Source organism: Solanum lycopersicum, chromosome 12 (assembly GCF_036512215.1).
Source record: "Solanum lycopersicum chromosome 12, SLM_r2.1".
Taxonomy (NCBI): Eukaryota; Viridiplantae; Streptophyta; class Magnoliopsida; order Solanales; family Solanaceae; genus Solanum; species Solanum lycopersicum.
The window spans coordinates 52,017,893-52,162,071 of NC_090811.1; the positions used below are offsets into that span (position 1 = coordinate 52,017,893).

Consider the following 144,179-nt stretch of genomic DNA (forward strand, 5'->3'; position numbering starts at 1 on the left):
TCCCTTAGGATGTGTATAAACTACCATCTAGGATGTGTATAAAATACCATCAAGAATTAATATCCTCTTCCTTGAACTGATGATATTTTCGACCAGCTTCAAAGTGCTTCTTGATTCTCAAAAATTGATCTTAGATCAGGTTACCACTAGTTGAAGGTTAGGGAATGTGACCAATACTCCTGCAACATTTATGGATATTATGAATAGATTCATCAAACCTTATTTAGATATCTTTATTATCACCTTCATTGATGACATACTAATCTATTCAAGGAATGATATAGATCATGCTAGTTACCTTAGAATAGTCTTTCAAACTTTGAAAGATAAGGAGTTATATGTGAAGTTCTAAAAATCTAAATTTTTGGCTTAAGTAGGTGGAATTCATGGGCCACATAGTTTACGGTGCTTAAATTAGCATTCATACCGAAAAGATAGAAGCAATTTAGAGTTGGCCTAGACTCACGTCTCTTACTGATATAAGGAGTTTCTTAGGTTTTGGTCGGGTACAATAGAAAGTTAGTTGAGGGTTTTTCATATTTCTGATCTCCTTTGACCAAGATGACTTAGAAAACAATTGAGTTTTAATGGTCTAACGCTTATGAGAAATGCTTTCATGAATTGAAAAAAAAGGTTGACTACTGCCTTGGTTTTGACCTTACCAGAAGGTACTCTAGGTTTTGTGGTATAATGTGATGCATCTAGAATTTGTTTGGGTTGTGTTCTAATGAAGAAGGGAAAGATTATAGCTTATGTATCAACATAGTTTAAAGTTCATGACAAGAAATATCCAACGCATGATTTAGAATTGGCTGTTGTATTTTTTGCATTAAAAATACTGCGGCAATATTTGTATAGCATTCATGTTAGTATATTCACTGATTATAAGAGACTATAATATATGTTCACTCAGAGAGAGCTTATTCTCAAACAAATGAAGTGGTTTGAATTGCTCAGGAATTATGACATGAGCAATCTCTACTACCTAGGTAAGGCTAATATGGTTGGTGATGCCTTAAGCAGGTTGTCTATGGGTAGTACCACCCATCTTGAAGAAATAAGAAAGAACTAGATGTGCATAGACTTGCACGCGTGGGAGTAAGACTTATAGATTACACAGAAGGAGAAATAATGTTGACAAACAGGGTTGAATAATCACTAGTGTCAGAGGTGAAAGAAAAACAAGACCAAGACCCCATTTTTTCTTGAATTGAAGGTAAATGTTCAAAAAGAGCGAGTATTGGCTTTTGAACAAGGGATAGATGATGTGTTGAACTAGCAGGGTAGGTTGTGTGTACCAATGGTGGATAGGATCCAAGAGAGGATCATGGAAAAAGCTCATAGCTCTATATATTCCATTTATCTGAGTTCCATAAAGATGTACCGTGATTTGAGAGAAATATATTGGTGGGAAGGTATGAAGAAGGGCATTGTTGAGTTTGTTGCCAAGTGCCCGAATTGCCAGCAAGTGAATGTAGATCACCAAAGGCTTGGAGGGTTGGCAAGAATATAAAACTTCCAGCATGAAAGTGGCAGATGATTATATTGACTTGATCGCAAGGTTATCAAGGTCACACAAACAACATGATTCAATTTGGGTGATTGTCGATAAAATGACAGAATTAACCCACTTTTTGCCGGAAAAGACTACTCATTCAATAGAGGATTATACAAATTATACATTCAGGAGGTGGTGAGACTTCATGGAGTCCCAGTTTTTTATTATCTTAGATAGAGATGCACTATTTAATACACGATTCTAGAAATCTTTCCAGAAAGGTTTGGGTTCAAAGGTGAACTTAAGTACTAATTTTCATCCTTCAAACAGATGGGAAAGCAGAGTGTACTATCCAGACCTTATAAGATATGTTTAGGGCTTGCTTAATTGATTTCAAGGGGGATTGGGATGATCAGCTACCTCACATTGAGTTCGCTTACAACAACGATTATCATATGAGAACCAAATGACTCCATACAAAGCTCTTTATGGGAGAAGATGTAAATCTCCTATTTGGTGGTTTGAAGTATGTAAAACATGGTTCATAGGACCAGATATAGTTCACCAAGTTATGGTGAAGGTGAAGGTGATTCAAGCGAGATCGAAAATGGCATAGAGTCGTCAAAATTCCTATTCATATGATAAGAGAAGGCTGTTGGAGTTCGAAATGGATGATTAAGTATACTTGAAGGTTTTACCCATGAAGTGTGTTATGAGGTTTGGTAAGAAGGGTAACCTTAGTCCCAGGTATATTGAACATTATGGCATACACAAAAGGATTTGCAATGTAACTGATGAGTTAGAGCTAACGCAAGAGTTAGCAACAGTTCATTGATAGTACCAACTGAAATTGTTGGGATTGAGGATAGCTTATCTTATAAGGATATTTTGGTTAAGATTTTAGATCTCCAATTTCACAAGTTGGGAACAAAGGAGGTCGCATGTGTCAAGGTCCTACGAAGTAAAAAACTTTGTTAAAGAAGCTACTTCGGAAGCTCAAGAGGATATGAAGAAAAGATATCCATATCTCTTTGAATCTCGAGGGGATGTAGATCAAGGTACTAATTTTCTTCTAAGTAATATATAAACTTTGAGTAAGCATGTTGTTACTTGGTTCTGATTGTTAAGTGTTAAAATTGAGGTTACTATTCTTAGCTTAGTGAAAGAAAACTCATTTGAGGATGAAAGTTCTCAAGGGGGAGTTATTGTAACATCTAACAAATTTAAATAACTAAGAATAAGCTAAAATACTATTGAAAAAAAGGGGAAATCTGGAAAAAAATTCCAAGTTAAAGAAATGGAGTTTTGGTCATTTTCAACAGGCCATAATTTCTAGCTCAGGATGATTTAAAGGTGCTTCATTATAGGGTGGAAAGATCTTGGAATAATCTTTCCAACTCCACCAAGTTTGTGCATTTTTATATTGTATGAGTGAGTTATGACTTTTGGAAGTTGGGATATTGGATTGAAAAAAGTCTAAATCCGAATTTAGAAGGGCAAACTACGCTTTCCACCAATTAATTTCCTATTTAATTTTCAGGGTTTATTGGGGGTAAAAAAAGTCTTAGATCAGTTTATAAAAGTTATAATTATGATTAGGGGTTGGAGAAGAGAGAAAACAAGAAATAAAGGGAGAAAAGTCAAGAATTCTCTAAGAACGTCAAGATTTGTGGGTGGAATTCATTGGGGGTGATCCCTATCAAGGTGTATGAGCTATGTTAGTGTTGGTTCAATTAAACGACACAAGAAACTTGTTTCAGTTCATTGATTTTTGAGTTGGTTGAATGATTAAAAGTGACGTTTTTGAAGAACATCATTGAATTCTAGTTGATTGAGTTATTAGATGTCTAGTGTTGTTTTAATTCGAGTTTATGAGTTATTTTCAAGTCAAATCTATAGGGTATTGAGGTTACTAATGATCAAGTGTGTTTGGGGAAAGAACCATGGAAGTTTAGAGGGTTTAGAGATGAAAAACGAGGTGAAAAGTCGAGAATGTCTGTCCATAGGGCCTTAGGGCACCACGCCTCCCATAGCCCCAAAGGACAATCACTGTCAATAGGGACTTGGGTAGATATGCCAACCAGAGTTCCCTAACTTGGCCTCTGAAGTGTGAGTCATGGCGCCCCACGCCTCTTAGAGCGCTAAGGATGCCAGTACACCCCATCTTTTTGAGAGAGTTTCTAAGTCATGTACCTATGTTTCCTAGTTGATCCTAACACTCTAAGGTATATATAAACATCATGAAATCATCAATAAACATGAGATCATGAACCTTAAATGCATAATTCATTTCAAGGAAAGTTAAGATCAAAGTTAAAAAAATTAAAGTCAAGTCTAAAATTTAAGAAGCAAGTCAAAGTAAATTCTCAAAGTTTTCAAGAGTATTTAACATATATTTTAACTATGTTTTAAGGATCAAGTTGCAAGTTCATTAAAGAGTAAAGAGTATAGTTGATTTCTCAAAAATTATAAGGTAACTAAGAATTCCCTAATAGTTGAGTTGAAACTTAAGCCAAGAGTAAATAGTTGAGTTCATTTATTAAAGTTATAAGGGAACTAAGTATTTCCTAAGAGTTACAAAATGTTTTATATTTTGAGATAGAAAGGAAGCTGAGACGTCCAACAGAGCCTTTGGCTATTTTTAGTAAAGAGAAAACTATGATTTCCAAGAGATATTTTAAAGCTAAGGTTGAGCAATTACCTCACACCACAGAATAAGTTGTTTTAAAAACATATGAGCTAAGTATTTTTTGTAGTATTATTGAGAACCAATATGGGGACGCCAAATTATATTAACTCAAGCCCCATAAACCATGTAGACAACATGGATAGAAGAAGGGTCATAATTTGTAGATAATTCCTTAGTGCTTTTTAGCATACACTAGTGGATCCACTTTGTAGTTCATGTTCTATATTGAAGGAAAAGTATTGGACTACCCTCTTGCAGCGTGAGGTAAGACGTTGTACCATCACTTAGGCTCATAGTGATGATTGTCGGTTAGAGATTCTCCCAAAGAAACTATATAACTTTATATATAAGTAAAGTTGAGTTTGTAATTGAATTTTCTTTAACAAATTTATTGTTTTCATTATCTTAGAAGCTTTTATATATTTTATGTGTCTTGTTACTTTATATTAAGTCAAGTTGCTCACGAGTTGAGCAGAGTCAAGGTAAATGTTCCTTCTTACACTTTTTCAAGCTTAAGTTTTTGTTATCACTCCAAATCACATACTCGTACATTCAATGTACTGATGTCACTTGTCCTGCATTGTCTTATGATGCAGAAGTCCATAACTAGGATCAACATCATCCAATATCTCATTGATCAAGTTGAGCATTCAAAGTCAATGGTGACCCTCCTCGCATCCCAGAGGACACTTTTGTTGGATTTTGTGTTTCTTTTATATGATATCGTGGGGTGTGTACCAACATCCATCTTAGTATTACAGAGGCTTCATAGACAGTCAAAAAGTTAGTTTGGAGTCATTATCTTTGTAATACAAATATTTTGTTATGAGACTTAAATGTCATTTTGGCCAACTAATTAGTCTTGCAGTTATTAAATGACATATTTTTTTGAGTTAAGTCTTCTATCAAGTTAAGTAAGTCAGGCAACGGGTTCTTGAGGACAGCAATGGTCTTTGAGTGCTAATCTTGCCCAGGGTGTAGACTCGGGGCGTGACAAAGGTGTAGAAGACAACAAAATTTTGGATGACTATGAGGATAAAGATGTATTCCTAAGGAGTTAGATCTCACACACCATGACAGAAGAAAACATGTACTTTATCGTAGGATACTAAATTGCGAACGAGATGTGGTAATGCTTTGAACAAGTTATCTTCAAGCAACAAAATATAAGGAGTTCCATATCAAACAACAACTACAAAGTGTAAAGCTAGGAACCAAAAAAGTTGACAAATGTATTAAGAATTTAAAGGCATTTGTGATGGCCTTGCAACCATTCACAAGCCTACAGATGAAGACAGAAAAGGTATAAATTTTTCTAGATTTCTAGCTATTAAGTAAAAGACCTTCAGGACTGTCATGCTAGATAAGGCACCATATCGTACTCTTAATCAATTATTAATGATCTTAGGGGTTTTTATTTGAGGGAGGATGAAGAGAAGTGCCTAAAAAAACATAATATGGAATTGTCTGCACAAAGAGGTAAGGGCAAAGGAAACTACTCCCAAAGAAGAGGAAACAATAATTTTAATTTAAGAGGAAGATGTTTTAAGCCTGCTAGACAATGAACATGTTTTTATAACAACATAAATGGACCAGTTCCTCAGAAAAGTCCTTTAAGTGAAAGTCATGAGAGGAACAATATTCATGTGTGTCGAATTTGTGGTAGGAATAACCATACTGCTCTTAAGTGATTTTACAGGTGGGATTAAACTTACCAAGCCGCCAATGAGCAACCACAAGCATTGGCTGTAACTAATATACAAAACACTACTGATGACAAATTATATGTATACCCAAGAGCAAGTAGTGATATGCCACATAAATCAGACTTCAATGAACCACATAAAATCATTATTGGGAATGACTCAAAGTTAGACATAACACATGTTTGGGAACATATATGGATCAGGTCTAAAGTTAAAACAAGTTCTTGTTGTCCCTAACATTAATGAAAATATACTTTAAGTTCATATGCTTGCAAGAGATAATTGTTGCACTCTTGAATTTGATGAAACTAACTTTGTTGTAAAGGAAAATAAGACAAGTAAACTATTGGCCAAGGGAAATAAAAGAAATTGACTGTATGCTTCAAAAGATAACAATCTCTCTACTCTAAATGATGCACACGATTGGAATACATCACACAACATGTAGCATTCTAGATTAGGACAACCTAGATTGAAGTCTTTAAAAGTTTTGAATATTAATAGTTGCATTAATATGAATAGTTGACCAATATTAATAGTTGCATTAATATAGGGACCTACTCTTGTCGAATCCTCCCAACATATGAAATATTATGTCGTTTTTATTGATGATAACACGAGATATACATGGATTTATCAACTAACAAAATTACCCAAACCGTCGTTATTTTTTTGGAGAAATCAAAATTCAGGAAATTTTGGGCCACTGTCTCGCCAGGGCGGGCTAGATGCGCTAGGGGGAAGCTCCAGGGTGGGGTAAGTTGATGCCAAAGCGGGATTAGCGAGAAAGAACCAAAACTACAAGAAATCCTATTTTCTCATCTTAATGAAATACCTGAATAAGTCATAAAACACCCAAGAAACCTCATAAAAACATCTCTAAGCTTGGGAACGATAGAGAAAGAACATTCTAGCATGAGGATGGAGATATCTTGTGAATTCTTGGCTGAATTTACCTTCACGAAGCTTAGAAAACTAAAATCGAGATCATAAGCTCAGTGAAATTTCTTGGCACCCGGTAGGTTATGAATTAAGTAGTTAAAATTTAAGATCACTACGTAATATTTGTGAATCGATGGTAGGATTTATGTGTAGGCCTTCGTGCACCGAATGATCTATAATTTAAACCCTAGTAATAATCATTAGACAATAAATTAGGAATGAGTAAGGTTAAAGTAGAGTTTGCATGATGTTAGTGATGAGGAGTATATTGAAGGTGTGGTTGTGATTCTGTGATGGTAGGATGTATGTATATTCCTACTTTATTATGAAGCTTGTGTGTAATGTTTCAATATTGATCACACTTGTGATAATTGGGATAGAAAAATGACTATATGACATGAATCACTTTTGATTGTATGACTGGAGAGTATACTTATGTTTGTACTTGTGGTGTGTTGATGGATTAGATTGCCACTTTTTGGCATGAAAGATGGGATTGTGTTGCCACATTCTTGATAGCTATGGGATCGGGTACCACATTCTAGTATGCTAATAATTTTAATTTGGGTTCTATGAGGGGCCCACAACCTAACATAATTCTGATATTTAAGAATCATGATAGACATTGTTGTTTTTCATGTTGATGTTGTTGTATGTGTTCTATATATCTAAGTGATGATATAGTTGTGTTAAAATATACATTTGCACTTAGTGGTTATATGTTGTGACGATTTATGCTTATATGTTCGTTTGTTGAGTGAACTTGTAGGGTATAGTAGAAGGGCAAAGGATTCAAGTGACTAGTAATGCATAATGGGGGTTGTTCATGCGTTGTAATTGCGAAAGAGAATTTGAGATAACATATGTGATGAAATATGCTTAGGTGGGCTTCATCTTGCGGAAAGAGATTTGTGTTAGTGGTAAGGAAGTTTGTCAAGTGTACTTTGTAACCATGATTGAGTATTATGATAGGGAAGTAAGATTATGACGTGAAAGGCTAGTTCGAAGGCTTGGGGTGAATTTGTGGATTGTTAATTTGTTAAAATGGTTAGGTTATGATCAAGAACATGGTAAGTAGGTTGATTGAGAAGGTGATTAGTAATGAGAAAATTGTTGTAATTTGAAGGTACTCCAAAATATGGTTAAGATGGGGAAACAAGTGGTTAATTTATGAACTAACTAGTTATTTTTTCTGTTATGTGGTGGGCGTCTGGTTGATCGATGATGCCTACCAGTATGTGTGTTTGTACTAATACTACTCGTGCTGTCTTTTTTTACACAGTCTGGATGCAAGTTGGTGATGTTTCCTTAGGTTAAGAGAACAATTCTTTTGAGCAGCTTCAATTCTTCCTTCCGCATGGTGGGAGCTCTGTCTTTTATTTTTCTTTTCCAGTTGTACTCTTAGTAGCTCTTTAACCTATTTAGATTAGATCCATGGGAGTTGTTAAATTACTTTACCAGTTTCGACTAAAAGTGTGTCTAAATATGTTATTTATTAAAGTCATATTTTTGTAATCACCTCTTTTTTCTTTAATTTTTCCGTATATTTAAATATTATGGTAGGAGGGTTCTCCTAGTTAATGTTAGAGTGGTGCCCCCAAGGACCAGTGGATTGGGTCATGAAAAATTGGTATCCAAGCCTAGATTACCAGTCTCCCCGTACAAGAGCAAAATATGGACTATACTCCTCTGGATTGGTGTGTTGACGTCCACATATAATATTCAAGAGGCTAGGAAGCATTGCAGCAAGTTGTTTCGCGTTCTTCTCTCCTTTCGTACAAAGTGTCACTTGTAGTATGACTCGAGTCTAATTGACATCTCCCTATTCCAATAGGTATCTCTAGTAGATAAATAGAACATCATGATCCTAATGGATGGGCCACAAGAAAGGATTGGAACTGGAAAGTTTCAATTGGTATCTCGCCAATGGGTAGTATAAACGGATGGGTGTTAGTAGTGGTCATCCATGGAGAAGTAACCAATAAAGATTTTTTTTTTCAATGGATTTTTCATGTTTCTAATGTAAAGTTGAACTTGCTGTGTATGATGATGTGAGTACATGTACTTTAATTGTGCATGTGAAAGTTGTTATGTGCAACATGTTGGCTCTTTTGTTCGAATTATGTGACATGTATTGTACTGTGAAAACTCATGGTGAAAAGAATACCCTAACTAGGTTACAGACTAAATCTAGATGAAAACCATGATACAAATTGTGAGGCAGATCTGAAAGTGTCTTGTACATATTTAATAACCACGTGAATGTCTAGGTGTATCTCTGGGATGTATAGGGTTGTGGTACTGAATTAATAGGAATGAACTGGTTTGTACATTGTGGGTTTGACATAGAATAGCCAAGGTCTTCTCCTAGTCATAGAAGTTCCCTAAAATTTGTGTAGTAAGGTTGGGAACCTAGATGAAATTTAGAAAAGACAAGCAAAATCTCTAAAGAATCATTGCAGAGTTTCTAATCCCACGTAGTTACTGGGGCAGAATTGTTTCCACTAGGGTGAGCCCACAAGAGTGGAAAATCTCCTACCAGAGCGGGAAAGGGTGAGGCAGAACCTCAACCTATCTCGTTGTTTACCCTAGCCCATAATTTTAGACCCTCAATGGTATCCGAACTCACCCCTATTATTCTAATAGTGTTTAGTAGAACAAGAAATAGATCATAACACCTAAAGAGTAAATATAAGGATGTAACAAACAACAAAAACAATATCCATGTGCCACAAAAACGTGATAGAGTCGAAAGAAAATACCTTCTTATTCTTGAACTCATCTCTGTCTCAGAGCTTTTCTTCCTCCACCTTCTGTACATAAATCATCAACCTTCACATGTCCATGTCCTCAATGAGCATTTCTTCCCGACCGTCTTTCCTTGATAGATGGACCAAGCCAGCAAAAAACAGGCTTATTCTACTCTCATGTCCTTAACCATCTACCTAGCATAATAGGATAGTTAGGTGAACTTCAACCCATATTCAAGAACACATCAGAGAATCCTGCTTGAGTGTGAAAAACTCATGAACCTTGGTGTCTTTCACTTATTGCGGAAGGAAACACTTCGAGAAGGCCTCCTCAAAGTAAGCCTAACTGACAGGTTGTGCATTCTTATCTCTACTCTCTTTCAATTGATCAAACAAAGTTCTAGAAACATCCTTAAGTTGATAAAAATCTAACTAAACTTGTTCAGTGTCAGCAACATGCATCACCTCGAACACCTTTTTCAATTCCTTAGTGAAGTTCTCTGGATCATTAGTAGTGCTTGAAACAATGAAACTTAAGGGATTCATCCTTAAGAATTTATAAATCCTCGAAGTGTCAGGCCTTTCTTTTCAAGCTCCTCTTTGCTGACACCACCTGGTTAGTCATAACCTGACTAAGCATCTTAATTGCCTCTCTAAATTCGGCATTAGTAACTTCTCCCTAGGGTTTCACTTCAAGTGGTGCCCCTTGTTCCTCAATGTCCTCCTATCTGGACAACCTCTTGTTGCTCTTTATGGAGACATGGTTATCTGAAAACACGCGCAAGCATGAGTTGGAGGGAAACTTGTAGAGATAACTCTAACACACGAAAGGGATATGAAAGAAACAAAGAATTTCCTAAATGTTGCAACCTCCTAATTATAAATGTGTCTCGTTTTACACCAATAACTAGGACTCTACAAACACGGGTTCATAGACTCTCTAGGAATCTTGAACTATTTTCTTTGATACAAAGTTTGCAACGTCCCGAGCCTACACTCTGGATGTGGCTGACACCCAATGACCATTGTTGGCCTTGAGCGGACCTTTGTTCTGACTAAATTAACTAGGAGGAAGACTTAACTCAATACTTAGCAAGATACATTCTCACGAAGATAACTTAAAATAGATGTCTTCGCTAAAATGACACATAAGTCTCACAATAAAATATTTATAATGCAAATAAAGAGAAAGTCAAACTAAACTGTCTGATGTCAATCTGTCTACGAGCCTCTATAATACAAATATGGATGTTAGGAAAGACCCCAAAACATCCATTAAAGAAAAACTAAAAAGCATGTAAATGTGTCCTCCATAATGCAAGGAGGCTCACCATTGACTTTGAGTGCTCTGCTAGATCAACGAGGTGCTAGATGATGTTGATCCTGGTAAAATTCATCTGCATCATGATATGATGTAGGCCAGCTGGCATCAGTACATTGAATGTATGAGTATGCAAGTTGGAATGCTAAATAACATAGGCTAGAGAGAATCTGAAAGAAACTAGAGAACTTACCTAGCTCAACTCAACATAATTGACTAATTTCAATCTAAAACAATTTAGACACAAGTGCTATATAAATAAAAGTTGTTTGAAAACATGCAGTAAATTCAGAATGTATAAAAGGATACAAATAACTTGAGATATATGCAAAAATACAATTAAATTGATGTATAGATATAAATATATTTAACTTCTGCGGGAGTTTCTCCAACCGACAACCATTACTTAAGATCTAGAAGAATGATACAATGTTTTGCCTCACACTTCCAGGGACGTCCTACACCTTGCCATCGATATAGAACCTAAACTACCTAATGCATCCACTAGTCTACGCTAAAAACCACTAAAGGACTCATCTAAAAAGTATGAACCTTTTAAGACATGGTGGATACAGTGTTTATGGGGGTTCGAAATTATATCGGTGCTCAATACTACTCGAAAAAATATCATTATATTAGCTTTTATGTTTTTAAAAAATACTTAATTCTGTGGTTTGAGATTAGTACTCAAAACTTAGCTCAAAGTCTATCTTGGAAAACTCAATTTTCCTGCTTCTTCATTTAAAAAGCTATTACTGTTTTCTAAAAATTCGCTTGAAGGATCTTTGGCAATCTCAATTTCCCTTCTTTTTAAATGTGAAAATATATTTATACTTCCATGGGAATACTTAATTCCCGTACACTACTTCAAAGAAAATAATTCACCTTGTTACTTTTTAGTTTTACTTGAAATTTGATCCTTAAACAAACTTACGACATTTAATAAAGCCTCTTGAAAACTTTTAAAAGGTTTGCTTTCACTTACTTCTTAACATTAGACTTGACTCTTAGCTTCTTTGACTTTGATATTAACTTTCCTTGAATTGGATTATGGAGTCAAGTTCATAATTTTTTTTCTTTGATGATTTCTAGGTGTTTAGAAATCATTTGAAGCAATTAGAATCACTGGAGAGTGTTAATATACCTTGGAAGGTCTTAAAAGGGCTAAACTATGAAAACTGGGAAAAAGACACTCATCCGAGTATGGGGCATGCCATATTATACTCAAATGACTGAGGCTTGGTTCTTGCGCCCTAGTGGCACGCCACACCAGGAAGTTACTGAGGTCGATTTCTGGCGCACTGCTTTGGTGCGTCTAACGAATTTTTCAATTCAATTTCATCTCCAAACCTCTCTATTTCTTTCATTAAACACATGGTACTATTGGTAACCTCAATACCCACTGGATTCAACTCAAACAACCCGGAGAAACAAGAATCTAACAACAATAGACATCCAACAATTAAATCAATGATAATTCGACAATTTTCTTCAAGAACTTCAACTTTTAACATGACAATTTATAAATCGCTGAAATAAAATAAATTGGTGTGTGGGTGATATAAATCAACACGAATGATCTCATACATGTTAGTAGGGATCACCCCCAATGAAATCCACTCGAAGTCTTTTAAGTTCTTGGCGGATTCTTGAGTTTTCCCCCTTCTCTTTTTCTTTTCTCTCTTCTCCAAGCCATAAGGGTGAATTTAATTTTTCAAAAATGTATTAAGGCTTATTTTTACCCCTAATAAACCCCTAAAATGAATTAGGAAAATAAGTGGTGAAAAGACTAGTTTGCCTTCTTTAAATCCGAAATTGGACTTTCCTCACTTCAACAAACGCAAATTCTGATAGGCATATCTCTATCTTACGATATTAAAAATGTGTGAACTCGGTGGCGTTGGAAAGATCAATCCAAGAAATTTCCAACCATATCAAGAGCTACCTCTAACTCATCCTGAGCTAGATGTTATGGCCGTTTTAAAATGACCAAAATTCACTTCTTAAACTTAGAAATATTTTCCAGATTTTCCCCTCTCTTTCCAAAGGTGATTAGTTTAGTTTCTTAGCTTATTCTTAGCTATTTAAGGTAACTAGATGTTAGAATCTTGTACAACTTTGTTTTATTTGTAGGAAGGCTGACTCTTCCTTAGTTTCTTTGCAGATTCACAAAGGAAAAATGTTTCTCTTATTAAATGTGGATGATATTAGTGTCATATGAAATAACATCTCATGTCTTAGAGTTGGTGCTACAACTTAGGAGGGAGTTGATATGAAATATCTTGATCCTTTATACTTCTTTCTTGGAATTGAGGTGAAGTATTTAAAGGTTGAATAACTTAAATCAAAGCGAGTATGCTACTGAGTTGTTGGCCAAAACAAATATGACTTTGGCAAACGTTGTAGACACTCCTCTGGCTTAAAAGCATGGTTTGCATAAAGTTGTGGGATGTCTTGTACATGCATCCTTGTACAAAATGAAATTCGGGAGACTTTAATATTTGACCCACATGACCTGATATCACTCATACGGTGAATTTAGCAAGCCATTTTATGCAAAGCCCAAAAATTGAACATCTTCAAGGGATAAAAAGGATTAAGGTACATTAAAGGAACTCAATATTTTGGCCACAGAATTATTTCACAATCGCCATGTAGGTTGTATGACTACTTAGATGCTGACTGGAGAGGTTGTACCACACCTTGGAGATCAACTACAGCCTATACCATCTACCTAGGTGCAAATTGTATTTCTTTGACCTCCAAGAAATATATTACAGTAGCCCGATCGAGTGTTGAAGCTGAGTATTGAGCATCAGCCTCCACTACCACATAAATCACTTGGATTTTGTATCTTCTTCATGACCTTAGAGTGTTCATCTGATCTATTCCTACGTTGTATTGTGATAATATGAGTGTCTTTTACATGACATTTAATAAAGTTATACATGTTAGAACCGAACATGCTGTAATGGACGATCATTTTTTTCATAAGAAAGTTGTATGAGACAACTTCTTACTCTGTTTGTCAAGTCTAAAAATCAGCTAGCTGATATTTATACCAAAGCTTTAACAAAACAGGTCTCCTTTGGTTTTTGCAACAAGCTAGGAGCTACAGTTCCTCCAATCACTATCTTGAGGGGGAGTGTTGAAGAAAGCTTGAAGAATGATGAAACATATCGAAGGAACAGGTCCATCGAAGCAGGCTGACAAGTTTGAGTTACAATCATACTAGGACTAGACTATTAAATTCCAAGTTATGTACGGCTAAGCTATTGAATATTGTAGGAGTCGACTAGGATAAGTTATTTAAATATACTCACAAGTTATGGCAAAAGACCTTTTTTTTTAAATGTGGAACTGTTTTGTCTATCAATTTTTCCTAAACAAACACTTTTTAACTTTAGATAAATTCTATTGAGCAAACTATTAGAATATTTCTTTAAAGCCTTTAGTTAATCTTAATTGGATTTAAAAGGATTTAATTTACAGTAACATACAATAAAAGATGGAATATAGCCTAGAATAAAATAAAGAGGAAATGTTTTAATATGATTGTGTCAAAATTAAAACACGTTAAATTTGAATAATTTCATAACATTTGAATTAGGTCTTAAATAATCATGTAAATCAATCATACAATAAAAGTTAAATGTTACCTCTTACGGAAGTCAATTCATTAAAATAAAATGGTCATGAACTCGAAACCACTAAAGCAAACATCAAATTCATCCTTTATTTTTTTTCCAGATGTGCCTATATTTTTTTTCTTTGTTGTTGTTCGTCTGTAGTGATATGCGGGTATATATATTGTGAGGTACTATCTGATGGTGTTTTGTTTTATTATGTAGGTGTTTTTAGGGAGTGCAGGGGCTTGAGGGGGTTGTTTATGGGTTGAGAAAATCAAAGTGGGTAAGTAGAGTTGTAAGTGTGACGGGAATGTGGGTAGGTTAGAGGGAATTTAAGATTAGACGAGTTTCATTGTTTAGGTTAATTATTTAAAATTAAATACATAAAAAATTATAATAGTAAAAGTATTAGCTAATTATTTTGAATTAATAAAAATATAAAAAAAGCTTAATATCTAATCCAAATATATAATTAAGAAACACTTCCTTATTTTGATTCTATTCGATGTTGAAATTCATCTTTCAGTTTCATATTAAAGTAGAAAACTATTATTTATGTTTATTGAATTTTAGATTTTCACATATAGACACTAAAAAATATCCTAATTACCCTTCATATATATAGTTTGATAATTAAAATTCATATTAACATATTATAGGGAGGAGAGGACGCAGGCGAGACTGGGAGAGAGAGAACAGATAGGCGAGAGAGAGAGAGAGCAAAAAGTGAGAGACAATGTTGTATATGTATATTTTTTAGATAATTATATATTATACATATGTATTTGTATACATGCCAAGCGAGACTAGATAGAGGATAGAGATGAGCGAGATGGGGAGAGGGAGGATAGAGGTGAATGTTAGACAATTGACATTTTTTGAGCTTATTATTATTCTTACTTTTTTTACTTATTACAATTAAGTGCGTCCTATTTTGTAGATAGACTTGGTCAACTTAAGTTGCTCAACTTTCTAAAGTTAGTGGCCCCCTTTTATGGTAGTTAGTGGCACATGTTCTTATTTTAGTTTTAATGTTTATGTTTTTTCTTTGTATAAATTCAGACTTTCTTCAGATTAATATATACAAGGAATTTCATAAGTTCACTCTATTTTTATTTTTTCAAAGCAGTTTCTTGAGTATTTTTGTTCTAACAGTATCATCAGAGCCTCTAGTTGATCTTACAGGACAAAAAGAAAAGCTTTAACCTACAACGCAAATGACATCAAACAACCTACCTTTAAATCCACCGTTCACTTTCACTGGTGAAAATTACCAAATCTGGTCTGTGAAGATGCAAGCTTTTTTGGAAGCCTATAAACTTTGGGAAACTGTGACAGAAGATATACCACTTGCTGCTCTACAAGCAAATCCTACCTTGGCTCAGATCAAATCCAACAACGAAAAAAAGGCAAAGAAATCTAAAGCCAAGTCGCTTATGCAGAATGCTATGGCAGATACTGTGTTATACAGAATCATGGCTTGCAAAATAGCAAAAGAGGCTTGTGATAGGTTTAAAGGAGAATATCAAGACAGTGATAGAACACAACAAATGCAAGTGTTGAACCTAAAAAGAGAGTTTGAGTCCTTGAATATGCAGGAGGATGAAACTATCAGTAAGTATGCTGATCGAATATCCTTAATTGTTAATAACATTAGACCTCTTGGCGAAGAATTCACAGACAAACGAATTATGGAGAAAGCTCTTGTGACTCTTCCAGAGAGATTTGAATCTAAGATTTCTTCTCTTGAAGAATTCAAGGACCTTGGGAGAGAAGTTAGCGAAAGAGGGTAGAGAGTGGGAGAGGTGATGAAATATATGTATATCGGTTTGATAATTGTATATTACACATATGTATTTGTATAGTGGCAAGCATGATTGACAGAGAGAGAAGAGAGGCGAGCAAGATTAGGAGAGGGAGGAGAGAGACGAGTGAGAGAGTGCAAAGAGTGAGAGAGAGGTGAATTATATATCTATATTGATTAGATAATTGTATATTAAACATATGTATTTGTATATAAATTGGAGAATTATATATATACAAATATGTCTAATTATACAACCTCAAAATCAACCCAAGTAATTAATGTATAATGTTAGTCATGAGTAGTATAGAAAAATATAACTATGAGGAGTAATTAAGTAATATAAGTTTGCTTAACCACAATTTTCTCAAAATAGTAAAGGGTATGTTAATCTCTTCCTTACCAAATCCCATTCATTTCTTTTTAGTAAGGTTAAGGATTTAATCCTATTAGATTAAGTTGTATAATCCTAATATATGCCTAGGGTTTTAGTTGAGAGTTCTACAAAAGAAGATAAGTGAAAAGAGGAGAAAATAGGAGAAGATCAAAGCGTAGCTTGACATTCTTTAGTTTATTTTGTGAAGTTTCGCATGGATTTAATCCCTAAGAGATATTTAAGCTTCTATAGTATTGGGTTCATTCACACACATGTCAATCATAATTAATTCAGCGAAATTTTTTCTTGAAATTTAAGGATTTAAATTCTTGATGATTCTTGATAAGTGTCCTTGAAAAATCCTTATCAATTAAGATTTGATGTAATATCACACTTTGGTAAAAATGAAACAACAATATCTCTTAGAGTATAAAGAGTTACGTGAGACATAACCTATCAATTTAAAGGTATTTGAATATACTTTCCAGTTACACCAATTTCTCATCAATCAAATATATGAGTAAAAAAGTTATGACTAGTTTTGTAACCTATATAGTGTTATGGGAAAACGTTAAAAAATGTTGTTTTTGTTTTTTTTACATCCATGAAAATTCTAAACGAAATTCTTGACTAATAAAAGTTTCAAACCAATCAAATTTTTATATTTTCATCCATCATTTTGTTCTCTCTCAAACCTTGGGACAAAACCCTGAGTGAAAATTAAAGTACAAGACTTCATTCAAGAATGTTCTCCAAGATTATTCAACAAGGTATGTTATCTCCAAGAATTCCATTCTTTCTAAATTATTAATCACTAATGAAAATCATAAATCTTGGCCATAGAGATTTCAAGAAACTAATTAAAGAATCTCAAAAAGACTTTATTGTTTATTTACCTTCAAGCTAGGGTTATAAAGCTTCTAATTAAGTTCTTCTTCAAGATTATGCAAGGTTCTTATTTCTTCAAGTATGTAAGTATATCATATTGTTGATCTAGTTTTTCCTCGTGCACTACATCTACTTTCATATCAATAAAAGAGTAATCCAAGATATTTTCCTCTTGATTTAAGTATTCTTGAGATAATTTGATTTTGAATCATTGAGTTAGTGTTTTTTTAAAAGTTCTATTCTTAATTATCGAATTGCTATATTGTTATCGAGATCCTTTATATATGAACAATAACTCTTGAATTCATAATTCGCATTCAAGGGAGAGTTAAGACTATGTTTAAGAAAGTTTTTGAATTCAATTGTGAATCCTTTGAGATCAACTTTCGATTTGAGATAAGTTTTTAGTAAGTATGAAAATGAGAAGAGTTGTATACATTAGTTCCATATCATTATGTGGAACTTTGAGTCGAGTTATTCATGCCCATAAATTCCGCATGAACTCCATAAGTTGAGTATGTTTGAAAAGAATAGTATTTTCAACTTCTAAGTCTTAAGTATTGAGTTCCTAACCCCTTGTTCAGATTATATTCTTAAACATAGGACTATCACATGTCACCATGAAGCCTTTGAGTTGATTAGTTTATTCCCATAATTTCGCATGAATCCTATGAGTTGAGCAGTCCAGAGTTTAGTAATATCATTGAGTCTTGAGTTCTGAGTACTAAGGTTCCTTATTGATATTGAGATCCCTGCGTTGAGTCTTTCTTGATCATAATTCCATATGAACTCTACGATTTGATCTATAAATTTTAAAAATCTTCTTAACGTTAACACTTGAGTTCTTAAAATGAGTTTGAGAAAGTAAAGATGAGTTTTGAGAAAAGGGTTTTCTAAAAACATGATTAGTATGCCAATAGAATATGCCATCAATGTTTGAGCAGTATGGAATCTAGATATACTATCAATGTTTATGTTGTATTACTTCCCGAGTCATAAATGAACAATTTATAATATGATTTTTGAAATGTTTTGAAAAAGAGCAGAGTTGAGTACAATTTTTTAAAAATGATATATGGGAACTGAGTATTTCCAAGAGTAAATGCTTTTACATTAAAGATGAGAGGAAACATAGATTTCCAAAAGAGTTTTGAGCAATTTGAGTAAAATTTCTTTTCAGAAAAAGATTTTTGAGTAGTAATCTCAAAACACCAAAAAGTTATTTTCTAAAACATATGATCTTAGTATATTTTGGGAGTAGTATTGAGCACCTTGATGGGGGAAACTTCATATAATCCACAAACACCATAAACAATATTGCCAATGTGGGTAGAAATTTTCATACTTTGTAAATAATTCGTTAATAATTTTTAGCATAGACTAGTGGATCCACTTAGTTGAGAGATCTTATACATTATCACATAATAGTACATTTTTGGAAGCGTAGGAGAGATTTTGTATAATCATATAGCTAATAATGATGACTGTCGATTAGAGAAACTCCTGCAAAGATATTTTGTATTTTTTATACCCAGAGTTTACTTGTAGTTTCATATGCAAACATAGTTTATATTGTACCCTCTCATACAAACTGAGTATATCATATTATTAAATACTTTGAGTTGCTTTCTACTATTTTAAATATTTTCCATATATCAAGAGTTTGAGTACCAAGAGTCGACTGTCATTATTAATTTGAGCCTTATTTCATTGAGTTGAATATCTTATTAAGGAATTGAGCCTTAATTCACTGAGTTAAAAAATTTATCTTTGAGTTGACTATCTTATATATGTGTTGAGTTAAGTCGGGGATTTGAATAGAGGTACGTATGTTTCATTTTTATAAAGTTAGAGCTTATGTTTCCTTACATGCTTGTACATTCCACGTACTTAGCCATTTGGCCTTCATCATTTGATGATTCACATACATGTATTCAGGGTCATCAATAGGTGCTTTGTTGATGCCACATGGAGTTTGATTAGCTTTGGTAAACCTCCTTGTTTCCAGAGGGTTCAACTTGCACATTCAAGTATATCAGTTGTAAGGATATCATGGATCTTGTCCCAATCTTCCATCTTTTTCAGCTAGAGCCTTCATATATACACAACAGAGTTTCAAAAGTCTGTTAATTTATTTTGTTAATATTTTTAAATACTTAAGTTCTCTATTTTTTATCGAGTTGAATATATCATTTTTCTTCTCAGTTATTCATTTGATTTAAAGATTAGTATTCGAGTTCAATGAATTTTGTTCAGATTTTAAGCTTTGTATGCTTGAGTTAGTCTTCTACTTGTAGTCAGCCAGGATGAGGGTTTGCTTAGGGACCAACAATAGTTCTCGAGTGTCGGCCACGTACAAGGTGTAGGCTCGGGTCGTGAAATTTAGTTGATTAATTTTTTTGATAAAAACAACCTAAGTTGAGTGATTTCATTGATATAAAACAAAGTCTAATGATTTTGCTAGAATTTCCGTTTAAGTTAAGTGAGCTTTTGAGATATTAACTCAGAGAGTAACTATAACACTCACCTATTTTAACAACAAAAAACGTAAAAAAGTGTAGTTTTCAAGAGTGATACTGCTGAATCGGTGTAGTTTATGTCGAAGTGGGCTTGAATCTTCTTAAAGAGAGCGATATATCCACGCCCCAACCTACAAATCTGTTTATTCATTTTTTCTCATTTCATTTCAATTGTATTTTCTTTAGGGTATATTACACAAACAAGTCATATATTTTACTATTTACCTAATACTAGAGAACTTAAGAGTATTATTCGTTATTAAATTAATTTTTACTATTTATATTCATGAACACTATTTAAATATTAAAAGTCTAAAATATTAAACAAAAATATATTTTATATACAAATTCGAGATATATGAATTTACATTTTAGTATACTTACAAGTTATGGAAAAAGACATTTAAAAGTGGAAGATGCACTTACCATATGTAACTCTTCGTCTCTCATGTTTTCCTGAATAAACAGTTATTATCTTTAGATAAGTTTGACAGAAAAAACTATTAGAATATTTCTTTAAGGCCTTTAGTTAATCTTTGTTGGATATAAAAGGTATTTAATTTATAGTTGCATATGATAATTGATGGAAGATAGTGTGGAATATATTAAAGAGGAAATGTTTTAATATTACTGTTTCAAAATTATAAACACCTAAAGTTTGATCAATTCCATAACATTGGAGTAAAGTCTTATCTAATCTTGTAAATCAAATCATATAATAAGCTATAGAGATACTAACACCATATCATACAAGCTCACACCAATTCTTCCAACACGAGGTCGTGACTCAGATAATTTCTATCGTGGATTTGAAACTTTATGAAAGCATATGTTATAGATTTACCATTCTATATCAGTACACAATAAAGACTCACTTGTGCGTATCACAATAGATGACAAAACCTTTTGTTCATTGGGGTAGGATCAATTCTAGAGATATAGTCAATCGAGTGTGCAATTTCTAAAATATTTTTCTAACAATCCTTAAACAATTGAAACTTACCCTTCTTCTAGGTAAACTTAGTCTTTTGGAATGAAAAATATGACAACCCCTCACTTATTATTTGTAGTAACCCGCCAAAATCAACAAACTCCTTATGTAAGTTGGAGATGTGGGTCTGAGCCAATTTTCGCACTACTTCAATCTTTTAAGTGTCAACTAGAACACCCTTATAATACACAATGTGGGTAATAATGTATAATGATACAAATATCTCTCTAGATGTGACATGGTGTATAAGATACCGAGAGACCTTACTCTTTGACTCTAACAAATTTTACTCGATGAATTTTTGTTTGGTTGTTTTATTGGGAAAGGAAAACACATGAAGGAACCTTGTTTATTCAGGGAAGTTGTCTCGTCTTTGATTTGAAGCTAAAATAGTAAATTCACACATAACACAAACTTTTTTTTTTGGGGGGGGGGGGAGGGGGGGCTGGCATAAGGAAGGGGTCGAGGGTAGGGATGGGGGTGGGATGAAAATAAAAATTGAAATTAGACCAGGATGTGGCCGACACTCGAAAACCATTTGTTGGTCCCCAAGCGAACCCTTATTCTTGATGACTACATCCGGAACACTAACTTAAGCATAAAAAAGCTTAAAATAGATTAAAAATCATGAAACTAAATTACAATGCTTTAACTCAATTGAAAAACATTGAATAATGAAATTAACAAATTTAACTCGCCATAAATAGGCAACTTTAGTCTTCAAAACATTTAATAAGATAAATGAGTAACACAGACTAGTTAACTAAACTGACTATATATGAAGCTTCTAAATTATAAAGATAAAAGTCGGGACAAGACCCATGACGTCCTGTCTAAACTGAAAAGTAAATGAAGTGCTCCGGAAGCAAGGAGGATTACCATAGCTAACTCTAGTCTCAGAGGTATCAATGAAGCTCCTGTTGATGATCCCGAATACTAGTGTTTGCATCATCAAAATATGCAGGCCAAATGGCTCAGTACGTGGAATGTACAAGCATGTAAGGGAATTCTAACGCATAATATCAGCTTGACACTTGAATAAAAGATGGAAACATACTTACCTTTTCTCAAACATGAAACTCGAGAACTCTCACGAATAAAATACTCAACTCAGATATTTAACATTAAACTCAAAGATATGATACTCAAATATGGATATTCAAGTCAATATAAAGCTACAATACACATGTTATATATAAAAAGCTTTGTAAAACAGTAAAAAGCAACTTAGTTCGTCGAAGAAAATGCAATAACATTCAACTTGACATATATATATGAAACTAATATACTTTTGTGGGAGATTCTCTAACCGACAACCATCACATTGAGCCTAAGTTATGATAGAACATTTTAACTCACGACTCCAAAGGACCATCCTATACCTTGCAATCGGTATATGACCTTAGTTAGCATAGTGGATCAACTAGATAAACATACTTTATCATCTAAAAAGTATGACCCATCGATTCCCACGATGACTTTATGGTTTACAAGGAGACTTGAGTTGGTATGAACTCTCATCCCCACATCGGTGTTCAATAGTACTCCCAAAAGACACTTTAGCTCATACTTCTAGTAAAACTTTCTTCCTTTAGGTTGAGATAATTTATTGAAACTCTTTATAGTTAAAAATCTCCTTTGGAATCAATGTATCCCTTTTAGTTCAAAACTCTTTTGGAACACTTAGTTTCCTCTAAACTTAAATGTGAAAAAATTATAAACCTCTAGGGAATACTTAGTTCCCATATAGCTTTTGAGAAATGAACTCAATTATTACTCTTTGCTTGATTTGAAACTTAACTCTTAGGGAATACTTAGTTCCTTTATAGCTTTTGAGAATTTAACTCAACTCTTTACTCTTTCTTGACTTGAACTTTAAGTCTTTAAAACAAAGTGAAAACGTTTGTGAAAGACTTTACAAAACTTTATAAACTTCACTTTGATTTGCTTCTTTACTTCTAGACTTGATTCTTAACTTTCATTGAATTAAAGTAAGGATTCAAGCTTCATGACACTACAAGAAATTAAGGATTTAGCAACAACTTTTTAGCAACAACTATATTATTGTTGGCTTATATTGATAAGTCGCAACAACTTAATTTTATTGTTGGTACATTTTTAAATTTTCAACAAGAATATTTTTGTTGTTGTCAAATATGTTAGTATTGTTGCGATATTATATTGTTAATAATAATTAATATAATAAATTTTAAATATTAAAAAATTGCAACAAGGTTTTTGCAACAATGATGATATTGTTGCCCAACTTAAATAATGGCAATAATTTAATTAGTTTGTTGCTATCTTAAAAAATATTTGGCAACAATAATATTTTATTGTTGCTAATATATTTAATTTGACAATACATATATTGTGGCAAAATAGTTTTTTTTTTAGTTTTCCGCCAATAGAATCGCGGGCTTTTTTATTTTTGCCAATTTTCTTTTGCAGAAGTTCACAATTTTTTAGTTTTCTTTTCCAGAAGTAGCGGTTCTTCAGTTTTAGGGAAAACTGAAGCTAGGTTTTCTGATTCACTTAAGAAGAACGTTGTTGGCCTGGTGAAGTCTATCTCTGGTGAGTTTTCTGTATGATTTAGTTTCTTTTCACAAAGTTTTGTTAACTCTTGCGTATGATTATCTAATGATTGAGTCTCCTAGGTTATTTTCTAATATTTCAATTGCTTTGTTAAGGTTTTTTTTTTCCCGTCTTTTTGCTGAGATTAGTGAAAAAATTACTACTACTAGTTATTACTAGTACGATTGAGTAACAAAATTGCTAGTACTGTTATTTGGGTGTTTTTGATTTATTTATTTGTGTGGTGCTGTGTGTTCCAAAGAAAAAAAACAAGACTTGTTTTGTTAGCACAACAAAAGAAAAGGTGTTCTGAAATTTGAACAAAGGCCTATCTGTATCTAACATTAAGAATTGTTAGAGTTTCTTGTGTATCTGGAGGGAAACATATATAGCCATGGCAAAGTATTGACTTCAAACGGATTAAGAGACAGATACGTCAATGATTCTATACAATTCTATGATTTTCAAGACCTTCTCGGCTGTAGATTAATGTGCTTGTCTTAAAATATCAAGTATGCTTTGTTATTTATTCATTGATTAATGTGTGTGCCTTATTTTTTCTGTTATGTGCAAGATATGTTTAGTTACTGTATGCTGTTGCCTTTTAAAATTTTATAGAATTCACTTTTTGACCAAATACTTGATCTAACGTTTCAGCTTCCGTTGAAAATAGTTCACCATTATAGGTTCCCTAAGAATGCTTTGAAGACATATGGCTCGAGATAGAAGTTTAAGGTTAACTCTTCGAGTACTTCAATAACTACAAATGTGATTAGAGCTGAACATACATATTGTGGTACAGAATAGGGAATTGTGACATAGAAACTAAAAACTATTACCAAGCACACTATGATTTCTACGGGTTAAGAAACTTATACGCAGAGATGATGGAAGTAACATATTTTTGGATCTCCTCTGCAGTTTTTCACTATTATCGCAATCTTGATCGTCATCTTCGTCTTGTTTTGTCTCTTCTGCACATAAAAGGAATGTTTGGGTAATACCTTTATGCAGTAAGTCATTTTCAATCTTCTCACTATTGGATTTTGGTAGCAGAACATCCTCTAGTTCCAACATTGGAGGTTCACTAAAGGTAGTACATAAGCATAACATGTAAACAAACCATGCAGGAGCCATTATCCAGCCTAGTAAAGTTTTTAGTTAAAACTGATATTTAGGAACTTAAAGTTAGTTTGTAACAAGTAGGCAACAACTAGACAACATGCCATTCCAAGTGCACTTATAGTTAAACCAATTGAAGCCTTCATTCGCAGGTGCAGAGGAACACAATCAGTGCTTTAACGCCTATTAACTACCCTTGACAAACCAAGCCCACAAAATAGACGTCCAACTAGAAGTAAGTATATCGAGTTGAAGTCATAAGCCAGTACATATAAGGTATTCCCGACAAGAAGGACCATGCTGCTGCACAAAATAGGCTTCGTTTATTTTTTTATTTGACCATGAACAGAAAATAGACTGAAGAGAACACCTGAGCAACAACCATAGACCCATTTACAGCTCCACAAAGAGTTGTTGCAGCTCCAAGACTCATACAGTAGTCATCTATTGTTGGGACTATCATGTATGTGTTAACCATATACAAGAATGTATTTGGCAAATTTAGCAGAAGTAACATCAAGTGCTATCTCTCATTGGCAGCATGATCCTCAAAAAGAGTTGGTAGTTCTTCTGGTAAATTAAGTGCATGTTTTACCAAATAGTAAAGGAAATCAGTTAAATTTGTTAGTCTATTCACTGCTTCATTAATAAAATCAATGATTAGGTCCTGAAAAGGCAGACCCGAGTGATCGTATATTAAAGTAAAGTTCCCTTTGTTGTCTTGGAGATTCGCAAGAAATTGTCCTCTTTTAGATATTGTATCATCCTGTTATTTCTTTCTTTCACCTTTCAACATACTCAAAGATTAAACATTATGATATTACTACTTGGAGATCAAAAACTGAACCCGCTGGTAATCTGGTATAACTAGAACACTAGTTACTGATTCTTGATTAGTTGGCAGATTGGTTGCATTCCTTCAGCAGTGATAGAGGTAGCTTCTGCAGAGATATTCTGCAATTTCCCTACCATATAACTTATAACCCGATCAGTTTTAGTTAAGGATGCCAGGATTTAAATAGTTAAAAAGTGTTGCAACTTGGTGTCGTGAATCTTGTTTTAGTGATGAAGGCATTTGTATGCCATGTAAAAGTATTGAATAAGCTAAACAAGGTCTTCATCTCAGATTTATGGGAGATGAAATCTTAATTCAAGGCTTCCCCAATTGTATAAAGAAAGGTAATCCATCTAGTGTACAATATTCCTCTAGTGTGCCACTGCCACTATCTGGTAAATCGTAGGGATAGGCATAGCAAGAACATTACCTCAAAAACCAAGAAAACTGCCCTTCCGAAGGCCTCTCCCAAACCTGCAATCCAGATCACAATCCAAAAAAGAAATAAGTTTCTTCCCCTACTTCTTCTTCCAGTTCCATGTCTAAATCTAACCAACTCCTATTCCTCGCCTTGTCGCTCGCCTTTTTTAATCGAGGCGCGAATCAATATAAAAAATTAAAATATTTAATTACACATATAAATATTCAAAATTTCAATAACAATTACATATATTAGCAAATACTATAATAATTACTATAGAAGAATTAATTTTTTTCAATAAAAAAAATGGACAGCACAGTGAAAGCAGTAAGCAGTCAGCATCATTTTACAGTAAACAACGTCTCATTAGTTTTAAGGTATGGTGTCTCAAGAGGAAATTTTCTTTTCTTCTGTTAGTTGAAAACATTGGTTGAATAATAAATTTTTTTAGATTAATTATACTAATATTCTTAGCATGGCTTATTGTTCTACAGGGTGTCATCCTCCATCTATTGACACGGCTAAAGCTAAGGTTGTTGGTGTTGGAGCAATACTACAACCTGTTTCTAGTGGTAAACAGGTGTGATCACAATTTATTTTTTTTATTTCATGTTCTTCATTACATTTTGTAATAATGTTGATGTAATACAGTTTGGTCATGTGTATGCTTGTCTGAAGATTCAGTTGACCAACTTGTTGCTTGTGCCTATGAACTTGTTATATTCTCACTTAATATATGACATATAACTTGCCTGCATAACCATATTTACCATACTTTTATTCATGTTGTTTCTGCTATATGTTAAAGATACATTTGATATGTCCTAGTACCATGGAAATTCAACATCTCAATCAATATGGAGAGATATATTTCTAACTCTTCTAAGTGTTTTGTATTGATATTGAAATATTACATGTAGATTTGAATTTAAATTGATTATCTATTCTAATCTTATCTATTTTATACTCTTTTGTATGAGAGGTTGTAGATATAAGAATTATTTTTGGAGATGTTCGTAGATGTACATATACAAAAAAATAATTACTGGTCTTACATGGAATTTCAGATTTTTATATTGACCTTTTATAATATGAAGTTTTTCTCTAACATTTTCTTTATTTTTTAAAAATAAAAAATCATATAACTTTATTTTAATTGATTTTAAAATTGTTGAAGGTAAGTATATAATGGATAAAAGTTGGATACTTATTGGAAATAGAGCGTTACCACAATATTTAAATGGTGTGGAGCTATTTTTGAATTTTGCATTTTCTAATCTTGAGGTTGGTGTAAGAATTCAATGTCCGTGCATAAAATGCAATAATGTTCTTTGGAAAACGCGAGATGAAGTGAGAATAGATTTGTGTAGGTTTGGAATGAATCAAACATATAAAAAGTGGATTTATCATGGAGAGCTAGATCTTTCTTCAGATGATGAAACATATCTTAGTGAAGATTCAAGTTTAGCAAATGATGATGTTCCAATTTATGAAATGTTGCATGATATATATCATGGTGTTCCCAGCAATAGTGATGAGTTTAATGACACAACTGAGTCTCCGAACGAAGAGCCTAATACAGAAGCTAAGAGATTCTATAAGTTAATGAAAGATGCAGAAAATCGATTGTATCCAAGTTGTGAAAAGTACTCCAAACTCTCTTTTATAGTGCGTCTTTTTCAAATGAAGTGTATGCATGGATGGAGTAATACTTCATTTGACTCTTTGTTGAAATTAATTAGTGATGCTTTACCTAAAGAAAATGTGCTCCCAGATTCTATTTATGAAGTTCAAAAGATAATAAAAGATTTGGGTTTAGATTATGTGAAGATAGATGCATGCGTTAATAACTGTATCTTATATAGAAAGGAATATGTGAATCTTGAACAATGTCCTAAATGTGGTGAAAAAAGATGGACAATGAGAAAAGGAAAAGATTCCAATAGTGAAGTTGCTTCGGGTAATTTGAATAACAAAAAGAAAGGAATTTCTAGAAAGATTCTTAGATACTTTCCTATTATACCTAGATTACAACGATTGTTTATGACTAAAGGAACCGCAAAAGAAATGAGGTGGCATAAGGATGAATGAGTTGATGATGGAGTGTTACGACATCCTGCTGACTCGTTGACGTGGAAAAGTTTTGATGAAAAATATCCAAATTTTGCTTCAGATCCTTGTAGCATAAGACTTGGACTTGCTTTAGATGGTTTTAATCCTTTTGGTTCAATGAGTAATTCATATAGCATGTGGCCAGTTATCTTGATTCCATATAATCTTCCCCCGTGGATATGCATGAAACAGTCTAATCTTTTGTTGTCTTTACTTATTCCTGGACCGAAAGGTCCTGGTATGGATATTGACGTGTATCTCCAACCTTTGGTTGATGATTTGAAAATCTTATGGGGGATGGAATTGAGACTTATGATGCTTTTATGAAACAAAATTTTCAATTACATGCTTCATTGTTGTGGACAATGTTGTGGACAATCAATGATTTTCCTGCTTATGGTATTTTATCTTGTTGGAGCACTAAAGGTAAATTAGTTTGTCCAGTTTGTCATGTGCATACTTGTTCTTCTTACTTGAAACTTGGTCGAAAGCAATGTTATATGGGTCATCGTAGTTTTTTGGAGATGAATCATCCTTATCGTCGAAATAAAAGTTTTTTCGATAATACAAAGGAAGAAAGAATTGCACCACATGCTTTGAATGGTGAAGATGTGCTTGTTCAAATTAATACCTCTTTGCAAAGGTCTGCTGATGACAAAACAAGAAAAAGAAAACGAGATACTAAAAGACATGATAATTGGAAAAAGAAAAGTATATTCTTTGAACTTCCATATTGGCAGACTTTATTGTTGAGACATAATTTGGATGTGATGCCCATTGAAAAGAATATTAGTGAAAGTGTGTTAGGTACATTGTTGGATATTGAAGGGAAAACAAAGGACACCCTGAAATCTCGATTGGACTTACAAGAAATGAAGATCAAAAAGTCCCTTCATCCCATAAAAAGTGGGGATAAATACATACTTCCTCCAGCAAGTTATACGATGTCTAAGGCCGAAAGGATTGAATTTTGTCAGCTCATCAAAGAAGTTAAGTTTCCCGATGCTTACGCTTCTAACATTAGTCGCTGTATCAAGGAAGCTAAAATTTTTGGGCTTAAAAGTCATGATCATCATGTTCTCTTTCAACGTATAGTACCACTTATCATTAAAGAAATTTTACCAAAAGATGCACATGACCCATTAATTGAATTCTCATTGTTCTTTAATGATTTGTGTTCTAAAGAGTTATCTATGGAGAAGCTAGATCAGCTAGATATAAGCATACGAGTAACACTATGTAAATTAGAACGTGTGTTCATGCCGACGTTCTTTGATGTTATGGTTCATTTGGCAATTCATTTGGCAAATGAGGCAAAGTTGGGTGGTCCTGTTCAATTTCGATGGATGTATTACATTGAAATGTTGGTTTCTTACTTTTTAAATCTATTCTTTTGATTTAAATTTATTAAAAAATTTAATATTTTTCTTCGTAGATTCCTACGAACCTTGAAAGGTTATGTACGCAACAATTATCGTGTAGAAGGATCAATTGCTGAGGGTCAAATTGCAGGGGAATGCATTACATTATTCTCCAGATATTTGAGCGATATGGAAACAACGCAATATCGTCCAGATAGGAATTCTAATTCTTTTAACATAGACAACAATAGCTTATCTATATTTAGTTGTCATGGTAAACCACTAGCAGGGGGTTCCTGGACTAATTTGAATACTTTAGAAATCAATCAGGCCCATTTTTACACTCTCCAAAATTGTGAGGAAGTCAGACCTTGGATTGAGTAAGATATGGTTTACCTTTAAATCAATTTCTTACAAACACTTAACAATTATGTCTAATTTTTTTTATTTTTTCAAATCTCCACAAGTATAGGGAACATCTAGAAATTTTAACAAAGGAGAATAATAGAAATGTAGCAAAGAGACACAAGGAGGAATTTCCTTTATGGTTTGAAAAAAATGTAAAATCATTCATTTGATGATTTGCATATTTATTCTTTTAAATAACATTAATATTATTTGTGATTTTGTAATTAAAATACTACAGGTGATATAGTTAAAGGAAAATGGTGATAACCGAATTACTGAAGAATTACTAATTTTGGCAAGACCTCCAGATCCTCGAGTTTTTTGTTATAGCGGATATATCTTGAATGGTTCTCGATTTCGAACAATGGAATCTGAGCTAGGTTTGAAAACTCAAAATAGTGGTGTGGTTGTGAAGAGTGATGAACATACAGGAAATATTGATTATTTTGGAAGGATAAGAAGAATTTTAGAGATCCAATATATGAACAATAAATCCGTTATGTTATTTCAATGTGATTGGTTTGAAGTTCCTCCTCAAGGTCGTAGTCAAAGTAGAGGTTACAAAAAAGATGAATATGGATTTGTCTGTGTAGATATAACACGACTTCATTACACTAGTGATCCATTCATTCTAGGTTCACAGGCTCAATCAGTGTATTATGTGAAACATGGTCAAAGTGAAAAATGGCATTCAGTGATAAGGGTAAGACAACGACATTTGTATGATCTTCCCGAACAAAAAGATGAAATGGAACAATATCAACTGATTGACTTAGTTGAAAGAGGAGAAACAATTCAAGAAGTAGAGTTGGAGCATGATAACATCAGAATAGAAAGAGAAGATATTGATGGAGTGAGTGTTGAAGCACCTCTAAATAACGAGGAAGAAGCCGACTTAGTAGTTATAGATGATATTGATCACGAAAATGTAGATGACTTCAGTGATTCTGAAATAGATGAAGATACTAGTGAATACAATGAAGTTGAGGATGATGATTGGTTTTGATTTTCAACTTGTCATCAAGATAAAATTTGTTTGAATAAGTTTGTTCATAGAAGCTTTGTTTTTCACTTACCGAAACAATTAATTTCTATTTTATACTTTTCGCATATCTCTTTATATTTATTCTTAGAAACTTTACTTGTTTCTCTTAATTTTTGAACATTATTTTATCACTTTATTATTTTGGCATTGCTTTTGTTTGTTAATTGCAGCCAACCATGATGAAAAATATGCATATTTCTAATGATAATGAAACTACTGATGTAAGTGCAATCCCCCCTCCAGGTAAATTTATCCATTTGTTAAATTGTATTTTATTCAAAATATCTAGATCATATATGCTTTATTTACATATATTTTAATATCTTTATGTATTTTTGAAGAAAAAAAAAGGAAGGGAAGAGGAAAGACAACAGGGCTTTCATCCCAAAAGAAACGTAAGAAAAATGACAATGGAAAGTTGAAGGTGATCATTCCACCAGATCGAACAGTTGCAGTAGGTCCTGGAGCTAAAGATTTTATTACCGAGCTCTCTGTGAAAGTTCTCCATAATGCTAGACATGGTGTGAAGAATTGGAAGGGAGTTCCTGATCTAGCAAAGAATAGAATTGTTGCTTATACGCTGGTAATGTTCTTTTCTTTTTATAATTTTTTTTGGTTGAAATAGTAAATGGTTAGTTATGATATCTCTTATTATGTAGTTCTCTGCCTCTTTTATCTCGTCAAGAAGCTCAGCTATTTGGCTTTCTTTTGTATTATAATTGATGGATAGACAAATTAGTTGTGTTCTCTGTTGTTTTCTTTTGTTGAAATGGTAAATTTTTCATATTGGTGTTTATGATTTTCTAGGTCTCTGTATCTTTTTGTTGTTGTTGTTGGTAAATGTCTAGTAATAGTATTTCTGGTGATGTAATCCTACCCTCCAGGGACTTGGTGCTTCCCCTTAACTGCCAGATATGGTGCTTCTCCCCTTTGTATTAAGGATGCTAGTCAATGCTTCTCCAACTTGTTACTTTTTCTGTACATGTGATGTGTTGTACTGTTACCTAAATCTTTTGCATTTCTCGTTTTATCTCATATCCTACTCAATAATTTTCATGATGTGGTTTTTTTTTTGAACCCACAAAATCAAGTGTTCATTTAACTATATATAGAAAGGACACTTAGAAACTTATCAACTAGCTCCAGAATCAAGGACATGTAGCAGAAAATGTAGACTTATTGCCTTATCAGTTTGATGTGTGCCTGGGATGAAGAACTGAAATATATAGGACTCTTAAGCAGACAGCCAGCTGAGTGATCCCATAGAAAATGCAATCAGGCTTGCTGCATGACACTGAAGACTCTTGAAGAAATGCTTTAAACTCATTTGCATTGTCATTGCATCTCCTCTATCAATTGTTATTCTTGTCTTTGACTGAGTACTCAAATTTTGTTCATCTATTGGACTATGTGTTTGTTCTCCTATTACTAACAACTTTCAAAACTCAACGCCAAATGTGATTAGGCTGGTAGAAACTTGCTGGGAGAATGAGGAGAGGGAGTTTTTTTTACCAGCTTGATTAGTATGTGGTTAGGGGTGTTCTTTCCACCAGGAACTCTACTGTCACTTGGAACTAATTAGTTATTTATATTGTTTTGATTACAGGACACCTTTCAGCTTCCGGACATACAACACAATCGTGATACCATTCTTCAAACAGCAAAAAATTTATATCGATATCGTCGGAGCAGACATCATGATCATTTTAAGAAATTTTCTACAAAAGAGGAGAGTCTACAAAATATACCAACAGATGTTAATGAAACTGAATGGAATTTCTTGGTAGACTACTTCAGCTCTGATGAATTTAAGGTAGTTAAAAGTGAAAATTTCAACCTTTTATATTTTTTGCTGTATTTTTTTACTTCTTATATATTCAGATCAAAATAAATTTCTTAACTTTAAATTAATGCAGAAAATGAGTGAAAGAAACAAAAATAACAAGGCAAAACAAGAAGTGAATCATATTTGCGGGAGAAAAACTTTTCAAGCGGTGTCTTATGAAGCGGTGAGATATATGTCTTTCTTTTGATCGATTATTCTTACAATTTGAAAAATAACATAATTTCATTTGTTTTGACAGAGGAATACAACCACTGGAAAAGAGCCAAATTTTCAAAAACTTTGGGAAATAACTCACATGAAGCCAAATGGGCAATGGGTTACTAGTGCTTCTGCTGAAGTCAATGTACTTTGTCTTTAACCTTTATTAATAGAGTGAGTTTATTTAAATTATATGAAGAATTAATGTTTGTATAACCTTTTTTGTAGGACAAAGTGAAAGACGTTATTGCTGAAAAAATTCAAGATATTGACGAGGGTACCGATGTGGATCCTATTATTAATGCTGCATTTGTGCAAATAATGGGAGAAAAATCAAAGTACATTCTTGGTAAAGGATCTGGGATTAATTCAGCAAGTAGAATATCTAGAAATGAAATTCAAGAACAACTTCGAGCACAACAAAAGGAAGCAGAAGAAGAACGCTATAAACGAGAGAGTGTAGACATCAAACTAATGGAAGTTAAGAATCAACTTGAAGAGGAGCGAAAGAACCGAGAAGTAATGGAATTTCGTTTAGTGCATGACCAAAAATTGTTAAAAGAGAGCATGATGGTGCTAGTATCTCATTTGAAGAATCCCAAGGTATTTATTTATAGTATACATCACTAAATTAGTAGATGTTTCATCGCTACATAATTTTTTTAACTCTCACTATACATATTCACCTCTTCCTCATTCTATTCTTCTTTTATCGACATACTAAGTTATTCATTTGTACCATATTTAACAGAATGACCTTCCTGCTTCAATTTTCAATATCTTTACAACTTCAACTACTTCTAATGAGACAAGTTCTGCATGTCTAATGAATAACAATTGGGTATGTAATTTTTATTTAAATTATTTATCTTTTTAGTAAATGTAACTATTAGGAGTATTTAGTAGGTATTAGTACAACTTTTGTTTGGGCTAGTAATACATCTCCTTATGTTAGTTATATCTCTATGCATATCCATCAATCATTTTAATTAAATCAAACAAATACAATTTTGATATATATTTACTTAAAGCTTATAATCTTTATGTTGGTGAGCAATTTCAGGAAGATTTACATGTAAAGAAAAATCAAGAATCACGGATGCAGAAAGTGTTGGATAACTTGAAAGACGTCTTGAATTTTGAGAAGCAAAACTTAGAAATGGCTATTTATGATTGTGATAAATTCAATACATTGTGCAATGAAAAAGATGTAGAGCTTAAGGTATTATTTAAATGTGATAAAATTTGATTTATCAAGGGGACAATCATTCATTTTATTGCTCCATTCTTTAATTTATAGGATGCCCTAACAGAGAAGCGAAACTTAGAAATGCGGCTTCCAAAGTTGAGTTCTCAAGGTTCAAAGAAAACTACTCCGAAAGAATTGATCGACGCAAATAATCAGGTAATGCTAAAAACTATTATTTAGCCTTTATATTTTGTCCAGAATAGTATTCATAAAATACAAACTCATGTGACTTCACTAATTAAAGGTCTTTGATAAGATCCATGAAGAGTTGAAAGCTCGTTGTATGTTGCGTACCGCAGAAGAAACAAAAAAGAGGCTTTTGAGTGAAAAATCATCACTTGAGGAAAAAATTGTAGAGATTGAAAAGAAGAAATCAAGTGAGATATGTTTCCTAAATATCTCTTGTTTCACTCCCAGCTCTAAGAGTTAAGTCATACTACACTACCTTCTCCCATACATAGTTTATGTTAATTACAATATTTAATACTAGAAAATTGCAATGAGTTGAAAGATTTATGAGATATTGGTAATCTTTGTAATTTGCAATTTCTTGATCTTGATAATACAAGGTTACATTGTCTGTCGTAGGAATGCACAATTTTACAAATACAAGGCTATTAAATATGTCTTCATCTTATTTGGAGTAGTATATACCAAGGAATATTAGAGAAATTCTCTAGCTTTGAAATTATAAATATGACGGATGGTTATATTCGACACTTTTGATGAGATATTGTCTGCATCTGATTTGGAGAGTAGTATGCCAACAGGATGTTGATTATGAAAAAAAGAGTTATTAAAATCCCTACACATAGAGAGTTGTTCTTGTGTTTTCACATTTAGCTATTTTCTCTTTTTGAACTCAATTAATGCTCTTGGTCAGTTTTGATAAGAAGGGAATAAGGAAGTCTTTTAGAATCTGGAAACTGTTAAAAAATTTATTACTAAAGGAGATTAAGATTAATTTTGACTTCTTTTTGTTTATATGACATTCTTGGGGTTGAAGGAAGTGAACAGATGATCCTTTGCCAAATCTAGGAAATCTCACTCTCTTCCCTTACAATTTATAGAGTTAATTTGATTTTTATGTGACATTCTTGGGGTTGAAGTTTATGATCATGTTAGGACAGATTTAGTGTTAAGAAGTATCTTATATTAGTTAGAATCGAAAAGGAGTGAAGGTGTACTTTAAACGAACTCAAACGGAGCAACCGGAGGAAAAATGGATGGGGCAGGCGCCCTGGTGCTATGGGTGGCGTAGAACACCAGAACCTTTAGGAAAGAGAAGGGTTTGGGGCGCTCTGGAAGACACGCCGCGCCAGGCCCCAACCCTAAAAATTCTGTCGAGCATTTTTGCTCGTTTTCTCACCATAAATCGCCTAAAATTGAACGGTTTTTTCACCAATCACTTGCATTTGATCACATAACTTAATTACACTCTAATCTAATAGAAAATTCACTTAAATTACTAAACTTGATCTCAATAAATCATCAAAACTCTAAAACAACAAGGTTTAGAATGATCATAAAGAACACCTTTCAAGAACTAGTCAAGAACTCTAATATTTAAACTTAAAGAATGAAATTTTTCTGAAAAATAACATGATTGGTGTGTGGGTAAGCAAAAACAACACTATGGAATCTTAAATACCTCTTATATATTAGACCCATGGTGAAAATCCGTAACTAGACTAAAGAACGTCGACGAACACCTTCATCCTTGCCTCTTTTCTCCTCTTTTCTTTTCATGCCTCTTCTTGAAATCTCAACTTTATCGCTAGGTGTATATTCGGATTATAAAATTTAACCTAAAAGGATTAGACCCCTAAAATATTACTAAAAATGAAATAAATCCTATTGGGTAAGGAAAGGACCAAAATACCGCTCAGTATTTTCGGCTAACATTACTTAACTAGATAGTCTAACTTCAAAAGGTCATATCTCACTAATCCGAAATTGAAAATTAACAAACTCGGTGACTTTGGAAAGATAATTAAAACTCGGTGACTCTGTGTGTGTGTGTGTGTGTGTGTGTGCGTGTGCGTGTGCGTGTGCATGTATATATATATATATATATCTATATATGTATACGGATGTATGTATGTATATGTATTACTAATATAGTTTTTTCAAAAAAAAAATTTCATTTTCTTAAAATTTTATTTATTTATGTGGTCTATAGTTATATATGGCATAAAAAGTTTTTTTTTGTATCGCACACACTGTCCAAATCCCATATTGAGCTCCGATTAAATTTGAATCGCGCACTACAGGGACCATGTAACATTTCGTAACTTGAAATAACTAAAGAATGAGCTAAGAAACCAAGAATCATCTTTTTTGGAGATATATAGGAAATTTTTTGAAGTTTGAATGTGAGTTTTTAGTCATTTTCAAATGTCCATAACTCCCAGCTCAGAGAATTTAAGGTGATTTCTTTATATGATTGGAAAGCTCTTTCCAACGGGGCCAAGTTTGCACATTTTCGATGTCGTATGAGAGAGATATGCCTTTCAGAATTTGTGTTGTTTGACTGTGGAAAGTCCAATCTAGATTATTGTAAGGATAAAGAAGTCTTTTCACCCTAGTATTTCCTAATTCATTTTAAGGGTTTAGTAGGGGTAAAATTAAGTTGTAATTCAATTTTGGAGAAGTTGAGAACGCTTATGCAAAAACTTTGAAAATTCAAGACGTGTTCTGGAGTGTAACATAAGTAAAATAAAGTTTACACATTGTTTTAAGATCTACTATAATGAATATAAGCCATTTAGGAAGTCTAAAAACCAAAATATCCAAGAATGTCCATCACGTTAGAAAACTAGTTGAAGGAGGTACAAGCGTGCCTTGACCTATTTGACTAGCTTTAAGGAGTTGAAAATGAATGAAAATTGGTGTAAGTCTGTATAAAATGGGCTTAAGTTGATTTATAGTACGACTCTCCAAGGACAAACCAAGGTCCCTTGAGGAGGACCCTTGCAAGTGGAGTCAAACACTGCTTGGGCAGTGTGCACCCACTAGAGACAGACGATGGGGCGGGTGTTGATTGAAGGGGCATCGATACCAACCTTCGACAAAGACTTAGACAATTTGTTGGAGTCCCTCACCTGCACAGTCTCTGAGCTCATTGATGGACGTGCATCACGGAATGGGGGCTGGTCCGTAGATTGAGCCACGAGGCGTCGGCGGGGTCTCGTTTGTGAGGGTCCAATTTTGCTGCACATTTTTTACTAAGTCTTAACTAATTAAATAAGGGGTTTGTTGGTTAGTTATGGATTAAGTTATGGTTAATTAACTTAATTAACCCCCCATATAAACACCCCAACCCCATTAGTATAATTCCAACTCATAAAACAAAACTCTCTTCCTTCTCTTTTCTTTCTCTCTACTAGAAGGCACCATTGAAGACCAAACGAGGGGAGGGTTTTTGGGGATGTAAGGGGAAGATATAACCATAAATTATTCATAAAAATTTGAGGTATGTGATCTAGCTTACGTTTTAGATCTCTTTCCTCAAAGGGTTCCTTCAAAGTAATTTAAAAAGCGGAGTTTGTATTTGGGTCTTTTTCAATCTCAAAAATTATGTTATGAATTGAATTGTTTAGGATTTATTTTGAATATTATGAGTATATTAACATGTATTCTAACTTAATTATGATATATCATTAAGATTTGGTCTATTTTGTAGAAGATGACCATTAACCCTTAACCCTAGGTTTGAGCTTGATGTGAATTAGGTTGTATTTGGTTCAATTAACTTGTTTATTGGTTGAATTACTATTAGATGATTTTGCTACACTAATCAGGAATAATATACGGATTATTTGCAGTCTTTCATACTAGTTCTTGAGAAGATGATCTAGGTTATAAAATGAATTGACCTAAGTATATTGTCTTAAGCTATAATCTAGTATTGAATTGTGATGTAGTGATTCTTTTAGCCATGTTATCATGTTGATTATTGACTTATGATGATGTATACCAAAATTGGGTTGAATTGAGGGTTTATGGTAAGACCTTGATTATGAACTATTAAGGAGACTTGGTAAGTCTTATGATCTCTATCCATTACTTCAAATTGTGGTTAATTATGATTAAGTCATGATGTTGTATTGGAGTATGCCTTGTATTAAGATTGATAGGATGGTATGATGTTGAATTGAAATGTCTTGACTATGATTTGTGAGGTGTAGTCTTAAGTTGTAAATTTTATAAGAATGGTGAATGATTTACCAATGTGCGTTATCATGGTATGACAATGTAAATGTGCTAAACTCACCTATATGAATTGTAAAGAAAGGGTTTATAATTATGCCATTCTTATTGATATATTGATGATGATTATATACAAGGGGTAGAACCTATGACCCAAACTAAGTTATGATTGACAATAAAGGCTTAAAGACATTTCAAAAAGGGACTCTAGCTTAGTACCGGCTGAACTAGAGTGAGTAGTGTCCCTTCGTACATAGGTAAGGTAGGAACACTAGTGTATTCTTAAGATTAGAGACTAGAATATGTGTAGCATAAAGAGGGTCCCAACTATATCTCCTAGTTTTGAACTATGTTTCCCCCATAGGAATACTAACTAGTCAACCCACGTAGTTGCTATGTTTCATGTTTTGGTACTACCTTGGTGAGTAGTCCACCTTCTTTCGGTGTAGGGTTTTATGACCTCGGATTTTACATTAGCTAAAATGGTCTATGTCACTTAGGGCAAGATGTTCCCAAAAGGTAAAATGAACTAAAGAAATGAACTGTAACTAGGATAACTTAAGAGGTCTAGCTTAGTCTAGGTAGGGGTATGAGACTCTACCTAAGCATCACAGTAGTTAGCCTTGAGGGGAGTATTAGGAGGATGTTCTTATGTATGAATATGCTTATGATGCTTATGATATGTATATTAGAAACCTGCACATTGTTGATACTATATGATGATTAGTTTCACTTATGTATATGTGTTGGTCTATATGGTTAAAGTAAGATGATATGTACTTATAAATGCTATTTTATGTGAAGCTGGATGGTAGTCATGATTCGTGTTGGGTTACTTGATTAAGGTTATGGGGATTTACTTTGACATTGCACTTGTTGACTTGATAGGGTTCATGGGTAATTGACTTGCTTTGATTATGTTGAAATGTACTCTTATTCATGCTTGTTGTTAATATGACGTGGTGCTAGAGTTACTTGATTATGTATTTGATTATATGATAAGCATGTTGACTTGACTAGTTTTGATGTTGTTTGTCTTGGGCCGTACAAACCTATGACTTAATGAACATGCATTACTGATTAGTATGGTCTTATTTAATATGCATAATTGTTTTCAAAGTAAATTGAATATCTTTATAAAATGCCCCTTTTTCCTAGCATGTTTTCAAAGTATGTGTGCATATGGTTTCATACTTAGTACAAGTGGCGTACTAACCTCATTTGTTCCTTTCCCCAAACATTTTAGGTTCCGATCATTCAAGTGGTTTAAAGATGACTTGAAGAAGGCTTGAATATCTTGTTCATTCAAGTAGGGTACCTTGATAGGCATTCATGGGTAATTAACTTTCTTTTGTTATATTTAAATGTACTCTTATTCATGCTTGTTGTTAATATGACTTGATGATAGAGTTACTTGAATATGTATTTGATTATATGATAAGCATGTTGACTTGACTAGTTTTGATGTTGTTGGTCTTGTGATGTACATACTATGATTTAATGAACATTCATTATTGCTTGGTATTGTCTTTTTAAATATGCATATGTATTTTCAAAGTAAATTGCATATCTTTATGAAATATCCCTTCTTCTTAGAAAAGTTTGTATGCCTATGGTCTCATACTTAGTACAAGTGGCGTCCTAACCTCATTTCTTCCTTTTCCCGAACATTTTAGGTTCCGGTCAATGAAGTGCTTTGAAGAGGACTTGAAGAAGGCTTGGATCTCTTATTCATCCAAGTGGGGTAGGTCCTCAATTTCAGAGTGCGATGCCACTATCTAAATTATGGAGTTGCTTTTAGTTAAAGACTTCTATGGTTCTTTCTTTCCATTTAGTATGAAACATTGTATAGCCCATGTATGAGATTTTTACTTTATTTATGAGTTATGCCTAAGTTCATACATTCTTATTAGATGGTTATGAGATGAGATGACTATTTTGACTATTATGTCTATGTTATATTTTAGATACTTACATGCAATAAAAGTAGAAGACTAAGTAATCTTCCTATATGAAGGGTATATGCATACTAAATATATATATATATATATATATGTGTGTGTGTGTGTGTGTGTGTGTGTGTGTGTGTGTGTGTGCGCGCGTGTGTGTGTGTGTGTATATATGTTATGTGTATGTAGAGGTCTATGTAAACCTCCAAGTATAAGTAATGAAAAGTTATAATTTTCCTATAAATTTTACCTATGAATGTAATGATTGTTTTGGTTGGTAAAAATGGGTACAAGGTTAGGGATCTAGCTAACATTATGGTCAAAAAAAGAATAGTGGTCAAAACAAGCAAGTGGTTCAAATGAGACTCCAAAGAATAACCGCTTCTATGCTGCCCGCTCTAGGTGTGAGCAAGAGACTTCTCCCGACATGGTGACGGGTATGTTGAAAGTCTTATCTATTGATGTGTATGCCCTAATTGATCCTAGTGCTACTTTATCATTTGTTACTCCTCTAGTAACTAAAAAATTTGACATTTTGCTCGATATTTTGCATGAACCTTTTATAGTGTCTACCCCGATGGGTGAGTCGATTTTTGCAAAAAATGTGTATAGAAATTATCCAATAATATTGCCCAGTAGAGTTTCTTATGTTGAACTAGTAGAACTTAATATGCTTAATTTTGATGTAATTTGGGGTATGGATTGGTTGCATGCTTGCTTTGCCTCTATTGATTGTTGAATAAGGGTGGTGATGTTTAACTTTCCAAATTATCCCGTTAAGGAGTAGAAGGGGGGAAATTCTATTCCTAGAGGCTGTATCATCTCTTGTTTGAAATCATGCAAAATGATCTCCAAGGGGTGTTTATATCATATAGTGTAGGTCCAAATTTTAGACTCCGAAATTCCTCACATTGAGTTTGTCCCCGTAGTGACTGAATTTTCGGAGGTCATTCCTAATGATCTTCCCTGTATTCTTTCGAACAGGAAATTAATTTTGGTATCGACTTATTATCTGATACAAATCTCATTTCAACTCCTTCTTATTGGATGGCTCCGGCCAAATTGAAAGAGTTGAAGTCTCAAGTCAAGGATTTACTAGACAAAGGCTTCATTAGACCTAGTATTTCTCCATGGGGTGCTTTGGTTTTGTTTGTGAGGAAGAAGGACGGGTCCTTAAGAATGTGTATTGATTTTCGCCAACTCACTATTAAGAACAAGTATCCTCTCTCTCGGATTGAAAGACTTTTTTGATCAACTCCAAGGGGAAAGATACTTTTCGAAGATTGACTTGAGATCGAAGTATCACCAACTTAGGGTGAGAGGTGAATATATAACAAAGTTGGTATTTCAAACTATATATGGTCACTATGAGTTCTTAGTAATGTCTTTTCGTCTCGCAAATGCCCCAGCTGCATTTATGGACCTAATGAATAGGGTGTTTTGAAATTACCTAGATTCATTTGTCATTGTCTTCATTGATGAAATCTTGGTATAACTGAAAAATGAGAGTGATCACTTAACCATTTAAGGGTGGTGTTACAAAAAATTAAAGAACATCAATTGTTTGACAAGTATAGCAAATGTGAGTTTTGGTTGAGGTCGGTTAGAGTTCTTGGTCATATCATCTCTAGTGAGGGAGTTGAGATTGATCCAACGAAAACTGAGGCAGTGAAAAAATTGCCAAGACCATTGACTCCAACAGAAATTAGGAGTTTCTTGGGTCTACCGGGTTATTATCAGAGTTTTGAGTATCGTTTTGTGCCCATTGCATCTTCCTTGACTACTTTGACCCAAAAGTGTAATAAATTTGAGTGGTTGGAGGCATGTGAGAGAAGTTTTCAAATGTTGAAACATAATCTCACTTTTGCTCCGGTGTTGACATTACTGGAGGGTACAAAGGGTTTTGTTGTATATTATGATGCATCCGAGTGGGTTTAGTGTGTGCTCTTATGCAACATGGAAATGTGATAGCCTATTCTTCTAGGTAACTTAAAGCACTGTGAGAAACTATCTAACTCATGACCTTGAGTTAGAGCTCGTGGTATTTTCCTTTAAAATATGGAGGAATTACTTGTATAGTGTCCATGTTGATGTGTATATCGACCATAAGAGTCTCCAATATGTGTTTACCCAAAAGGAGTTGAATGTCCAAAAAATAAGATGGTTAGAATTGTGGAAAGATTACGACATGATTGTCCTCTATCACCTCGGCAAGGCCAATGTGGTTGTGGATACTCTAAGTTGTATGACTATGGATAGTGTGTCTCATATAGAAGAAGCTAAGAAATACAAATTGAAGGATGTTCATAGGTTGTCTAGGTTCGGTGTGAGGTTGGAAGATTCTCCAATGGTGGTTTCATGGTCCATCATAACTCCGAGTCATCATTGGTAGTTGAGGTGAAGTCCAAAACACACTTTGATAAATCGTTAATGGAGTTGAAGGAATCGGTCCTTGGAAATCTTAATGAGGAATTCTCCTTAGGGGGGATGGTATTTTGAGGTACCAAGGAAGATTATGTGTTCCCAAGGTAGATGAAATGAGGAATCGGATCCTTGAGGAAGACCATGGATCCCTCTACTCCATTCATCCGGGTTCGACAAAAATGTACAATGACCTTAGGGAATATATTGGTGGGAAGGTTTGAAGAAGGACATAGCGGATTTTGTTGCTAAGTGTCCGAATTGACAACAAGTGAAAGCCAAACATCAAAAGCCGGGGGGCTTACTACAAGAAATCCAAGTTCCTACTTGGAAGTGGGAAGCCATCCATAGGGATTTTGTAATGGTTTTACCTCGGACTCAAAGGCAATATGACTCTATATGGGTGGTTGTGGATAGGTTAACCAAGTTTGTTCACTTTATTCCTGTCAAGTCTACTTATTCGGCGAAAGATTATACTAGGATCTTCATAGATTAGATTGTGTTTTGCCATAGTATTCCATTATCCATCATATCGAATCGGGGTGCACAATTCACATCTAGGTTTTGGAGGTCATTCCAAGAAGGTTTGGGTACTACAGTGAAGTTAAGTACCGTTTTTAATCCCCAAATGGATGGTCAAGTGGAGCGTACTGTTCAAACCCTTGAAGATATGATTAGGGCTTGTATTATTGATTTCAAAGGAATTAGGATAAGCATTTACCTTTGGTGGAGTTTTCTTATAATAATAGTTTACATTCATCCATCTCCAAGGCTCCCTATAAATCCTTGATGGTAGGAGGTGTAGGTGTTCTATTGGATGTTTTAAAGCAGGTGAGTCTTTGCTTCTTTGTCCCGATAAGGTGATAAGGTGTATTTGAAAATTTTACCTATGAAAGAGGCGGTTAGATTTGGAAAGAAAGGAAAGTTTAGCCCTCGTTATGTGGGTCCCTATGCAATATTACAAAGGGTTTTTAAGGTGTCCTACGAATTGAAACTTCCTACTGAATTGGCTTTGGTTCATCTGGTTTTCCATGTTTCTATGCTTAAGAAGTGTATCGGTGATCCCGGGTATATTCTTTCTATAAAGGGTCTTAGTGTGAAGGATACCCTCTCTCGTGAGGAAGTTCCGGTTCAAATTGTTGATTGGTAAGTCAAGAATTTAAGGACTAAAGAGGTGAATTCCGCAAAGGTGTTATGGTTTAGGGTGCAAAATAGGAGGCCGAAGCCGACACGAAGTCCCATTACCCTCTTTTTTTTGATAAATAAGGGTAATAGTTCTTACTAATAATGAAAATAATTACTTCTGCAAAGGATGCAATTTTGATATTGTTACAGTGAATTACTGTGAAATTATGCATTGGGACATGAAATTTTTGCTCTTTGGCTTGTTTTCAGTTATGTCCTGCATTTTGATATGGTCCTTATAAAATAATATGTAGTACGTTTATAAGTTGAAATTTGACATAATTGACTCATAATGTTATATTTGGTTCTTGTTGTTGTGAGAAGGATATTTTTCATAATGTAATGTTGAGACTTATGTGTGATAATATAAGTTTTGATTGCCTTTTGTACGTGATATGGTTGATGTTGTTATGAATTGTTGGTTGTTGGGCTGCTAGTCTTGAGTCTTTTCCTTCCTTCTAAACATTTTTAGTGTCATTCTGGGATGAATGTTCCTAAGGAGGGGATAATGTAACACTTCAAAAATCCAAACGTGTTCTAGAGCCTAACATAGATGTAATAATATCTAGGAACTGTTTTAAAGTCTATTTTAATGAATATAATTCATTTAGGAAGTCTAGAAACCAAAACATCCAAGAACGTCCATGACGTTCAGAAACTAGTTCAAGGAGGTACTAGCGTGCCTTTGGCCTATTTGACTAGCTTTTAAGAGTCGGAAATAGATGAAAAAGGATGGAAGGGTGTCTAACATAGTTTTAAGTTGATTCGTAGTTGAAAAGTTTGGGTACAACTCCCCAAGGACAAACCAAGGGCCCTTGAGGAGGACCCTTGCAAATGGAGTCAAACACTGCCTGGGCAGTGTTCACCCACAAGAGATAGACGACGGGCCGTGTGTGGATCGATGGGGCGTTGATGCCAACCATCAACCAAAACTTAGCCAATTTATTGGAGGACCTCACCTTCACAGTCCCTTAACTCATCGACGGACGTGCAGTATATAAGGGGGCTGGTCTGTCGATTGAGCCACGACGCGTCGACAGGGTCTCATCTGTGAGGGTCCAATTTTGCTGCACGTTTTTTACTAAGTCTTAACTAATTAATTAAGGGGTTTGGTGGTTATTTAGGTATTAAGGGAAGTTTAATTAACTTAATTAACCCCCACATAAGACCTCAACCCCATTAGTCTAATTACAACTCACAAAACAAAACTCTCTTCCTTCTCTCTCTATTGGAAGACACCATTAAAGACCAAGATAGGGGAGGGTTTTGTGGGTTGTAAAGGGACGATTTCACCATCAATTCTTCATTAAACATTGAGGAATAGTACATAATTCACCTTTGAGACCTCTTTCCTCAAAGGGTTTGTTCAAATTAATTTCAAAACTTGAGTTTTCATTTAGGTCTTCCTCAATCTCAAAAATTATGTTATGAATTGAATTGTTTATGATTTATTTTGGACATTATGAGTATATTACCATGTATTCTAACTTAATTATGATATGTCTTGAAGGTTCGGTCTAGTTTGTAGAAGATGACCCTTAACCCTAGTTTTCAGCTTGATATTAATTAGGTTGTATTTGGTTCAATTTACTTGGTTATTGGTTGAATTACTATTAGATAATGTTGTTACACTAATCATGAATAAAATTAGGTTTATTTGTAGTCTTTCATACAATTTCTTGAGAAGATGATCTAGGTTATAAAGTGAATTGACCTAAGTATCTTGTTTTAAGCCATCTTTTTCTCAACAATGTCTTTGGCATTTGATCCAATAGCGTTCCGTTAAATAGGAACAAATTTGATAAATACTGATAACTCTCGGATAGAGTATTAGAACGGAAAGATCATCTTGTATTGAATTGTGATGTAGTGATTCTTATAGTCTTGTTATGATTTTGATTATTTACTTATGATGATTTATAAAAGAATTGGGTTGAATTGAGGGTTTATGGTAAGACCTTGACGATTAACTGTGAAGGAGACTTGGTAAGTCGTATGATCTCTATCATTTACTTCAACTTGTGGTTAGTTGTGATTTAAATTATGATGTTGTATTAGAGTATGCCTTGTATTAGGATTCTTAGGATGGTATGATGTTGAATTGAAATGTCTTGACTATGATTTGTGAGGTGTTTGCTTAAGTTGTAAATATTATAAGGATGGTAAATGATTTACCACTATGCCTTGTCATGATATAAGAATGTTAATTTGCTAACTTCACCTATATGAATTGTAATGAAAGGATTTATAGTCATGCAATTCATATTGAGCTATTGAAGATGATGATCATAACCCAAGACCTAAACTAAGCTATGATTGATAATAAAGGCTTAACGACATTTCAAAAAGCGACTCTAGCTTAGCACCGAGTGAACTACAATGAGGAGTGTCCCTTCCTACATAGGGAAGGTAGGATCACTAATGTACTCTTGAGATTGCAGACTACAATGCATGTAGCATTAAGAGGGTCCTAACTACATCTTCTAGTTCATGAACTATGTTGTCCCCATAGAAATACTAGCAAGTGGATCCACATATTTGCTATGTTTCATGTTTTGGTACTACCTTGTCAAGTAGTCTGCCCTTCTTTGGTGTAGGGTTCTATGACACCGGATTCCACATTAGCTCATAAGGTCTATGTCGGTTAGGGAAAGATGTTCCCAAAAGGTAAAATGAACTAAAAGAATGAACTCTAACTAGGATGACCTAAGAGGTCTAACTTAGTCTAGGTAGGGGTATGGGACTCTACCTAAGCATTGCACTAGTTAGACTTAATGGGAGTCTTATGAGGATGTTCTTATGTATGAATATTCTTATGACGATATATTATATGTATATGATGAACTTGCACATTGTTGATACTATATGATTATTAGTTTCACTGTATATGTGTTGCTTTATATGGTTAAAGTAAGAAAATATGTACTCTTAAATGCTAGGTTATGTGAAGTAGCATGTTATTCATGATTCTTGTTGGGTTACTTGATTCAGTAAGATTATGGGGCTTTACTTGGTCATTGCACTTGTTGACTTGATAGGGGTTCATGGGTATATGTTGAAATGTACACTTAGTCATTCTTGCTTTTAATATGACTTGATGATAGAGTTACTTGAATATGTATTTGATTATATGATAAGCATGTTGACTTGACTAGTTTTGATGTTGTTGGTCTTGTGATGTACAAGTCTATGACTTAATGAACATGCATTATTGTTTGGTATGGTCTTGTTGACTATACATAAGTGTATTCAAAGTAAATATAAAATCTTTATCAAATGTCCCTTTTTCTTTTAATGTTTCAAAGTATATGTGCATGGTCAAGGATATGAAGATCAGAATGAGCTTGTTTGTTGTTGTATTCGGTCGTGATTCAAGCAAAGAAGGTAGGGCTGCAATGTTGATAGGCGACATGGACATATCAAGGCTAATGGTCTATGTGCAACAAGTTGAACAAGAGAAGTTGAGGAATAGAGAGAAGTATCGAAACAAGAAATCAAAGACTGGAATAAGTTTGGTCAACTGAAGGGTGGTTCAAGTTGAACACAACTTTAGAAACCAAAGGGTCATGCACCATCATCTGCTAGTGCATCTCCAGCCAGAAATAGAGGTAAGTATAATCTCAAGAATTTGTAGAATTTTAACGCTAGACCAGCCCAGTCTCATGCTAATGTGGCACAAGAAGGTACTTGGGCTCCTGGATGTGGTAGGTGTGGTAGAACCCATCCAGCTAAATATTGTGATGGCCAGAAAGGTTGCTTCAAGTGCGGTCAAGAGGATCACTTCATGAGATAGTGCCCTAAGAATAATCAAGGTGGAGGAAATTCGGGTGATAAAACTCAATCGTCACAGTCACTCCACTAGACAGGGCTTCACCTAAAGGAGTCACTTCTGGTGCTGGAAGAGGGGCAAACTGTCTCTATGAAATCATTAGCCGCCAAGAGCAAGAGAACTCTCCAGACGTTGTCATGGGTATGATCAAAGCCTTTAGTTTGGATGTCTCCTTATGTTTCAAATTAGTTTGAAATTCTTCCGGAAAAACTTTGTGAACTTTTATGTGTTCATATACCTGTGGGGGAGTCTATTCTATTGGAAAGAGTCTATCGTGATTCTCCAATTTCCATAAATCACAAGATCACCATGGCTGATCTAGTAGAGTTAAACATGGTGGATTTTGATGTCATTCTAGGTATGAATTGGCTTCATGCCTGTTATGCGTCAATAGATTGTAGAATTGGAATTTCAACTTTCATTATCCAAATGAGCCAGTCATAGAATAAAGTAGTAGTTTAGTAGTTCCTAAAGGTCATTTCATTTCATACCTTAATGTGAGGAAGTTAATTTCAAAGGGATGCATCTATTAATTAGTCCAAATTAATGACTCAAGTTCTGAGGTACCTTCCCTTAAGTCAGTTCCTATAGTAAGTGATTTTCTAGAAGGCTTTCCTTATGATCTACTTGGAGTCCCTCCTAAGTGAGAAATAGACTTTGGCATAGGCCTCATTTCAGATACTTGTCCTATCTCTTTTTTTCCATAGAGGATGGCATCAACAGAGTTGAAAGAACAACTGAAATAAATGTTAGATAAAGGTTTCATTCGACCATGTGTCTTAACTTGGGGCGATTTGTTCTTGATTGTAAGGAAGAAAGATGGTTCCCTTAAGATGTGTATAGACTACCGCCAATTGAATAGGGTGACCATAAAGAATAAATATCATCTTCCAAGAATAGATGACCTTTTCGACTAGCTTTAAAGTGTTCTTTCTTCTCGAAAATTGATCTCAATCAGGCTACGATCAGTTGAATGTTAGGTAATGTGACATTCAAAAGACAAATTTTAGAACCAGGTATGGGCATTATGAATTTTTAGTTATGTCCTTTGGTTTGACAAATGCACCAGCAACATTCATAGATCTTATTAACAGAGTCTCAAACCTTATTTTGATCTGTTTGTCATCGTCTTCAGTGATGACAGAATGGTTCATTCAAGGAATGAAGAAGATCATGCTAGTCACCTCAAGATTGTTCTATGGACTTTGAAAGATAAGGAGTTATATGCCAAGTTCTCCAAGTTTGAGTTTTGACTTAAGTATGTAGACTTCTTGGGCCACATTGTTTCCAGTGATGGAATTAAAGTTAATACCCAAAAGTTAAAAGCAGTTGAGAGTTGGCCTAGATCCACATCTCCAACAAATATACAGAGTTACTTGGGCTTGGTTTGCTACTATAGGAGGGTTGTTGAAAGGTTTTCATCTATATTATCTCCCATAACCAAGCTAACTCAGAATATAATCAAATTTCAATGGTCTAAAGCTTGTGACAAAAGCTTTTATGAATTGAAAAAGAGATTGACTACCGCTCTTGTTTTGACCTTATCAAAAGGTAATCAAGGTTTTGTGGTGTACTAGATGCATCAAGAGTTAGTTTGGTCTAAGTGTTTATGAAGAATGTCAAGTTTATAGCTTATGCCTCCAGACAGTTGAAGATTCGTAAGAAAAATTATTCAAATCATGTCCTAGAATTGCTTGTTGTAGTTTTCGCCTTGAAGATATGGCGTCACTACTTATATGGTGTTGATGTTGACATATTCACTGATCGCATAATCCTCCAATATGTGTTCATTCAAAAGGACCTAAATCTCATATAGAGGAGGTGCTTGGAATTACTCAAGGATTACGATATGCGTATTCTTTATCCCAAGTAAGGATAATGTAGTTGTTGATGCCTTAATAAGGTTATCCACGGAGAGTAGCGCCCATGTTGAAGAAGAAAAGAAAGAGTTCTCTAAAGAGGTGTACAGACTCGCACATTTGGGAGTCAGACTTATGAATTCCACAAAAGGAGAGATAGTGGTGACTTATAGGGTTAAATCATCACTCATGTCTGAAGTGTAAGAAAAACAAGACCAAGACCCCATTTTGCTTTATTTGAAGGTGAATGTTCAAAAGCATAGGGTATTGGCTTTTGAACAACGGGAGATGGTGTACTGAAGTACCAAGGTAGATTCTGTGTACTTAGGGTGGATGGACTCTAATACAGAATTCTTGAGGAATCTCATAGCTACAGAGATTTCATTCATACGAATTCCATGTACCGTTATTCGAGAGAGTTATATTGGTGGGAGGGCATGAAGAAATATATTGTTGAGTCTGTTGCCAAGTGCACAAATTGCCAACAAGTGAAAGTAGAGCATCAAAGGCCCGAAAGTTTTGCTCAGACTATAGAACTTCCAGAATGGTAGTGGGATATGATTAATATGGAATTTATCACAGGCTTTCAAAGATCTCGCAGGCATCATGATTCTATTTGGTTGATTGTCGATAGAATGACAAAGTCAACCCATTTCTTGCAAGTAAAGACAACCTATTCGGACAAAAAATATTTTAAGTTTTACCTTTAAGCGGTGGTGAGACTTCATAGAGTCCCGATCTCCATTATTTCACATAGAGGTGCACAATTTACTGCACAGTTTTGGAAATCATTCTAGAAAGGTTTCGGTTCAAAGGTGAACTTAAGCACTGCTTTTCATACTTATACAGATCGATAGGCAGAGCTTACTATCTAGATATTAGAAGATATGTTGAGAGCTTGTGTGATCAATTTCAAAGGGAATTGGGATGATAACATACATGTCATGGAGTTTGCTTACAACAACAGTTACCATTCAAGCATCCAAATTGCTCCATATGAGGCTCTTTATGGGAGAAGATGCAGATGTATTATTGGGCGCTTTGAAGTTTTTAAATCATGATTAATAAGACCATATCTATTTCACCAATCGATGTAGAATGTGAAAGTTATTCAAGAGATATTGAGAACCACATAGAGTCTCCAAAAGTCCTACATGGATGTTAGCTGATGATCGTTAGAGTTTGCGGTGTATGACTGGGTGCATTTGAAATTTTGACCAATGAAGGGGGTTACAATGTTTGGTAAGAAGGTGAAACTTAGTCCCCGATATATTGGCCCTCACTTAATTTCCAAAAGAGTTGGCTATGTAGCATATGAGTTGGAGTTACCCCAAGATTTAGAAGTGGTTTATCCGGTAATCCATGTATCCATGTTGAATGAATGCTTCGGTGATCCTTTCTTAATTCTACCAACCAAGAATTTCTGGATTAAGTATAGATCATCGTATGAGGATATTTTGATTCAAATTTTAGACCGACAAGTTTGAGAGTTGAGAACTAAGGAAGTGGCATCAACCAAGGTCCTTTGGAGGAACCAATTTGTTGAAGAAGCGACTTGAGAAAATCGATGAGGATATGAAGAAGTGATATCCATATCTCTTTGAATTCTGAGCGAATTCATATCAAGGTTCTAAATACACTTTATAGCACTTGATAAGACTATGCGTTAGTATATATTTCTTGTTTCTTTGGTTGAGGGTTGAAATGAGATACTATGTTTCAATAGTGAAAAGTTCTCATTCGAAGACAAATTTTCCCAAGGGGAGATATTGTAACGTATTGTAACTTCAAAGAACTGAAGAATGAGCTAAGAAACAAGAATAATCGTTTTGGGAGATAAATACGAAAATCTGAAAAAATTCCTAAGCGTAACAGTAAGTTTTTGGTCATTTTCAAATAGTCATAACTCCCAGCTCAGGAGAAGTTGGGTAAGTTCTTTATATGGTTAGAAGTCCCTTGGGATGATCTTTCCAATGGCGCCAAGTTTATGCATTTTCAATGTCGTATGAGGGAGATATTTCCTTTAGAAGTTGGTTTTATGTACTGAGGAAAGTCTAATCCGGATTTTAGTAAGGATAAAGTAGTATTTTCACCCTAGTATTTCCTAATTAATTTTGAGGGTTTATTAGGGGCAAAACTAATCCTTAATTCAGTTTTAGAAAAGTTGAGACGCTTAGGGCTTGGGGAGAAAAGAGAATATAAGAAAAAAGGAATATAAAAATTCTTGAAGAACGCTAAGATTTCGCTAGTTGAATTCGTCCGGGGTTATCCCTATTGAGGTATGTGAGATTTGTTTTTGGGTTCATTCATCCACACACCAATATGTTTAATTCAGCAAGTTTTGTATTTATTGAATGATGAATCTTGAAGTTTTTTATAAACAATTATTGAAATCTTGTTCGTAACATCGTAGTGTACTTTTAGTTGTTTATGATTCGTGTTTTAGGGCAGTTTTACGAGTCCAAACTATTAGGTATTTAGGATGTTAATATCCATTGAATTTTAAGAGGCTTAGAGTTGAAAATTGGAGAAGAAAAGTCGAAAAATGCATCTGACAGGACTTGGGGCGCCGCGCCTATTAGAGCCCCTCAGAGCAGCCTCAGTCTGACAAGACCTGGCGTTGCGTCAGCCAAAGACCTTAAAAACAGCCTCTGTCCATCAAGCTATGGCGACCCGCGCCTCTTAGAGCGCCAATGTCACCTGGAGTTCCCATTTTTCCCCTATCTTTTTGTACGAGTTTTTAAGTTATGTACCTACAAATCCTAGTTGATTACAACACTATAAAGTACATCTTAACGTCATGAAATCATCCAGAAACATGGCTTCATGTTCTTTGAATCCATAATCCAGTTCAAGGAAAGCTAGGATCAAAGTCAAAGAAGTTAAAGAAGGCAATAAAGTAAGTTAAGGTGAAGTTTCTTAAAGCATCCAAGGGTATTATTTAAACATTTTAACTTCGTTTTAAGACTTAAGTTTTGAGTTAAAAAAGAGTAAAAGTTGAAGTCTTTTCTTCAAATAAGTATAAGGGGACTAAGTATTCCCTAAAGAGTTGATCAAGACCAAAAGCTTCAAATTAAGCAAAGAGTAAAGGGTTGAGTTCATTTCTCAAAAGATACGGGGGGAAATAAGTATTCCCTTGAAAGTTATAAATGTTTTTTTTTAACATTTAAGTTAAAGGGGAGCTAAGACTTCCCAAAAGAGTTCTGGAAAAAAAAAAGAAAACATTGATTCCAAAGGAGATTTTGCAAAGTTAAAGTGTTGAGAAAATCATCTAAACCTAAAGAAAGTAATTTATTCTCAAAGTATGAGCTAAAGTATATTTCATGAGTAGTATTGAGAACCAATATAGGGATAAGAGTTCATAATTAACTCAAGTCCCCATGTAAATCATGTATCCATCATGGGTGTTAACGGGTCATACTTTTCAGGTGATCATATAAGTTAAGCTAGTGGATCTACTAAGTTAAGTTAAGTCTTATATCAATGGCAAGGTATAGGATGGTCCTTTACAACATGAGCTAAAATGTGGTATCATCACTTAGGCTCATGGTGATGTTTGTCGATTAAAGAATATCCAACATAAACTATATTACTTTCATATATTAGTAGTTGAGTTTATTATTGCATTACCTTTAATGAACTTAGTATTTACAATGTTTTACAAGCTTTATATATATATATATATATATATATATATATATATATATATATATATATATATATATATATATATATATATTGGGTTATGACTTCTTTAGTTGAGCAGAGTTTATGTACCGTGGTTTCACAGTACTTTCAATGCTTTTTCCTTAAGATTGGTGTGTCTAAAACCTTTTTGTAGTAGTTTTAATATGTTTTTGTCTTTGTTTTGCAGGAAAGTTGTCCAAAACTAAAATGCAGAAGGCAGTGAAGAATCAATGCATAAGTGACCATGAGGACATCGATGGCCTGTTTTCCCATCGACAAACCACAGGTGGTGACCATTGATTGGAGGTTCAGACATTTCAAAGAAACTCAAGGAATTCTGACTAAGAGTGGGTCTATGGAAGGATCAACGGTTCATCGGTTGATCGATAGAGTGTCGTGGAAAAGCGCCAATATGATTAGAGAATGTCCCAGTAGCCGAAGTTGAAGAAAAGCTAAGTAAAGAACGATGAGAAGCATTGACGAACTGTAGGTGAATCAATGGACCGTGATCTTGGTTCGTCGATGGGATCAGAGAAGGTGTAAAGGGAAGGCTGAGAAAAGATGATGAGCATGGACCGACGGAGGCAGTCGACAGTCCGTTGTTTGATCTATGGACCGTCTATGGGGGTCGCCGATTGAAGCCGCGTTTTGGACTAACTTTCCTATTTTAGTTTAGGACTCTATTTTATTATAAATAGGGTGAAAACCTCAGTTTTAGGGTTGGATTCTTTTAATAATTTCATACTTTTGTTCTTGGATATTTGTTTTGCAACTTGGGCATTAATTAAAATTTTCGGATTTGGTTTTTAAGATAATTGTGTGATTGCAAGCTGAATTTATGGGTTTCTTTTGAATTTGTCAAAGTAGGTTCATTATTTATTATTTATCGATTATGAATTGTGTTCTTCTAAGCATGGGTAACTAATCCACAAAATAGGACTGTGGGAACCATGGGTGATTAAAAAAATAAACCTAGCTAAATAACAATTCTCAATTAGGTTATTGCATGCATCAATAACTCTTTCATTTAGAAGTCTTCTAACGATTTCACGCGTTAGAACTCGCCTTATTGATACTTTCCGGACCAAGGGGGTAGTTCATAGGAAAATAATTATCGACATAAATTTAGTGAATACTATCTAATATGCTAGTTTCGATTGGTGTGAAGTAATAACGAATATGATGCTTAATATGAACTAAAGGTAAGGGTTACCAACTTAGACACCCATTTTCAGACCAAGGTTCGGAGTGAAATTCTCTAAATGTCGGACCAAGGATTTAGAGTTATATAATTTATCACTTTGCATGCAAAACACTAGCAAAGAATTTTATAGCTAGGATTATGGCATTATGAACCTATCGGGAACACTTATACCCTATTTTCTCGCACAACTTTATAAACACTAATAATTCACTCTTGCTAGTTGTTTGATTTCACAAGCTTACCACACTTTTGTTTCACAAAACCCCCTTTAGTTACTAGTTTCTGGAAAGGACTTGACTAAATAGAGGTAATCATACGTTAAACTTAAGTCTAAATCATGTTCCTAGTTTTTAGTTCATACTATGTGGGCTGGGTTTTTTAATCCTAACCCTAACAAAACCAACGAGTCACACACTAAGCATAGCAATTATATCAAATGGTCAATCGAATTTTTATTCAACCTTATAGAATTAAGAATTAGAAATGTTCCCCTTTATTAGGAAAAGAATGAAAAAAAACGAATAATTAAATTATATTTTCTCTCCTATTTACTACGGCGACGAAGAATCAAATTATCACTATATTTATTCCTTTTTTCTACTTCTTCTTCCAAGTGCAGGATAACCCCAAGGGGTTGTGGGTTTTTTTCTACCAATTGGGGCTCTCCCTTCACCACCCCATGGGGATGGTTTACAGTGTTCATAACTACTCCTCTTACTACAGGACACTTACCTAGCCAACGCTTAGATCCGGCTCTACCCAAACTTTTCTGGTTCACCCCAACATTCGTGGGATCGACCCCATCCTAATAGTTTGTTTATTTACGTTATATGACCGCTTATAATTCTTTAGGAAGCGTAATTTGAGTGTACAAAATTTTGGCACCACTGTCGGGGAAAGTGACTTTTAGATTAACTTTAAGAATAATTACTGAATTTTAGTCAATAATTTCCTAATTTTACTTTTTTTTATTTTGTTTTGTTTCTCATGTCTAGCTCTAGTGTATGCCAAGTACATGGAGCCGAGGAGAACCAATTGTACCTTTCGATCCTTAACTTTACCAAACACTCCGCAGAATGAATGATCAATAGAATCCTGCAAATCTTGGTAATGGTATTAACCGTCAGCTTCCTCCGTCAGTTGGTGCTCACAACCAAGTCATTGTGAAAAACCCTGGTGATGGTCCTTTGAGGAGGCAACCTCCCGTCCCACGCCCTCAAGAGTTCTATAGGGGCAACATTAATATGTTTTTGTCTTTGTTTTGAAGGAAAGTTGTCCAAAACTAAAAATGCAAAAGGTTGTGAAGAATCAGTGCAGAAGTGACCCATGAGGCCATTGATGGCCCGTCGTCCCATCGACGGACCATAGGTGGTGACCATCGATTGGAGGTTCAGGCATTTGGAAGCAACTCAGGGAAGTCTAACTAAGTGTGGGGCTACAGAAGGATCGACGGTCTATCGGTTGATTGATGGACCGTCATGGGAAAACGTCAATGTAATTTGAGAATGTCCAGTACCTGAAATTGAAGAAAAGTTAAGTATGGAACAACGAGAAGCATCGATGAACCGTAGGTAAATCGACGGACAATGTTGTTGGTCTGTCGATTGGATCACAGAAGATGCAAAGTGAAGGTTGAGAAAAGATGCTAAGTATGGACCGACGGAGGCAATAGATGATCCGTCGTTTCATCGACGGACCGTCCGTGGGGGTCGTCGATTGAAGTTGTGTTTTGGACAAACTTTCCTTATTTGAACTCCATTTAATTTCGGACTCTGTTTTATTATAAATAAGATAAAAAAACTCATTTTTAGGGTTGGATTCTTTTACTAATTTCATACTTTTGTTCTTGATGATTTGTTTTTTCAACTTTGGCAGTAATTCAAATTTCCGGATTTAGTTTTTATGATAATTGTGTGATTTCAAGTTGAATTTCTGAATTTTCTTCAAATTTTTCAAAGTAAGTTCATGATTTATTATTCATCAAGTATGAATTGTGTTCTTCTAAGCATGGGTAAATATATCCACAACTAGGTTTGTAGGAACCAAGGGTGATTAACAAAATAAACGTAGCTAAATAACAATTCTCAAATATGATATTGCATGCATCGATAATTCTTTCTTTAGAAGTCTTTAACGAGTGCACGCGTTACAACTCGCCTTACTGCTACTTGCTTGACCAAGGGGGTCGTTAATAAGAAAACAATTATCGACATAGATTTAGTGGATACTATCTAATAGGCTAGTTTCGATTGGTGCGAAGTAATAACTAAGTCATACATCGAATATGATGCTTAATATGAAGTAAAGGTAAGGGTTAGTAACTTAGAAACATATAGTCAAACCAAGGTACGAAGTGAAATTCACTAATTGTCGGACATAGGATTTGGATATACATAACTTTTCACTTTGCATGCAAAACACTAGAAAAGAATTGCAATAGCTAGGATTATGGCGTTATGAACTTATTGAGAACACTTACACCCTAGTTTCTCTAACAACTTGAAAAACATTAATAATTCACTCTTGCTACTTGTTTGATTTCACGACATTACCACACTTTTGTTTCAAAAAACCCCGCTTTAATTATTAGTTTTCGGAAAGGAGTTGGCTAAATAGAGGTAATCATACATTAAACTTAAATCTAAATAATTTTCCTCGTGGGATCGACCCCAACCTAATACTTGGGTGCTTTACTTGATATAACCGCTTATACTTCTTTAGGTAAGTATAATTTGAGTGAATCAAGAGTCAAGGTAAGTTCATCCATAATCCTTTCAACCTTAGTAGTTGTTGTTTTGCATTCCTACTCGCATACTCGTACATTCAATGTACAGATGCTTGTTGGTCAGCATTGTTTTATGATGAAGACGCATGTAAGAAGGATCAGCTTCCAGCGCATCGTTGATCCAGTTTGAGCATTCAGAGTAACTGGTGAGCCTCTTTGCATTCCGGCCCTTTTTATGCTTTCCAGTCTTTTAGTTTCTGAATAGTGTGGGTTCTATCCCAACATTCATCGTATGTTTAAAGGATTCATAGACAATCAAATAGTTGGTTGAGTCTCTTCTTTAAATTGCATATGCTTTGCTATAAGAATTTAAGTGTCATTTTGACCAAACTATTATGTTTTAAGTGATCCTTTTAAAAATGATCTTATTTCATAATTGAGTTAAGCTAAGTCTTCCACTGAGTTCAGCAAGCCAAGGCAAGGGTTCACTCAAGATCAGAAATATTCATTGGGTGACGGCCTCGTCCAGGGTGTAGGCTCCAGGCGTGACAGCTCATTCGAGGTGGTGCTCCTGACAAAATTTTATCCATACCCAAAGCTAGAAGCCAAGACCTCTGATTAAGGGTAAAACACTCCCACAAGTGCACCACAACCCATGTTGGCATAAAAAGATTTTTTTCTTTACTACTTTAGATTTTCTTTTAATGTAAATTTAGTTGAGTAATTTTATTAATAAAATAAGCCTATATTGAATGATTTAACTGATATAAAACAAAGATTAATGAATTTGTTAGATAAAATTTTAATTGAGTTGCATTTCTAAATTTAAATTGAGTGACATATAACTATAGTACTCACCTCTTTTAACCACAAAAAAAAGTACTCACAATGAAGTCTACATTAAAAACATCTGCAACGAGATCTTCTTCATTTGAACTTGTACTTCTCTTTCTTGATGTATGTCCTTAGAAAATTCAATAATCTTAATGTGCAATTTTTCAATTAATTATACTATCATTTTGAAAAAGACATAGTCATGCATAGTCAAGATATTTTAGGAAATTCAAAATACAGATGGAATGGAAATAAATTATTAAGGCGAAATTAGGAAATGCAAAATACATAGTCAAGATATTTTATTATTAAAAATATTACTAGTAATTAGACAACTTTTTTTTTTACAAAACCTTATTTTGTCTTAACCTATCAAATACAAAATGAAAATGAAATATAATATTTGTAAATGGGTTAGTGTTTCACAAAAAAAAATCTTTGAAACTTTATTTTGAATCTCCTTATATTATTGATTCCAGTAAACATTTTAAAAACAAGAAGGAGAAATTATAAACACAATTTCCTTTATTCAATGAGAGTGAGTGGGATGTGATCTGTTATAAAAGTAGAAAATATACTTAATAAAGCATGCAATTTTATAATATCAATCATGTATTAAGAAATAAAATAAACATGAATATATCATTCAGACCTGTAAGAATAAAATATAAAAGTTTTGCTTAACTTAGGGTGTATTTATTTCAAAGGATGGACTTTTTTGTTTGTTTAAAAAAAAAAGTAAATTTAATAACTTATCGGTAGCCTAACGAATAATAAACTCGGAATGAGTTTAATCATTTCTAATAATGTTTTTAGATGATTGAATTTTTTTCATTATCAAGCAACTTATATCTTCAATGTATTTTATTAAAACAACAAAATGTCATTCAAATTAATTACTAGACCAAATGTATCTCCTGAGAACGACTATATAAAATAGTCTTCATCATCCTTTTTCACTCTGAGTATTCTCTCTATATAAACAATTCCTTCCATATCATAATAAATTTCATCTATATTTTCAGATGACAGAGAGAGGAAATTGCATAGTGGTTCTAGTGACAACGACTGTCACCCCAAATAAGGTTCCACACTAATATAAAATAGGCTTATTGCAACGCAGAGAAAATAGTTGTGTTATAGCTATCAATTAATAATGTGTTACATTAGGTCGCGTAGCCGTCGAGTTTATACAATGAATTATGCGTTGGCTCGCAATGGTCGTCGCCATAGCGTTGGCCTGTAGCAACGATTATTAATTTTTTTGGTGCAACAGAGGTATCTGGTTTATGCATTGGTCCATAGACCTTTATTGCAACAAATATATTTATTAAGTTAATCATTTAAGTAACCTATTGCAACGTTTATATGGATTATTGCAACACTTATTTTTACGTATTGCAACCGTTCTCTTTACCTACTCCAATGGTTCTAGTAACATATTATGATAGTCCAGACAAAATAGCAATTTCATGAAGTTATAAAACAATATTTACATATAAGATAAATTATTATATTCACAACGTAGTTAGAATCCACTAGTATTATATACCCTAAAATAAAAAATTCCAAACTCAAATGATTAATTAAGTTTTACAAGATCCAAGAGTTTCTACATTACCAAAATGTTTGATAGCAAAACGAATATGAGAACATCAATTAATAATTCAAATATCTTCTCAAGTTAGATCAAGATCATTATCACTGCCATCTTTTCCTTTCTTCATTTTTAACACCTACAAAAAAGCATAAATGATGTCATACAGTGCACCAATATATCATTTTGATATCAAGTAAGAAAAGTTTAATGTCCTTTGAATAAATCAGTGAAATGTAGCATAGATATGATATTCAAGAGACGTACTACTTTTGTTTGCAATGGCATATCAATGTTGTTTTGAATGACACATTCAAATTTCTAACATTTTTCACCTATCTATCTCCACAATGATAAAACCTAAACAATGTATTTCTAAAATAATTGTTGTTTCTTTATTATTATTGGTAATTTGAAAGTTAAATTCTCTGTTTTGAAGGGAAGAAGATGTTTATAATGTGTATAATGATATGTACTTGTAACTGCTAAATATAAATATATATATATATATATATATATATATATATATATTTATTCACAACCCCATCTCTTCAGATCATTTAAGCTAAAAATTTCAATAGCACATTAGTGTAGATTACCAAAAAGACATGAAATATTTATATAAATAAGGTGAAGCAATACAAAATGAAGTCGATGATATTACCACTACGGTCACCTAGAGAGTCACAACAATGATAATCGAAAGCCTTAGAAAATTAAGAGAGTATAACTAAGACTTTTTTAAGAGGATATATGTGCCTATATGTGATCATGTACACATGTGGAAGAGGAATAGGATGAAGATAATGGGGCTGATCATAGAATATACAATATCAGCAAAAGCATTTCTATAGATAATCACAACAAAAATTATATACCACTTTTGGAGGGTGAGAAATGAAGAATGTTGGAACAACAAGTCCAACAACCATTTACATTGTGCAAGTAAATACAAATGAAGTGCAATCACAAGATAATACTGACATTGTACAAGCAAATACAAATGAAGTGAAAACATAAGATAATATTAAATCCAAACATACAGAATTGATTTTGTGCCACTTGACCTTAAACAATTGGCACCGAATCAAAAACCCTCACTCCAAAACATGACTTGGAAAACCTCGGGGAATAGCCTATGTTATCCCATTTTGTAAAGGTTTGAATTTACCAATGTGTTATTACTAGTGCTCATCATATTGTAAAGATTGTTGCCAATTCCATACAGGTAGATAGCTATATGGAATATAATTATTAGGAGGTTGTTTTTGAGCACTACCTCCTTTCAGTAGCATATTATTATTATTTGAATATGTTGTTGTTAGTTTCATAGAAGAATATGTTTTTGTATATAGATTTAAGCTTCCGATACACGGACTCAAATTATGATCACTCAGTTGCTTGAAATCGAGTATAAGAAAGAAAAATAAACAAGGAGAGAAAAATAAGAAGAGGAGGAAAAGGAAGAAAAAAGTATTGACCTTGATTGTTACTAAAGAAGACAGATGATTGATTAGTTGAGAAACCACATCTCTGGGCAAACGAGCATGGACTCTTAGCATTTTAGCATCAAGTGTTAACCCTTGATTTAGACCTTGAAGTTGTGCATTGATTTGTTCTATATGTATGTACATTATGTCATTTTTTTTGGAGTTTCCTGGTGTTGTGAATAGCAGTTTGGACAACTAAATTCTTTAGTTGGACTCTATGCTAGTTGTCTAGCTGAAACTAGGGAGGCCAAATCACTACAGAAATTCCAAACGTTGATTTAAAGATACACAGTGTGATGAAAAATATATGCTAGTGGTGCATGCAACTACACTTACTAAATACAAGATATTTCTCTACGAGACATTTACCAAATGTAAGAAAAAGATGAAAATTAATAAACTAAAAATTTCATCCTTTAGAATCAGGGCTCGAAGCATTAAAGGATGTATTTTTAACCACAATAATCAAGATGATTGATACTCATTTTGGTATGAATGTTGTATTATGATTATGTGAGCATGTAGTACCACATTGAGATGTTCCTTAAGTATTATGAATTCAATTTGATGTGGCCATTAGCTATTTAAGTTATTTCATAAAATTATATTCTTCTTATCGAAGTCATTTTGTAATAGACGGTTTTCTACTTATTTATGATATACATTGGAGAAAATTGTTTTTTTTTTTCATATTTACAGAAAGAAGACATCCAAATAATAATATAGGGATAGGACAAGAGAAATCCCATCTAGACTGCCACTTAGTCAGAGTACATTTCAAATATTTTGATAAACTGATCAAAAGTCCATTCTGATACCGGAAAGGCAAAATTATGTCGTCCATCAACTTGAATCACAATTGTGTGTTAACCTACAAAACTACAAATGAGGTCGTAACACTTGCATTACTCTACTTTATATGGATTCATGTTGATATATGTATGTTTGAACATTAATTAGTAAAATAAATACACACAGCTGCAAAACTCAAAAGAATACACAATCGTAATTGATTGAAAAACTTACAGATAAAACATCAGTCAATAGGATACAACTCATAAAAAGTACTAGTTGATTGACAACTTATTGTAAAGATATAAGGCTATGCACAAATTAGACAATTAAAAAAAAGATTGATGAACTTATTGTACATTCATATTTGATTCATAAATATGCACAATCTAAATAATTTGAAGGATTATGAAGAAATCAGAAGATCATACCCTCAACAAAAATAAGAAGATAAACTTTAATTAGAGCTTTATGAAGTCTTATAGCAATTTTTGGAGCTCTGGTAAAATCAGAATAAACACACCAAATATTTTAGGGCTTGGAACAGCGAAAATTGCAGTGAACTTAAGAAGAGATTGGAACAGTGAAAAATCAGCGACAACAACGACTTGGAGCAGTAAACTGAAGGTCTCTTTGCTGAACTAAAGATGATTCTGCTAAACTATTTTGAGTCATGTGAGTTCTCAATGATTTTGAGACCCGCAATTTTGTGTTAGACGATGATTTTTCTTAATGTGAGTTTTATTATTTTGGGAGAAGAAAAAATTTGTAGATCCATTCGGCGGTATAGTGAAATTTTGGGAAAAATAAAGAGAAAAATAACAACCATAACAATAGAAATACAAATCGTTGCCAATGCCAATCTATTGAAACGGTTGTAAAAATTTGTTGCACTACACCAATCTTTGGCGATGGGTCCAATATTATTGCAACGGTTTGATAGATACAATGTCTTAATAGAGTCATTGAACTTATGCAACACATGAAATTGTTGCTATATCAGTGCTATGACAATCGATCAACAACCATTGCAATAGGTAAGTCTTTGAGTTCAATTGTGAATCCTTTGAGATCAATTGTCGATTTGAACTAAGTTTTGAGTAAGTATGAGAATAAGAATATTTGTATACATGAGTTCCATATTATTATGTATACCCTTGAGTCGATTCATTCATGCCCATAAATTCTACATGAACTCCAAAAGTTAAGTATATTTGAGAGGAAGAGTATCTTCAAGTTCTAAGTCTTGAGTATTGAGTTCCTAACCCATTTTTGAGATTATATTCCTAATTATGGAACTATTACATTTTAGCCATGAAGTCTTTCAGTTGAGTAGTTCATGCCCATAATTCTACATGAACCCTATGAGTCGAGCAGTCTAGAGTTGAGTAGAATTATTGAGTCTTGAGTTCTGAGTAGTGAGGTTCCTCATTACTATTGAGATCCCTGCATTGAGTCTTTCATGTTCATAATTCCATATGAACTCTATGATTGGAGTTACAAATTTTAAAAATCTTCTTAAAGTTAATACTTGAGTTCTTAAACATAGTTTGAGAAAGTAAAGATGAGCTTTGGAAAAAAAGTTTTCTAAAAACATGATTAGTATGATAATCGAATATGCCATCAATATTGGAGAAATATGGTATCTAGATATACTGTTAATGTTTATGTTGTATGACTTCCCAAGTAAAAAATGATCAAATTAAGATATAATTTTTGAAATGTTTTAAGAAAGAGCAGAGTTGAGTTCATTTTCTTTAAAATGATATGTGGGAACTATGTATTTCCAAAGTAATTGCTTTCACACTTAATATGAGAGGAAATTGAGATTTCCAAAAGAGTTTTGAGCAGTTTGAGTAACATCTCTTTTAAGAGATATATTTTTGAGTAATGATCTCGAAACCCCAAAGAAGTTCTGTTTTTATACATATGAGCTAGTATATTTTGAAAGTAGTATTGAGCACCGAGATAGGGAGAGTTCATACAACTCACAACCCCCATAAACTGTCTAGACAACATGGGTAGAAATGGTCATTTATATTTTTTAGATGATTCATTAATGTTTTTTAGCATAGATTAATGGATCCACTTGGTTGAGAGATATTATACGTTAACAAAGTATAGCACAATTCTCGTAGCGTGGGTGAGATGTTGTATAATTACATAGCTTAGAATGATGGTTTTCATTCATAAAAACTCCAACAGAGATATTTTGTCACCCCGGAGCATACACCCTTGACATGGCCACACTCGAAGACCATTGTTGGTCCCCAAGGAAACCTTCATCCTGGCTGACTACAAGCGGAAGACTAACTTAAGCATGCAAAATCTTGATATATATTAAAAATCATGAAATTCAATTACCATGCTTTAAATCAAATGAAAACTTTGAATAAAGAAATTAACATATTCAACTCTCCATAAATAGGAAACTTTAGTCTTTAAAACATTTAATAAAATAAATAAGTAATACAGACTTCTTAGCTAAACTGACTAACTATGAAGCCTCTAACTAAAAAAGATAGAAGTCGAGACAAGACTCACGACCTCCTAACTAAACTTAAAAGTAAATGAAATCCTCCAGAAGCAAGGAGACTCACCATAGCTAACTCGAATTCTCAGATTTATCAACGAAGTTCCTATTGATGATCATGTATACATGTTCCTGCATCATCAAAAGATGCAGGCTAATTGGCTTAGTACGTGGAATATACGAGTATGTAAGGGGAATTCTAAAGCATAAAATAAGTTTGATACTTTAACAAAACATGGAAACATACTTACCTTTTCTCAAACTTGAAACTCAAGGAATACTCAAGAATAAGATAATCAACTGAGATATTAAATACTAAACTCAAAGATATGATACTTGACCATGGATACTCAACTCAATTTACTTAACTTTTGATACTTAACTAAATTTATTTCGATATAAAGAAGTTTAAAAAAAAGTGCAATATAAAGAAAAGTTATTTAAAATATGGTGATAACTCAAGATAATAATATCATAAAAACATATCATGCTCCCTCTCAAAGTCTACATGTGCAATGCATGAATGAAATCTCATACCCCCATTCATACTAAGCAAAACCCCTTGAGGAATCATGTAACTAATATTATTGGAGTTTCTCTAACTGACAACCACCTCTATGAACCTAAGTGGTAATACAGCGGCTTCCCACGCTGCCAGAACTCTCCAATACATTGCTATCAATATAAGACCTTACTTTGCTTATTTGATCCATTAGATAAACTTATGTGATAATCTAAAAAGTATGATACGTCAATTCCCATGATTTCTTTATTGTGTACATGGAGACTTGAGTTAATATGAACTCTCATCCCCACATCGATGCTCAATACTACTTCTAAAACATACTTTATTTCATACATTTAATAAAACTTTCATTTCTTTGGGTTGAGATAATTTGATGAACCCCTTTAGTTTTAACGAAAACTCCTTTTTGGAATCAATGTTCCCTTTTTAATTCAAAACTCTTTTGGAACTTTTAGTTTCCTTTTAACTTAAATGTGAAAACATTTTTCTTATAACTTTTGAGAAATGAACTCAACTTTTACTCTTTGATTAACTTGAAACTTAACTCTTAGGGAATACTTAGTTCCCTTATAGATTTTGAGAATTTAACTCAACTCTTTACTCTTTCTTGACTTGAACTGTGAGTCTTTAAAAAAATTGAAGATGTTTGTGAAAAACTTTAGAAAACTTTATAACTTTACGTTGACTTGTTTCTTAACTTCTAGACTTGACGCTTAACCTTCCTTGAATTGAAGTATAGATTCAATGTTGATGATCTCAGGTGATGATTTCATGATTTTTTAGCTTTGAGGGTTCATGCAGAAATGGTCATGAACTACTCAACTCGAGAACTCAAAGATACTTCTCAACTCAAGATTGCTCGACTTATAGGGTTCATGCAGAATTATGGGCCTGAATAACTTGACTCAACTCGAAGTTCTAAGTAACTAGATGGAACTGATGTATATGAATCTTATCATTAACTTACTTACTTCCTCAAAAACATAGTTCAAATAAATGATGGATCTCAAAGAATTCAGAATTGAACTTCAAGACTTTCTTAAACTCTACTGTTAACTCTCTCTTGAATGTGAGTTATGAATTAAAAGTTATATTTCATGATATGAAGGATCTAGGTGATATTGTAAACTCTTGAATACATACTCTTCACTTTTATACTAACTTGATTGAGTCTTAAAAGAAGTTACTAGAAGTTGCGGAAGACTCCTCAAAAACACATTCTTAGAACGTTTTAAAGAATTCTTAAAACATATTCTCTATTCTACCTTGGATTTGAACTATGAATTCAAGGTTATGATCATGCTAGGACTGATTTTTGGTATTTAGAAGTAGCTTAGATTAGTTAGAATTGAAAAAGAGTAAAGGTACACTTTAACAAACTCAAATGAAGCTACCGGAGGAAAACTAGACTGGCAGAAGACCTAGGGCTTGTGGGTGGCGTGGAGCCCCAACCCTTGATAACAGAGTTTTTAACACCGCGTATCCAAAACAGACCAAAAAACAGTTTTTCAGAAAATCTACAGGTGCAAAAGACGGTGGCCATCGATGGACCGTAACATGACCCACGGACCGTCCTGCACATCCGTCGATAGAGTAAAAAATCCACAAAATCTCAATCCAGAAAATTTGACTAAGTGTCGAACGACGGACGGACTTATTATCCATAGGTTAGACCACGGTCCGTAGTCTAAGTCCGTCGATCAACACTCCATTTACCACTCTCTGTCAAGAGCCATCTTGACTAACATGGACCGTCATTCGACCTACAGTCCGTAGTTCTGACTGTAGGTGAGAAATAGCAGAAAGTTAGGGGGAAAATGCAGATAAGTCAACTTAAGATGGTCATGAATCTTAGCACAAAATTAATTAGGTGTCGCTTGACCTACAAAAAATAGATAATTTAACTGGCTTTCCATGTCCACCGACCTTGCTAAAATCAAACCTTCGCGTAAACATTTATGCACATTTTAGTAAAGGTCTGTTAAACAGGACCAACCTACAGACCAAACGACAGACCGTCAATTGATTGAAGGACCGTCTGCACAGGTCATCGTTTGGTCCAACAGCAATTAACCCAAAGGTCTTTTGGTCTTTTCCTACTTTGTTTAAATCCTAAGATATGTCATTTTGACCCTAAATCATTAGATTTAAGTCAGTTTAAGACTAGAAACATAACTAAAACTTACCCTAAGCCAAATCATTAATCAAAACTTAGAAAATTAGAAGCAAAAGAGGAGAATTAGGTTAAGAACCATAGTTCAAGAACGCAACAAGGTTCCAGCCCAGAAATCAAAGTGTTTCTCCGTGAATTTCATCACCAGAGATGTGGAATTTTACCAGTGGGTTCCTTTCACCCATTGGTGCCATAGTTTTCAGTCAGTTCTAGATTCTCTTATCATGATTAAACCTAGGGTTTTTAGAACTTTGATATAATTTCATGAATTTACTAAATATATGTTGTAAATCAAATTGTAAAGTTATTATTCAGTTTATCGCATGAATTTTCGAACCCTAGCTTTGTATTTCTTTAGTTCTTCAATTACACATGCTAGGTAAGATATTTAAGTTATTTAATTATACATGACTCAGTTTTTAATGCATCGTTATCATATTCAATGGTGCATTCTAAGTTTTCATGTTCAGTTTTATGATATTCAATAATTACAGAAAATTCAGATAAATCAATTAACTACATAAATCAATAGGAGTAGCATAATATTGAGTTGGACTAGGACTCAGCGTACCCAATTAGTCCCAAAACTACTAGCCAAGTAGGTTGTAAGTCCCCTCTATGGGCAATCAATTTAGTGATCACACTAGCATGAATTTATACCTTTGGAAGGGTATATTGGGTCCTCTCGATGGGGCGTATACACCAGACTCCACATTTAGCTCATATGATTTTATTTGTAACGATCCAAAAAATAATATATATATATATATATATATATATATATATATATATATATATATATATATATATATATATATATATATATAAATTAAGTAAATAATAATAAATAGGTATTTAAGGGCATAATGGTCCTTTTGCGTATTAATTAAAATAAACCAGATTTTTATTTATTTATTTTAAATTCTATTTGACTAATTCTTGAATTTAGTCTCCTAACCCTATCAGTCCTTTCTCTCTCTCTCACACGCTTAATAACTCTCTCTCTCACGTTCTCCATCTTTCTCACATTATTTCTGCCAAAATATCAACAGTTCTTCATGCTTGAAGAACTCCCAAAAAAAATTAAGTAAAAGAAAAAAAAAGTAATCAAAACGTCAAGGCTAAGAGAGCTTCGTCGAGTGAGGTGTACGTTGAAGTGAATTGGGAGTGGTTTGGAGGAGTTTTCCCGGCAGCAACATCAAAGATTGAACATCGATTAAGGTATGGGTTTCTCTCATGGAATTCTTTCTCCAAGAGTACTTTCTTTCGAACGTCTCTTAAAACTCTTGAAACTAAGGTTGTTCCCCTTCGTATGTCCTTGTCCTTAGCTCCCTAACGAATTTGTAGGATAGGTATGTTGTGCTGCTAGATTTTTGCATGAATGATGTGTTTAAATTAAATATGAATGTGTTTAAGTGCGGGAAATCACGATAATGATCATCAAAATATGACTAGAAAAGTTGATGTATGGGTGTGTATAGGGCAGTGTTTTATGCATTGTTTTGGGGTGTATAAATTGTGTATTTATCATGTATTTTATGTGTGAAATGAGTGTACAATGTGATGTTCATTTTGACGAAGCATAGTGAATTGAATGAACCATGAAATCTCCCTAAGAACTAATGTAAAACTTGATGAAAAAGTGCAGAAAAATAGTGGAATAAATTTCCAAAAACATAGAAATAGGTTTAAAAAGAATCTGGAAATTTTCGGATGTCAAAGAATTTAAAAAAAACGTTTTGAGGCCTGCAGGGATCGAACCCAGGACCTCCCTGCAGCTACCTTAACAAAAAAAAAAGATTTAAAAAGGGAATGCTGGGGGCGGGGATCGAACCCACGACCCCCATTCGCGAAAAGAAAAAAAAGATTAAAAAGGGAATGCGGGGGGCGGGGATCGAACCCACGACCCCCGTTCGCGAAAAGAAAAAAAAGGGGGATTAAAAGGGAATGCTGGGGCGGGGGATCGAACCCACGACCCCAGTTCGCAAAAACAAAAAAAGAATAAAAAGGGGAATGCGAGGCGTGGGGATCGAACCCACGACCTCAGCGATGAAGGGGGGAGTATAAATATTAAGGGAATAAAGGTGAGGCTGTGGGGGTTCGAACCCACCACCTCACAGCCTCCATTCCCAGCGAAAATAAGTGAAAAATAAAGGGGGCTGTGGGGGTTCGAACCCACAACCTCCCTATTCAAGCGAATTTAATTAAAAAAATAAAAAAATAATAATAATGATAAATTAAAATCCTTATTAAAGTTTGAAAATTAATTCACTTATGTAAATATTGAGATTTAAATTAGAATTCTAATTAAATTAGAAAATTATTCTTTCATGTAAATGATTGAAATTTACTTTAGAATTCCAATTAAAATAGAAAATTTATTATGTCATGAAGATGTTGAGATTTAATTTAGAGTTCTAAAGTTATAAATGTTGGAAATAAAATCAATGAAAAAAATAAATGATATCCAAATAACTAAAGATTTGGGTTCCCATGCCCAAAACCTCCGTATTGATACATAAGTAATACGTGAGTAAAATATTCCAGGATAATGACATCTACTTAGATCAAAAATTTATATCTTTATATATATATATATATATATATATATACACAAAGATACATAAGTCTTGTAATACATAATCTTAGGAAAATAAGAATCACTTAAGAAATTATAAATGAAGCCCCATGGCTTGTATGTATAGACACATAAATTTAACATACGTTCAAAAATAAGTGAACCTACGTAATGAAATGAAAAATGTGGTGACAACCATGATGTGAGGCTAAAGTATATGATGAGAGCAATCTCAAATGAGCCTAAGTAAATGTTACCAATACGTACTCAACAATGAGAGTGTAAGATAATGAAGAGACCAGTCTCTATGATCACTATAATAAAAAAATATTGAGTTTAAAACACTTAATAAAATGATGAGATGAGAAACATCTATTGAGCTATGATGTCCTCATACTAGAAGTCAACTTCCATGATGTATGAGTTGAATGTAATGGAACATTATACTGAGCACTGATAGGCTAGCTATGAGCGGTGATGCCTTCTTTCGGGAAGGGCGGAGGTTCACGTAACTCTCATGAGATTAGACTGTCCGGATTTCCAGGTATGGGTCTCCATACATCTCCTAGTCTTTGAACCTATATTTCCACTATAGGGATCTGGCGGGGTTAAATTCCCATATACGCTAGCATGTTATTGAATCGCTTTGGCCGGTGATTCCACCTCTTTTCAGTGTGGGGGAGACACTGGATTTCATGATGCTCACATAATCTATGTCGGTTAAAGTTAAAGTTCCCAATGAATGAATGAGGCCAGCCTCAAACGAATCATATGAAGAAATGAATGATACCGAAAGTGTTAGGATAGGATAATAAAGAGGTGAGCTAGATTCAGGTAATGACATTAGGTTATTCTTGATCATTGCACAGAAAACCCGATGAAAGTCTTAAACTACATCCTAGGTATAGCTGGTGTTCGCACTGGCCTATGAATGAATTGAAATGAGATACGTATGAATGAATGAAGCAGACTCTGTGTTTGCTAAAGAAGGCTCCCTAGCTGAGGTCCCATATGTTGAGCCCTCATTTTGGAAAGTCTTAAGGTTAAGTCTATGATAATAAGGTCTCATGGCATATGAATGAATAATATGAAAAAAACTACGTGTTATATGTTATGTGCTATATGAAGATGTTATGTGTTGTGTGTAGTACGGTGATTATAATGATTCATGTCACTCTCATGGCATAACTTTCTCAATCTCAATTTAGCAAGTCCACTGACTTGACCTTCAAACATCATGTTGTTAGGAAAGAGCTATTCTTCCTCATGCATGTCCTTGGTGTGTGCTTGCATATACCCATACTTAGTACAAGTGTGTACTAATTCCATACAAATATCTACTTTTAGGTGCAGGCACAGGTGGACGGTAGAGCTACAGGTTCGTTGTTGCAGCTATCCGGACGTCAGCATTCATCCAGAGTTTGGTAGGTCCTCATGCTTTCGAGGATGCTACTGTTTTACATTCCAGCGTAGTTTTAAAGTTGAGCTAGTGGAGCATGTTCCACTAGCGTTTCTCTCCTGTTGTGGTTCAGACTTTGTATAGGTGCTATTTTGGCCGATATACAATTAATACTTAATGAATTATTTCTTTCAGTTGCTTATCTCTTAAATGTTAGATGGTTGATGATGAACGATTACGAAATATTAAGAATGTTTAGCAATTATGATTAAAGAATAAAAAAATTTCAAATTTTTCCGCTAAAATTAACCTATGTAAAGTAAGAATGACGTAAGTAGTCTTGTTGGCGACCTTTGAGAGGTTAACGACGCCGGTCTCGTCTGGGGTCTAGATTCCGGTCCTGACAAAGTTGGTATCAGAGCCAGGTTAAATTCCTAGAATAATGAGTGCACATCAACCACATTGAGTAGTTTCTAAGTCATGGTAGTGAAGTGCACCACTATCCTGGATTAGAGACTGCATGATACATAGGAAAAATTTCCCTTCTTCTGATCTTATCGTGCTTTTCCTATTGTTTGAATTCTCGGTGTTATGAACGTGTCTAACATCAATCCTTGTTGTTTTCAGAGAATGAACACTTGGAGAACTAAGGGTCTGAGGACGGGAGTAGCAGCAGCTAGGGGTAATCAAAATCCACCCCAGGCTCCAGCTGAAGGAGTGGACATGCCAGTTAACCCAGCTAGATTGACTGGTGCTGAGGTGATGGCATCTCTAGCCCAGATGGCACAGGCCATCACGATGCAGGCTCAGGCTATGACTGCCCAAGTCAGCCGAGAGAATGTTCAGAGGGAGAACCCACCGGTTCGCAGCATGCCTGAAAGACTGCGAGATTTCACAAGGATGAATCCTCAAATTTTCACAGCGGCTAAGACTTTAGAAGATCCTCAGGAATTTATAGACGAGTTGTATAAGATCTTGGTGTCCATGGGGGCCATTGATATTGAGAAGGTTGAGCTGGCTTCCTACCAGCTCAAAGATGTTGCACAGACTTGGTGCAAAATGTGGCAAGATAGTCGTGTTCTAGTTGAAGTGCCAATCACATGGGAGCTGTTCAAGACAGCATTTTTGGAAAGGTTTTTCCCTAGAGATATGAAGGAGGCCAAGGCTGAGGAGTTCATCAACCTTAAACAAAGATCTATGACGGTCAGAGAGTATTCCCTGAAGTTTTTGAAACTATCAAGGTATGCCACTTCTCTTGTGTCTAACAGCAGAGACGAGATGAGTAGATTCTTGACAGGAATTGCTGAAGATCTCGAAGAAGAGTGTAGGGAAGCTATGCTGCATGACAACATGGACCTTTCCAGACTTATGGTCCATGTCCAGCAAGTGGAGGATAGCAGAAAGAGGAAACAAACTATGGTGGGTAACAAGTCAAGGCAAACTGATGCGAATTTTTCAAGGAAGAATAGTACTGAAATTAGGGATAAGCCCAGGTTTAAGAAGGGACTCTCCCACCAAGGGGGGTCAAGTTCATCCAAGGGTCGCCATGATAGAAATTCTGAGTCCAGAGTTGAGAGAAACAATGAAGTAGATACACCTCAGGAGAGACCACCTTGCAGGAAGTATGGCAAACTACATGGAGGAGAGTGTATGAGGGGCACTAATGCTTGTTATAGTTGTGGCAAACCGGGTCACATGGTGAAGGATTGTCCTATTAGGAGAAGTTAAGAACAAGGGAAGGAGAGAGTTCAGTCTAACGGTCCAAGTGAAGAGGCTCCAAGGAGGCGACGACTCTTTGCACTCAAGTCTAGGGGTGCAGAGGAAGACACTTATGGTGAAGTCACAGGTGAGTAGCCTTAATTAGTCTTTCATGTATTTGACTGTGCGTGGTGTGTATGCACTAGTATGAGGTTAGACTTCCTACTCGTAAGGCTATAGTTCTTTATCTCTTCGTATTTTGTTGCTATTGGCTGATTGTACATAGCAATTAAGTTATGATATGATTGGCATTATGTTGCGTAATGGTAGTGTCATTGGGGGACGAATGTTCCTAAGGGGGGGATAATGTAACGATCCAAAAAAATAATATATGTATATATTAATTAAGTAAATAAGAATAAATAGGTATTTAAGGGCATAATGGTCCTTTCACGTATTAATTAAAATAAATCAGATTTTTATTTATTTATTTTAAATTCTATTTGACTAATTCTTGAATTTAGTCGCCTAACCCTATTAGTCCTTTCTTTCTCACACGCTTAATAACTCTCTCTCTCTCACGTTCTCCATCTTTCTCACATTATTTCTGCCAAAATATCAACAGTTCTTCATGCTTGAAGAACTCACAAAAAAAATTAAGTCTTTTAAAAAAAAAGTAATCAAAACGTCAAGGCTAAGAGAGGTTCATCGAGTGAGGTGTACGTTGAAGTAAATTGGGAGTGGTTTGGAGGAGTTTTCCGGGCAGCAACATTAAAGTTTGAACATCGATTAAGGTATGGGTTTCTCTCATGGAATTCTTTCTCCAAGAGTACTTTCTTTCGAACGTCTCTTAAAATTCTTAAAACTAAGGTTGTTCCCCTTCGTACGTCCTTGTCCTTAGCTCCCCAACGAATTTGTAGGATGAGTATGTTGTGCTGCTAGATTTTTGCATGAATGATGTGTTTAAATTAAATATGAATGTGTTTATGTGCGGGAAATCACGATAATGATCATCAAAATATGACCGAAAAGTTGATGTATGGGTGTTTATAGGGAAGTGTTTTAGGCATTGTTTTGGGGTGTATCAGTTGTGTATTTATCATGTATTTTATGTGTGAAATGGGTGTACAATGTAATGTTCATTTTGACGAAGCATAGTGAATAGAATGAACCATGAAATCTCCCTAAGAACTAATGTGAAACTTGATGAAAAAGTGCAGAAAAATAGTGGAATAAATTTCCAAAAACTTAGAAATAGGTTTAAAAACAATCTGGAAATTTTTGGATGTCAAAGAATTAAAAAAAACATTTTGAGGCCTGCAGGGATCGAACCCAGGACCTCCCTGCAGCTGCCTTAACAAAAAAAAGATTTAAAAAGGGAATGCTGGGGGCGGGGATTGAACCCACGACCCCCATTCGCGAAAAGAAAAAAAAGATTAAAAAGGGAATGCTGGGGGCAGGGATCGAACCCACGACCCCCGTTCGCGAAAATAAAAAAAAGGGGGATTAAAAGGGAATGCTGGGGCGGGGGATCGAACCCACGACCCCAGTTCGCAAAAACAAAAAAAAAAGAATAAAAAGGGGATGCGAGGCGTGGGGATCGAACCCACAACCTCAGCGATGAAGGGGGGAGTACAAATATTAAGGGAATAAAGGTGAGGCTGTGGGGGTTCGAACCCACCTCCTCACAGCCTCCATTCCCAGCGAAAATAAGTGAAAAATAAAGGGGGTTGTGGGGGTTCGAACCCACAACCTCCCTATTCGAGCGAATTTAATTAAAATAATAATAATAATAATAATGATAAATTAAAATCCTTATTATAGTTGGAAAATTAATTCTATTATGTAAATATTGAGATTTAAATTAGAATTCTAATTAAATTAGAAAATTATTCTTTCATGTAAATGATTGAAATTTACTTTAGAATTCTAATTAAAATAGAAAATTTATTATGTCATGAAAATGTTGAGATTTAATTTAGAGTTCTAAAGTTATAAATGTTGGAAATAAAATCAATGAAAAGAATAAATGATATCCAAATAATTAAAGATTTGGGTTCCCGTGCCCAAAACCTCCGTAATGATAAATAAGTCATACGTGAGTAAAATATTCAAAGATAATGCCATCTACTTAGATCAAAAATTTAGATCTTTATATATATATATATATATATATATATATATATATATATATATATATATATATATATATATATATATATAAATACAAGATACATAAGTCTTGTACTACATAATCTTAGGAAAATAAGAATCACTTAACGAATTATAAATGAAGCCCCATGGCTTGTATGTATAGACACATAAGTTTAACATACGTTCAAAAATAAGTGAACCTAAGATATACGTAATGAAATGAAGAATGTTGTGACAACCATGATGTGAGGCTAATGTATATGATGAGAGCAATCTCAAATGAGCCTAAGTAAATGTTAGCAATACGTACTCACCAATGAGAGTGTAAGATAATGAAGAGACCAGTCTCTATGAGCACTATAATAAAAAAATATTGAGTTTAAAACACTTATACAAATGATGAGATGAGAAATCATCTATTGAGCTATGATGTCCTCATACTAGAAGTCAGCTTCCATGATGTATGAGTTGAATGTAATGGAAATTTACACTGAGCATCGATAGGCTAGTTATGAGCGGTGATGCCTTCTTTTGGGAAGGGTGGAGGTTCACGTAACTCTCATGAGATGAGACTGTCCGGCTTGCCGGGTATGGGTCTCCATACATCTCCTAGTCTTTGAACCTATATTGCCACTATAGGGATCTGGCGGGGTTAAATTCCCATATACGCTAGCATGTTATTGAATCGCTTTGGCTGGTGATTCCACCTCTTTTCGGTGTGGGGGAGACATTGGATTTCATGATACTCACATGATCTATGTCTGTCACGAACCGACACGTAGATTTAGGGGATCGGGTGTCACGAACCGACACGTAGATTTAGGGGATCGGGTGTCACGAACCGACACGTAGATTTAGGGGATCGGGTGTCACAAACTGACACGTAGATTTAGGGGATCGGGTGTCACAAACCGACACATAGATTTAGGGGAGCGGAGTGTCACGTACCGACACAAGAGGATTAATGAATATGAGGGAGCGGAGTGTCACGTACCGACACAAGAGAAATAAAGATAATGAATCTTGAAAGATGGTAATATACTCAATCTAATGAACATAATTCCCAAATGAGTATGGTATTGATGCTTGAGTCCTCATGTGTGAACTTGACGGTCATTGTTAATGATATAGTACTTGCTATTGCTACATGTTGAGTATCATAGTGGATTTTATGATATTACTTGGTATATATTAATTTCTATTTTGAGTTAGCCGATGATATCTACTCAGTACCCTTGTTTTGTACTGACCCCTACTTTTATGTTTTCTTCTTGTTTATTTGTGGAGTGCAGCAAACGTGCCGTCATCTTCGACTCAACAGTAACTCTAGCCAGTCTTCATTACTCTGGATATCAGGGTGAGCTAATGCTTCTAGCTTGGACTGAATCTTCCTCTTCATGTCTTGATGCCTTGAAGATCCGGCATGGACTAGCTTTTATGTATCTTTAGCTTCTTAGAAACTCTTAGATTTAGTAATTTGATCATAGATGTTCTTGTGATGATGACTTCTAGATTTTGGGAAATAATAGTTATTGAATTGGTTTTATTAATGAGTTTTAAGTCTTCCGCATTATTTTATGATGATATTACAGTGAAATGTTAAGGTTTAGATTGGTTGGTTCGCTCACATAGGAGGGTAAGTGTGGGTACCAGTCGCGGCTCAATTTTGGGTCGTGACAATGTCGGTTAAAGTTAAAGTTCCCAATGAATGAATGAGGCCAGCCTCAAACGAATCATATAAAGAAATGAATGATACCGAAGGTGTTAGGATAGGATAATTAACAGGTGAGCTAGATTCAGGTAATGACATTAGGTTATTCTTGATCATTGCACAACAAACCCGATGAAAGTCTTAAACTACATCCTAGGTATAGCTGGTGTTCGCACTGGCCTATGAATGAATTGAAATGAGATACGTATGAATGAATGAAGCAGACTCTGTGTTTGCTAAAAAAGGCTCCCTTGTTGAGGTCCCATATGTTGAGCCCTCATTTTGGAAGTCTTAAGGTTAAGTCTATGATAATAAGGTCTCATGGCATATGAATGAATAATATGAAAGAAACTACGTGTTATATGTTATGTGCTATATGAAGATGTTATGTGTTGTGTGTAGTACGGTGATTATAATGATGCTTGTCACTCTCATTGCATAACTTTCTCAATCTCAATTTAGCAAGTCCACTGACTTGACCTTCAAACATCATGTTGTTAGGAAAGAGCTATTCTTCCTTATGCATGTCCTTGGTGTGTGCTTGCATATACCAATAATTAGTACAAGTGTGTACTAATTCCATACAAACATCTACTTTTAGGTGCAGGCACAGGTGAACGGTAGCGACACGTTCGTTGTTGCAGCTATCCGGACGTCAGCATTCATCCGGAGTTTGGTAGGTCCTCATGCTTTTGAGGATGCTACTGTTTTACATTTCAGCGTAGTTTTAGAGTTGAGCTAGTGTAGCATGTTCCACTACCGTTTCTCTCCTATTTTGGTTCAGACTTTGTATAGGTGTTATTTTGGCCGATATACAATTAATACTTAATGAATTATTTCTTTCAGTTGCTTATCTCTTAAATGTTAGATGGTTGATGATGAACAATTATGAAATACTAATAATGCTTAGCAAGTATGATTAAAGAATAAAAAAATTTCAAATTTTTCCGCTAAAATTAACCTATGTAAAGTAAGAATGACGTAAGTAGGCTTGTTGGCGACCTCTGAGAGGTCAACGACGGCGGTCTCGTCTGGGGTCTAGATTCCGGTCCTGACATTATTATTGGTTATTAGTAGCTTACACAGTTCAGTCAGACTCTCTTGCATTAACCATTTATCAGTATACTGATTATTCAGTTTCAACATGTTATAAATTGGTCATTAAATTCAGATAGCTCAGAATTCTCCATATCATGTTCAGATTATTATAATTGCTTTTGTGCTTGTTCAATTGTGTTTTATTTCAACCTTATACTATCCTACATGTTCAGTACCTTTCAAGTACTGATGCATACGTGCGCTACATCTTATTGTGATATAGGTTTAGATTCTCAGCACCCAGATCAAGCATAGATCGATTTCCGATATTCATTTCAGTAATTTCAGCTTAGTAGTGAGTTAATATTTTCTTTGTATTAAACTCATTCTTTTCAAATATCTCAAATATAGAATATGGGTATTCCCCATCTCTTTAGTTTAAAATTATGATTTAGTTTATGCAACATTTTATGTTCTTTAGTATGCCCATGATCATATCAGCAGGATTAGCTTGGGATCACTTATGATCCTAGGTTTTGTGTCCGCGTCTCGGGGAGAACATAGGGCTTTGAAAAACTTGGTATCAGAGCACTAGGTTCAAGAGTCCTAGGATATATGAAAAGTTTGCACTAAGTAGATTCTTTTCAATTGGTGTGAAGTGAACCACATCTAATGAAAGGGAGGCTATTAAGTGTTTTAGGAAAAATTTCACTTTCTTGTTACTCTTATCGTGCGTAAGGTATGATCTAATTCTATTCTAACTCAACGTTGTGCGCTTAAGATCATGCCTTCTCGTAGAGCCTAGGTATGGAATGCTAATGCACGCAATGCTAATGCAGTTTCTCTAGTACCAGATAAGGAACTTCAAATGTAGAGTGTAAGAAATCCAATTCATCTTTTGACTTTGAGTATGATCAACCAGAACAATCAGCAAGTTCTAGTTCCTACTAATTGAAATGACCGATTAGTGGCAGCTAGAGTTTGAAATTCTGTTAGGATGAATCTGCCAAAGTTTTTAGGGTCTCAAGTTGGTAAGGACCCACAGAAGTTCATTGATGAGGTCAAGAAAGTATTTAGTGTGATGTAAGTAAGTGGTAGTGATAGGTGAGATTGGGATCCTACCAACTCAAGGATGTGACTTACATAACGTTCACTCAGTGGAGAGACAACAGACATGATTTCATCCTTTGTAACTTAGTTTAGCAGTACAATTCAGTGTTAGTCCAGAAACTCTCTCAAAAACTTTCTCAGTCGATGACCTAGTTATAGCAAGACGGTTATAAAAAAAATTGCGTTGTCACTGTTTCTTAGAAAATCACTTCAGTAGATATTCTAGAGTTAGAAATGGTAAACTTCGATGTCACTCTAGGCATGGATTGGTTATATTCATGTTATGCCTTGGTCGATTGTACAACTAGAATTGTTCATTTTCAGTTTGCAGATGAACCAATCCTAGAATGGAAGGGTAGTAGCTTAGCGCCTATGGGTTGATTCTTCTCTTACCTTAAGCACATAAAGATGATCTCTAACGGTTATCTCTATCATCTAGTTCAGGTTAAGGATTCTACCTCTGAAACCCCAACTCTTGAGTCAGTTCCAGTAGTGTATGAGTTTCCAGAATTATTTCCAAAAGATCTTCCCAGAGTCCCAGCCGAAAGAGAAATTGACTTTAGAATTAATCTCCTTCCAAATACCCAGCCTATTTCTATTCATCCTTATAGAATGGCTCCAGCAGAGCTTAAGGAATTGAAAGATTAATTGAAAGACCTTCTATATAAGAGCTTCATCAAACCTAGTATTTCACCATGGGGTGCACAAGTGTTGTTCTTAAGGAATATTGATGGTTCTCTCAGAATGTGCGTTGACTTTAATTGTGAATAATAATCCCATCCCCAGGATTGATGACTTGTTTGACCAACTTCAGGGTGCTAGTCACTTCTCAAAGATAAACTTTCGATTGGGTTATCATAAGCTTAGAGTCAGAGAGAGTGACATTCTGAATACAACCTTCAGAACTCAGTATGGTCATCAAGAATTTGTAGTTATGTCATTTGGACTAACCAATGCTCCTGCAACTTTCATAGATTTGATGAACAAAGTGTTCAAATAGTACTTGGACTTGTTCGTTATCATCTTCATTGATGATATCCTCATTTACTCTAGGAATGAGGAAGAATATGCGAGTCATTAGAGACTCTCAAGGATCGCCAATTATTCTCTAAGTTCAACAAATGTGAGTTCTGGTTTAAATTTGTTGCTTTCCTTGGTCACATTTTATCTAGCAAAGGGATCTGAGTGGACTCACAGAAGATAGAAGCAGTGAAACAATGTCCAAACCTACCTCTGCTGCAGATATCAGAAGTTTCATAGGACTAGCGGGTTATTATAGAAGGTTTGTGGAAGGATTCTCTTCCATAGCCTCACCATTGACTAAGTTGACTCAGAAGATTGTCAAGTTTCAATGGTCAGATGATTGTGAGAAAAGCTTTAAAGAATTGAAAATAAGATTGACTACACCTTCTGTCTTGACTCTACCAGAGGGTTCAGATAATTATGTAATCTATTGTGATGCATCTAGAGTTGGACTTGGTTGTGTGTTGATGCAACGAGATAAGGTTATAGCATATGCTTTTAGACAGCTTAAGGTGCATGAGAAGAACTATCCACCTCATGACCTCGAGCTTTAAGCGATGGTGTTTGAACTCAAGATTTGGAGACACTATTTGTATGGTGTTCATGTAGATGTGTTCACTGATCATAAGAGCCTTCAGTATGTGTTCACCCAGAAAGAGTTGAATCTTCGCCAGTAGAGATGGCTTGAGTTCTTTAAGGATTATGATGTGAGTGTGGATTATCATCCTGGTAAGGCGAATGTAGTAGGAAATGCACTTAGTAGATTATTTATGGGTAGTGTAGCCCACGTTGAGGAAGAAAGGAAGGAACTATGAATTATGGTCACAGGCTTGCTCGTTTAAACGTTCGCCTTATGAGCATATCAGATAGTGGTATAGCAGTTCAGAATGGAGCAGAATATTCTTTGGTAGTGAAGGTTAAGGAAAATAAGACAGTGATCCAATTTTGCTTGAACTTGAGAATGCAGTCAACAATCAGAAAGAGTGGAGGTTTTCTCCCAAGGGGGAATGGTGTACTGTCCTACTAGGGTAGATTGTGTGTTCCAGATATGGCTGAGTTGAGAAAGCATATCCTTGCAAAAGCCCATAACTCCAGATATTCTATTCACCTAGGTGCCACTAAGATGTACTGCGATCTGCGGGAACTCTATTGGTGGAATGGCATAAAGAGGGACATAGCGGATTTTGTGAGTAAGTGCCCCAATTGCCAGCAAGTTAAGGTAGGACATCATAAACCAGGAGGTATGACTCAAGAGATCGATATTCCTACTTGAAAGTGGGATGTGATCAATATGGATTTCATCACAGGGTTATCTCATACACGCAAACAACATGACTCAATTGGGGTGATAGTTGATAGGGTGACTAAGTATTCTCGCTTTTTAGCGGTCAAGATTATAGATTCGATAGAGGATTATGCCAAGCATTACATTAATGAAATTGTGAGGTTGCAGGGGATTCCTTTGTCTATTATCTCAGATAGAAGTCCTCAGTTTACCTCTCATTTCTGGAAGTCATTTCAGAAAAGTCTTGGTACTCAAATTAGCCTTAGCACAACATTTCATCCACAAACGGATGGACAGGTAGAACGTACCATTCAGACCCTAGAGGATATGTTGAGAGATTGTGTGATCAATTTAAAGGGTAGTTGTGTAACGACCTGTTTAGTCGTTTTGAATAGCAGATTTTATTTCTGGAAAAACAGGCTGAGGCGACGGACCCCACGACGGACCGTCATGGGCACGAAGGACCGTCGCAGGGTCTCGTTTCAAAACACTTAGAAAATCTGAAATTGGGTACTAAAAATCAACTCTCTGAACTTCGTAACGAAATGGCAGGATGGACCGTCACATGTGTGATGGACCGTCACAGAGTCTTCAGTGGAAATCCAGTCTGTGAACCTTGCGACGACCTGCAGGACGGACCGTCGCAGGAACGACGGGCCGTCACAGGTTGCGTAATCCCAGCCTGGGTCGGATCTCTTTACACGTTTTAAGGGACGTTTTGGACTATTCTTACTTTAATTATAAAGTTAGAGGGTTAAGGTTAATAAGTCCAATTACTTGGGGGTTAAAAGAGGTAACCTTAAGTTAATTAGGGGGTTATTATTGCCATCTTTTATTCTTAATTATATACTAATTAGGGTAAAAGAAAGAGGGCTTGAATAAAGAAAAATAGAAAGAACAAAGAGAAGGAAAGAGAAACGAACGAGAAAGAGGAGAAACGAGAAGAAGAACAAAGCTTTGGGAACTTGCTTGCTTGATTTCTAATCTTCGGTGGAGGTAGGTTATGGTTTCTCTTACGATATTCGTAGTAAACTTTTAATTGCGAATGATATGTATTGATAATATTGTAAACCCTGCTATGTGCTTAATTGTATGCTTGCATGAATGTAATTATATAATTGTGATTATAAAAGCATGATGAAGTTATTGAATCCCAAATCTTGCAAAACCCTAATCTCTCTGTTAATAATGAGGCCTTGGTATAAAAGAAGGCGTGATGAACTAAAATAATGAGATTGATGATGCCTTGGTAAGAAAGAAGGCTTGATGAATTGATAGAAGGAGATTAGGGGATCGGGTATCACGAACCGACACGTAGATTTAGGGGATCGGGTGTCACGAACCGACACGTAGATTTAGGGGATCGGGTGTCACGAACCGACACATAGATTTAGGGGATCGGGTGTCACGAATCGACACGTAGATTTAGGGGATCGGATGTCACGAACCGACACGTAGATTTAGGGGATCGGGTGTCATGAACCGACACGTAGATTTAGGGTATCGGGTGTCACGAACTGACACGTAGATTTAGGGGAGCGGAGTGTCACGTACCGACACAAGAGGATTAATGAATATGAGGGAGCGGAGTGTCACGTACCGACACAAGAGAAATAAAGATAATGAATCTTGAAAGATGGTAATATACTCAATCTAATGAACATAATTCCCAAATGAGTATGGTATTGAGGCTTGAGTCCTCATGTGTGAACTTGACGGTCATTGTTAATGATATAGTACTTGTTGTTGCTACATGTTGAGTATCATAGTGGATTTTATGATATTACTTGGTATATATTGATTTCTATTTTGAGTTGGCCGATGATATCTACTCAGTACCCGTGTTTTGTACTGACCCCTACTTTTATGTTTTCTTCTTGTTTATTTGTGGAGTGCAGCAAACGTGCCGTTATCTTCGACTCAACAGTAACTCAAGACAGTCTTCATTACTCCGGATATCAGGGTGAGCTAATTCTTCTAGTTTGGACTGGATCTTCCTCTTCATGTCTTGATGCCTTGAAGTTCCGGCATGGACTAGCTTTTATGTATTTTTATCTTCTTAGAAACTCTTAGATTTAGTAATTTGATCATAGATGTTCTTGTGATGATGACTTCCAGATTTTGGAAAATAATAGTTATTGAATTAGTTTTTATTAATGAGTTTAAGTCTTCCGCATTATTTTATGATGATATTACATTGAAATGTTAAGGTTTAGATTGGTTGGTTCGCTCACATAGGAGGGTAAGTGTGGGTACCAGTCGCGCCTCAGTTTTGGGTCGTGACAAACTTGGTATCAGAGCATTAGGTTCGTTGGTCTCATCACACAAGAACGAGTCTAGTAGAGTCTTAAGGAACGGTAGGGGGACGCCTTTACTTTTCTTTAAGAGGCTATAAGACTTTAGGAAAATACCATTCTTTTTTTCTTTCTTTCGTGCTATTACTTGGGTCCAATTGGTATCTAGGTGATACAAATTGGTATCTGACCATCTTCACTCTATTTCGCAGATGGTTAGAACTAGAGCAACGACTACGCAACCACCAACACCAGCAAGGCAGGATATAACTGAGCCAGCCACTGGGGTTGTGGCTCGAGGAAGAGCAACGGCAAGAGGCCGTGGTAGAGGTCGTGGGAGGACGTCCTCTAGAGGAAGAGGACAAGCACCTAGCCCATATGATGCTAGGGCGGTGAATCCTCCACCGACTGAGGAAGTAGTAAGAGAGGGTGAGGAAGGGGAGAATGAACAAGTGCAAAATGAGGAATTGCCACCCCAACCTACCCCAGAGATGATCAATCAGGTTCTCGCTTATCTTAGTGGGTTGTCTGATCAGGGTCAGGCACCTCCAGTGTTTTCTGCACCAACACCTCCGGTTTTAGAGGTACAACATGCAGCCACTATGGCTCCTCGTATGGATGCCTCATTGGACATAGGCACGTTTCCACGTCTGATTACTGGGCCTATAATGACAAATGATCAGCATGAACTTTTCAGTAAGTTCTTGAAATTGAAACCTCCAGTCTTCAAGGGTGCTGAATCTGAGGATGCTTACGATTTTCTGGTTGACTGTCATGAGCTACTACACAAGATGGATATAGTAGAACGGTTTGGTGTTGAGTTCGTGAGTTATCAGTTCCAAGGGAACGCAAAAATGTGGTGGCGGTCACATGTTGAGTGTCAACCAACGGAGGCACCACCTATGACTTGGGCCTCATTCTCTAGCTTGTTTATGGAGAAGTATATCCCCCGGACTTTGAGGGATAGGAAAAGGGATGAGTTCTTGAGCCTAGAGCAACGTAGGATGTCGATCAATGCATATGAGGCTAAGTTGCGTGCACTATCTATATATGCCACTCAACTTTGTTTTAGTCCACAAGAGCGGATTCGTCGTTTTGTGAAGGGGTTGAGGTCAGAATTGCGGATTTCAGCCTTACAGGTAGCGGCTACGGCAAAATCCTTCCAAGAAGTGGTAGATTTCGTGGTAGAGGTGGAAGGAGTGAAGCCAGATGAATTAACCATGGCATTGACATCAAAGAGGTTTCGAAAGGGAGGTGAGTTTAATGGTTCTTACTCTAGAGGACAGGGTTTCGGAGGTTACTCAGTTTGACCCATTCAGTCTTCACTACAGACTGTAGTTGGGGGTCCACCTCTGACCGGTCAACACTTCTCTGAGATACCTATGCTTGACTCCAGAGAGTGTTATGGATGTGGGGAGACTGGACATATTAGGAGGAATTGTCCAAAACAGAGTTATAGACCCCCAATGGCTAGAGGTAGAGGTGGTCATGGTAGAGGTTGTTATTCTGGAGGACGTGGTGGTCGAGGTAATGGTGGTCACCAAAACGGCCGAGGTGATGGGCAAAACGGAGCCACTACATCACAACATGGTAGGGGCAATGGACAGACAAATGACAGGGCACATTGTTACGCTTTCCCTGGGCGGCCTGAAGCGGAGGCATCTAATGCTGTTGTCACAGGTAATCTTCTGGTTTGTGATTGCATGGCTTCTGTATTGTTTGATCCTGGATCCACATTTTCTTATGTATCCTCCTCATGTGCTAATGGTCTAAATTTACATTGTGAATTACTTGATATGCCTATTCGTGTTCCTACTCCGGTGGGTGAGTCTGTGGTAGTTGAAAAGGTATATAGGTCTTGTTTGGTGAACTTTGTGGGGAGCAACACTTATGTAGATTTGGTTATCTTAGAAATGGATGATTTTGATGTAATTCTGGGTATGACTTGGCTTTCTCCGCAATTTGCGATCTTGGATTGTAATGCTAAAACGGTGGCGTTAGCCAAGCCTGGGATAGATCCGTTAGTGTGGAAGGGTGACTATACTTCCAATCCGGTGCGTATCATCTCCTTTCTTCGTGCTATGAAAATGGTTAGTAAAGGGTGTTTAGCTTTCTTGGCACATCTCAAGGATGACACTACCCAAGTACCTTCGATTGAGTCTGTTTCGGTGGTCCGTGAGTTTCTGGGATTGTTCCCTGCAGATCTTCCTGGTATGCCACCAGATAGGGATATTGACTTCTGTATTGATCTTGAACCGGGTACTCGCCCCATTTCTATACCCCCTTATAGAATGGCTCCCGCGGAGTTAAGAGAGTTAAAAGCCCAACTTCAAGAGTTGTCGAGCAAAGGCTTCATTCGACCAAGTGCATCTCCTTGGGGTGCTCCGGTTTTGTTTGTAAAGAAGAAGGATGGGAGTTTTCGGATGTGCATAGACTACCGGCAGTTGAACAAGGTAACCATAAAGAACAAGTATCCTCTTCCTCGCATTGATGACTTGTTCGATCAGTTACAAGGTGCTTGTGTCTTCTCTAAGATTGACTTGAGATCCGGTTATCATCAATTGAAAATACGGGCAACGGATGTGCCAAAGACTGCTTTTAGAACCAGGTATGGGCATTACGAATTTGTAGTGATGTCTTTTGGTCTTACGAATGCCCCCACTGCGTTCATGAGTTTGATGAACGGGATTTTTAAGCCATATTTAGATCTCTTTGTGATCGTATTCATTGACGATATACTGATATACTCTAAAAGTAAGGAGGAACATGAGGAGCATTTGAGAATGGTATTGGAAATGTTGAGGGAGAAAAAGCTTTATGCCAAGTTCTCTAAGTGTGAGTTTTGGCTAGATGCAGTGTCCTTCTTGTGGCACGTGGTTTCTAAGGATGGAGTGATGGTGGATCATTCTAAGATTGAGACAGTGAAGAATTGGGTAAGACCTACTAATGTGTCAGAAATAAGGAGCTTTGTTGGGTTAGCTAGCTACTACCGCCGATTTGTCAAGGGATTCTCTTCTATTGCCTCCCAACTGACGAACTTGACTAAGCAAAATGTTCCATTTGTATGGTCGGATGGGTGTGAGGAAAGCTTTCAGAAGCTCAAGACTCTGTTGACTACTGCACCAATTCTCACCTTGCCAGTGGAATGTAAGAATGTCATAGTCTATTGTGATGCATCCTATTCGGGTTTGGGTGCAGTACTAATGCAAGAGAAGAATGTGATTGCTTATGCTTCAAGACAATTAAAAGTGCATGAACGTAACTATCCAACTCATGATTTGGAATTGGCCGCGGTAGTGTTTGCATTAAAGCAATGGAGACACTATTTATATGGGGTTAAGTGTGAGGTCTATACGGATCATCGTAGCCTACACTATGCCTAAAGTGTTGCAAGGAGAGGCTAAATAAGCGACAATCGATGAGGAAGGTGTTTTGAGGATTAAGGGAAGGGTATGTGTACCCCGCGTCGATGATTTGATCAACACTATTCTGACAGAGGCTCATAGTTCAAGGTATTCGATACATCCGGGTGCAACCAAGATGTACCGTGACCTAACGCAACACTTTTGGTGGAGCAGAATGAAGCGTGATATTGTGGATTTTATTGCCAAATGTCCAAACTGTCAACAAGTGAAGTATGAACACCAAAGGCCCGGAGGAACACTTCAGAGAATGCCCATTCCTGAATGGAAGTGGGAAAGGATTGCAATGGATTTCGTGGTTGGTCTCCCAAAGACATTGGGAAAGTTTGATTCTATTTGGGTAATTGTTGATAGGTTAACTAAGTCTGCTCACTTTATTCCGGTCAAGGTGACTTACAATGTAGAGAAGTTAGCCAAACTTTACATCTCGGAAGTGGTGCGATTGCATGGGGTTCCACTCTCCATTATATCAGATAGAGGTACGCAGTTTACTTTTATGTTTTGGAAAACATTGCATGCGGAATTGGGTACAAGGTTGGACCTTAGTACTGCGTTCCATCCTCAGACCGATGGTCAGTCTGAGCGAATGATTCAAGTGTTGGAGGATATGCTTCGTTCATGTGTGATAGAATTTGGTGGTCAGTGGGATAGCTTCTTACCCTTAGCAGAGTCCTCCTACAACAATAGCTATCACTCAAGCAATGATATGGCCCCATTTGAGCCACTATACGGGAGAAGATGTAGGTCTCCCATTGGGTGGTTTGATGCATTTGAAGTTAGACCTTGGGGTATTGACCTTCTGAGGGAATCGTTAGATAAAGTGAAATCTATTCAATAAAAGCTTCTAGCGGCGCAAAGTAGACAGAAGGAGTATGCAGATCGGAAGGTTAGAGACTTGGAGTTTATGGAGGGTGAACAAGTCTTGTTGAAAGTTTCGCCAATGAAAGGGGTGATGCGGTTTGGTAAGCGAGGTAAACTTATCCCAAGGTATATTGGTCCATTTGAAGTACTTAAGCGATTAGGGGAGGTGGCTTATGAGTTAGCCTTGCCTCCAAGGCTGTCCGGAGTGCATCCGGTATTCCATGTGTCGATGTTGAAAAGATACCATGGGGATGGAAACTACATTATCCGTTGAGATTCAGTTTTGCTTGATGAGAACTTGTCTTATGAGGAGGAACCTGTTGCCATTCTAGATAGAGAAATTCGCCAGTTGAGATCAAGGGAGATTGCCTCCATCAAAGTTCAATGGAAGAATCGACCCGTTGAAGAAGCCACTTGGGAGAAGGAGGCAGAAATGCGAGAAAGATACCCACATCTGTTTACAGATTCAGGTACCCCTTTTCGCCCTTGTTTTCCTTCTTGTGATCGTTCGGGGACGAACTATGGGTAAATTGGTATCTATTGTAACAACCTGTTTAGTCATTTTGAACAGCAGATTTTATTTCTGAAAAAATAGGCTAAGGCGATGGACCCCACGACGGACCGTCGCAGGGTCTCGTTTCAAAACACTTAGAAAATCTGAAATTGGGTACTGAAAATCGACTCTCTAAACTTTGTAACGAAATGGCAGGACGGACCGTCACATGTGTGACGGACCGTCACAGAGTCTTCAGTGGAAATCCAGTCTCTGAACCTTGCGACGACCTGCAGGACGGACCGTCGCGGGAATGACGGGCCGTCACAGGTTGCGTAATCCCAGTCTGAGTCGGATCTCTTTACACGTTTTAAGAGACGTTTTGGACTATTCCTACTTTAATTATAAAGTTAGAGGGTTAAGGTTAATAAGTCCAATTACTTGGGGGTTAAAAGAGGTAACCTTAAGTTAATTAGGGGGTTATTATTGCCATCTTTTATTCTTAATTATATACTAATTAGGGTAAAAGAAAGAGGGCTTGAATAAAGAAAAATAGAAAGAACAAAGTGAAGGAAAGAGAAACGAACGAGAAAGAGGAGAAACAAGAAGAAGAACAAAGCTTTGGGAACTTGCTTGCTTGATTTCTAATCTTCGGTGGAGGTAGGTTATGGTTTCTCTTACGATATTCGTAGTAAACTCTTAATAGCGAATGATATGTATTGATAATATTGTAAACCCTGCTATGTGCTTAATTGTATGCTTGCATGAATGTAATTATATAATTGTGATTATATAAGCATGATGAAGTTATTGAATCCCAAATCTTGCAAAACCCTAATCTCTCTGTTAATAATGAGGCCTTGGTATAAAAGAAGGCGTGATGAACTAAAATAATGAGATTGATGATGCCTTGGTAAGAAAGAAGGTTTGATGAATTGATAGAAGGAGATTAGGAGATCGGGTGTCACGAACTGACACGTAGATTTAGGGGATCGGGTCTCACGAACCGACACGTAGATTTAGGGGATCGGGTCTCACGAACCAACACGTAGATTTAGGGGATTGGGTGTCACGAACTGACACGTAAATTTAGGGGAGCGGAGTGTCACGTACCGACATAAGAGGATTAATGAATATGAGGGAGCGGAGTGTCACGTACCGACACAAGAGAAATAAAGATAATGAATCTTGAAAGATGGTAATATACTCAATCTAATGAACATAATTCCCAAATGAGTATGGTATTGATAATTGAGTCCTCATGTGTGAACTTGACGGTCATTGTTAATGATATAGTACTTGTTGTTGCTACATGTTGAGTATGATAGTGGATTTTATGATATTACTTGGTATATATTGATTTCTATGTTGGCCGATGATATCTACTCAGTACCCGTGTTTTGTACTGACCCCTACTTTTATGTTTTTTTCTTGTTTATTTGTGGAGTGCAGCAAACGTGCTGTCATCTTCGACTCAACAGTAACTCTAGTCAGTCTTCATTACTCCGGATATCAGGGTGAGCTAATGCTTCTAGCTTGGAGTGGATCTTCCTCTTCATGTCTTGATGCCTTGAAGTTCCGGCATGGACTAGATTTTATGTATTTTTAGCTTCTTAGAAACTCTTAGATTTAGTAATTTGATCATAGATGTTCTTGTGATGATGACTTCCAGATTTTGGGAAATAATAGTTATTGAATTGGTTTTTATTAATGAGTTTAAGTCTTCCGCATTATTTTATGATGATATTACATTGAAATGTTAAGGTTTAGATTGGTTGGTTCGCTCACATAGGAGGGTAAGTGTGGGTGCCAGTCACGGCTCGGTTTTGGGTCGTGACAAGTTGGGATGATCACGTTCCTCTGATTGAGTTCACTTACAACAATATTTATGATTCCAGCATTTAGATGGCACATTATGAGGCTTTGTATGAGCGTAAATGTAGATCTCCCATTGGTATGTTTTAAGTAGGTGAAGAAACTTTAATAAGGCCAGATTCAGCCCTTTATGTTATGAAGAAAGTGCAACTCATTATAGATAAACTTAGAACAGCCAGAGTCGTTAGAAATATTATGCATATGTGAGAAGAAGGGAATTAGAGTTCCAAGTGGGTGATTGGGTTTTCCTGAAAGTGTCACCTATCACAGGGGTGATGAGATTTGGCAAGAAAAGGAATCTCAGTCCTAGATATGTAGGCCCCTACAAGATCATGAAAAGGATTGGCAAGGTGGCATATGAGTTAGAGTTGCTAGCAGAATTAGCAGTAGTGTATCCGGTCTTCCACATATCACTCTTGTAGAAGTGTGTGGGTGATCCAGCCTTTGTAGTGCCATTAGAGAGTGTAGCGGTGACAGATAATCTTTCTTACAAGGATGTACCAGTTGAGATTCTTGACCGTCATGTTAGAAGGTTGAGAAATAAAGAAGTCGCTTCAGCCATGTTTCGGGGGAGGAGTCAGTCAATAGAGGGAGATACTTGTGAAACAGAAGCAGCAACGAAAGCCAAGTAACCTCATCTCTTTCCTTCCGACTCCACTCCAGCTTGAGGTAATACTTCCTCTTCAGTTTTTTAGGCATTCATGCGTAAATTCAGTCTTAGACTAATGTTCCCTCAGTTTGTACTTGCATTTTTAGCGTATTTGCATGTTCTCGGAACTCAATTAAGTCAAAAAGTAAGTTCTTAGTGTTTAGTAGTAGGGTTGCAGCTCTCTCCCTATATTCCATCTATTTAATCTTCATTCGAGGATGAATGTTCCCAAAGGGGAGATAATGTAACACCCCTTATATAAAACAGATTAAAAACCAGTTTTTCAAAAAATCTACAGGTGCAACAGACGGTGGACATCGATAAACCGTAGCCTGACCCACGATCCGTCACTCACATCTGTCGATAGAGTCAGAAACCTATAAAATCTCAATCCAGAAAATTTGACTAAGTGTCGAACGAAGGACGGACTTATGGTCCGTACATCATACTACTGTCCGTAGTCTGAGTCCGCCGATCAACGCCCTTTTTACCACTCTCTGACAAGAGTCATGGTTGACCATCACGAACCGTCATTCAACCTACGGTCCGTAGGTATGACCATAGGTGCGAAATAGCAGACAGTTAGGGGGAAAAGGCAGATGGGTCAATTTCAGATGGTCATAACTCTTAGCACAAAATGAATTAGGTGTACCAATACCTACCAATAGATAGATAATTTAATTAGATTTCCATATCCACCAACCTTGTAAAAATCAGACCTCCGAGAATAATTTTATGCCTATTTTAGTAAAGGCCTGTCAGACCTGATCAACCTACAGACCAAACGGCGGAACGTATGCCCAGGTCGTCGTTTGGTCCGATAACAATTAATCCAGGAGTCTTTTGGTTTTTTTCCACTTTGTTTAAACCCTAATGTACATCATTTTGACACTAAATCATCATATTTTAGTCAGTTTAAGCATAGAAACATAACTAAAACTTACCCCGTGAAATAATTAATCAAAACTTAGAAAATTAGAAGCAAGAAAGGAGAAAAAGGTCAAGAACCCTACTTCAAGAATGCACCAAGGTTCCAGCAGTTCCAGCCTCTAAGTCTAAGTGTTTCTCCGTGAATTTAATCACAAGGCATGTGAGATTTCACTAGTGGGTTTCTTTCACCCATTGGGTCCCTGCTTTTCAGTCAGTTCTTGATTTTCTTATCATGACTAAACCTAGGGTTTCTAGAACTCTGATAGAACTTCATGAATTTACTAAATATATGTTCGAAATCAGATTGTAAATTGTTATTCAGTTTGTCGCATCAATTTCAGAATACTAGCTTTGTATTTCTTTAGTTCTTGAATTACGTATCTAGGTGAGATATTTCAGTTACTCAGTTATACATGCCTCATGTTTTTAATGCATTATTATCATAATAAATGTTGCATTCTCAGTTTGGATGTTAAGTTTTGAGCTATCCAGTAATTACAAAAAATTCAGAAATAATCAATTAACTACATAAATCAATGGGAGTAGCATAATACCGAGGTGGACTAGGATTCAACGTACTCAACTAGTCCTAAAACTACTAGCCAAGTAGGTTGTAAGTCCACTCTGTGGGCAATCAGTTTAGTGATCACGCCAGCATGCCTTTATACCTCTGGTAGGGTATATTGGGTCCTCCTGATGGGACGTATACATCAGACTCCACATTTAGCTCATTCGGTTTTATTATCGGTTATTAGTAGCACCCGCAGTTCAGTCAGACTCTCTTGCATTGACCATTTACCAGTATACTCAGTAACCAGTTTCAGCATGTTATAAATTGGTCATTACATTAAGTTAGATCAGAATTCTCTATATCATGTTCAGATTATTAAACTTGCTTTTGTGTTTGTTCAGTTATATTTTATTCCAGCTTTATTCTATTCTACATGATCAGTACCTTTCAAGTACTGACGCATACATGCCCTACATCTTCTCGTGATGTAACTTAAGGTTCTTAGCACCCATATCATGCATATATCGATTTCTAATTTTCAGTTCAGCAGATTGAGTGGTGAATGCTTATTCTCCGAGGACAATAGTGATGAGTTTCTTTTAAGAATTTAGACTTTTAGTTTCAGTTTTGCTAGATTTAGCTGGGGCTTGTTCAAGTATTTCTAGTCTAGTTTAGAGGCTATTTCCAGACATAGTTAGTTTAAGATTAGTAGTGAGTTAATATTTCTTTGTATTAAACTCATTGTTTTCAAATATCTTAGTTATAGAATATGAGTAATCCCCGTCTTTTCAGTTTAAAATTATCATTTAGTTTCCGCAACAGTTTATATTCTTTCATATACTCATGAGCATGCCAGCGCGGTTATCTTGGGATCACTTGTGGTTCTAGATTTCGCGTTCGCGTCTTGGTGGTAGCTCGGGGCGTGACAGAGATGGGTTCGGGGCGCTCTGCCATGCGCGCCGCGCTAGTCCCCAACACAAAAAATTTGCTGAGCACTTTTGCTTATTTTCTCACCCTAAATCGCCTACATTCGAACGGTTTCTTCCCCAATCACTTGGATTCGATTACTTGACTTAATTACTCTCTAATATACTGTAAAAAATTTAAAATTACTCAATTTTATCTCAAGAAATCATCAAAACTCCAACACAAGAAGATATAGAATGAACTTCAAGAACACCTTTCAAGAACTCATCAAGAACTCTAATCTTTAAACTTTAAGCATGAAATTTCTCTGGAAAAAAATACATGATTGGCATGTGGGTGAAATAACCAATACTATGGAAGATTACATTCCTCTTAGGTATTATACCCATGGAGAAAATACACAACTAGACTGAAGAACATCGACGAACGCCTTCATCCTTACCTCTTTTCTCGTCTTTTCTTTTCTTGCCTCTTCTTGAACTCTCAACTAAAACCCTAGGTTTTTATTAGGATTATAAAGGTGAAACTAAAAGGCTAAGACCCCTAAAATATTACTAAAAGCTAATTAATTCTGATTAGGTATGGAAAAGACAAAAAAAAGCTCGTTATTTTCAGCTAACTTTCCTTAAGTGGATAGCCTTACTTCAAAAGGTCATATCACACTCATCCAAACTCAAAATTTAGCAAATACAGAGGCTTTGTAAAGAGAATTCAAAGATCTTTCCAATGGTATCTTGTAGCACACCTAACGCAATTCGTACTGGAAGTTATGGTTGTTTGAATTTGACCCAAAACTCATATTTAATTTAACTCTCAAAATTTTAGATTTTTGTTATTCCCAATTTAATTCTTTTTTGAAACTCTTGGTGCTATTAGAGATCTGACCTAAAGACTTAAGAAATTTTTAATTCCTCGGTGAAATATCACTTACTACTATAAACCACTTAATTCTTCGTTCGAAAAAAAAATCAGGGGTGTTATAATATCTCCCCCTTGGGATCATTCGTCCTCGAATGATGATTGGACTTGGTGTGTAATATGTTAATATTACTAAGTCTTAATCTAATGATATTTTCATACAATATTCAAGCTTAACTGGAATCCTTAAGTTTGTAATATGTACCTCTCTATAGGGAATCACATCCAAAAACTATTACTATTTATCACCATGCTTAAAATTAGAAATCTAACAACTCCATGAACTCCTATTAATCAAATCCTTATGAAATTCTCTACACTTTGGCTTGATTTCTCATCTTATCATCACCCCCTTAGGTCTAAAGCTCACACTTGAAGGATATGGACTTGTTCCATATGGACAACTCAATTATGCTATCTAGGCACACATGGAAAATTATAACTTAATTGGAACTTCATTTGGTGAAATACCATCTCGGTACACCTATTAATACTCTTTTTACAATTGTGACTTAGTCACACTTCACTTTCCTTATCTAAAGGTTAATTTTCTCTACTAATCTTATTCATTGCAACAACCATCTCAATTCCTCACCTATTCTATGTCAAATCTATCATATCAAATCTCAAGACTAATATCATCACCCTTTTGTTGTCATTCTTTTGGATCATGGCACTCATCTCAAATTCAAGCTTAATGTTTATTACTAAATCCGAATGTCAATGCGATTTCTCACCTACTATACCATAAATCATTACTACTATGTCAATTTGGAAACACTTGCCCACTAGGATTTCATGACAATTAGTAAATCATTATCTCTCAGTCTTCATACTCTAACTACCATCACATTCCACTTCACAACTTAAGTACTGCTTACTTACTTACTTTGCATTATCTCTCAAGTAACTCTATCATTCTATAAATAAGAGGTTCTCCATTAAAAATTCATAATCCTAGATTAGATGTATCACTTTATGAATACTTTTGTTCTTCTATAAAACATTTAAACTTGGTCATTATCTACCCAATGATACATCATCATAACCCTTTTCTAGTTAAGTTATACTCTAACTTATATTGACTTGTAACACTTAATTTACCTCATACCATGAGCTCTTCACAAGTCTTCCCTTCTTGGTCTACCACAAGGAAAAACTCTTCATTATAATCTTACTAGGTGTAAATGATATATTCATGTTTAAATTATTTTATTTCTTAATACATGATTGACATATAAATTGCATGTTTTATTAAGAATATTTTTCTACTTTTACAATAGACCACACCCTACTCGCCCTCATCAAATAGAGGAAATATGTATTAATTTTTCCTTCTTGTTGTTAAAATGTTTACTCGAATCAATAAAATATAAAGTTTTAAAGATTTTTTTTTCTTGCAAAACACTAATCCATTTTCAATTATTCAATTTCATTTTCATTTTGTATTTGATAGGTTAAAACAAAATAAGGTTTTGTAAAAAAAGTATATGTTTTGCCTAATTACTAGTGATATTTTTTAATAATAGAATATCTTGACTATGCATAAGTAGACTATGTATTTTGAATTTCCTAATTCCATCTTAATGATTTCTTTCCATTAGGTCTATTCTACTAGATGGTGTCACCTTGTTTCTTACTTATTTGTTTTAGTTGCAAAATCATTTTTACAATTAATTGAAAAGGCTAACTAAGATTGTTGAATTTTCTAAGGACAGAAATCAAGCAAGAGAAATATATGTTCAGATGCAGAAGATCTCATTCTAGATTTTTTTCATTGCAGACTTCATTGTGAGTACTTTTGGATTTTTAGTTGTTTTTTTTTTTTTTTGTTAAAAGAGATGAGACTATAGTTATATTGTTTTGAAGTTAAGAATTCAAAATATCACTCAATTTAAAATTTTATCTAACTAAGTAATTAAACTCTGTTTTATATCAATAAAATCATTCAAAATAGAATTTTTTTTATCAATAAAATCCCTCAACTAAATTTACGTTTAAAGAATATCTAACCTAGTAAACTAAAAAAATTCTTATTATGCCAACATGAGTTGTGGTGCACTGGTGAGAGTGTCTCAGCCTTAACCAGACATTTTGGGTTCGAGGCCTGAGTATGGAGAAAATCTTGTTGGGATCGCTACCCCCGAATGGACCCCTCAGTGCACGATTTGGATTTAGTCGGAGCTCCAATATGGGATCCGAACACCGGGTGAGAAACCAAAAAGAATCATTTTGTTTCGTATATAACTATAGACCTCATAAATAAATAAAATTTTAAGAAAATTAAATTTTCCTTCCCGAAAGAACTATATTAGTAAAATAAATATTATAGGGACCACTTGTTGTAGATTGGTGATTAATCAGAGGAATTATGGATAGTATCAGTTGAAATTGTTGCAAAGTTTAAATTTTTAATTGTGTTAGTTTCACCATTAACGTGATCAAGGTCGAAAAAATCTTCATTTTCAATATAAAATAAATTTCATCTATCAATTTCTTACCATATGAATTAAAATCTAACATATTTTTTGTCCGTTAAAAAACCTTAATACGTTTTTATATTATTTATATTTATTTTTAAAATTTAAAATCATATGGAATAATACAAATATTATATTTGTCATATTTGATATTTTAACGTAAAAGTTAGTTTAGTGATTTTATTGACACAATGGTCAAGCTTAAGTCATTTTATTAACACAATAGTCAAAGTGAAGTGATTTTATTGATACAAAATGAAATCAATGAATTTACTAGATAAATTTTCAAAATGAGTGATCTAATGGTATATTTAATTCGTTATTTTTGTGGTGACTTTAATAGTTGATTGTCTGGTTAACTATATGAATATTCCAATATTAATCTACTATTAATTAGTTTTGAAGATCTAAAATTCCATAAACATAAACAAGAGTTTGCCACTTTACGATGAAACTAAAAGACAAATTACAATATCTAAAAATTGTACCATAAAAATTCACCGAATCATAAGTACATATAGCAAAGCATAACATTAAAAATGATACATCGGACAAGACATTATTAGGTTTCAAAATTATTAGAATTTTGGAATCTATCCTCATTCGTCGGCGGGAAATTGAGTTTGGCATTAGGATCGTGATACATCTTTGCCGCTTCATCAAAGTCCCTAGCAGCTTCTTCAGCTGTTTTGAAATTACCAAGCCACACATGTACCTTCTTGATGGGGTTTGTAATCTCTACTCCATATGTTTCCCATGGCCTGTTTCTGACACTTTTATACAGCACATCGTTTGGTGGAAAAGCCATCGTCATCGCCTTCACATCGTTTCTTTTCTGACTTAGTGAGTGAAAGAAAAGAGGGAGAGTGATTTATGTAGCCATTTCTCAAAGATATATTTAATTTGATCAACTAATTTATTAATTATATATTAAAAATGTTTCTTGAATTTTTGACTAATATTACGTGAATTTTGACTGGAAAAATTATTTTTAATGTCCATTAAGTTTCCATATCAAAAAATAGTATCTTTAATTTTTCGTTAAGAGGAAGTTCATAACCAATTGACAATATTCAAAGGTAAGTAAATTGTTAAAAAGGAAATTTATTTATTTAATTACAACATTATCTTTAGTCAAACAATAATTATTTTTAAAAAATAAGTACAGTGACATGTGGTATAGCCTTGTACCTTTAGGTTCTGGTTTAAATTGAGATTTTATTATTTTTATTTTTCTCAAATTCTTGTTTAGATTATTAACATATGACATAAGTTAAATTTCATGGCTAACATTTAATTTATTAAAATAAATCCCAAATTATAATTTATATAACATTATATATAAAGCAAAAATAATCTCTCTTCCTTATCTTTGTTTATCTTTCAGACATGATATTTTTGATTCATTCTCATTTTTTGTTATTATTTTATTGCATTTTTATTCTGAACTTTCTCTGAACATTTATTGATGTTTAAGTACCCCATGAACATGGGCCATTTTATATACAAAAAAAATTATATTGATATTTAATTAAAGAAGATTATCGCATTATTAATTTTATTGATTCATAAAAACACAGTTTTCACAGTCAAGATAATAGAGTACTATGTATAGTGTGACAATATCCCATGTAGGGTTGGGCAAAATATTTTGTAAAAAAAAATTTCAAATAAACTCATTTTCTTCACATTTAAGAAAAATGATTTTCCTCCAAATATTGATGAAAATATTTTTCAAAATTCTAATCAACCTTCGAATTATAATTTTTTTTTTGAAACAATCATCTTTTTTTTGTTAAAAAAAGTTAAAAGTTATTTTTAAAAAATATATTTTCAACTTCGGTTTTTAATTTTAGTACCCCACATTGACCCCCTACCCCCACATCCCACCCCCATCCCTACCCTCGACCCCCTCCCCAAGCCAGCCAGTCCCCCCCTGCCAAAAAAATAATTAAAGTTTGTAGTATGTGTTAATTGCTATTTTAGCTTCAAATGAAAGACGAGACAACTTCCCTGAATCCCCAAGGTTCCTTCATGTCTTTTCCTTTCCCAATCAGACAACCAAACTGTAACAACCCTAAAATGATTATGCTAAGTAATGCTTAATGTATCTAGAATGCCTACGATTAGACCGGGTTCACACGGATTAATGCGCATAGAACCAAACCTTTGAACCAATAGAACAGACAAGCAAACTAACTTGGTGAGTTAATTGATCTAGAAAAGGTTGGGTCCATCCATGTAGGGCACCCGGATATGAAGATTTATCCGGATGAGTCTTCACCGGACTTAAAAAGGGAAATCTGAAGTTTGGAGGGTCTTGGGATAAAATGGTCTTTTTACAGACTAAGGGTAGTATCGTAATTATCCTAAATATGTAATTAATTATTTAATTAATAAGGTGGAGGTGAATTTTTGGTAGAAAGGGCCGAAATTGGCCTTTGAGCAAAAATCTTGCTCCACCCGGGTTCGAACCTAGGTGGGAGCAATGATTTAACTTGTTTATTTAAATTGGTGAACTAATTTAATTAATTAATACATAAATTCTGATTTAAGAAAAAGGAAAATCAGATTATCATTATTAATTAATTAATTAATGGGGCGGTTTGGATCGGGTGGATCCGGAGGGACCCATTTTTGCGATGGAAACGTCACGTGTTCGAACCTCGACATAAACAACATTTAAGTGGATTAATTTGAGGTTTCTTATCTTATTTTTGTAAGGGAATTATGGTCATTTAACATATAATTAAAAAAATCAGTTTTTAACATTGGAACAAACCTTATTTTGACTAAGTATCAACTAGGATGCTAATCCTAAGGAACCTCTCTCTTTTTCACGTTTCATCCACTTTCACGATCTGCCTCTCCCTCTCTCTGTTTTTTACGTTCTCTCTGCTTAACCAAAACACAAGAACAGAAAATCTATAAAAGTTCTTCAGACATGAAGAACTTACACGAAAAATATAAACAAACAAGCTATCCAAAAACGTAAAGCAAAGTTCCATCGGATTTGTATTGGAGTTTTGGGATTTGGATGTGAGTTTTGAGAAGGTTTTTGGGCATCAAGTCGTTGGTTGAACAATATTGAAATCAGGTATGGGTTTCTCTCTTGGACTCCTTTCTCCAAGAGAATTTTCTTTCCCGTGAATCCTACAAATTTTGAAACTTGGGTTGTTCCCATTTTTGTCGAACTCCTTGTCCCTATATCCCTTTGAGCTCTATGTGAAATAGGTTAGAGAACATATTGTTGGTATGTTTGCTGGTAGATTAAGTATGAAGTGTGATTTTTGTGATAATGTGTTCATGTTTATGTGTTTGGATTGTTAAGCATGTTAACTTATGTCAACCGAAAGTATGTGAAAAATGATATGGTTTTATGGTTGAATTTTTATGTGCGAATGTTTGTGTGAATCATGAGGTGTAAAATTGGTGTAATGTTGTAGGATGTAATAGTTATTCTTGGCTGAATATATTCATAAAAATATTACACTTAAAGATGCACCAAATGATCCACGAAATGCCTTAAGAATTAACTTATGAACCTGTGACCTCACTAAATGAAAATTTCATAAAAAATTTGTGAGAAAAATGAAAGGAAAAATAGATGTGGTGAGTGGGGAATGAACCTACAACCTCTTGAATGGATGAGAGAGTTAGGAGAAAAATAAAGGAGAAAATAAATGTGGAGAGTGGGGTTGAACCCACAATCTCCTTGACTTAAACGAAAAAGGAGAGGAGAAAAAGAAAGGAAATATTATGGGGTTGATGGGGATCGAACTAGGGTCCCCCAAATCTGAAAAATGCAATTATCAAGTTTAAAATAAGATTAAGTGTTGTCCAAAGAATTCGAAATCGGGTTCCCTTGAACAATTCCGTATTGACACATAAGTCATACGATAAGTAAATATTTTATGAATGCTTCCTCTAAAGATCGAAATCAATATCTTGGCATATCTACAAGATGCATAAGTCTTGTACCACATAATCTTGGGTAAACATGAATCACTTAGGCAAACTATGAATGAAGCCTCATGGTTTGTATGTGTGGACTCATAAGTCTAGCATACGTTTAAAAGTAGGTGAGCATAAGATGTATGTCATAAAATGATGTAACCTTAGAGGGGTTAAGTAAGAGTGTGAAACATACTAAATGGCCAAGTGCATTGGCATATAATGAAATGAACATTCACGTGAAGGGGTGAGTAATTATGAAAAGTGAATATGTTAAAGTTAATGAATAAGGTGACAATATGATAAGAGGCTAATGTGAAAGATGAGAGCAATCTCAAATGAGCCTAAGTAAATGTTACCAAAATATACTCACCTATGAGAGTGTAAAGGTAATAAAGAGACCAATCTCTATTGAACACTCTGATGAAGTGTTGAAGTTAATGCATACTTAATACTAATGATGAAATGAGAAATCATCTAATGAGCTATGATGTCCTCATGCTAGAAGTCAGCTTCCATGATGTATGAGTTAAATGTAATGAAACTTTATATTGAGCACCGATATGCTAGCTATGAGCGGTGATGCCTTCCTTCGGGAAGGGCAGAGGTTCACGTAACTCTCATGAGATAAGACTGTCTGACATTCCAGGTACGGATCTCCTTAAATCTCCTAGTCTTTGAACCTATACTACCAATATAGGGATCTAGCAGGGATAAACTCCCTTTATACGCTAGCATGTTTTGGTTCACATTGGCCGGTGATTCCACCTCTTTTCGATGTGGGGATTACACATTGAATTTCATGATGCTCACATGATCTATATCGGTTAAGGTTAAAGTTCCCTAAGAAAGAATGAGGTCAGCCTCAACGAATGCACATAACGAAATGAACGATACCAAAGGTTTTAGGATAGGATAAACAAGAGGTGAGCTAGACTCAAGTAATGACACTATATTATTTTGGTCATTGCACAGCAAACCCGGTGAGATTTTTAAACTACATGCTAGGTATTACGAGTGATTTCACTAGTATATGAATGAATGAAAATGAAGTACGTATGAATTAATGAAGCAGATTTTGTGTTTGCTAAAGAAGACTCCCTAGTTGAGGTACCATATGTTGAGCCCTCATTTTGGGAAGTCCTAATGTCAAGTCCATGATTCCAAGGTCTCATGGCATATGAAAGAATGATGTAAACTATGTGATATGATATGTGCAATACGTTATGTGTTGCTTGCAAAATGATAAGTATGATGATGCATGTTACTCTCATGGCATGACTTTCCTAATACAAATTTGGCAAGTCCACTAACTTTCCTAATCCAAATTTGGAAAGTCCACTGACAATCCTAATCTAAATTTGGAAAGTCCACTGACTTGACTTTTCATAAATCATGTGGTTAGGAAAGAGCTATTCTTACTCATGCATGTCCTTAGTGTGTGCTGCATATACCCATACATAGTACAAGTGTGTACTAATCCCATACAATATCTACTTTTAGGTACAGGCACAGGTGGACGTTAGAGCTTACAGTACGACGTTGCAGCTATCTGTAGATGGAGAATTTATCTGTATTTGGTAGGCCCTCATGTTTTCGAGGACGCTTGCCCATATATTCTAGCTTAAATATAAGTTATAGTTAGTGGAGTATGTTCCACTAGCGTTTCTTTCTCATCGTATTTCAGACATATTATTAGTGCCATTTTTGCAAGTATACACTTAATGCAGTATGAAACTATTTCTTTCATTTGATGATCTTAATATTAGATGGTTGATTGTGAACGTTTATGAGTTTAAGTAGAATGTCATAAATGAATGTTAAGTAAAAAAAATTTCAATTTTTCTGCTAAAATTAACCTAGATGATGTAACGATGACGTATGTAGGCTTGTCTGTAACCTCTGAGAGGTCAACGACACCGGTATCGTCTGGGGTCTATACTATGATCGTGACACAAACAAAAGTCCATCTAGTAAAATTTGCTAGAGGAAAAAAGTAAGGTATCTAGAGGTCTTATACATAATGTCACGTCTAGAGTTCTCTTTGTGTCATTACACATTCTTAGCGACATTGTTTATGACAAGGGTATTCTAGTTGAAACTCAAAAATTGAAGAAATAACCCACATCCCCAACTTTCATAAGGAGTTTGTTGAATTTTGTGGGTTACTAGACATAATTCGTGAGGGGTTCTCATCTATTTCAATCCCAAAGCCTAAGTTTACCTAGAAAAAGGGTAAGTTTCAATAGTCTAAGGCTTGTGAGAAAAGAACTTTTAGGAATCGTAAACTCGATTGACTATTGCTCCACTAATGATATAGAATGGTAAACATATAATTTACGCTTTCAGACAGTTTCAAATCCACGGTAGAAATTATCCAAGTCACGATCCTATGTTGGCAGAACTGTTGTTAGCATTTAATATATGGTGTTAGTATCTCTATCGCATTCACATGGATGTGTTCATTGACCACAAGAGTTTTCGGTATGGTTTTTTGCCAAAAGGAATTCATTCTTAGACAAAGGAGGTGGCTAGAGTTACTTAAAAATTATGATATGGGTATTCTCTATTTACCCAAATAAGGTTAATGTTGTTGTTGATGCCCTTAATAGGTAATCCATGGGAGTACTGCTCCTGTGGATAAAGGAAAGAAAGAGTTTTATGGCAATGTAAGTGCAGATAGTTACACGTTTGGAAGTATGTAATTTGATACACTCTAGAAAAGTTGGAGTTTTTGTAATGAATGTGAATTATCCTTCGTGATGCAAGTGAAGGAGAGGAAAGATAGAGACTCAATCTTACTTGAGTAAGGCAAATGTTCATAAGCAGAAGGTGATGGATATTGAATAAGGGGGAGATGATGTGTTGAGGTAATAAGGTAGCTTGTGTATTTCAAAGATGGATTATCTCCATGGTAGGATCATGACAGAATCCCGCAATTTCGAATATTCGAGTCATCCAATATCTACAAAAATTTACCACGATTTGAGAGAAGTCTATTCGTGGAGTGATATGAAAAGGTGCATCTCAAACTTTGTTGCTAAATTTCAGAATTAACAAATCAAGGTTGAGCACTGTAGATAGATGATTTTCTTTACCGATTTTGAAATTTTACACCATTTTTAGTGCTTAAATATTTCTTTCATATTTAAATTAGTTATTTTGACATTTTTCTTATTTTAGAAGTTTATTTAATAATATTTGAAAACTACAAAATAAGTCATGTTTAAGGCAACGTTTTATTTTCAATTTGTTAGAGAGAAAAGAAAATTTACATAAAATATATGTTTTCTTTTAATTTAGATTTAATAAATTATAAAGTGTTTCTTAATTATATTTCTAGAATATATATTTAGTTTTCTAATATTTTTCTTAATTCAAAAAAGTATGTTAATATTTTTACTATTACAATTTTTATATGTATTTATATTTAAATAATAAACCTAAACTATGAAATCCATCTAATCCTAAATTCCTTTTAACCTACCCACATTCCCAACCACACATGAACTCCCTAAAAACACCTATATACACTAATAAAACAAATATAACGCAATATGTACTCACATATAGACGAACACCAACAACAATAAAAACATACGCACATTTGGAAAAAAAAATTAAAAGAGTTACACATTTCTTTTTTAAACAAAATTCTTGTCATATCTTGTAAGTATACTTAATGTATAAATGCATCTATGTCAAATTAAATTTTTGTTTTTTTAATATTTAGACTTTTATTATTTAAAAACTGTGCATGAATATAAATAGTAAAAAAAAAATTAATTACTAATAATACACTTAAAATCTTTAGTAATAGGTAAATAGTAAAATGTATGACTTGTTTATGTAATATACCCTAAAAACAATAAATTACACGTGAAATGAAATTGACAAAAATAAATAAATAAATTTTTAGGTTGAGGCATAGATATCTCACTCTCTTTAAGAAGATTCAAGCCCACTTAGATAGAATCTACAACGATCCAACAATATCACTCTTGACCACAATAGTTTTTTTCTTTTTCTTTTTTGCTGTGGTTAAAAGAGGTGAGTATTATAGTTAGTCTCGGAGTTAATATCTCGAAAGGTCACTCAACTTAAAAAGAAATTCTAGCAAAGTCATTAGACTTTGTTTTATATCAATGAAATCACTCAACTTAGGTTTTTTTTTTAATTAATAAAATCAATCAACTAAATGTCACGACCTGAGCCTACACTTAGACGTGGCCGACAATCGAGAATCATTGTTTGTCCCAAGTGAAGCCTTATCTTCATTGACTACAGGTGGAAGACTGACTCAAGTATACAAATCTTAAGAACTGAATTAAATTTATTGAACTCAAATACTAATCTTTAACTCAAATAAATAGCTCTGAATAAAAATGATATATTCAACTTGCCATAAAATAGACAGCTTAAATCTTTAAAAAAATTAACAAAATAAATGAACATACTTTTGAAAATATATTATCTACTGTAATATCTCGTAACTCGAAATATCTAGGAATAAGCTAAGAAGACCAAATTAATCAGTTTCGAAAAGAGAAGGGGAAAATCTGGAAAATTTATTAAGTTTAAAAAGTGAGTTATTGTAATTTTAAAACGACCATAAATTTTAGCTCGGAACGAGTTAGGCTTAGTTTTTGTTATGGTTGGAAAGAGCTTTCCAACGGCGCCGAGTTTGCACCATTTCAATATCGTATGAGGGAGATGCGCCTTTCGGAAGTTGGAAGGTTGAAGTAAGGAAAGTCCAATTTCGGATTTTAGTAAGGGCAAAGTAGTATTTTTATCCATTTATTTCCTAAATTGTTTTAAGGGTTTAATTGGGGTAAAAACAAATTTTGTTCAGATTATAAAAAGTACTCTCACGCTTAGGTTTTGAGAGAGAAGAGAAGAGAAGAAGAAGAAGGGAGAAAGAAAAGGATTTTGCCAAGAACGTCAATAGATTCTCGTTGAAATTGTCGGGGGTGAACCCTGTCGAGGTATGTCAGATCTTTCGTGTTAGATTAATTCATCCACACGCCCACCTTACTTCAGTTTTGTAGTTTTGGAGTTGCTTGTATGATTTGAAGTGAATTGTTGATAAATCTTGTTGAATCTCTTTTTGTTAAGTTGAATGAATATCTATTTATGTTGATTAGTAGCTTCTACGTCATTTTTGAGTTAGATCTGTTGGGTATTGATAGTATTGATGATTTAAGGGTTTGGGAATAGAACTATGGAGGTTTAGGCGTCTTGGGATTTAACCCGGCGTTTTTCGTCCAGTTTTTCAGTTTAGTTCTCTTAAGTCCTTCCAAGGTACATTAACATCTTTCAATGATTCTAATTTCTTCAAATGATTTCTAAACACCTAAATATCATAAAAGATACTCAAATCTTAACCTTGAATCCATAATTCATTCAAGGTAAGTTAAGGTCAAGCTTAAGGAAGTTAAGTACACTTGTTTGCCCTTTATTATGTATTTGCTTATACAATGTCAATATTGTCTTTAGTTTGCACTTCATTTGTACTTGCTTGCACAATGTCAATGGTTGTGGGACTTGTTGTTTCGAACATTCTTCATTCCTCACCCTCCATAAGTGGTATGTAATTTGTATTCTGATTATCCATAGAAATGTTTTGCTAATATTGTACTTTTTATGATCAGCCTAATTATCGTCATCTAGTTCCTGCTCCATATGTGTTTTGATCACATAGAGACATATATAACCTTTTAAGCAAGTCGTATGTATACTCTCTTAATTTTCTAACGCTTTCGATTGTCATTTTCCTTACTGTCTAGGTGACCATTGTGGTAATATCATGGACTTCATTTTGTCTTGTTTCATCTTATTTCTATCAATATTTCATGTTTTTTTGGTCATTTACACTTATGTGCCATTGAATTTTTTGACTTAAATGATCTGTTTGTGAAGAGATGGGATTGTGATAAAAAAATTTATATATTGATAGAATATATGCTTTCACTTAACAAGTAATGGACCAAGTCCCTTACTACACTAATGAATAAAACAGAAAGTTAAATTCAGTAAAATCAACACAATGATTTTACGTGAAAACCTCCTTGCTTGAGTAAAACCATGACCTGTCTCACAGGATTTTCAATCATTTTCACTAATCTTCAAAAGTAAAAGTAAAACATGATTACACCAAACGTAAGAAAGAGTTATCAATCTTCCAGTTAAGCAATAGTCCCTCTTGCTTAACAAGCCTAAGTAGAAAACTATCTACCCACTAAGTTATCCCACTTTGACAACCTAGACTTTTAACACTACACGACAATTCCTTTATAGATTCAGGAATGGTTTACAGTTTGCGTACAAGATAATGTATTCCTAAACAACTATATGAAAAGCTCCAAAGATTGTTGTTGTTGTTGGAATACTTCTGCCTTTGTTTTCTAGCAGCCTTTGCAAATGTTCTTGAAGAGGTTTCTCTCAAGTTGCAAAAACTGCTCAAAATGTTTAGGAAAGTGCCTTTTATATGGGCAAGTCACTTTCATAAACCTCTTTGCCATTGGTTGGAAGAATCACACTTTCTGACGCCATCGGGAAGTGTGCACCTACTTTCTGTACCGTCTTCAGCTGGTAGTCAACTGGCTTGTCATCATGAGAGTCTGGTACCTCTACTAGGTCCCTGAGTTTGTTTCATCTGCAATACTCAAGTAAGAAACCTGCAATACTCAAGTAAGAAACTGTTACCTTTACAAGGTCCCTAAGATTGTCAAATCATCAAAACTACAAATAACATTTTCCCCCTTTTTAATGATGACAAACAATGAAACAATGATCTAAGATCTTCACCAACTTTGTTCCCCCTTTTTATCTTCCCCCTCACTGTACATTCCCCCTCACTGTATGTTCCCCCTCACTGAAATATCATTTAACTACATTCATTTAGCTACACACAGTTTTACTTCCATCTTTTGGCATCATAAAAAAGAAATGCAGTAAACCAGTGATGTGAACATAAACACTGAACAAGATCAAAGCTAAAAAGCAACTAATCAGTAAGGTAAAAACATGCACAAGAGGAGATAATTAGAACAACACAGGAATGAAGTAACTAGCATGCCATCATAACATAAATACATTAAAAACAAACTGAATATCCATCAACACAGTGATAAGCAACAAAAAAACATTGACACAAGGGAGGATTGATTAACAGTCTAGAAAGAGGGGGGAGGATCAGATAGGGACTGGATAACAAGAGTGAGTCGTGCATTGGCAGCATCATTATCCTTGATGGCCTTTTCTTGCGGGGCAGGTATCTTTGCCTTCAACTCAGTATTCTCTTTCTCCGGAGCTTGAACCACTGAAAAACCTGGTCCCTCACTTTGTGCAGTAAGCAGTTCTGCTTTGAGTATAGCAATCTCTGCCTCTTTACCACTTAACCGCACAGTAAGCTCCTCAACCTCGTGCTTAAGCTGATCCTGATCATCAATAAGTTGAGCCATTTTGCTCTTTAGATAGCCTCATCCTTCAATGCATTCGCACTTAACCAAGGTACTTTCAGAGATGGTCTGCTTAACAGTCCCCACTTTTCCAACACTAAGAGGGATTTGAAAATGCTTGAATACTTCCGTGAGAAAATATCCATAACCCATTCCGTGAACACCTCTCCTCTCAATGAGAGTTTTGTGAATATGTTCAAGCATTAGACCAGGGAGGTTCAAGGCGTCGAAGCTACACAGCATCTCCATCATATACAAATCAGCAGTAGTTGCGACTGTCCTCTTTTCTGTGCGAGGAAGGAGCACCTTGTTGACGAACTCAAAGACCAGCTGATACTCACTCTTCATGATTTTCTTATAAATCCCAGCAACCTTAGTTGTGGGTGTCTTAGAAATCACATAAGCAAACTTAGAAGAGCAAGTTTTGCCCAGCACAGACCGGTTCCCTCTTTAGGCACCCTGAGAATTTTGCTCAACACCTCCTCATCCAAAGATATGGCAATATCATTTACCCGTGTGAGGATGCTCCCACCTTCCATGAATTGTACATTGTAGTAAAATTCATGGACTTCTTCTTCATGGAGGATGGGGGATTTTTTGTCGAACAAGTGCTGCCAAGATTGAATCTCCACAATATCATGCAGAGAATCCATGCCAGGAAGAGTTATGATGCCCATATCAAAAACTCTTCCTTCCAAGACTATTTGGGTTCTCACGTTGTCAACCACCTCCTGCAGGTTGACACTCTCAACTTTCCTGGCTTGGGAACCAGGTCCCTGTGACCGCTTTCTCTTTTTCTCAGATCTCTTCCCTTTTGACTTTGTGTTGTCAACCTTCTTTTTCTTTTCTAACCTCTTTTTCTTATTTTTCTTTTCCACTTCTTCCCAAGACAACTCAACCACATTAACATCGGGTATTTTAAAATTTGATACCTTGAAAGTTCTTGCACTTCTAACTGCAGCAGTAGAACGTGCATTTGCCTTCAAGGCATCAGCCATCAACTTCTGAACGGCAGACCTAGTAGTAGGTCGTCTTTTAGGAGCCTCCTCTACAACTTTATCCTTTCCTTTTCTAGATTTCTCCCCTTCTCTTCTCTCCACCTTCCATTTTAAAGGTTTTTCCTCGCTTGCAGAGTCAGAGGAAGATGAGGAAGAGTACCTACCCAAATCAGGGGTCTTATCAACGATAGGTTGAGTGGGTCTTATCTCTTCTCTTTCCAAGACTTCAGTATACTCTGCCCTTGCTTCTTCTCGCATCATGGACAAGCTTTCAATCAGGAGCTCTTCACTCACTGCCAATATGTTGGACTCAGAAGCCTTGTGCTTGGGTAGATCCCCTTCAAACATATTGTTAGGCAACATGTCTTGAAACGGACCAGGTCCGGTAGGCACGACAGAACTATTTAGATCTATGGAGAAAAAGGGATTATCAGGGGTGTCTTGTTGAGAAATGGAAGGAGGAGAAAGTCTGGCTTGTGTATTGTCGGAGAATAGAAGGCAAGAGGCTCTATTTCACTGAGAGCATTCAACATCTGTTTGGAAGAGGATAAAGGAGAAGACATGGTTTTCACACTAGAAAGTGTTTGCTTTGAACAGCGAAGAGAAGAAGAAGAAGACAAATTTTGCCTTTTGAGATTTTGCTAAAACCCTTCGTGAACAGGAAGAAGAAGTTAAGAGACAAATGAGAGTTTCAAAAAGAAGTAAGGGTATTTAAAGAAAGTAAAAAGGTGCCAGGTCCGTGATTAGATGCGTCGTTTGAGACAGAAACGATGGGACTGATCAGTCGGAGTAACCGATGGCTGACACGTGGCATTATCAACGGTCATATTTTTTCAGTTTCAATTTAATGTATAAATGCTAACCTGAACAGGCACCAGGTACCATAGCACAGTTAAGCTTCATTCCTCAGTTGTTCTAGTTGCTTCCCTTGCTAAGCAAGTCCTTACTGAGAGTATACCTACAGAAGGTACAAAAAGGATCTTGTTCAAATATTTAAAATTCACACAAAGGATACCTGCACTGCAATTTTAACCATCAAGGGAGTTCAACTGTTGGAAGCTAATAGCATCACTTGGAGATCAACATCCCCAACTTCAATCGATTTCTCTCAAATTGATCCTTGTAGAGAGCTTTGGTGAAGATATCTGCAATTCGCTTCTCTGCTGGACAATATATGAGCACAATATTTCCCTTCTCAACATTATCTCTCAAAAAGTGATGTCTAACATCAATATGCTTTGTTCTCTTATGGTGGACTTGATTCTTTCCCATGCTAACACCACTAGTATTGTCACACATAAGAGGAATAACTTTGATGTGAATTCCAAAATCTTCCAAATGTTGCCTGATCCACAGCAACTGAGAGCAACATGCTGCAGCAGCTATATATTCAGCTTGAGCAGTTGAAAGAGCCACAGAGTTCTGCTTCTTGGTACCCCAGGAAATAAGTGATGATCCAAGGAAATGAGCCATTTCGGAGGTACTCTTCCTGTCTACTTGATAACCAGCAAAATCAGCATCTGCGAAACCAACGAGGTCAAAAGTATCACCTGCAGGATAGAAGAGAATCAGGTCCCCTGTTTTCTTCAAGTATCTGAGAATATGTTTTGCAGCCTTCAAGTGTGAATCACGAGGACATGCTTGAAACCTGACACACATTCCAACACTATACACAATATCAGGCCTGCTAGCAGTCAGATATAACAAGGATCCAATGATTCCCCTGTACATTGTCTGATTCACAAGAGGATCAGATTCTTCTACTATCATCTTGGAATTTGTTCACATAGGAGTATCAATAGGTTTAGAATCAAACATATTGAATTTCTTCAGCAGCTCCTTAATGTACTTCTCCTGACATATTGAAATCCCATTTGATGATTGCTTGATTTGTAGACCCAGGAAGAATGTTAATTCACTCATCATGCTCATTTCAAACTCCTTTCCCATTAATGATGAGAATTCTTCACAGATGTTCTGAAGTAGCTCCAAAAATTATGTCATCCACATAAACTTGAATGATAAGCAATTCTTGTTCTCTTTTTAATAAGAACAAAGCATTCTCTATCTTGCCTCGTTTGAAACCATTCTTCAGCAGAAACTTTGACAACCTTTCATACCATGCTCTTGGAGCTTGCTTCAAACCATATAGTGCCTTATTCAATTTGAACACATGATTTGGTAGCTCTCCATCTTCAAAACAAGGAGGTTGCTTGAAAAACACCTCCTCTTTGAGATCTCCATTCAAAAATGCACTCTTCACATCCATTTGATACAGCTTGAACCCCATAAATGCAGCAAAACCTATTAAAATTCTGATAGCTTACGTTCTGGCAACAGGTGCAAAAGTCTCATCATAGTCTATTCCTTTTTCTTGATTATATCCTTGCACCACCAACTTGGATTTATTTCTAGTAATCACTCCATTTTCATCAAGCTTGTTTCTGAAAACACTGTCCATATACCAACATTGACTGCTGCTCCTCTCACTCACCTGCACCAAGAATCACTTGTTTAGCTTGGGAACCCATTTCAGCTTGAGTTCCCAGTAGTAAGACAAATGAGTGATTAGATTGTATTTAGTCCAATATGGTAGATTTTGAAGCTTTCTAACAAAGGACATAGGAGCAGGGACAGATTTTTTCATTGAAAATCTGTGAGTTGAAATATGCTTTGGAGGACCAGGTCTCTCTTTTGGTAAATTTTGCCTTTCAGCATAATTAGAGAACCTTTCGCAGGAGTTTCTCCAGCTAGCACACTCACCTTTCAAATGTCCATTCTTACCACAGTGAAGACACAGCAGATTGTCAGGCACAAACACATACTTACTGTAAGGATTATAAGGAGGACTGATGTTCAGACTTCCTAGTCCTTTCTTATTGAAATTACTTTGATTTGTTTCATTTGACAATAACTTTGAGGATTTGGTCCACTTAAGGCATTTTTCAAGTTCTTCCTTAAGTTTCACAATATCCTGTTCTAATTTGTTACTCTTTTCAAGCGACAGACCAAGGTTTTTCTCAGAGTTTTTTTATTTTTCTTGAATTTCAGCTTGTAAACAATTTGACATTCCATTCAGTTTTTCAGCTTCTTCAGTAATCTGGTTCAATTGGTTCTTAAGTTCAGAGTTATTTGACTCTAGAGACACCATTCTTGACATTTTCTCTTCAAGGTTAACTTTGTTTTTAGTTAAACTGTCAAGTTCAGCATTCAAGGTGACTCTTTCAGATGTTAACTCTATCACAGAATCAATCATGACTTTTGCCAAAGTTCTCAATTTTTTAGAGAATATTTATCCAAATCATTTTTCATATCTAGAAGAGTTACCTGATTGTCCTCTTCTTCATTTTCTGTGTGAGCCATGAGAGAAAACATTTCATTGAAGACAGATTCCTCCTCATGCACAGCAACCATGGACACATCTTTTGGCTCATCAGGGTCTTCTGAATCACTTGAGGAATCCCCCCATTCAGCAAGAGCCTTTTTGACAACCATATCAGCAGCAGCTTTTCGATCTCTCTTGTCGAGTACCATGTCCCTTCTATTCTCTTTGTCACTTCTTGGTTTGTGATGTTCCTTGTTTTCATTCTTGAGCAAAGGACACTCTCTGATAAAGTGCCCAGCTTTTCCACACTTGTAGCAAGTATCACCTTGAGCAGCATTTCGAGTACCGTTTGTTCCTCTTTTATAAATTTTTTTTTTACTCACAATTTTTTGAAATCTACTGATGAGATATGCCATATCATCATCATCACTTGAACTTTATCTGATTTATACTTCAACATCAATGACTTGTCCTTCTTGGCTTCATTCTTTGACAAATCGTAGTTTCGATTCATCTCATGTGTTTTAAAGATTACCAATCAAAGCATCCATAGTCAGCACCTTCAAATCCTTGGCTTCTGTAATGGCATCAACTTTGCTCTCCCAAGACTTTGGAAGAATTCGAAGCACTTTTCTGACTTGTTTGGTCATGCTTATAGGTTCACCCAGACTTCGCAGCTCATTTGTAATGGAAGACAACTTGGTGAACATGTCATGTATTGTTTCTCCTTCCTTCATTTTGAAGTTCTCATACCGTGAGGTAAGCATGTCAATCTTAGATTCGTTGACTTGTTCAGTTCCTTCATGTGCAGTTTTCAAGAAGTCCCAAATTTCCTTAGAAGATTCATAGGCTGACACTCTGTTGTACTCATCAAGTCCTATCCCACAGACAAGAAGAGTTTTAGCTTTGAAACCTTTTTCAATTTTTTTCCTATCAGCTTCGTCATATTTCTGCCTAGGCTTTGGAACAAGAATAGTCTTCTCTCCATCCTTTTCTTCCATAGTCGGAACAAATGGTCCATCCAGTACAATATCCCATAGCTCGCTATCTTCAGCCATGAGGTAATCGTGCATTCTAACTTTCCACCAATTGTAGAAATGTCCATTGAAACGAGGAGGTCTGTGTGACGACTGACCTTCTTCGAGGTTAAGTGGAGCTGTCATTCTAAAGTAAATATCACTTCCTTGGTGTTAACCAAATAGATAGTGTCTGCTCTGATACCACTTGATAGAATATATGCCTTCACTTAACAAGTAATGGACAAGGTCCCTTACTACACTAATGAATAAAATAGAAAGTTAAATGCAGTAAAATCAACACAATGATTTTACGTGGAAACCTCCTTGCTTAAGGGAGTAAAACCACGACCTGTCTCACATGATTTTCAATCGTTTTCACTAATCTTCAAAAGCAAAAGTAAAACACGATTACACCAAATGTATGAAAGAGTTATCAATCTTACAGTTAAGCAATAGTCCCTCTTGCTTAACAAGCCTAAGTAGAAAACTATCTACCCACTAAGTTATCCCACTTAGACTACCTAGACTTTTAACACTACACGACAAATTCCTTTATAAATTCAGGAATGGTTTACAGTTCGCGTACAAGAGAATGTATTCCTAAAAAACTATATGAAAAGCTCCAAAGATTGTTGTTGTTGTTGGAATACTTCTGCCTTTGTTTTCTAGCAGCCTTTGCAAATGTTCTTGAAGAGGTTTATCTCAAGTAGCAAAAACTGCTCAAAATGTTTAGGAAAGTGTCTTTTATATGGGCAAGTCACTTTCCTAAACCTCTTTGCCATTGGCTGGAAGAGTCACACTTTCTGATGTCATCGGGAAGTGTGTACCTACTTTCTGTACGTCTCCAGCTGGCAGTCAACTGGCTCGTTATCATGAGAGTCTGGTACCTCTACGAGGTCCCTGGGTTTGTTTAATCTGCAATACTCAAGTAAGAAACCTGCAATACTCAAGTAAGAAACTGGTACCTTTACAAGGTCCCTAAGATTGTCAAATCATCAAATAACAAATAACATATATATATATATATATATATATACACATACATATACATACATACATATATATATATATATATATATATATATATATATATTGATTGTTAATGTTGTCGGTGGTAGATGTTTGATTTCAACATCTCCTTCCCCTGCATTTGTTTTTTTATACTAAGTAGTTACAAGTACATAGCATTATACTCATTATAAACATCTTCGTTCCTACAAAACAGAGAATTTAAGTTTCAAAATTTTCAATAATAATAAAGAAACCACAACTTTCACTGTTGATGAGCTCTACTACAGCAACATACTCCTTTCCATTCCTCAAAAATTACTTTGAATGCCTTTTGAAGAAGAAAATATATTTTTGAATAAGCTTTTCTTTCTTTTCTTGTTACAGACATTACATCAATAGATAGGTATAATGTTGCGTGTGTGGTAGATATTCCAAACACACCCAAAATTATTTTAGAAATATATTGTTAAAGTTTTATTATTGTGGAAATAGATGGGCGAAAAATGTAAGAAATTTGAATGAGTCATTGAAAACAACATTGGTATGTCATTGCAAACAAAAGTAGTACATCTCTTGAATATCATATCTATGCTATATTTCTCTTATTTATTCAAAGGACAATAAACTTTTCTTGCTTATTGTCAAAATGATATATTGGTGCATTGTATGACATCATTTATGCTCATTTGTAGGTGTTAGAAAATGAAGAAAGGAGAGAAGGTGACAGTAATGTTGATTTTGATCTAACTTGACAAGATTTTTGAATTGTTGATAGATGTTCTAATATTCGTTGCTATCAAAAATTTTAATACTTTTGAAACTCTTGGATCTTGTAAAACTTAACTAATCATTTGAGTTTGAAATTTTTTATTTTAGGATATATATTATTAGTGGATCCTAGGTAGGTTGTCTGATATAACAATTTATCATATATGTAAATATTATTTCACAATTGCATGGAATAGCTATTTTGTTTGGACCATTATAATATTTTACTAGAACCAGTGCAGTAGGTGAAGAGAGTTGTTGCAATTGGTAGCATAAGTGTTGCAAGAAGTCATATAAACGTTGCAATAGATCACTTAAAGTCACGAAATAAATATAAAATAAAGGTCTATGGCAACAGTTATGGACCGCTGCATAAACCAGATACCTTTGTTGCACAAGAAAAATTAATAACCATCGCAACAGGCGAATGCTATGGCAACGACCATTGTGAACCGTTGCATAAACCCTATGGCCACGAAAGATTATGTAACGTGTTATAAACCATTGGGATAGCTCTATGACAACATCTTACATACCTATTGCAACGATTTGAATTTATTTTATTTCTTAATACATGATTGACATTATAAAATTGCATGTTTGATTAAACATATTTTTCTATTTGTACAACAGACCACACCCCACTTCTCCTCGTCAAATAAAGGAAAATATTTATATAATTTTTCCTTCTTGTTTTTAAAATGTTTATTCGAATCAATAAAATTAGGTGTTGGAATTTTGACACCCAAATTCGCCTAAGGAACAAGTATATTCTATATGTTCCTTCGCAGATTACATCAATTTCGTTTACCAAAGCAATAAAATAATGACACAATATTTTATCGCGGAAAACCCCAACTCATAAAGGATAAAAATCACGACCTACACCTCTGTAGGATTTAACTCCACTTTATTGAACATCAAGTCTCGACAAAAGATTACAAGTCTATGTAACCTAAGAAATTATAAACTCTAATTCCTAGAGGAATTATAAACTTTAATTCGTAGATAAGAAATTATAAACTCTAATTTCTAACTACCCAAGATAAAAAAAAAAACAGGTTTAAGTGTTCTATAGTCTGTCAAGTTTCTCAAACTTGTTTGACGAATTCTACAGACACACTCAAATGTAATCAAAACTCTTAGTTACAATCTTATAACGTTTTCTCACAAATTTGCAACATTCCCGATAAATCTCAAAACTCTCTAAAACCTCTTGTCGTGTTTTGATCTTCTCTCTATGTAAGTGAGCAATCTTTATCAAGCGAAACTATCTCCCTATTTATAGATTTGAAATGGAATCCAAAACCTATTTCAACTAGAAATCCTACTTTATGTAGGACTCCTCTTTTGTGTAGAGCTCCTCGTTCAACTCGAACTTGTCTTTGCCGCATCTTCCACTCTTTGTCTGAATCAACTTTGTCTTTGCCTCTACAAAACCTTGTTAAGTTCAACTTTGATTCGTTATCACTGCCCAATAAATTTTATGCTTCTTTCCTCTCTGCCGTAAGTTTTCCTTAAACAAGTAAGAAGTAGTTTTCCTTCTTTCATCTTTATATCCTATTGCTCTTGAGATTCCTATTTGATTAAGAAAACTATCTTGTCTGTGAACTCCTTCATAAAAGGAAATTTTCTATACTGGTTGCTCGTCAAAAGAGAAATAACTCCACAACTTTATAAGTTCTATTTCGTGTGATTGACGTTCTCCTTATCCAAGTCGGATTCGGTCTAAAAGGAAAACATCGTGCAACCTGTTTCTTTCATCTATTCCTATATTTGTCAATTATCAAAATCTTTAAGTAGATCCAAAAATAAAGTTTTAAAGATTTTTTTTTTTTTTGCGAAACACTAATCCATTTACAAATATTGTATTTCATTTTCATTTTGTACTTGATAGGTTAAAAAAGAATAAGGCTTTGTAAAAAAAAATATATGTTGTCTAATTACTAGTAATGTTTTTGTTACTATGCATAAGTAGACTATGTATTTTGCATTTCCTAATTCCGTCTATGTATTTTGCATTTCCTAATTCCGTCTTAACGATTTATTTTCATTCTGTATGTTTTACTATAAGTTGTCACCTTGTTTCTTACATATTTATTTTATTTGCAAAATAATTCTTATAATTAATTGAAAATTTGCAAACTAAGATTGTTGAATTTTCTAAGAACATACATCAAGGAAGGGAAATATAAGTTCAGATGAAGAAGGTATTATTGCAGATTTTTTTAACTGTAGACTTTATTGTGAGTACTCTAGCTTTTTTAGTTTTTTTTTGTGGTTAAAATAGTACTACAGTTATATAGTCTCGTAGTTAATATCTCAAATGTCACTCAATCTAAAATTTTATCTTATAAAGTCTTTAAACATAGTATAATATCAATAAAATCATTCAATATAGGCGTTTTATCAATAAAATCAGTCAACTAAATTTACATTTAAAGAAAATCTAACCTAGTAAAGTAAAAAATCTTTTTATGCTAACATGAGCTATGGTGCACTAATGAGAGTGCTTCACCTTTAACCAAATGTCTCGTGTTCGAGCCCTGGATATGGGTAATATTATGCTAGGAGCGCCACCCCGAATGGGCCCTGCAGTATGCGATCTGAATTTAATCAAAGCTCCAATGTGGGCTCCGAATACCCGGCGAGAAACCAAAAAAAAACTTTTTATGTCATATCTAACTATAGACCCCATAAATAAAAAAAATATTAAGAAAATTAAATTTTCTTTTTTCGAAAAAAGCTATATGAGTGAATAAATATTATATTATATTATATTATATGTATGTATAGAGTTGATTTTTTGAAAGAAAAAAAAGGGATCAATTGTTGTAGATTGGTGATTAATCACAAGAATTATTGATAGTATCAGTTGAAATTGTTGCAAATTTTAAGTTTTTAATTGTGTAGTTTCACATTTAACGTGAACAAGGTTAAAAAACTCTTCGTTTTAAATATAAAACAATTTTCATCTATTAATTTCTTATCATATGAATTCAAATCTATAATATTTTTTGCCCGTTAAAAACCCTTAATAAGTTTTTTTATTTTTTTGTGAAATTTATAATCATATGGAATAATATAAATATTAGATTTGTCATATTAGATTTTTTAATTTAAAATTTAGATTAGTGATTTTATTGACACAATATTCAAGGTTAAGTCATTTTACTCATACAAAATGAAATTCAATGAATTTGTTAGATAAATTTTCAAAATGAGTGATCTAATGAGATATTTAATTCGTTATTTTCATGGTGACTTTAATAGTTGTTTGTCTGGTTAACTATTGACTATTCCAATATCAATCTACTATTAATTCCTTTTGAAGATCTAAAATTCATAAACATAAATAAGACTTTGCCACTTTAAGATGAATCTAAAAGACAAATTACAATCTCAATAAATTGGAGCATAAAAAATCACCGAATCATAATTATATGTAGAAAAACAAAACACTAAAAAAATGATACATCAAAAAAGACAAGACTAGGTTTCAAGATTATTAGTATTTTCGAGGCTATCCTCATAAGTCGTCGGGAACTTGAGTTTGGTGTTAGGGTCGTGATACATCTTTGCTTTTTCATCAAAGGCCCTAGAAGCTTCTTCAGCAGTAGTACTTTTGAAAGTACCAAGCCCACACACGTACCTTCTTGATGGGGTTTGCAATCTCAGCTCGATATGTCCCTCATGGCCTCTTTCTCACACCTTTATACCGAACCTCGTTTGGAGGTACAACCACCTTCGTTGCCTTCATATCGTTTCTTTTCTTTGCCATTTGAAAAAACTAAAAGAATGTTTTGTATTTTGAGAAGACTTAGTGAGTGAAAAGAGAGAAGCGAGAGTGATTTATATCGACATTTCTCAGAGATCCCTAAATTTAGTCAACTAATTATTAATTATACTTGAAAAAATACTTGTTGAATATTTTACTATGATTACGTGAATTTTTACTAGGAAAACACTCTTAATGTCCATTAAGTTTACATATCAAGAAATAATAGTTTCATTAAGAGTACGTTCATAACCAATTGACAATACTCAAAGGTAAGTAAATTTTTAGAAAGGAAATTTATTAATTTAATTACAACATCATCTTTAAGCAAACAATAAATTTTTTTAAAAATAAGTAGGCTGACATGTGGTGTAACCTTGTACCTTTGATTTTTGGTTTAAATCAAAGTTCTATTATTTTTATTTTTTGCAAATTCTTGTTTGGATTATTGACAGATGGTATAAGTTAAATTTCATGACTAAGATTAATTAATTAAAATAAATTATAAATTATAAATTATAATTTATATAACATTATATGTAAGGAAAAATTATCTCTCTTCTTTCTTTTTGTTTATCTTTCACACATGATATTTTTGTTTCATTATCATTTTATGTTATTATTTTATTGCATTTTTATTTTAAACTTTCTCTTTACGACATTTATCAAATTTTAAGTACTCATGAGCATGGGCCATTTTTTATAAAACAAAAAAAATTATATTGGATATAAAAGTAAAGAAGATTATCACATTATTAATATTATTGATTCATAAAAACACAGTTTTCATGAGAAGTCAAAAGGATTAATAGAGTACTATGTATAGTATGACAATATCTCGAGTAGGGTGTGTTTGATACGAAGGAAAACATTTTCCAGAAAATGTTTTTCAATTTTCTCATGTTTGATTGGGAAAAATATTTTGAAAAATGTTTTCTAAAGCAACCCATTTTCTTCAAGTTTAACAAAAATGATTTTCCTTCAAAAATTAATGAAAACATTTTTGAAAACTCTCATCCAACTTCAAATTATAATTTTCTTTTTTTTCAAAAAATCAGATTTTTTTGTTGAAAAAGTATTTTAAAGCTTTTTTTAAAGATATATATTTTCAACTTCAGTTTTTAATTTTATTACCCAACCCTCCCCCTTCCTGCCCCCCCCCCCCGGCAGGGCCCCTACCCCCACTCCTCTTAAAAAACATTTTTAAGTTTATTTTTTAAAAAAAATATTTTTGATTTAAAATTTTTATTTTCATCCCACCCCCACCCCTACCCTCAACCCCCTCCCAAAGCCAGCACCCCCACCCTCATCCCCTCCCCTCCCTCAAGAAAAATTAAAATTAAAGTTTGTAGTATGTGTTAATTTGCTGTTTTAGCTTCGAAGAAATATGAGACAACTTCCCAAAATCTACAAGGTTCCTTCATGTCTTTTCCTTTCCTGATCAAACAACCAAACAAAAATCAATCTAGTAAAATTTGCTTGAGGCAAAAAGTAAGGTCTCTCAGGTTCTTATATGTCATGTAGCATTTAGAGTGCTCTTTGTATCATTAAACATCCTTAGCCACATTGTGTATGACAAGGCTATTCTAGTTGACACTCAAAAAATTTAAGTAGTGCAGAAATAACCCACATCCTCAACTTACATAAGAAATTTGTTGAATTTGGTGGGTTACTATAGATAATTCCTGAGGGGTTCTTATCTATTTCATTCCCAAAGACTAAGTTTACTTAGAAGAGGGGTAAGTTTTAATGGTCTAAGGCTTGTGAGAAAAAACTTTTAGGAATTGAAAACTTGATTGACTACTGCTCCAATATTGTTTCTACCCTAATGTACAAAAGGTTTTGTCATCTATTGTGATATGCACAGAGTGAGTCTTTGTTGTGTACTGATATAGAATGGTAAACCTATAGCTTATGATTTCAGACAGTTTCAAATTCATGATAGAAATTATCTGAGTCACGATCTCGTGTTGGCAAAATTGGTGTAGCTTTTATGAAATGGTGTTAGTATCGCTATGAAATTCACGTGGATGTGTTCATTGACAACAAGAGGTTTTAATATGTTTTCGGCCAAAAGGAGTTCAATCTTAGATAAAGAAGTTGGCTAGAGTTACTTAAAGATTATGATACGTATTCTCTATGACCCGGATAAGGTTAATGTTATTGTGATGCCATTAGTAGGTTATCCATGGGAGTACTGATCCTGTGGAGGAAGGAAAGAAAGAATTTTCATGGCAATGTAAGTGCACATATTGCACGTTTGGAAGTACCTAATTTGGTAGACTCTAGAAGTTGGAGTTGTTGTAATGAATGTGCCTAATTTATCCTTGGTGATGCAAGTGAAAAAGAAGCAAGATAGAGACTCAATCTTACTTTAGTTAAAGGAAAATGTTCATAAGCAGAACGTGACGGATTTTGAACAAGGGGGAGATGACGTGTTGAGGTAATAAAGTAGTTTGTGTATCTCCAAGGTAGGATTATCACCAAGATAGAATCATGACAAAATTTCGCAGTTTCAAATATTTGATTCATCGAAAACCTATAAAAATGTATCACGATTTTGTTGGATTTTGAAAAGGTGTGAATGAAAAATGAAGAGTTGCGACTTTTATGAAGAGTTGTGACTTTTACGAAATGTTGCGAATTTTATGAAAAGTTGTGACTTTTATGAAAACTTGCGAATTTTATGAAAAATTGTGACTTTTATGGAAAGTTGTGACTTTTATGAAAGGTGACGACCTTTCTGAAAGATTGTGACTTTTCCAAAGGTTTGTGACCTTTCCGGTAAGGCACAACAAGAACATTTTCGCACTACCCTTTATATTTTCTATAAATTGAGGGATTTCCTCTCATTTTAATATAGAATTCATAGGCTTCTTCTTCAACAACTAAATCTAGTATTCTAAGTGTAGTTTACTGCTGTTGAGTGGTTTGTTGACACCGGAGCTTTTGGTATCTATACTCTGGTGATTGAGATTATTTTACCCTGGGAGGTCATATTCCAAATCAAACCTCGGATACTAGAGGGGAATAATTTCCTTAAGTGGACACTATGAATTCAGTGGACTTGATCTTTTTCCTATTAAAATTTTTTCAGATTCTGGTACGTGTTTTACAAACTTTAGATTTGTGAATTAATTTCAGTTCTTCTATTCTTTTGTTCTTCACTGGTTCATTAAACTTGGTAACTTCGTGTTTCTGCAAAGTTTGTTGGAATCAGTAAGATTCTTTAGGCACATATTAACAATAATTCTTCTTTAAGAAAAATATTTCGCATATTTTTTTAAAATATGTTTCTGATTCTAGTTTCGCTACTAGTTTTAATTTTCTAGTTGTGAAAATGTTCTTAAACTTTGTTTTCTTACAAAGATGTTCAAAGTTTTGTTCTAAGTATGTTTAGAATACAAGATGAACAACAATCTTAAGGAAATAATTATATTGTTAGTATTTTTTTGTATTCTACTGATTGAGAGAATCTGATCATGGAAGTAGAAGATAAATGCATTACTTCTCCATAATTCGTTGCTTTGTTTTAGCAAAGTCGAAGTGAGAATGTAACAAAAAAATTATGGTATTCCGTTTAAAGATTACCAGGTAACCTTCTTATTAAATTATCTAAGGAGGAAAATAGTTTCTAAGAGTAATCATCTTTGATTTTTTATTTTTATTTTTATTATGTGTATCTTTGGAAAAAGATTTGCAAACCATATGTTGTGGAATGAATTTTACTTTGCAGATATTGTTGCTTTTAAAATTCTTTAGTTTGCAAAAATGAGAGATGCATATTTTTGTTTGATAAAATATTATGTCAAATTGTTGTAGTTGGAAGACTATTTGATAATAAAAACATTTCTATATGATAAAGAATATGTGTTATTCTGTTTAGAGAAAAAAAAAAGACTTTTGTAGTTTTGTACTCCATGAGAAATGTTAGTGTGTCTGATTTTTGTAGACTAAAATATTTTGTGGTTTTATACTCTGGATAAATTGGACTCTGCAATTAGTTTGAAGAATATGAAAACTTCACATAATAAGTCAGTGTTGTACTTTTAATTTTCTATAAACTTCAATGTAACATAGAAATAAATTGTACAATTTTGTTTTGTCCTTATTGTTAATATTTAAAATACTAAGTGGCATGTCTATTTATGATAGAGAAAAACTATCAGTGACTTACATTTGTGATTTTGTGTCTCTATGGAATGAACTTTGACATTGTGTAAACATTGTCAAAGAGAATTGCAGCACTATAATTCTTTCGTAGAATAATGTTTCCAACATTAAAATATGTGAAAAAACTATTTTCAAATACTTAAAAAAAAATTTGAGATGACATTTGAAATGTGGGAGTTATTTGCTTATGATTAGACTTGGTGTCTAATTTAACTTTGGAACAAAAGATATGAAATTCAATGATACCTTTGTATTATGTTATACCCACAAAATTCTTGGAGTATATTTGGTATTGTGGTTATTGAGTTTCTCTATTACTAGTATATAGTGTGACTAGTATGAAACATCCAAATTATATACATACTTGTTCAAAATAATTGTGTTCTTTTATGAAAAAAAAAATCACTTAAAATGTTGTGATTTTTTATGAAAAGGTATGTCTATTATAATAAAAGTATTTGCACAGACATGGATATTGGTGAATAGTCATTTGTTATGTTTTTGTAAAAATAACAGTTGGACTATATTGTCTTTATTGAACCCGATGAAACTTTGTTCATAGGTAGTTCTATAACAATCACATTGAAAGTTATGGAAATGCCCTTCTGAAAAGGATATTTGACAATCTGAACAATGTTTGTATCACACAAAATTGTAAGAAATAGGAACAAAATATTAGTAAGGAAAAATCTACCTCGCCAAGAGCTTTTCAAACTCAATGTTTTTATTTGTTCTTACTTGCTTGAGTCAATGTTTGTGACATGAACACTTGGGGCATGTCAATTACAAAACCTTGTAAGAAAAACTTATCAAATTAGAAGTTTTGCCTAACTTTGAGTGCAATAAATAAAAATGTCAAGTTTTTGTGGAATCTAAGTATGTTGAGCACTCTTATAAATCTGTTGAAAGGAATTCAAATCCCTTAGAATTGATTTACACTGATATTTATGATATGAAGTTAACACCATCTCATGGTGGGAAAAAGTATTTGTTACTTTTATTGAGAATTGCATTAGAAATGACTATGTCTATTTGCTAAATGGTAAGGATGAAGCAATAGAAATGTCTAGACAATGTAATATCGAAGTTGAAAATCAGTGTGAAAAATATATAAGAAGTTATAAGAATGGAGAGTATAAATCTCATTGTGCAAAAATATGTTTGGACAGTGAAATATCAAACTACTGCCATATTCACCTCAATCTAATGAAAAACCGAACGTTGAAAGAAATGATGGATGCATTATTTATAAGTTCGGGTTTACACAAAACTTGTGTGGAGGAACTATCCTTACTGCAAAAGGGATCAACAAAAAGTTTTGTCCTTTTAGAAAGCAAGCGATTTTATTTGATCAGAATACAATCTTTTCCATATGAGAAATGGAAAGAAAGGAAATCTAACTTGAAATATTTCAAAATGTGGGGGTATCTAGTTAAAGTCCAAGATCATATTCCTAAAAGAATTAAAATAGGACCTATGACTGTGGACTGTAAAATTAGACTTGAGTAGTCTAGAGAAGGTTCTAAAAGGCCTAGGAAATGAAAAGGATAATGTACTTAATAAAGAGATTCAGAGGCTTAGTAAAATATTAAAGGACATTTACTTTCTTCGAATATGATTTTGTAACATTTTCAATGTCTTCTGTAGACTCATCCTTTGGAAAGATGGTGTCAATAAACAATATTGAAAGTTAATTGATCTTCTTCAAGAAAATAAACCTTTGGGTTCAAAATGAATCTTTAGAAGAAAAAATAACAGTTGATGGAACTGTTGAAAAATATAAAGCAAGACTTTGTGTCAAAGGCTTTAGAAAAAAAATAAGTTTTTGATCTTGTCGATATATATACTCGTTAGTAATTAGAATTACATCCATTCGGATGCAAAAATTATTACTGTGGTATATGACCTCCAAATTCATCAAATGAATGTGAAAAGAACCTTCTTAAATGTAGAATTGGAGGAACAAATTTACATGGAACAACCCGAGGATTTTGTGGTACTTGGTAAATAAAAGAAAGTATGTGAACTTGTTAAGTCACATTATGAAAGCACCAAAACAATGACATAATTTAATCAAACCATGTAGGCAAATGGATTGACGAATGATGGAAGTGATAAATGTGTTCACATTAAAATCATAAGGTCATTGTTTGTTTGTATATTGGTGATATGTTGATCATCAATAGAGACACTAATGACATAAATGCTACTAAATGTATGCTATAAAGCAAGTGGAATGAAAATTATTGGAGTTGCTAATGCGATCTTAGATATAAGAATTCGTAGAACTCCATAATGTTTAGCATTTTCACGGTCTCATTGCATTGAAAAGGTACTTAACTAGTTCAAATATTTGAATGTCAATATTGTCAAGTGTCCAATAAATGTGAGCTTTGCATTTCCAAAGAGTGAAAACAAAAGTGACTCACAATTGGATTGTGCTAGATTTTTGGGAAGCATGATGTATATCATATAGTGTGTGCGATCAGATATAGCATTTGTTCTTTTAAACTGTTAAACTGAGTCTGTTCACAAGTGATTCCCAATAAATTCATTAGATGACAATATATAGAGTTTTGGAGTATTTTAAATAATACATAAAACTATATCTTGCATTATAACAATATCTAACAATATTGAAAGCTATAGTGATGCAAATTGAATCATCGAAAGAATGAAGTAAAATTCACGAGTGGATATGTATTTACTATTGGTAGAGGAGCAGTCTTGTTATTTGTAGTTTTGATGATTTGACAAACTTAGGGACCTCATAAAGGTACCGGGTTTTCTACTTGAGTATTACAGGTGTCTTGTTTGAAGTATTGCAGATGAAACAAACTCAGGGACTTAGTAGAGGTACCAGGATCTCATGATGATGAGCCAGTCGACTGCCAGCTGGAGACGGTACAGAAAGTAGGTGCACACTTCCCGATGGCGTCAGAAAAGTGTGACATTTCCAGCCAATGGCAAAGAAGTTTAGGAAAGTGACTTGCCCATATAAAAGGCACTTTCCTAAACATTTCTGAGTAGCTTTGCAACTTTATAAAAACTTTTCAAGAACTCTTGCAAAGGCTACACAAAGCAAAGGCAGAATTATTCCAAGGACAACAGCAACATCTGGAGCTTTTCGTCTAGTTGTTTAGGAATTTATTCTCTTGTTCTTAAATTGTAAACCACTCCTAAATCTATAAAGGAATTGGTGTGTTGTGTTAGAAGTCTAACTTGTCCAGGTGGGATAGCTTAGTGGGTAGATTGTTTTTTCTACTTAGGCTTGTTAAGCAATAGAGGACTATTGCTTAACGGTAAGATTGATCACTCTTTCTTACGTTTGGTGTAATCGTGTTTCACTTTTTCTTTTTAAGATTAGTGAAACGATTGAAAATCCTGTGAGACAGGTCGTGGTTTTACTCCCTTAAGCAAGAAGGTTTCCACGTAAAATCATTGTGTTGATTTTACTGCATTTAACTTTCTGGTATTTTTCTGAAGTGAAGTAAGGGACCTGGTCCATTACTTATTAAGTGAAGGCATACATTCTATCAAGTGGTATCAGAGCAGGCACTACCTATTTGGTTAACACCAAGGAAGTGATTTTGTTCTAGAATGGCAGCTCCACTTAACCTCGAAGAAGGTCAGTCATCACACAGACCTCCTCATTTCAATGGACATTTCTATTGTTGGTGGAAAGTTAGAATGCACGATTACCTCATGGCTGAAGATAGCGAGTTAAGGGATATTATACTAGATGTACCCCTTGTTCCAATGATGGAAGAAAAGGATGGAGAAAAGACCATTACTGTTCCAAAGCCCAGGCAGAAATATGATGATGCTGACAGGAAAAAGATTGAAAAGGGTTTCAAAGCTAAAACTCTTCTGGTCTGTGGGATAGGACCTGATGAGTACAACAGAGTGTCAGCCTGTGAGTCTGCTAAAGAAATTTGGGATTGCTTGTTGACTGCACATGAAGGAACTAAACAAGTCAAAGAATCTAAGATTGACATGCTCACCTCACGATATGAGAACTTCAAAATGAAGGAAGGAGAAACAATACATGACATGTTCACCAAGTTGTCTTCCATTACAAATGAGCTGCGAAGTCTAGGTGAACCTATAAGCATGACCAAACAAGTCAGGGAAGTGCTTCGAATTCTTTCAAAGTCTTGGGAGAGCAAAGTTGATGCCATTACAGAAGCCAAGGACTTGAAGGTGCTGACCATGGATGCCTTGATTGGTAATCTTAAAACACATGAGATGAATCGAAACTATGATTTGTCAAAAGGAAGCCAAGAAGGACAAGTCATTGATGTTGAAGTATAAATCAGATGAAGATTCAAGTGATGATGATGATATGGCATATCTCATCAGTAGATTTCAAAAGGTTGTGAGAAAAACCAAAATTTATAAAAGAGGAGCAAATGGGACTCAAAATGCTGCTCAAGGTGATACATGCTACAAGTGTGGAAAATCTGGGCACTTCATCAGAGAGTGTCCTTTGCTCAAGAATGAAAACAAGGAACATCAAAAACACAGGGGTGACAAAGAAAACAGAAGGGACCTGGTACCTGGTAATAGAGATCGTAAAGTTGCTGCTGATATGGTTGTCAAAAGGGATCTTGCTGCATGGGGGGATTCTTCAAGTTATTCAGAAAATCCTGATGACCCAAAAGATGTGTCTATGGTTGCTGTGCATGAGGAGGAAACTGTCTTCAATGAAATGTTTGCTCTCATGGCACACACAGAAAATGAAGAAGAGGACAATCAGGTAACTCTTCTTGACATGAAAAATGACTTGGATAAATATTCTCTTAAAAAATTGAGAACCTTGGCAAAAGTCATGCTAGATTCTGTGATAGAGTTAACATCTGAAAGAGATACCATGAATGCTGAACTTGAAATTTTAACTAAAAACAAAGGTCAATTTGAAGATACAATGTCAAGAATGGTGTCTCTAGAGTTAAATAACTCTGAACTTAAGAACCAGTTGTGTCAGATTACTGAAGAAGCTGAAAAGCTGAATGGAAAGTCAAATAGTCTGCAAGCTGAAATTCAAGAAAAATTGAAAAACTCTGAGAAAAATCTTATTTCAAGAAAAATTGAAAAACTCTGAGAAAAATCATAGTCTGTCACTTGAAAAGAGTAACAAATTAGAACAGGATATTGTGAAACTTAAGGAAGAGCTTGAAAATTCTCTTAAGTGGAGCAAATCCTCAAAGTTGCTGTCAAATGTGACAAATCAGAGTAATTTCAATAAGAAAGGACTAGGAAGTCTGAACATAAGTCCTCCTTATAATCCTCACAGTAAGTATGTGTTTGTGTCTGACAATCTGTTGTGTCTTCATTATGGTAAGAACGGACATTTGAAGAATGAGTGTGTTAGCTGGAGAAACTCATGCGAAAGATACTCTAATTATGCTGAAAGACAAAATGTACCAAAAGAGAGACCTGGTCCTATAGAGCTTGTCTCAACTCACAGATTTTCAAAGAAAAAATCTGTTCCTGCTCCTACGTCTTTTGTTAGAAAGCTTCAAAGTCTACCATATTGGACCAAGTACAATCTGATCACTCCTTTGTCTGCCTACTGGGAACTCAAGCTGAAATGGGTTCCAAGCTTAACAAGTGATTTTTGGTGTAGGTGAGTGAGAGGAGCAACAGTCAATGTTGGTATATGGATAGTGGCTGCTCTAAACATATGACTGGTGATGTAAAGAACTTCCTCTCACTCAAGACCCTCCAAGGAGGAGGTGTCTCATTTGGTGATGGCAAGAAGGGGTAAATTTGGGAGTTGGCAAAGTAGGAAGATCTCTTGAAGATTCAATTGACAATGTTTACCATGTGGATGGGTTGAAGTACAGCTTGCTAAGTGTGTCACAAATCTGTGACAAAGGAAATGAGGTCAAGTTTACTTCTGAGAAATGCACTGTGGCGAGTTTAACTACAAACAAGGTAATTCTCACTGCACACAGAAGTAAAAATATGTATGTGGCAAACTTGGAAATCTCTCATGGAGATGACTTAACATGTCTCAGTGCTCAAAATGAAAATGCTGATCTCTGGCATCGTAGGCTGGGACATGTGAGTTCATCTTTATTGAATAAGTTGATTTCAAAGGACCTGGTCCGAGGGTTGCCCAAAATGAAGTTTGCTGAAAATAAAATATGTGAAGCTTGTGTTAAAGGAAAGCAAATCAGATCATCATTCAAGCCCAAGAATCAGGTAACATCATCAAAAACCTTAGAGCTGCTTCATATGGACCTTTGTGGACCCTTGAAGGTTCAAAGCAGAAATGGCAAGAAGTACATTTTGGTGATTGTTGATGACTATTCAAGATACACCTGGACGAGATTCTTGAGATCAAAGGCAGATACAGCTGATGAGCTGGTGGTATTCTTCAAAATGATTCAAACCAAATTGAATCAAGTTGTTTGCAGCATTAGATCTGATCATGGGACAGAGTTTGAAAACTCAACACTGGATAGATTCTGTATGGAAAATGGTACAAGCCACAACTTCTCTGTTCCAAGAACTCCTCAACAAAATGGAGTAGTGGAGAGAAAGAACATAACCTTGGTGAACATTGCCAGAACTATGATTATTGAATCAGATCTTCCTCAAAGTTTATGGGCTGAAGCTGTTAACACAGCATGTCATGTTACTAACAGGTGTCTAATAAGAGCTGTGTTGAATAAGACTCCATACGAACTGCTCAACAACAGGAAGCCAATGTTGAACTATCTTAGAGCTTCTGGATGCAAATGTTTTGTGCTGAATAATGGGAAGGATGATCTGGGAAAATTTGATCCCAGAAGTGATGAAGGAGTATTTTTTGGATATTCTTCATCCAGCAAAGCCTACAGAATATTCAACAAACGAACACAATGCATTGAAGAAAGCATTCATGTTGTTTTTGATGAAAATGGAAGCTTGAAGAATGATGGATCAAATGATGATGATGATGTGCTCAAAATGCTAAAATCCAAGGAGATTGAAGGTGCTGAAACTGATGCAGATCAACAACTGAAAAATGATTGTGATGATCAGAATCACAGTCTACCTGAAGAGGATGCTGAGGTTGAACAGGATGATAGGGTACCTGGTACTACTCAAAACTCCAGCCAGAGTACATCAGACTCCCCAAAAGATGATTTCACTCCTGATGATCTGCCAAATCAGTCTGCTGCAAGGTCAGGATGAAAGCATAGTTCATCACATCCTCTTGATAACCTCATTTCTCCCTTGAATTCTGGAATTCAAACTAGATCAAAAATAAGAAATCTAGTTGCATTCTCTGCATTCATATCATCCATTGAGCCTAAGAATGTTAAAGAAGCATTAGGTGATGCAGACTGGATCAATTCTATGCAAGAAGAACTTCATCAGTTTGAAAGAAGTAAGGTATGGTACCTGGTTCCTCGACCAGAAGGCAGAACAATAATAGGAACCAGGTAGGTATTCAGAAACAAACTTGATTAAAATGGAGTTATTACTAGAAATAAATCAAGGCTGGTGGTGCAAGTATACAATCAAGAAGAAGGAATTGACTATGATGAGACTTTTGCACCTGTTGCCAGAATGGAAGCTATTAGAATTTTAATAGCTTTTGCTGCTTTTATAGGATTCAAGCTGTATCAAATGGATGTGAAGAGTGCATTTTTAAATGGAGATCTCAAAGAGGAGGTGTATGTCAAGCAACCTCCTAGTTTTGAAGATACAGAGCTACCAACTCATGTGTTTAGATTGAATAAGGCACTATATGGTCTGAAACAAGCTCCAAGAGCATGGTATGAAAGGTTGTCAAAGTTTCTGCTGAAGAATGGTTTCAAAAGAGGCAAGATAGACAATACTTTGTTCTTACTAAAAAGAGAACAAGAATTGCTTATCATTCAAGTTTATGTGGATGACATAATTTTTGGAGCTACTTCAGAACATCTCTGTGAAGAATTCTCATCACTGATAGGAAGGGAGTTTGAAATGAGTATGATGGGTGAGTTGACATTCTTCCTGGGGCTGCAAATCAAGCAATCATCAAATGGAATTTCAATATGCCAGGAGAAGTACATCAAAGAGCTGCTGAAGAAATTCAATATGTTTGATTCCAAACCTATTGACACTCCTATGGGAACAAATTCCATGATGATAGTAGAAGAATCTGATCCCCTTGTGAATCAGACAATGTACAGAGGAATCATTGGCTCCTTGCTATATCTGACTGCTAGCAGGCCTGATATTGTGTATCTCGTTGGAATGTGTGCCAGGTTTCAAGCATGTCCTCGTGATTCACACCTGAAGGCTGTAAAAACGTATTCTTAGATACTTGAAGAAAACAGGGGACCTGGTTCTCTTTTATCCTGCAGGTGATACTTTTGATCTGGTTGGTTTTGCATATGCTGATTTTGCAGGTTATCAAGTTGACAGGAAGAGCACCTCTGGAATGGCTCATTTCCTTGGATCATCACTTATCTCTTGGGGCACCAAGAAGCAGAACTCTGTGGCTCTTTCAACTGCTGAGGCTGAATATGTAGCTGTTGTAGCCTGTTGTTCTCAATTGCTGTGGATCAGGCAACACTTAGAAGATTTTGGAATCCACATCAAAGCAATTCCTCTCATGTGTGACGACACTAGTGTTGTGAGTATGGGAAAGAGCCCAGTTCATCATAAGAGAACAAAGCACATTGATGTCAGACATCATTTTTTGAGAGATCATGTTGAGAAGGGAAATATTGTGCTCACATACTGTCCAACGGAGGAACAGATTGCAGACATCTTTACCAAGGCTCTCAGCAAGGATCAATTTGAGAGAAATTGATTAAACTTGGGGATGTTGATCTCCAAGTGATGCTTTTAGCCTCCAACAGTAGAACTCACTTGATGGTAAGAATTGTAGTGCAGGTATCCTTTGTGTGAATCTTAAATATTTGAACAAGATCACTTTTTGTATCTTTCGTAGGTATACTCTCAATAGGGACCTGCTCAGCAAAAGAAGAGACTAGAACAATTAAGGAATGAAGTTAAACTCTATCATGGTACCTGGTACCTATCCAGGTTAGCATTTTTACATTAAATTTAAACTAAAAAATTTGACCGTTGAAAATGCCACATGTCAGTCATCGGTTACTCTGACTGATCAGTCCAATCGTTTCTCCCTCAAACGACACATCTAATCAAGGACTTGGCACCCTTTCACTTATTTTAAAAAGGGGTCTTTTCTTCTTGAAACTCTCATCCGTCTCTTAACTTTATCTCTCTCATTTATCACAAGGCTTCTCACATTCAAAGGCAAATCTGTCTTCCTCTTCTTTTTGTTCTTCAACGAACCCTTCCAACATCACAAACATGTCTTCCTCTTCATCTTCTTCTAAGAAAATGTTGGATGCACTTAGTGAAATTGCGCCCCTTGCATTCTATTCTCAAACACCTGCTCAAGCCAACCTTCCTCCCCCACCCAGTCCTCGTCAAAATACTCCGGATAACCCTTTCTTCTCCATCGATCTAAACACTTCTATAGTACCTGGTCCATGTGAAGACATGTTGCCTGACAACATGTTTGAGGGAGATCTACCAAAACACAGGGCTTCCGAGTCTAATATCCTGGCAGCGAGTGAGGACTCGTGATTGAGAGCCTGGCAATGATGAGAGAAGAGGCCAGAGCAGAACATACTGACGCCCTGGAAAGAGAAGAGGTAAGGCCTTCTCAAACCATTTTCGATAAAAACCCCGATTTAGGGCGGTACTCTTCTTCCTCTTCATCTGAATCTGCAAGTGAGGAAGAACCATTAAAATGGAAGGTGGAGAGTCGAAAAGGAAAGGAAAAGGTCGTGGAGGAGGCTCCTAAGAGACGACCTAATACAAGGTCTGCTACACAAAAATTGATGGTAGATGCCTTGAAGGCAAGCGCACGCTCTGCTGCTGCAGTCAGAAGTGCACAAACCTTCAAGGTATCAAATTTTAGGATACCTTAAGAAAAATTGGTTGAGTTCGGGAGAAGAGGTTGAAAAGAAAAATAACAAGAAGAAGTCAGAAAAGAAAAGGGAAAGGGTTACAAGGAAGGTTGAAAAGTCACAGTCAAAAGGGAAGAGATCTGAGAAAAAGAGAAAGCGGACAGAGGGACCTGGTCCTCAAGCCGGGGAAGTTGAGAATGTCAACTTGCAGGAAGTAGTTGACAGTCTGAGGAAACAAGCAATTCTCGCTGGAAGAGTGTTTGATATGGGGATTATTACTCTTCCGGGCATGGATTCTCTGCATGACATGGTGGAGATCCAATCTTGGTTGCACCTGTTCAACAAGAAATCCCCCATCCTCCATAAAGAAGAGGTTTGTGAATTCTATTACAATGTTCAATTCATGAAAGATGAGAGTCTCCTCACACGTGTGAACAATATTGCTATTTCTTTGAATGAGGTGGTGTTGGGCAGAATCCTCAGAGTTCCTACAGATGGGACCCGGTCCGTGCTGAACAAAACTTGCTCTTCAGAATTTGCCTCCATGATTTCTAAGACTCCCACAACTAAGGTTGCTGGGATCTATAAGAAAATTATGAAGAGTGAGTATCAGCTGGTCTTCGAGTTTATCAACAAAGTGGTTCTTCCTCGCACAGAAAAGAGAACACTTGCTACTGCTGCTGACTTGTACGTAATGGAGATGTTGTGCAACTTTGAGGCTCTGAGCCTTCCTAGTCTCATGATTGAACACATTCACAAAACAGTTATAGAGAGGAAAGGAATACATGGAATGGGGTATGGATACTTTCTCACTGAAGTATTCAAGCACTTTCAGATTCCTCTTGGTGTTGTAAAGGTGGGGACAGTTAAACAAACTATATTTAAGCATACCTTGTTTGAATGTGAATGTATTGAAGGCAGAGGCTTACCAAAAATCAAGATGGCTCAACTTCTTGAGGACCTGGATCAGCTTAAACATGAGATTGAAGAACTCACTATGTGGTTGAGTAGTAAAGAGGCTGAAATTGATGTACTCAAAGTAGAGCTGCTTACTGCACAGAGTGAGGGACCTGGTTCTTTAGTTGTACGAGCTCTGGAGAAAGAGAACAATGAGTTGAAGGCGAAGATAACTGCCCTGCGAGAAAAGGCCATCAAGGATAATGATGCTGCCAATGCACGACTCACTCTTGTTATCCAGTCCCTATCTCAAACTCCCCCCTCTTCCAAAATTGTCAATCAATCCTTTCCTGTGTCATTTTTTTTTGTGTGGCTGATCATCGTGTTGATGGATTTTTAGTTTGTCTTTAATGTATTTATGTTATAATGGCATGTTGGTTACTTTATTCCTTTGCTGTTCTTCCTATGTTCTTTTGCGATTGCTCTTCCTCTACTGTTTGATTGCTTATTCGCTCTGATCTTGCTCAGTATTTATGTTGACTCAATGGTTTACTGCATATCTTTATTATGATGCCAAAAGGGGGAAGTAAACTGTTAGTAGCTAAATAAGGGGGAAGTAATCTGTTAGTACCTAAATAAGGGGGAATACACTGTCAGAGGAACAATTATGGTGAAGATCTCAGATCATATCATTGTTTTTCATCATCAAAAAGGGAGAAAATGTTATTTGTAGTTTTGATGATTTGACAAACTTAGGGACCTCATAAAGGTACCGGGTTTTCTACTTGAGTATTGCAGGTGTCTTGTTTGAAGTATTGCAGATGAAACAAACCCAGGTACCTAGTAGAGGTACCAGGCTCTCATGATGATGAGCCAGTCGACTGCCAGCTGGAGAAGGTACAGAAAGTAGGTGCACACTTCCCGATGGCGTCAGAAAAGTGTGACCTTTCCAGCCAATGGCAAAGAAGTTTAGGAAAGTGACTTGCCCATATAAAAGGCACTTTCCTAAACATTTGTGAGTAGTTTTTGCAACTTGATAAAAACTTTTCAAGAACTCTTGCAAAGGCTACACAAAGCAAAGGCAGAATTATTCAAAGGACAACAGCAACATCTGGAGCTTTTCGTCTAGTTGTTTAGGAATTTATTCTCTTGTTCTTAAATTGTAAACCACTCCTAAATCTATAAAGGAATTGGTGTGTTGTGTCAGAAGTCTAGGTTGTCCAGGTGGGATAGCTTAGTGGGTAGATTGTTTTTTCTACTTAGGCTTGTTGAGCAATAGGGGACTATTGCTTAACGGTAAGATTGATAACTCTTTCTTACGTTTGGTGTAATTGTGTTTTGCTTTTGCTTTTGAAGATTAGTGAAAACGATTGAAAATCCTGTGAGACAGGTCGTGGTTTTACTCCCTTAAGCAAGGAGGTTTCCACGTAAAATCATTGTGTTGATTTTACTGCATTTAACTTTCTGGTATTTTTCTGAAGTGAAGTAAGGGACCTGGTCCATTACTTATTAAGTGAAGGCATACATTCTATCAAGTATCTTAGATATATTTCAAATGAGACATGTATCGCTAGCTCTACAATGATCTTTGAGCTAGGTGCTCTAGATAAGGTCGGTAAATAAGTTAAAAGACTCCGGAATTTCTTGATAGATATTCTATTTTGGCCCAAACCATTGGCATTAGTATGCATACACTTTCACAGTCAAGATGCAATAGGTAGGGCATGGAGCATGACGTATAATGGAAAGTCTCGTCATATACGACATAGACATGATACTGTTAGAAAACTACTCTCTAGTGGAATTATAAGAATTGACTATGTAAAGTCAAAGGATAATGTGTCGGATCCACTTACAAAAAGGCCTAACTAGAGAGAAAGTTAAAAGATCATCTAAGGGAATGAATTTACGGCTTAGGACAAGTCATCATGGCGGTAACTCTATCTAGCAGACTGGAGATCCCAAGAACTAGATTCAAGGAGAAAAACTAAGTTGTGAATGACGGTTCAGCATTGTCAATAAACTCAATTCATTCTCATGATGAAGACAATGCTCAGGGATAAGAATACAACATTAAGACTTGTTAATGAGTTAATAAAGCTTAATGGTTTTAATGATTTGCTAAGTTTGGCAAAGTTGACCAAATAGTGTATCTACGCGATAACACGGTTAGAAATCACCTATGTGAGTGTGAAGTGTAAGCCGCTACAAAGAAGATGATTGTCAAAAGCCCATCTCTCTATAAACTCATGAAAAAAGGAGGTGTTCATGGCTAAAACGAACACAACCGTAAGAACCATAAATGATAAAGGGATAATTGTGTGACATATGGTTGTCTAGCTATACACCAAAGTTCAACGGTTCAAAGATATCGCATCTACCGATTGACCGAGTATATCCGACATATGTTCACTATGGAACGTCCAAGGGGAAACCTATTTATCCAGATGCAATTAATTCTTGCTTGTTAAGTACACATACTTTTCCGTTTCTTTGTCTTCGAGTCATTCCCCATTCATACGGGGATTGTTGGATTTTGAAAGGTGTGAATGGAAAATGAAGAGTTGCGACTTTTATGAAGAGTTGTGACTTTTATGAAATGTTGCGACTTTTATGACAAGTTGTGACTTTTATGAAAACTTGCGACTTTTATGGAAAGTTGTGACTTTTATGAAAGGTGACGACCTTTCTAAAAGATTGTGACTTTTCCAAAGGTTTGCGACCTTTTCGGTAAGGCACAACAAGAACCTTTTCGCACTACCCTTTGTTTTTTATAAATTGAGGGATTTCCTCTCATTTTAATATAGAATTCATAGGCTTCTTCTTCAACTACTAAATCTAGTATTCTAAGTGTACTTTACTGCTGTTGAGTGGTTCGCTGACACTGGAGTTTTTGGTATCTATGTTCTGGTGATTGAGATCATTTTACCCTGGGAGGTCATATTCCAAATCAAACCTCGGATACTAGAGGGGAATAATTTCCTTAAGTAGACACTGTGAATCTAGTGGAGTTGATCTTTTTCCTATTACAAATTTTCCAGATTCTGGTACGTGTTTTACAAACTTTAGATTTGTGAATTAATTTCAGTTCTTCTATTCTTTTGTTCTTCACTGGTTCATTAAACTTGGTAACTTCGTGTTTCTACAAAGTTTGTTGGAATCAGTAAGATTCTTTAGACACATATTAACAACAATTCTTCTTTAAGAAAAATATTTCGCATATTTTTTAAAAAATTTGTTTCTGATTCTAGTTTCGCCTACTAGTTTTAATTTTCTAGTTGTGAAAATGTTCTTAAACTTTTTTTTCTTACAAAGATGTTCAAAGTTTTGTTCTAAGTATGTTTGGAATACAAGATGAACAACAGATTTAAGAGTAGTCTATTCGTGGAGTGGTATGAAGACGTGTATCTCAAATAATATTTGCTAAATTTGTGAATTAACAAGAAGTCAAGGTTGAGCACTTTAGATACGTGATTTTTTTGTATCGATTTTGATGTTTTACATCATTTTTAGTGCTTAACTATTTTTTTCATACTTAAATTAGTTATTTTGACATTTTTTTCTTATTTCAGTAAATTTATTTAATAATATTTAAAAATTACAAAAATAGAGTCACGTTTAAGGCAACGTTTTATTTTCCATTTGTTAGAGAGAAAAGAAAATTTACATAAAATATATGTTTGAATTTTTAATCAAACTAAGTCATTATATAAAATAATTTACCAAAGTGATAAATTTTTCTAAAATTTTACATAACTAGTATAAATGTATTTCACGGTAACGTTTTAGGTTATATTTTATTTTCTAAAAACTAACAGCATTAGGCTGATATATGTTACAGTGAGTAACGTTTTAGGAGTAAAACATTACTGTGAGTAACATTTTAGGAGTAAAACGTTACTGTGAGTAACGTATATCAATCTGACGCCATCAACTTTTAAAAATAAAATATACCCTAAAACGTTATTGTGAAATACGTCTATACTAGTTTTGTAAAATTTTGAAAAAAACATATTATTTTGGTGAATGACTTTATATAATGGCTTAGTTTGGTTAAAACCTCTATATGTTTTCTTTTAATTTAGATTTAGTAAATAAGAAAGTGTTCCTTAATTATATTTTTAGATTAGATCTTTAGCTTTTCTTATATTTTTTGTTTATTCAAAAAAGTAAGTTAATATTTACTATTATAATTTTTATTGTATTCAATTTTAAATAATTAACCTAAACTATGAAATCCATCTAATCCTAAATTCCCTTTAACCTACCTACATTGCCAACCGCACATGCACTCCCTAAAAAAACCTACATACACTACTAAAACAAATACTACACAATATATACCCACATATAGACGAACAACAACAAAGAAAAAAACATACGCACATTTGAAAAAAAAAAATAAGAGGTTGAATTTGAGGTTTGTTTTCATGGTTTTGAATTTGTGGATTATTTTTTTTTAATGAATGAATCGACTTTCGTAAGAGGTAACATTTAACTTTTATTGTATGATTTGATTTACAAGATGAGATAAGACCTTACTCCAATGTTATGAACTTGATCAAACCTAAAGTATTTTAAATTTTGACACAATAATATTAAAACATTTCCTCTTTATTTAATTCCACGCTATCTTCCATCTTTTATCATATGCAGCAATAGAATACCTTTTATATCCAACCAAGATTAACTAAAGGCCTTAAAGAAATATTCTTATAGTTTGTTCTGTCAAACTTATCTAAAGTTAAAAACTGTTGATTCAGAAAAAATTATGAGACGAAGAGTTACACATTTCATTTTTTAAAATGTCTTTTGTCATAACTTAGAAATATACTTAAAATATAAATGCATATATATCGAATTTGAATATAAAATAACTTTTGTTTGTTTAATATTTCAGACTATTACTATTTAAATAGTGTTCATGAATATAAATAGTAACATTAATTTAATCACAAATAATACGCTTAAGTTCTCTAGTAATAGGTAAATAGTAAAATATATGACTTGTTTGTGTAATATACCCTAAAAACAACAATTGATTTTGTGCATATTTATGATTGTCTAGTTATTATATAATTTTTGATTTGCTGATACACTTCCTATGGAACCCTTTTTTTCAATCAAATATGAATGTTCAATAAGTTTGACAATCTTTTTTATGATTGTCTAGTTTGTGCATAGCCTTATGTCTTTACTATAAGTTTGTCAATCAACTAGGACTGTACTTTTATGAGTTGTATCCCATTGACTGATGTTTTTACGTAAACTTTTCAATCAATTATGATTGTGTATTCTTATTAGTTTTACAACTGTGTATTTATTATACTAAATAATGTTCAAACATATATATATCAACATGACTCCATATAAAGTAGAAAAATGGTAGTGTTATGACCTCGTTTGTAGCTTTGTAGGTTAACACACAATTGTGATTCAAGTTGATGGATAGCATAATTTTGCCTTTCTGGTATTTTACTGGTATTTGGATCAGTTTATCAAAATATATGAAATGTACTCTGGCTAAGTCGTAGTATCATTCGGATGTTTGTTTCTATAAATATGAAGAAAAAAAAACAATTTTCTCCAGTATATATCATAAATAACACTACTAGAATTTCATTATTTACCGACTGCTAAATTGGTCGGAATGTAGTCAAAAAATGAAGTTTTTTATGACTTTTCGACTACTTTTGAATATTCGGCAGATTGATAGTCGAAAAAGACGTGCCGACTACAGTAGTCGAAATTCACAGACTATAGAAGTCGTAGTATATAAATTAAAACCTAACTGTTAGAGTACATGAATTACCGACTAATATAGTTGAAAAGCTAGTAAAATAATATTTATTAATTTAAATACTACAGACTAGTGGGGCCGATCATAGAAAATACAATATCAGCCAAGCATTTCTATGGATAATCACAACAAAAATTGTATACCACTTATGTAGGGTGAGGAATGAAGAATGTTCGAAACAATAAGTCCTACAACCATTGACATTGTGCAAGCAAATAAAAATGAAGTGCAAACACACGATAATATTGACATTGTACAAGCAAATAAAAATAAAGTGCAAACACAAGGTAATAGAGATAATATTTACTCCAAACATACAAAATCGCTTTTGTGCCACTTAACCTTTAACAACTTACACCGAATCAAAAAACCCTCACTCCACAACATGTAGCCCATCTTATCCCATTTTGTAAAGGTTTGAATTTACCAATGTGTTACTGCTAGGCTTCATCATGTAGTAAGGACTATTGTCAATACCATACAGGTAGCTTTAAGGACTATAATGATTAGGAGGTTGTTGTTGAGCAATACCTCCTTTCAGTAGCATATTATTATTATTGGAATATGGTGTGGTTAGTTTTATAGAAGAGTATGTGTTTGTATATAGATTTAAGCTTTCTATACACTCAGGTTCTTGAAATTGAGTATAAGAAAGAAAAACTAAACAGGAAGAGAAAAATAAGAAGAGGAGGAGGAGGAAGAAAAAAGTATTGACCTTGATTGTTTACTACAGCAGACAGACGATTGATTAGTAGAGAAACCACATCTCCGGGAAATTGAGCATGAAATTTTAGCATGTTAGCATCAAGTGTTAAACTTGGATTTAGACCCTGAAATTGTGCGATGATTTGTTATATAAGTATGTAGATTATGCCATTTTTGGGAGATTTATGATGTTGCATATAGCAGTTATGACAACTAAATTCCTCTATGCTAGTTGTCCAGATGAAACTAAAGACGCCAATCACTACAGAAATATCAAACATTGATTTTAAAGATACACAGTGTGATGCAAAAGATATGCTAGTCATGCTTGCAACTACACTTACTAAATACAAGATATTTCTCTATGAGACATTTACCAAATGAAGGAAACAATTGAAAATTGATAAACTAAAAATGTCATTCTTTAGAATTAGGGCTCAAAGAATTATGTGATGGGATCGAGGGTAGAAGTGCGGGTTGGATGAAAATAAAAATTGAAAATATTTTTTAAAAAGTAAACTAGGGGTAGAAGGCTGCATTGGGGGGGAGGCAGGGGGGGAGGTTTGGGGTCATAAAATTAAAATCTGAAGTTGGAAATATATATTTAAAAAAATATTTTAAAAAAAGGTTTATATTTTTTTTCAACAAAAAAAGAAATAGATTGTTTTAAAAAAATGGAATTTGAGTTGTATGAGAGTTTTGGAAAATGTTTTCATCAATTTTTAAAGGTAAATTATTTTTCTTAAATTTGAAGAAAATGAGTTGATTTGGATAACATTCTCTTAACCAAACATGAGAAAATTAAAAAAAAAACATTTTCCGAAAAATTGTTTCCTTCGTACCATACACACCCTGCATGTGATAATGTCATACTATATTATCTTTTTGACTTCTTATGAAAAATTGTGCTTTTATGGATCAATAAAAATAATAATGTGATAATCTTCTCCAATATTATATCAATATATTAATTTTTTTAATAACCATGTTGTAACGACCTGTTTAGTCGTTTGAGCAGCAGATTTTATTTCTGGAAAAAATGGCTGAGATGACGGATCCCACGACGGACCGTCATGGGCCCGACGGACCGTCGAGGGGGTCTCGTTCAAAAACACTTAGAATTCTGAAATTTGGGTACTGAAATCGACTCTCTGAACTTCGTGACGAAGTGGCAGGACGGACCGTCACAGGCATGACGGGCCGTCACAGACTCTTTAATAAATCGAGTCTCTGAACATTGTGCCGGAAGCAGCAGGACGGACCGTCGCAGGCACGACGGGCCGTCACAGTCTGCGTAACCCTGACTGGATCGAATTTCTGTTTAATATTTTAAGGGGCGTTTTGGACTATTCCTGCTTATAATTATAAAGTTAGTGGTTGAATATTAATAATCCAATTTCTTGAGGGTTAAAGGAGACAACCTTGAATTAATTAATGGGTTAATTCATCATCTTTTATACTTAATTATATGATAATTAGGGTAAAAGAAAGAGGGTTGAATAAGAAAAATAGAAAGAACAGAGAGAGGGAGAAGAACGATCGAGAGAGAGGAGAAACGAAGAGGAAAACAAAGCTTTGGGAAATTTGCTTGCTTGATCACTAATCTTCGGTGGAGGTAGGTTATGGTTTTTATGCTATTCGTAGTAAACTCTTAATAGCGAATGATATGAATTGGGTAGTGTTGTAAACCCTTCTATATGATTAATTGTATGCTTGCATGGATGTGATGATATAATTGTGAAGAAATAAGCATGATGAAGCTATTGAATCCTAAATCTTGAAAACCTCTTGTTAGTGATGATGCCTTGGTATAAAAGAAGGCTTGATAAACTAAAAGAATAAGGTTAGGGGATCGGGTGTCACGAACTGACACATAGTAATAGGGGGATCGGGTGTCACGAACTGACACGTAGTATTAGGGGGATCGGGTGTCACGAACCGACACGTATTATTGGGGGATCGGAGTGTCACGTTCCGACACAAGAGGAATAAAGAGAGTGAATCTTGAAATATGTTAATATACTCAATTTAATAAACCTAATTCCCAAATGAGTGTGATGGGGAGGCGTGAGTCCTCATTGATGTGCTTGGTGTTGTCACCAAGGGTTATGGTAACTGTAAATGCCGCATGTTGAGTATTGTAGTTGATTTTATGATATTATCTGATATATATTGTTTTCTATTTTGAGTTGGCCGATGATATCTACTCAGTACTTGTGGTTGTACTGACCCCTACTTGTAATTATTTTTCTTTGTTATTTTTGGAGTGCAGCAAACGTACCGTCGTCTTCAACTCAATCGCAACTCTAGTCAGTCTTCGTCACACCAGATTTCAGGGTGAGCTAAAGCTTCTAGCTTGGACTGGATCTTCTTCTTCATGTCTGGATGCCTTGAAGTTCTGGCATAGACTAGCTGTTATTTATGTTTAGTTTCTTAGATACTGTTAGACTTAGTAATTCGAGGATAGATGTTCTTGTGATGATGACTTCCAGATTTTGGGGATAATAATAAGTATTGAGTTTTTAGAAGTTGATTATTTATTTTGTTAATGAGTTTTAAGTCTTCCGCATTGTTTTTCTATTTATTATGTTTGAAATGTTGGAGTTTAGATTGGTTGGTTCGCTCACATAGGAGGATAAATGTGGGTGCCACTCACGACACATTTTGGGTCGTGACAAACTTGGTATCAAAGCATTAGGTTCGTTGGTCTCATCACACAAGAACGAGTCTAGTAGAGTCTTAAGGAACGGTAGGGGGACGCCTTTACTTTGAGAGGCTATAAGACCTTAGGAAAATTCCATTCTTCTTTCTTTCGTGCTATTACTTGGATCCAATTGGTATCTAGGTGATACAAATTGGTATCTGACCATCTTCACTCTATTTCGCAGATGGTTAGAACTAGAGCAACAACTACGCCAACACCAGCACCGGCAAGACAAGAGGCGTCTGAGCCAGCCAATGAGACTGTAGCTCCAAGAGGAACAGTGGCAAGAGGCCGTGGTAGAGGTCGTAGGAGGACATCCTCTAGAGGAAGAGGACAAACACCTGGCCCATCTAGTACTAGGGCGGTGACTCCTCCACTGACTGAGGAAGTAGTAAGAGAGGGGGGGGAGGGGAGAATGAGCAAGTGCAGAATGAGGAATTACCACCCCAACCTACCCCAGAGATGATTAATTAGGTTCTTGCTTACCTTAGTGGGTTATCTGATCAGGGCCAGACACCTCTAGTGTTTTCTGCACCAGCACCTCAGGTTCCGAAAGTACGACAGGCCGCTGTATAGGCTCCCCGCATGGATGCCTCATTGGAAATAGGCGCGTTTCCTCGTTTGACTACAGGGCCTATAATGACAAGCGATCAGCATGAACTTTTCAGTAAGTTCTTGAAATTGAAACCTCCAGTCTTCAAGGGTGCTGAATCTGAGGATGCCTACGATTTTCTGGTTGATTGTCATGAGCTACTACACAAGATGGGTATAGTAGAACGATTTAGAGTTGAGTTTGTGACTTATCAGTTTCAAGGGAACGCCAAAATGTGGTGGCGGTCACATGTTGAGTGTCAACCAACAAAGGCACCACCTATGACTTGGGCATCATTCTCTAGCTTGTTTATGGAGAAGTATATACCCCGTAATTTGAGGGATAGGAGGAGAGATGAGTTCTTGAGCCTAGAGCAAGGTAGGATGTCGGTTAATGTGTATGAGGCT

The 144,179-nt window shown here is 34.9% G+C and overlaps 6 protein-coding genes across 23 annotated transcripts; 5 read left to right on the forward strand and 1 right to left on the reverse strand.

Annotated features, from left to right (window-relative positions):
* The first annotated feature begins 15,752 nt into the window (after window positions 1–15,752).
* LOC138340416 (uncharacterized) lies at window positions 15,753–16,328 on the forward strand. Its single transcript, XM_069292140.1, has one exon. The coding sequence runs from the start codon at window positions 15,753–15,755 to the stop codon at window positions 16,326–16,328; it is 576 nt and encodes a 191-aa protein (XP_069148241.1).
* Window positions 16,329–23,508: 7,180 nt separating this feature from the next.
* Window positions 23,509–54,261, forward strand: LOC101262998 (uncharacterized). Of its 18 annotated transcripts, none has more exons than XM_069292793.1 (15): window positions 23,509–23,687; window positions 26,560–26,645; window positions 31,162–31,234; window positions 31,333–31,574; window positions 32,598–32,804; window positions 32,908–33,000; window positions 33,076–33,180; window positions 33,264–33,638; window positions 33,787–33,876; window positions 34,099–34,257; window positions 34,336–34,440; window positions 34,529–34,709; window positions 39,743–39,832; window positions 40,173–40,240; window positions 53,614–54,261. In XM_069292793.1, exons 3-13 carry the CDS (start codon window positions 31,168–31,170, stop codon window positions 39,775–39,777), a joined length of 1,659 nt encoding a protein of 552 aa, XP_069148894.1. In that variant the 5' UTR covers window positions 23,509–23,687; window positions 26,560–26,645; window positions 31,162–31,167; the 3' UTR covers window positions 39,778–39,832; window positions 40,173–40,240; window positions 53,614–54,261. The 18 variants fall into 18 exon arrangements, with proteins under 18 accessions (XP_069148894.1, XP_069148895.1, XP_069148892.1 ...); XM_069292794.1 differs by lacking the exon at window positions 53,614–54,261 and adding an exon at window positions 40,740–40,813; XM_069292791.1 differs by lacking the exon at window positions 53,614–54,261 and adding an exon at window positions 26,380–26,442 and having other exon boundaries at window positions 40,173–40,444.
* Window positions 54,262–71,907: 17,646 nt separating this feature from the next.
* Window positions 71,908–73,005, forward strand: LOC138340417 (uncharacterized). Its single transcript, XM_069292141.1, has one exon. The coding sequence runs from the start codon at window positions 71,908–71,910 to the stop codon at window positions 73,003–73,005; it is 1,098 nt and encodes a 365-aa protein (XP_069148242.1).
* Window positions 73,006–80,822: 7,817 nt separating this feature from the next.
* On the forward strand, window positions 80,823–90,873 carry LOC138340418 (uncharacterized). Its single transcript, XM_069292142.1, has 6 exons — window positions 80,823–81,000; window positions 81,058–81,201; window positions 81,319–81,593; window positions 83,803–83,901; window positions 85,198–85,410; window positions 90,664–90,873. The coding sequence occupies exons 1-6, from the start codon at window positions 80,823–80,825 to the stop codon at window positions 90,871–90,873; spliced, it is 1,119 nt and encodes a 372-aa protein (XP_069148243.1).
* Window positions 90,874–112,917: 22,044 nt separating this feature from the next.
* On the reverse strand, window positions 112,918–113,556 carry LOC138340419 (uncharacterized). Its single transcript, XM_069292143.1, has one exon. It carries the CDS (start codon window positions 113,554–113,556, stop codon window positions 112,918–112,920), a length of 639 nt encoding a protein of 212 aa, XP_069148244.1.
* Window positions 113,557–126,742: 13,186 nt separating this feature from the next.
* LOC138340420 (uncharacterized) lies at window positions 126,743–127,456 on the forward strand. Its single transcript, XM_069292144.1, has one exon. It carries the CDS (start codon window positions 126,743–126,745, stop codon window positions 127,454–127,456), a length of 714 nt encoding a protein of 237 aa, XP_069148245.1.
* The last annotated feature ends 16,723 nt before the right edge of the window (window positions 127,457–144,179 follow it).

Bases quoted from the DNA above. Each gene is read 5' to 3' on its own strand.
- LOC138340416 (XM_069292140.1), top strand. From the start codon at position 15,753: ATGACATCAAACAACCTACCTTTAAATCCACCGTTCACTTTCACTGGT.
- LOC101262998 (XM_069292793.1), top strand. From the start codon at position 31,168: ATGATGAAAAATATGCATATTTCTAATGATAATGAAACTACTGATGTA. The intron at 33,181-33,263 runs GTACTTTGTCTT...CCTTTTTTGTAG, and splicing joins GTGCTTCTGCTGAAGTCAAT to GACAAAGTGAAAGACGTTAT. The intron at 33,639-33,786 runs GTATTTATTTAT...CATATTTAACAG, and splicing joins CTCATTTGAAGAATCCCAAG to AATGACCTTCCTGCTTCAAT.
- LOC138340417 (XM_069292141.1), top strand. From the start codon at position 71,908: ATGAACACTTGGAGAACTAAGGGTCTGAGGACGGGAGTAGCAGCAGCT.
- LOC138340418 (XM_069292142.1), top strand. From the start codon at position 80,823: ATGAATTATGGTCACAGGCTTGCTCGTTTAAACGTTCGCCTTATGAGC. The intron at 81,001-81,057 runs GTTTTCTCCCAA...TGTGTGTTCCAG, and splicing joins AACAATCAGAAAGAGTGGAG to ATATGGCTGAGTTGAGAAAG. The intron at 81,594-83,802 runs GTAGAACGTACC...TCTATTTCGCAG, and splicing joins ATCCACAAACGGATGGACAG to ATGGTTAGAACTAGAGCAAC.
- LOC138340419 (XM_069292143.1), bottom strand. From the start codon at position 113,556: ATGACAGCTCCACTTAACCTCGAAGAAGGTCAGTCGTCACACAGACCT.
- LOC138340420 (XM_069292144.1), top strand. From the start codon at position 126,743: ATGGCAGCTCCACTTAACCTCGAAGAAGGTCAGTCATCACACAGACCT.